Source organism: Tinamus guttatus, unplaced genomic scaffold (genome assembly GCF_059628265.1).
Source record: "Tinamus guttatus ecotype Peru unplaced genomic scaffold, ASM5962826v1 Tinamus_guttatus_pri_ptg000732l, whole genome shotgun sequence".
Classification (NCBI taxonomy): Eukaryota; Metazoa; Chordata; class Aves; order Tinamiformes; family Tinamidae; genus Tinamus; species Tinamus guttatus.
The window spans coordinates 1,191,297-1,325,405 of record NW_028289266.1 but is presented as its reverse complement, the minus strand read 5'-3'; the positions used below and the strand labels follow the sequence as shown (position 1 = coordinate 1,325,405).

Genomic DNA, 134,109 nt, shown 5'->3' with positions numbered 1-134,109 from the left:
CTAAAATTGTCACTTTGCCTTCCATGTTAGCATTACCTAGAGGGCACTCTAAGGCTATTAGAGGGCTGCTTCTTATCTGCAAATTCCAGCTATCCTTACGCTGAATGCTTGGGTGAATATATGTATGTTGATTTTCAAAAAGATACATATTTGACATCTTCATTTTTTTGACAGCACGAGAATCTTTTTATATCTCTACCTCTTACCCCTATTTTAGTATTTCTATTAATATTAAGCGGAAGATCTGCCATCTCGTAATTGAACAAGGGGCTTTTTAGAGCTGAGGGAATTGGATCTAGGAGGATCTTCGGAACCTCATTAAAATGCCCAGGATTTGACGGCCCCATTGTGGAATTGTTTCCAGATAGACATTGACACCAGGGCTTTTTTTGTCTTGATTCTCCTTCTCTTTCTGCTGGCCACGTGAGACTTAGAAATACCCCGTGTCTTGGCAGCGCTGGGCTGGACTGTGACTTATTCCTTTCTTTGCTGAATAGCAAAGTCTTGTTCGCTTCTCCAGTTAGAGGACACCCCCTCCTTCACCGATAACCACAAACTATGCGAACATTTACATTTAAATGTAAATGAGATTTGAAGGAATAATGCTAATAATTCATTCATCCTAATTCAAATCCCATTTTAATTAGCCCGTGGGCCCAATTTCACTTTCATGCAGCATGAAACCTCTTTTGAATATCAACAAAATTGCCATGCATGTATTCCTGTTTTTTTTTTCCGCTCAGCATACATCTTTTTTTCAACTGCTTAAAAACAAAACAAAATGTGTATATCATTAATGCATTAATCAGATTTGCTTAGGATGACATGGCAGGATGTGTTATTAAGAAGCAGCAGAAAAAAACCCTTCTGCAGCTATCCTCCTCATAATGATTGTGTCTGCAAAACCTCTTGTTCCCTAGGCGCACCGTTAAGGCAAGTCTTTTCCAGGGAAAGCCAGGTCCTTGTGTCCCACTGAAATGCAGCTGGATTGGACAGCCTGGGGATGCTGTTCCCCCGGGAGCTGCGTCTTGGGGCGCGAGGAGCCTGTGATGAACGTCTGGGGCAAAACCCGCTGTGGCCCCGGCCCGTGGGCTGCGTCCCCGTGGCACGAGGTGAGCGGGGCTGGAGAGGGGGATTCGCGGCCTCTCCGTGCCGGTCCCTCAGCCCCACGCGCCCATCCGAGGAGAGGATTCCCGGGTCGCTCCTGGATCACTCCTCGGAGGAGCCTTTCCTGCCTCCGTAATGGGAGGGAGGCCGTCTCAATTCCATTAGAAAGCTGCAGCGGGATGAAGCGAATTCCTGTTCCAAACCCCACGTGGGATGAAGAGGGGAAGCTGCTGGTGTGCGGGTCTGTCCACGATACAGCTCCCTATCTCAACAATATAGATGCTAGAATAGAAGTTTCCCTGCAGTGAATCTGTTTACCTGAAACTGCCTTTTTTCCACGAACCTCCAGCAGATTTTTCATTCCTCTTGGGGCACATCAGTGTCCCTGAGCGCCGCTTTGCTCGGCTGCAGTCCCCGGAGCCGCTTGCTGTCGGCGCCGCGTGCCGCGCTGCCTCCTATGTCCTGTCCCCTCCACGGAGCCTCCTCTGCCATAAGTGCTGCGATGAACTTATGACAAAGACAAGGACTGAAAGTCTTTCTCAAATGCACTTTCTGGCATGACTTAAATTAGAGGAAATTGCTGACATTTCGCTTTTTTTTTTCAGATACGTGTCAGTGTCCATAGACTTTTGTTTCAGCCAAGGGAAAGTTATCGAGTTAAATGTTCCCAGAACAATGTATCCGGGGAAACGTTAAGTCTCCGCTGGGTGAAGGTTACGGCAGGTTATCGGGATCCTGTTGGGAAGGCAGGAACAGCTCGCTCCGACCTTGGGCAGTCTCCTGAGGTCGCTCTAGGATGGCACTGTTTTAAGCCTAATTTTGCTCACAACTTTTTACTCAAAAATCACTTTTAATTTGGGTGGTCTGAAAATTTCCCCTGGAACCAAGATTTAATCACAGGCCATTTCACTGAGTCAAAATGTTTCCTTAAAAACAGAAATACCAGAAGTTATTTGGTGGTTTCTCTCATATTTGTGTTAGTAGCTCTGGTTTGGATTAAAGCTATATTTAGAATAAATGATATTTTCCTGTGGCGTAAAAAACTGTTTTTCAGTAAGTTCAAATCTTGCCAGCGAGAACTCTCCCAGCAACAGGGTGTTAGGCACAGGGCTGGTGTGTGCAGTGTTCCCATCCGAGTCAGCGCACACTCGAGACGCAAACGCCTGCAGTGGTGATATCTGTACGTTAGTTTGTCACGTTCTTCCTTTACATAATGGGTGACATTCGGGATGTGATTCCCCTTCTTCCTTTACATAACAGGTGACATTCAGGATGTGACTCCCCTTCTTCCTCTTAAGGCAAGTCCCAAGCGGGGCCGGCTGCGCTGGGCCCGGGTGTGCGGCTCGGGGACACCCCAACCGAGTGGGTGACAGGAGCCTCGGCCCTCCCTGGCTGTCCATGCTACAACACAACAAGCTGAGAGGCTTCCGGGAGGGGAAAACAAGCAGAGAAGTGACTATAAATCAACAGTTGTGTGTCCCACAGGTACCTTGGAAGGGCTGACGGTTGCCCCAGAAGAACTCAGTAAATGTCAAGAGTCATTCAGCTAAAAGCAAAGACTCAATTTCCTCTCATGCTACAAACTGCTCTTATTCAAAACTTCTCTGTTAGTAACTGCTGATGAATAAACATTGACATTACCTGAAATTTAAGGCCAGTTCCTGCTTTTTTTGCCCAGATTTGCACTGGCAAAAGCCCATTTAATTCATTTTGAATTTACACAGTAACTCACTTATAAAAATAATTTGGCCTGAATATTTTTGGTGAGTGAAAATTAATCATTTCTAATCCCTGTTTGCCTTTGTCTGATCACCTAGTCTGTATCAGCAGCAACACGTATGTTTTGTTACACGTTCTTGGTCAGCAACTAGATTTCTAAGGCACCTTGGTTTGAACTAGATGTTGCTACAGCTCCATAACCTCTAGTTCTTGCTCTCATTCGACTTGTAGCCAATCAAGGGTGTTTTTAAAGCTTGTAGAGGAGCCCTAAATTTGTCCTACTGGCAGTTTTGAATCCCAGCTCAAGGCAGTCATTGGAAAAAGCCCGGGATGCGGGTGTTGGAGATACGGCCTCACCTAGCGCGGGTGCTGCACAGGGTTGGGAGGTGGTTGGGATCGCGCTGGCCCCGACACCTCCTCCTGCAGGAAGGTGCCGCGCGGCTCCCGGCAGCTCTTGCTCTTCCAGTAAAAGAACATCCCGATCCTAATCCCTGCACCAGCTGCGTGCTCGCTGGACAGGCACCGGATTCAGCAACTCTCCAGTCGCTCCAGTCGCTCTTCCTTTTCCACCCACGCGTCTAAACAAACTGAACTCTCCAAAGCTCTCACTTCTAGGCTTCTGCTCCGTTCTTTCAATGGTTTTGAGCACAACATAACCCATCTCTGGAGCTTGAAGGACTCGTGAGGGCTGTGGCCTCGTCGCTCCCGCTCGCCGCACGGCCGCGGAGCGCGGCGGCAGCTCCTGCTCCGGCGGCAGCCCTGCGGAAACGCTCCTCCGCGGGGACCCTCCTGCCCTTTCCTGCTGGGCACAGCTGCTCTCCTGGTTAAACAATCCATACATTTCTGTGCATTCTGTGCATCTTCCCATACGCATCTGTGCGTTGAGCCGTGTTCAAGAGCAGTTTCGGTGCGCTCGGACCCTCTGCGGTGCCTGTTTTTCTGCGTCGCTGCCGTTCTCGTGGTTATTTGTCAGCCTGCAAACTTGGGTGCCCTCGCAGGGTTTGTCAGCAGCCCTTTGCTGTTTGGGTCTGGATCACAGAGGAAAAAAACAGACTAGTTTCCCAGCCTGTAATCAAAACATTCATCTCGATTCATAATGCAGGAATCATTTTTCAAGATTTTTGTGTTACTTTTAGTACTTAATGTGTGCTCTTCTAATACCAAATCACACTATTTTTTCCCCTCATGCTGTTGTGGGGGTAATAAAACAAATGCCTTGCACTGCCAGGACATATTGTGCCTGTGGTGTTGCCTTTATCAATGAAGCATTTAATTTCAGTAAAAAGGAATGACATTTATAGTCTTAAATCCCATATTGATTGTATCTCCTCAGATTTCATTATTTTGTCTGTGAACAGCTCTATAGTGGTGAGAAAAAAAAAGTTCGAATAGCTGCAAATACTCATTTTCTTCCAGTCTAGAGTTCTTTAGTTTTAGAGTAAATTACTGAGGGTCACAGGGCCAGAAGTGTCCTTTGTCCAGATCTGGTTTTAGGACCTTTAAACAAATGTCATCTAGGGCCTCCGAATTCAAACTCTTCATCACTAATAGATGTCGAACATGATTAGAGGCTCTGACTTCACTCTCGGACATCAAACAGATGTTTCTATTCCAAATATTGCCCCAGTTTTGCTGTTTTGAGAGTTAACGATGGGCCTGTGTCATTAGCGGAGTTTTGTTATACTGCTCTGTAGTGTTGCCAGGCCGCAGTTCCTACTGATCTATGTTTTATGACAGCAAATTATTGCTTGATGTCCCCTATCTGTCTTCTACAATTCCGGGCAGGGAACTCTGGCTCCGTTTCCCTTCCGCTTCCTCAGCACCGCTGTGAGACTCCATGTAAACACCCAGGTCCTCCCTGTGGGCGCTGCCGACGGAGCGACCCCAACCCGCACGAGGAGCAGCCTGGCGCTCGCTCGGCCGTGTCCCGTCTCCAGCCGAGATTCGCTGGGCTGTAGCCCGGCTCCGGCCGGGATTCCTTAGGCCATGTCCCATCTCCAGCCAGGATTCATTAGGCCGTGTCCCATCTCTAGCCCGGCTTCATTAAGCTGTGTCCCGTCTCCGGCCCGGATTCGTTAGGCCGTGTCCCGTCTCCAGCCTGGATTCGTTAGGCCATGTCCCATATCCAGCTCGGTTTCGTTAGGCCGTGTCTCGGCTCCCGCTGGGATTCATTAGGCCGTGTCCCATCTCTGGCCCAGCTTCATTAAGCCGAGTCCCACCTCCGGCCGGGTTCGTTAGGCCATGTCCCATCTCCGGCCCGGCTTCATTAGGGCATGTACCACCTCTGGCCCGGGTTCATTAGGCCATGTCCCGTCCCCGGCCTGGCTTTGTTAGGCCGTGTCCCATATCCATCCCGGTTTCGTTAGGCCATATCCCATCTCTGGCCCGGCTTTGTTAGGCCCTGTCCTGGTCCAGCCAGGATTCGTTAGGCCATGTCCCGGCTCCAGGTAGAGAGACCTGCTTCAGGAGTGGGTCATGGCTGCAGTGACCTCCCAGGAGCTGAACTGCCAGATCCACCCTGCTTGGAAGGTTTGGGCCTAAAGTATATATATATTTTAACATTTTTCAATGCAGAGTAGCCACATCTGTCCTCCGCTTACAAGCACCTTTGGGAGCAACTATTTCTTTTTTGTGTGGGTAGAAATCACAGTGAATATCTTTCTATTCTTGTTTTTATAGTGGTTTTCTCAACGCCGCCCAGAAGAGAATCCTCAAGCAAATCCTGGCTGCTGGAGGCTCCCAAGAACAGGTGACACTATAAAAATGGCTGCGCGAAGCTTGCAAAAATGATTCCCAACTTTCCTAAGTCTCTGGATTGAATGTTTGCAGGATTTAGATTAAAGCTGATAAACTCATAAGTATTTGGCTTTGCTTTTTGGGTTTGTTTTGTTTTTTAAAGATAAAATTATTTGACCACCATGAGTTGGAGTTTTTTGACCCGCCTGTTAGAGGAGATCCACAATCACTCAACCTTTGTTGGCAAAATCTGGCTGACGGTGCTGATTGTCTTTCGGATTGTGCTCACTGCTGTGGGAGGAGAATCCATTTATTACGACGAACAGAGCAAGTTTGTGTGCAACACGGAGCAGCCCGGCTGCGAGAACGTCTGCTACGACGCTTTTGCTCCTCTTTCGCACGTGAGATTTTGGGTGTTTCAGATCATTCTCGTGGCCACTCCGTCTGTGATGTATTTAGGCTACGCGATTCATAAAATCGCCCGCATGGTGGAACACAGCGAAGCCGACAGGAGAATCCGGAGCAAAAGTTTTTCCATGCGCTGGAAACAGCACCGCGGCCTAGAGGAAACCGAGGAGGATCACGAGGAGGACCCGATGATGTACCCAGAAATCGAGCTGGAAAGCGAGCGGGAGCACAAGGAGCCGCCAGCGCCGGCCAAGGCCAAGCACGACGGGCGGCGGCGCATCCGCGACGACGGCCTCATGAGGATCTACGTGCTGCAGCTGCTCGCCAGGACCGCCTTCGAGATCGGCTTCCTGGTGGGGCAATATTTTCTGTACGGTTTCGAGGTCAGCCCCATATTCGTGTGCAGCCGGAAGCCGTGCCCGCACAAGATAGATTGTTTTATTTCGAGGCCGACCGAAAAGACTATTTTCCTCCTAATAATGTACGGCGTGAGCTGCCTGTGTTTGCTCTTGAATGTCTGGGAGATGCTGCACTTGGGGTTTGGCACAATCCGGGACACGTTAAACAGCAAAAGGAAAGAGTTGGATGACTCGGGTACCTACAACTACCCGTTCACTTGGAACACGCCGTCGGCGCCTCCCGGCTACAACATCGCGGTGAAGCCGGAGCAGATCCAGTACACGGAACTGTCCAACGCCAAGATGGCCTACAAGCAGAACAAAGCCAACATAGCTCAGGAGCAGCAGTACGGGAGCAACGAGGAGAACATCCCCGCCGACCTGGAACACCTGCAGAGGGAAATTAAAGTGGCTCAGGAACGCCTGGACCTCGCCATCCAGGCCTACAACAACCAAAACAATCCCGGCACTTCCAGAGAGAAGAAATCCAAAGCCGGCTCGAACAAAAGCAGCACCAGTAGCAAATCAGGAGATGGGAAGAATTCGGTCTGGATTTAATGGTGGTTGAATTTAAATATTGTGTTTTGCTCCTAGCTTATCACAGAACCCCCTTGAATAATTGCTTCCAAGGAGTAAATATTTGGCTCTGCTTATTTTCAGGGATACTGTTGACTAGTGATCCAGGCTCTCAGAAAAGTGTTTATACACATAGTCTAGGATTATAGAACTTTATTCTTCTGTCTTCCAAGTCAGGAGACAAACAGGTATATTTAAATCATTCTCATTGAACGGTTTACGCTGTATGTACAGTATTATAGTACATTTATTATGCACAATTTTTGTATTTGTACACTGGATCGCTGAAGTTTCACTTTTTTTATATTAATGAAGAAAAAAATGGTAGGTAGCTGTTAGCATTTTGCCAGTTTTATTACTGTGGTCTGTAGGTTCCTCATTGTTCTTTTCTGGTTTTGGTTTTGTTTTACGTGTAAAACTTTCTATGCTGCATTTCAGAAGTGCCTTGGACACAGCCCCGAGCCCGGTTATCCGGGCAGCGGAGCAGGGAAGGGTTTGGAGCGTCTCTGTTACCGGTGCTGCTGACTGTGCTTTTACAAACGTGATGTGCTACTTCCAACCCCACTTGTACGATGGGTAGTATGTGCTACAGTGGCTTTTCTAGCCCTATGGAAAATTCCTTAAGGAAAAATGCACGGGCGTGAGGATCCTTGCGTTCCGGGTAAGGTCGCTGCCGTAATGCAGAGTGGGTCAGACCTCCCTGCAAGCTTTATTCGACAGGAGAGAAACCTCCTCACCTGTAAAACAGTAAAGAAAAAGTAAACAGAAATTTACTGTGTTCAGTAATTCCACATGTTTATGTAATATCTATGGAAAGATATGCTTTTGAGGTCTGTTATTATATAACACCCTCCCCGAGGGCATTAAATTGTTACAGTACCTTTTTGGATAACAAATTTCTGTCGTTCTGAAGTGATCTGGGTAGCTGGAGTCACCGCAGGTCCTTTTTCCATGAATCGCACGGCAGGGCAGCGCTCCTCCCCGGCCCGAAGCTGTGCCAATGCCTTACCCCAACGCCTCTTCCTTCCGTTGTGTCCGGGGAACTGAGCTCAGGCAGAGCAATGTGGCTAGTTCAGCCTCCTGCTAGCGAGCGCGGTGGGATTCGGCGTTCCCTGCTTTGGGCTTTGCACTGGATTTACGGTTGGTGGAAGGCGCGCGCGGTGCCGGCTGCCTTCGGCGCTGCCTTCCTGGCAAGGCCGAGCACGGACGCCGGGAGCTGCCGATAAATCGTGGCCTCTTGCCGCTGTTTGTAACGGGCTCAGGACCTTGCCCTGCCCTCCCCTTCACTCGGGTTCGGAGTGGGAAGTGTTTTGTGCAGGGCGAGGAGGAGGTTGATCCCAGAGGGAGGGAAACTGCCCCGTTTAGGGGCTGCCCCGGGCTTTGCTGCCCCCGTTGCAGCGCGGTCGGGAGCAGGGTGGGAGGCCAGAGCGTTTTGGGCCCCGCAAGGCCGAGTGCAGGCCGGGCCTTCGCCTGCCGCGGGAACGGTGCTACCGTCCCCGTCCCGCTGCCGGCACGCGGCTGCCGCGGCCCCTGCCCGAGCGCCGCGCGCGGCGGCCGTCCGGCTGCTCCGCTTCTTGCTCTGCTTTTCGCTTTGGGACCCCAGCGGTCTCGAGGGGCCACGCGTAGATCCCGGCTCCGGTGCTGGAGAGACGCGAACGTCCCGGGAGCCCTTTGCCCTTGCGGGCGGCGGGACGCGGCTCTTCCTGCTCTGAGGGTTTGGGAGCAAACTGCTATGAGAAAGATGCATATGAGAAAAGGCTGCAGCGGTGTGCGAGCCGAGGCGGCCCTCGAGTCCGAGCCGAGCGGCTTCCCTAGTGGAACAGGAGCGGGAAGGGGCGGCGCTGCCCCGGGCCGGACGGTGCCAGGGAGCAGCCGGGGGCTCCCGGAGCAGGACGTGGCGCCGGAGCCGCCGTGCCCGCCCCGGCGCTGCCGCCCGCCTGCTCCCGCAGCCTCCCGGGGCCCTGCTGCTTCTGCCCCACGCGGCGATCCTTCGAATGCCCTTTAATCAGCTGAACTACAAGAAGTTGAAATTCTGAGCGGTTTTTCTTTTATTCCTCCCCTTGCTGCTGTCTTTGCCAACTGCATCAGCGCAGCGGTGTCTTCTTGATGACTTAAATGACCTTTGCAATCAACTCACACCAGCCCCTTCTCCTGCTACTCGTATTAGCCCTTTCCTGATTAATAATCCAAGCCGTTACCTGTGGAAAGCTACTGTCTCAGGTTGACCCTGTGAGTTTTCATCCAAACGGGTAAATAAATCCAGTAGTGACCAGCGGATATAGCAAATCCCACTCCTGGTGCCAAAGTCATTCCCCAATGGCTCTGTTTTTATTATCGTTGCCTTTTCCTTGTGTAAAACGTGCACGTTTTCTCTGAAACTGGGTGCTTGTTCCTAGTAGAGGATGTCTGTTCAAGCTCTAAATGTTCATGCCTGTGACCGTATTCAGGTTCAAAGCGCTGGGCCTGGTTTTTCCTTTTGTAGAAATGAGACCTGCATTACTTTAAAATGCTCTCCTGCTTTGGCTTAAATTTTTGGCCATTCTGAAATAAACACTCAGAAGAGACTTGTAAAAGCCAAATTTTCGAACGTTACTTGTATTCGTGTCATTGATTCTGTGGTTTTTGGATGCAGTTTGGAAGAATTTGTTAAATCCAGCAGGTTACTAAAAAAATCCGCTCTACATGAGATTTATATTTTTCCTCCAGCAATAGAATATGCTCTGAATATGTGAGGGAAAGGGATATCTTAATGATTTGTCTTAAACAACTTGGAATTTTTATATATTTGACCTTGTTTGATATAATAAAGAGTTAGTTAGAAACGAACCGTGCTGTTCTGCATGTGAATTGCTCCGCAGTGACAACAATTCCAGTAAGAAAAGAAAACCCCAAACTCTGCAGTCAGCCCGTGACGGGGTGCTGCTCCTGCACACATTTTGTCACCAAAATCTGCATTTATGCGAAGGAGGGCGCGTGCTGGTGCTGGCCAGTGACCCGTGCAGCATTAGCTGCCCTAATTCGGCTGTGATTTTCTGAAGGAACACGCGGGATTGGGCTCCTTGAAAACACTGCGGCCGGGCGGCTGCCCAGCCTGCGCTCCAGGGGCTTTTCCAGCCTTCGCTGCCGGCGGGTTTGCAGGCAGGAATTCTCAAGCGCTGCCCGAGGGAGGGAAGGGTCGCTGCCTTCTTCCCCAGTGAAATCCCTGTTCCTTGGAAATTGTCTGTTCGGGACCGTCATGTAAGGGATCCATTTGATCCTGTGATCCAAAAAAAACAACGCCAAGACAGGCCTAGGAAAGGGGGAGGCTTAACCCCAGTGCGTTGAGCTGCGCTGCGGTCTTGCAGCAGCCGTGCAACGATTGTAGCACCTTTCTGAGTAACTCGGGACTTCCTGCAGTCTGGCACCCGGCTTGTTGGGTGGCGTCTCTGCTCCCGTCGCGTTTGCGGGGTGTTGGACCCCTGCGGATCCCTCCCGACGCTCCGGGGAGGCCGTTCCCAGCACCGGGATCGTGCAGGGCGCCCTGTGGCGCCAGGGCAGCACCCGGCCTCGCTGCGCTCGCTCCGGTTCCCCAGCTGTGGAAAACCCGAGATCCCGGTTCAGCATCGCGTGGAAGACGGCAGCCGCTTTCTGTGGATGCTCTCGTGTGAATCCATGGAGATGGTCTGGAAAAAAATCCCTGCCTTCCAAGGGGGATTACAAGGCATTTGATTAATGCTCATCAGAAGCTGCACTTTAAGTTTGGATTTTGTCCTTCTCTCCTTTTGTTTTACCGTTTTTTTGGGATGTCCTGGTGTCATTTGGCAAAAGAAGGGTCTTGTTTGTGCCGGCGGCTCCGAGCCAGCTGGGACACCGAGGCCAGCGCCGTTTCTCCAGCCGGGACCCGCAGGCAGGGCCAGGAGGGTTGCTGAGCCCTGCAGCTTGTCTTGATGCCGCCCTGTCCTTTGCAACCTGCTTTCCAGGACTCGGTTATTCAGTGTCATGAGCTCAGCCGTCCTCATCGCCTTGGCATCAAGCAGGAGGCACCATCCAGGTTTCGTGGGGTGAAGGGGATGTTTGAGCTGGGTAAATACTAGGGAACACGGACGCGCTCGTCCTGCCGACCTCCCGGCTTTCATTTCGCCCTTACGTAAGTCAGTGTTGGCGCTTGGGCAGGGGAGTTTTTCTCTCCGAGTTCTCTCTATTCCCAGAAATTCAGCACTTGTCCTAATGAATGTTTGTCAAATGTAAATATGTCTCTGGAGACTTATTCTAGGCTTTCTTTGTTTTGTTTGTTTGTTTTTCTGTAAATCTGAAATCAACTCAAAAACCACTATCCAAAAACCTCTTTAAAATCCTTTTCTACATGCAAAATGCTTTTGGTAATACATTGATATCCCCATAAACACTTACTGTATATCAGCATTTCTGATACTACCTTGTCACCCTTGGCTGTTTCTCTCTGTGATGTGTTTTGTACCAGGAGATAAGGAGATTTGACCCATGGTTTAAATGTGATTGTGAGCTTGAAACAAAATTTCTCTCAAGTTTTATATTTCCAATAGCTAAATTCTCTTTTTTCCCTTGGGTGCTAGTCTAGCCATATTGTGTGATTATTTATTCATTTTGCCACATACATTCTTGTCTTAAACACTGCAAACTTGCTGCAAACAGCTGTGACACAAGTGGTTTTAAAAGGAGGCCAGAAGAGTCCCATGAAAGCCCAGTAGCTGCTGCTCAGATCCACCCGATTCCCAAATCCCTGCTGGAGCAGCAGGAGAGAGGCTGCAATGGGCCCAGAGCCTTGCAATGAGCCTGTGTCCGCAGAGCTCGGGCCCTCGGGCTGCTGCGGACTGCGGGAAGCAGAAAACGCAGCCAAGGAGCCAACCATACTTGGTGAGAAACCTGTCAACGTCCCGAGCGCTTGGACGAAGCTGCTGAGAAGTGACCGGGTTACATCAGCCGCGCGCCGGATCCACGCGCTGGAAGCCGGAGCGCGGAGCCAGGTCCGCATGGGGCGGCCTGGGGAGCGCCGGTCTCCGCCGGCAGCACCGAGAGGAAAGAGCTTTGCTGCCATGGACACGGGCCCTTGTCGACGCTCTTCAAACGAGGAGAAAGGAGTAGCGTGAAAACGGAGCGAAGTGCAACGGGATTATCCAAATTAGAGCCTGAATTTGGATTAATCTGATATCTTTGGCGCTAAAGCAAATAACTTGAGATAAGGGTGATAAAACATGAACTTGGCGGAGATCAGTTGCGGGCTTGTTGCCCTGAAATCCTGAGTCCAGAGAAGACAGGATGTTCCTAGAGGACAGGAGAAGCAGATGGAGCGAGGCCGGGGTGATGGGAGGACACCGGCGGGGCTCTGCAAAGGGGCCTTCTTGGGCCGGCTCTTCATCCGCGTCTCCGGTGAAGGTCCTGGAGCAGCTGTCGCAGCTGCTGGTGGTTCCTGATGTTGGCGTGAACTGGGAGTGACCAGCACAGAACGTCTCAGAGCAGGAGTGCTTGTGGCTGCGGAGATGTGCAGCCTTCCTCCATCTTCTTGCCACCACCTCGGCCCTCCAGCAGGTCCCTGTTGCCTTCAGGCAAACGAAAGGTTTAGGGGCAATAGAGGCATAAAAAGAGATGTTGCCCTTGACCACAAACCTTGGGGATCTGCAGCTAGGCACGGGGGAGGCTTTAGGAGTAGCTTCACGCAGGATGCGGCGTTCCCAAGAGGTCTCCAGCTCCCTCGAAGTCTCCCTGAGCGCGGCCGTTTCATCCCCGTCACCCCAAGGGTTTCCCTTGAATCCAGGGAGACGAGTGTCCATGTGGGACGGCCCCTCACTGCAAGGCTGAAAGGAGATGTCTGGTTTAACCAGCAGCCTCAAGATTTGGGTTCTTGCCCCATTTTCTTTCCTCGCTGGTGGTTAAAATAAAATAATAATAATAATAATAATAATAAAGGAGGAAATCTTGCTTAAGAAAATAGATGCTCGGGAAAACAATAGAACTCGGTGCCGAGGGAAGGAGATAATTCCATAACCAAGCCGACCTGGAGTGCTGCAGAGAGGAGCCCAGAGCCCTTTGGGCGACCTGAAAGCTCCTTCTATCACTGGCTCTTGAGCTTCCAGCTTGGACGTGGCCGGAGCCACGGAGCACCCGGTGACGGGGCTGTTCCCTGGGGCTGGCGCCGGCCCTCCCTGCTCCCGGCCGGCAGCCTGGGCGCCGCGCAGAGCGTCCCGGCAGCGCCTTCCGCCCAACGGACTCGGCGTCGGCACAGAGGGACTCGGGGATTTTGGAGACGAAGCTCGGCGTGGAGCTCCGGCTCACGGGAGATGCCACCACTTTCCCTCCGGCGCCTGCTTTTCCCGGGATTCGTTTCCAGCTGGAGCAAAATCCCCATGGTCAGTGAAACGAGGCCAGGACCAGCATTTGCTACTGCTTTTGCCTGCAGAATTTCGCTGTGCTCATGTGGACCTTTTCCAAGGCAAAAAATAGAAGAATTCCCTTAAAATCTTTGTACCAAATAAGAGCAACACGAATCGTTTCAGCTCGGAGAGCAGAGGGGAACAGCTGAGGACCAAAGCGAGCCCTAGCTCAGTCCGGACCCGCTCGAGTGCTTTCATCTTGCTCTGGGAGCTGAAAAACCCCCTTGGCGCGAGCCTGAGATCACCCAAATCTGCCCCAATCCTGCGGAGACCTTGAGGATGCTCCTTCCCCCCATGTAACCCCTGGCAGGAGGAGCTGCCTCACTCGTTTATGGTTTTAAAAATGAAAAACGCACAGCCAGATGGTCGGCCATCTCTGCTGGACCCAAAAGAGCAGGGAATTTTCTAGGTTCAAGCACTTCCCGTTACATAACGGTGCAGACGCGCAGCAGGCTGGAGAAAATTCCTGATTGTTTATTTTTATTTTTTAACTAATAATGAGGGGGTTTTTTTGAGTGTATTTTGTCCCCCAAGGAGTCACGCATCGGCCAGGAGCTGCCCTGGGCCTCGTTCACTGCTCGGTGCCACTTTCAGCCAAAAGGTGGGCCAAGGCGCGTTTGGATTTTGATTCGTTTTTTGGTTTATTTTTTGCCCTCCTCGGCAGCAGCTGCTGGGGGTAACGAATCCCCCGGGCAGCCCCGCACGGCGCAGCCGCTTTCGGGTGTGCGTGTGGCGACGGGAGCATCCCGGCCTCTCCCAGTGCGGCCAGAACGGCTCCGACTCCTCCGTCGGTGCCTGCGTGACTGCAGCAGCCACCTGAAATCGCTCCCGGACCCTGCAGCTCCGTTGAAGCCAGGGGCAAAAGCCCACGCTGAGGTGGGTAAGAGGCCTCCAGTGATGTTGACGGTCCCATTCCCGGTTCAGGCCATGGCCGTTGGCTCCGGCCTCGCGGGGAGCTTTGCCCGGAGCGAGGCCGGCGGCGCCGCTGCAGCCGCCTCCTCACGGCTCCGCTCTGGCGGCCTCCCCGTTGGGATGGGGTGAGCGGGTGCCGCTGCCCGCACCAGCGGCCGTGCTTGGTACCGAGGGGCTGCCGGGCCGGTGCTCGGCCCTGCCGCAGGCCTGGTGGCCCCGGGCGCTCCGTGACAGCCTCCCCGCTGCCCAAGGAGCCCCAGCAGGGCCGGTCAAGGCGATGGGGACACGCGGGGACAGGCGGCGGTGGCGCAGGACGGAGGCGGCGGCGGGGCAAAGTTTCCGGGTCTTTATTTTAAATAACGTGTGCGGCGGCGCGGGGCCGGCGGGGCCCGAGCGGGGCGGCCCCGGCCCCGCGGCCGCCGCCTCCCGGCCGGGCTGCGCCCCGGGGCAGCGCGTGCAAAGCGGGCGGGGAGCGCGGGCCGGGCCGGGCCGGGCCGGGCCGGAGCGAGCGGGGCGGAGCGGGGCGGGACGAGCGGCGGGACGGGACGGGGCGGCGCGGGGGGACGCGGGGGGTTGTCATCATCCCGGGTCACCCCGGCCAAGGGCCTTCGGGCTCCGGACACCCCCAGCGCCGCCCTCCCGAGCAGCCCTAACGTCTGCGAAGGGGAGGGGGAATCGTTTAAAAAGCTCCCTGCACCCTCCCTCCCCTAGCAGTGTGACCAGTGGCGTGCGGCTGTGCAACAAGCAGAGGAGCAGGGGACCCGGGGGGACACAGCCTGTCCCCCCCGGGTGCACGGGGGTCCCAGCGCCCCCGAGCAGCAGCAATGCAGCCTTGGGGACCCGGCGAGCAGGGTGTCCCCCTGCTCCCAAGGGGCCCTGATAGCGATGGGGACATCTTGGTGACAGTGACCAAATCCCGCCCTCCCCCCTCCCTCCCAAAATGTCCCCCCACCCCCTGTTCTGGTGATCCCAGTGTTACCCCAGCGCGGAGCAGCAGCACCCGGGGATGCCGGTGCTGGGCACCCGCCCGGCCCCTGCACGCGGACCGGTAGTGGTTGGGGCTTTAACCAGCACGTCTGGAGCACCCATGGGTGCCACAGGGCCCCCGCTGGGGGCTGTCGCTGCTCCCAGTGACAGCTGGGCTTGGGGACACGCTGCTGGTCACCAGCCTCCCACCCCATGCTCATGCAGCCCACGGTGTCTCCCAGAGGGTCCCTGTGGTGGCCATGGGCAGCGGGTGCTGGATCCCCTCTGAAATGCTGCGTGTCACGGGTGCTGCAAGGGACCACCATGGCACCCTGTGGCCCTGGAGCTGCATCCTGCACTGCAGGTCACCCCCTGCCTGCCAAGGGGACGGGGGACAGGTGCCCTGGGGACAGGGCTGCCACCATCCTGCCCTGGGGACGAGGGGGACAGGTTGCGGGGGCCAGGCGGCAGGGAGAGGGCTGGCCCCATGCCACGAGGCTCCCGCCGGCCTCCCCGCAGCACCGGGCGCCAGCGCCCGCACGGGCCCCCGGCCGCCCCCCGTGCCGGGGGCAGCAATGCCCGGGCCGGCCGCCAAGGCCTGCAGGGATGGGGGGAGCATCTGGGGGGACATGGCCCCCCAGGGCACAGAGCCTGGAGCAGCGTGAGGGGCCCAGATCCTGCCCGGGGGACGTCACTCCAGCCCCAGCCGCCCCCGACCCGGGACCCCGGCTTGGAAATGGGGGGGTCCCAGCTCCCCATCCGGGCTCAGCCGGGCGGGGGAGGTTTTACATTCGTTGCGTTGATGTGAATTTAACACTGAGAGCAGAGCCCCCCGGGTGGCCGGGCCACGCCGCTCCGGGTGCTCTCCTCCTCCGGAAGACTCCGGCCGCAGCGGGCGCTGGGCAAAGGGGCCGCGTGGGCGCCCGCTCAGGACCCCCCCGACCTGCAACACAGAAGTGGGGGGGGGGGGTTCAGGTGCGGCGGGGGATGCCGAGCCGGGGGGCGGCAGCGGCGGCGCCGCCGCGGGGGTCCCGGCGCCCCGGCCTCCGCAGCGGCCACAGAGACGGACACAGCACACGGGGCGGCCGGACACACAGCGACAGCACACGGGGACGGCCCGCGCGGCGGCTCCCGGCGGATGTGGGCGCCCCAGGGGGGGTCCCGCTGCCCCCGTGGGCCCGGGGGGGACCAGCCCCCGTCGGCGGCCGCAGGTCCCGGCTCCAGCATCGGGGCCCCGGCGTGGGCAGGGAGGAGGAGACGACAGGGGAGGATGGAGGCGGACGGCAGACGGGGACGGGGGCTACACGCCCTGCTGCGCCGGGTCGTACCTTCCTTTCCGGATGTTCCTGGCCGGGAGGGGATGCAGGAGGAGTTGGAGGGAAAGGGAGAAAGGGGATGGGGAGAGAAAAAGAGAGGAAAGGAAAAGGAGCGTTAGTGCCCAGAAAAGGAGCGTTAGTGCCCGGAGCCTGCCTGGGATCCGGCCGCTCGGTGCCTGTACCGGGGCGGTGCCTGTGGCCGGAGCAGGGGGTCTCCCCACACCGTGCGGCCCCAGGACGGAGCTGGAGCCAGAGGCTCCCGCGGGAGCCCTGCCAGGGGGGTCGGGCAGCCTCTGTGAGCCCCAGGGCCAGGGGAAGGAGCACCCATGAGGACCTGGCGGGGATCGGCTCTGGGAAGGGCTCCGGGTGCTGGGCCCCATCCCCGGCCCGGGAGGCCGCTGCAGGAGGCCAAGGCGGCCAGCGGTCACTTACTTAAATCCCCAGCCTGTGCCCCCGAGGACGATGGCAGCCACCAGCACGGCCCCCGCAATGGAGCCGATAATGATATTGGTGCCGCTGGGACCTGTGACAGGGGACGGGAGGAGAGGACAGAGACGGGCGTCAGTGGGGACATGATCCCCCCAGGGGTGGCTCTGGGCCACGCCGAGCACCGTCGGGGCCTGGGGCAGCAGGGGCACCCGGCGGTGCCGCCAGCCGGGGAGCAGGGCCGGGCAGACCCCCCCGGCGCTGTGCACAGACCCTTGTATCGCTCCATCTCGCCCGTGGGCTTGGGCTCGGGGATGGGGTCGTAGACGCTGCAGTCCTTGCCCGTCCACTCGGACTGGCAGATGCATTTGCCCTCGTTGCTGCAGACCTGCGACGGGAGCGGGCGGCATCAGCGCCCGCCACGGCGCCCCGCGACCCCCGGCCCCCGGCACTCACGCCGTGGTCGAAGCAGATCTTCCCGTCCCAGCTGCCGGGGCAGGAGCTGAAGTTAAAGGCCGACACTGGAAGGCATTTGTGGTCAAGACACAGCATGCTGGGCCCGCACGGCGTGCCGTCCTCCACGTAGCTCAGGTCCGAGCCGTCCACCAGCTGCACGTGGCCCCCTCTGCGGCGGCAGGGCAGCTCGCGGGCAGCACCGGCACCGGCCCGGCCCGGCCCGGCCCGCCCGCTCCCACCTGCAGTCCACGTAGCGGTTTTGGTGGAAGAAGGTTGTGGTGGCGATGTCGCCACTGAGCTCGCCCAGCCGCGGCGCCCCGCTGATGTTGGCGCACAGGAGGAAGCCGCAGAGGACGTCCCTGCGAGGCACACGCGGCGCTGGCACCCCCGGGCCCACGCGGTGACGCGGGGACGTGGGGACACGGGGGGCAGGCGGGGATGCTCACTGCTTGTTGCACTGCATCCAGCCCAGGCCCTCGCGCCCGCAGTTGCCCCGCTCGGTCCCTTCCACGTTGAGCTTCTCATAGCAGAACCGCTCTGCAGAGCCTGTGGAAAAGGTGGCAAAGGAAAAAACCCCAAACCAAACCAAAACGCACACAAAAAAGGCGTCATCCAGGGCTTTCTTCTCCAACCACAGGCTAACCCAGGAGGTGCCTGAGCTGAGCACTGGCTCCGGCGGGAGCACGGTGACTTACCGCGGCCCCAGAGCGCGTTGCACTGCCGGTCCCGGGTTTTGCAGCGGCCGCCGTAGCATCGGCCCTGGGAGCGAGGGTGGAGGGTGACAGCGATGCCACCGCAGCGACCCTGGCTGATGGGCTGGAAGGGACCCCGCTCACCTGCTCGTTCTCGCAGAAGTAGCCGTCCAGCTTGTGCAGGTTGGGGGGACACTGTGGGGCAGAGCGAGAGGAGGGGGTGATGCATCCGGCACCCCAGGGTGCCCCCGTCCCGCTCTGCTGCTCCAGCTCACCTGGCTCGAGTCACCCGTGCAGGTCTCGGGGATGTCGCACTCATTCACGGCCTCCCGGCAGGACACGCCGCGCGGCTCGTACTGCAAGGAAAAGCAAAAAGAGGCCAAAAAAGGCCAGAGAGGCAGGTGGATACGGTGGGGGGAGGCGTGCGGCGCAGACCCGCTGCCCGCCGGGGCCCGCACCTTGCAGCCCTTGCAGCACAGCCCGTCGCTGCACATGGCGTCGTGCGTGAGCGTGCACTTCTTGCAGCAGGTGCCGCCGCTCTTGGCGCACTCCTGCGGGGAGGCAGCGAGAGGGAGACCCTGCGGCCGGGCGGTGACAGCCCCGCGCGCGGCCCCGCCGCCGGCCCCGCTCACCGCCAGCGAGCCGCAGTCGCACTCCTCGCCCGCCTCCACAAAGCCATTGCCGCACTCCGGCGGGTCCAGGAGCTGCCCCAGGGAAGGGGAACGCTGCAGCCAGAGCCCCCAGCGGCACCTGGCGCTTCGCAACGTGGCTGCAGATCCGGGCCGGATCCCAATGCTGCAGGACCCTTGGAAGGGGCGCTGCGTCCCCCAGCCCATCTCCGTGGCCTCCTACCTTCAGAGGCTTATTGAAGAGGCAGCTGCCACCGCCATCCTGCAGGAACTGGTTGTACTCGTCGATGCTGCAGCGGGAGAACTTGCGCGGGAGGTAGTAGCTGGGGGGGACGCGAGGTGACATGGTGACATCCTGGGGCACCTGAACCCAACCAGCCCCAATCCTCCGGGGCGGGGGGAGGCAAAACAGCCCAGAGAAGGGGGTGCTCATAAGTGTTTTGGGGACAAAACCAGGGGCTGTGTCCCCCCTCGCAGGCACTCACCCCGTGTCCTCCATGATGCAGCCCAGCCAGATGTCCGGACACCGGCACTCGCCTGCAAGAGGACAGCAGAGGCGCTGGCGGGGAGCACCCGGGGTGCCGGGGGACCCCTTGGTGTCGTGGTGCAGGCGCCCGCGGTACCTGCAGAGCTGCGGTGCTTGTTCCACATCATGCCCACATTCTGCCCCAGTGTCTGCGCCAGCGTCACCGCCATGGCCGCCACGTTGCCGTACTGCGCCCAAGGGGAGCTGGGCTCAGCCCGCGGCGCCGCCGCTGGCCCCGCGCTCCGTCGGGCCCTGCACCCACCTCGTTGACTCCCCCGCCGCGGGCGGCCGAGCAGATGCCCCCCACGAAGGCGCTGCCGCTGCGGCTGCTCTGGAACGTGCGGCCCCTGCACGGAGGGAGGTGGCGCTGGAGGAGGCCCCGGTGGCTTCTGCCCCAGCCCAAGCCCGGCCGTGCGGGGCAGCTCACGAGAAGAGCTGGACGCTGTCGCTCGGCTCCGGCAGGGCCTCCCTGCGGTACTTCATGAACTGGGCCAGCGTCTCCAGCGAGTCCTCTTCCACGCGGATCTTGTCCTCCGCGGCCCACGTCTCCATGGCCACGAGCACGATGCGGGTGTTGAGCTGCTCCTTGTAGATCTGCGCGGGGCGAATGGGGGCACGTGGAGCTGCGAGGCCAGGCCGAGGGGCACTCGTTGGGGCCGCCCACGGGTGCTGCCACTCACCATGTCAGCCAGGTTCACTATGGACTTGGCGAAGTTGCTGGTGAGCACCACGGAGCGCCGCAGCTGCAGGAACTGCCGGGGGCAGCGGGAGGATGAGGCAGCGCCGTGGCGGATGGGGCCGCCCCGCGCCGCCCCGCGTGCTCACCAGCTGGTGGTCGTTCACCACGGCCAGCTCGATGTACTTGGTCTCGCTGTGCACTGTGTGCTGCGCACGCCGCACCTGTGAGCGGGGCGACGCCTGAGGTGGCTGCCCCGGCGCCAATGGCCCGCGGGGCCCCCCGGTGCCGCAGCTGCCATCGCCTACCTGCCGCCGCTGCCGCGGCCTGGGCCACGTGTCGGTGCCGAGCGTGGCTGGGAGGCAGCCTGCAGGGGAGGGAGGCAGCTGGCGGCGGGGCTGCGCGGGGCGCCCGGCTGGGCACGGGGCACAGCGGAGCCCAGGGCCGGGTGCCGTGAGGCCGCTCACCTGGCTCGGGGCAGCCGTGCCGGGGCGCCCGGCGGATGATGTGCGGCCGCAGGCCCTGGCACGCGGCCGAGGGGAGGAAGAGCGCGGTCATGGCGAGGCAGAGCGCGGTCACGGGCGCCCAGAGGCCGCTACAGCCCCCATGAGGTGCTAGGGGAGGCCCTGGTGGGCGGCCCGCGCATAGCGCCACTCACCTGCCCTCGCTCGGCGCCGGCACGCGGCTCAATCAGGTAGGTGGTCCAGCCATCGGAGAAGACGCCGCTGCGGGCGAAGCCGGGACGGGTGAGCGGTGGCCGGCCCTGAGCATGGGCCCGGACGGCACCGCCGCTGTCCCCCCGCACCGGCGTCACCGCCGCTCTACTCACTGCAGGCCCTGGCAGCTGGAGAGCGCCGCGAAGGAGCGGGGCCGCCCGCGCAGCCCGCCCTGGTAGTAGCAGTGCTCGCCCGTGCCCTGCGGAGAGCGACCGGCCCGGGGCCGCTGCGGCCGCCCGTCTGCGCCCGCCACGGCCGCCCTGGAGCCTCCCCCGCCGCCCGCGGCGGCCCCGTCGCCCGCGCCGGCATTACTGCTGCTCCAGTTAAGGGCGGCCGTGGCTCCCACGGGCTGGGGCTGCCGCCAGCCGCCGGCCAAGCAGCTATTTATGGAAAGCCCCATTCATCTTTTTCACGCCGCCGCCACCGCCGCTGCCCGGGCCCCCCTGCCTCTCTGGGGACACGTGTGGCTGCAGGGGCCCCGCCACCCCCCTGCGACCAGCTGAGCCCTGATGCAGCTCGGCCCGGGCGCCGCCAGCCCCGGCCATGGCGGTTCCCAGCACAGAAGAGTCGGGCTCGGCTCGGAGCCGGGTGGTGAGAGCCCCGGGGGCAGGATGGAGCCTTGGGATGTCCTGGCACAGCCACGAGGGGGTTGATTTGGGGGGGCGTCCTTGTGCCAGCGCCCGTGGGACGGGCTCCCATCTCCCCATGTGGACCTTACCGTGCTGTGGCTGCCGTTGCCGCCCGCGCCGAGGTGCCGCTCCACGTAGCGCGAGGCCAGGAGGTGGCTGCGGGGCCGGCGGGGGCTGAGCGCTGCCGGGCGGCCATGGGTGCCCCCGCTGCCACCTCCCTGCCCCGCCGCACCACGGCTCCGCAGAACGCGGCTTCCGCCCGAAACATGCGCACATGTGTGTGTGTGTGTGTGTGTGTGTGTGTGAGACTCCAAAATGCACGTGTCACCCCAAAACGTGTGTGTGACCCTGGAACGCGCGCGTGTGTGTGTGAGGCCCCGAAACGCGTGTGTCACCCTAAAACACGTGTGTGACCCCGAAACGTGCGCGTGACCCCGAAACGCGCGTGTGTGTGAGGCACCGAAACGCGCGTGTGTGTCACCCCAAAACATGCGTGTGACCCCAAAATGCATCTCCTGCCCCGAAACTGTGACCCTGGAACGCATGTGTCACCCCAAAATGCGTGTGACCCCAAAACATGTGTGTGAACCTCGAAACACGTGTGTGACCCCGAAATGTGTGTGTCACCCCCAAACGTGTGTGTCACCCCCAAAACACGTGTGTCACCCCAAAATGTGTGTGACCCTGAAACGTGTGTGAGACCCCAAAACACGTGTGTGTCACCCTGAAACATGTGTCACCCCCAAACACATGTGACCCCAAAATGTGTGGTGTGCATCACCCCAAAATGCATCTCCTGCCCTGAAACCATGTGACCCTGAAATGCGTATGTCAGTCCTAAACACGTGTGTCACCCCGAAATGCATCTCCTGCCCCAAAACTGTGACCCTGGAACGTGTGTGTCACCCCGAAGCTTGTCTCCCGCCTCACCACCCGGCCCCACACAGGGGCCGTTTCCCATCCCCGTCCCCTCGGAGGGGCCACTCACTGGTTGAGCTGCAGGTCGAGGGTGAAGGCCGAGCCGAAGGCGTGCACCACGAAGCTCACGCGCGCCAGGTGCGCTGCCTGCGGGCGAACGGGGCCGGGTTAGCACCCCGAGCTCCATCCCCGCCTGGCCGCAGCAGGGAGCGGGGCCCGGGCTCGTTGTCACGGGGCCGACGCTCAGCAGGGTCCGCGCGAGCCCTCAAGCGCCACGGGGCCGGCACTTGCCCTGTCCGGGCCAGCGGTCTGAGCCACCAAAAACGGTCTTGGACAAAAGCTGCTTTGGCATTCCGCTTGGGAAAAGAAAATTTAAAATTTTAAAAAAAAATCTCTGCACCCCAGGTATAGATACCTGCAGGCCCTGAAGGCGCTTTTGCAATTTAAAAAAAAAAATCTCAATTTGAAAGAAGTCACTACTTTTTGGCTCAGAAGTGCTGTGGCGCGAGCCAGGAGCACCGCAGGATTCACGCGCTCCGGGTGTCCCCGCGCTCCCTGGGGACATGCAGCGCCCATAGGAGCCCGCGCGGCTCCGCGGCTGCCGGGGACACCTCGGTGCCAGCTGCTCTGGGGGTCACGCGGGGCCGGGCGCCAGCTCCGCGCTCCCCAACGCCGCGGGGTTAATGGGCTCTTACCCACCCACCCCCCAGCCATTTACTCCCCGGCCGCAGCTCCTCGCGGTTACCCGGGTTTTTACTTAGCGCCGGGCTTAAATCACCTCGGCTGCAATTTAAGGCCATTAATTCTCCTTGGAGGCGGCGAGGACGCGGGGGGGATCGATGGGCACCGGTATCGCTGCAGCCGCTGCCTCTTGGAGAGCTGCCCCACATGGGACAGGGCTCCCCCCACCCCGTCCCGTCCCATCCTGGGGCCTCAGGGATCCCCGGCCCCAAACCGGGAGAACCGGGAGAGATGGCACCCACATGCGCGGCCTCCGTTCCCGAGGCCTCACGGGCCCCACAAGGGCTCCAGGAGCTGAATGGCCCCCGGGAGTGGGGCCTCCGACACATTCGGAGCACCGGGCACCCGGCCGGGGGTCCTGCTGGCCCGGGGGCCGCAGCCTGAAAGAGAGCGGAGGGGAGCGGGGACGGACGCGGTTCACTTACAGGGCCTCCTCCTCCTCCTCCTCCTCCTCCAGGCTCATTCCTGACCCTGGTGTCCAGCTGATGCTTCTGGACTTCTCCTCCTGAGCTCTGCCCCACTAACCTGCTGGGGTGGGTGATTTGGGACACGAGGCGCCCGTCCTGCCATCCGGCCCGCGGGAACCTCCGCTGCAGAGCGCCAGCGTGCGCGGCCACCGCCACGGGACCTGCAGAGCCCGAGCGGAGCCATGGGGGACAAGCAGGGCTGGCACTGGGGCCCGTCCTGGAGCAGACGGTGCAGGGGACACGGTAGGGACCCAGGCATAGTGGCCCGACACATAGAGGATGGCTGGGGGACATGGTGGGGACCCAGGTGTGATGCAGCCAGGAAGGGGTGGACGTGGAAGGCTGACACAGGGGCCTGTCCTAGGGCCATGTCCCTGCCCAGGGACATGACAGGGACCTAGGTTTGGTGGCCTGGGCTGGAGGGGATGGCCAGCGACATGATGGAGACCCAGGTACGATGGTGGGACCAGGACAGGATGGCTAAGGGATGTGGACGACTGATACGGGGCCTGTCCTGGAAGGGACAGCTGGGGACTCAGGCGTGGGAGCATAACCTGGAGAAGATGCCCAGGGCATCAGGGGGACTCGGGTGTGACAGCAGAGTCTGGAGGGGACAGCCAGGGGACATGGAGGGCTGGTGGGGAGGGGATGGATCCATCCACATGGCTGGATGGGAGACAAGGGAGCCCCAGGTATCGCAGCACAGGTGGGGGGCACATGGAGCACCGGTTTGGTGGCACTTCCCTAGGGGATGGCTAGGGGACAGTTGGGGACCCAGGTGCAGCAGCATGTCCTGGAGACGATGGCCAGGGGCCTTGGGGGCCTGTCAGGAGGCGCAGCGACATGGGGGGACCTGGTGCAGCGTTGTGCCCGAGGAAGGACACGTGAGGACTCAGGTAGGGCAGGGCACCCTGGAGGTGACACCAGGGGACACAGCTGGCCCGTATGGGGACACATGCCAAAAAGGACACCTGAAGGCCTTGGAGGGCCTCAGATACAACACTGCATCCCACAGGGGACACCTGGGGACACAGGGGAACCAGGGACAGCAGCACATCATGGAGGGGACACCCAGGGAACCAGTATGGGACCATGTCCTGGAGGGAACATCCAGGTGCGTGTCCCCTGGAGGACACGCACAGCTGCAGTGTCCCAGAGCGGGGACCAGGGCAGGGGACTGGCGGAGGTGGACACGTCCTGGAGGGGACACCCAGGGCTGATGGAGGGCTGCCATGGGGACAGGTCCTGGAGGGGGACACCCAGGTGGCATCGGGGGACCCAGGTGGCATCGGGGGACCCACATGTCTCACAGAGGCGGCCGGGGGGCCCCAGCCGGGGCGCTGTCCCCCCTCCCGCGGCACCGGGGCCGGCCGCAGCGGGGCCGGGGGGGCGCGGGGACCGCGGGGGCGGCGCTGCCGCCCGGGCCGCTGCGGGCGGTGCTGCAGAAAAATGTGTCGATGCAGCAAAAAAGCCCGCAGCGGCGGCGCCGGTAACCGGGGCGGCGGGGGGGGGACACACGGCGACACGGGACCTACCTGCCCGAGGCGTGAGCGAGAGGAGAGCGGCGAGCAGCCAGCTCTGCAGCGGCCTCATGGCTCCCTCATAATCCTACCGCTGCCGGGGGCGGTCGGGGGCTGCGGGCACCGGGCGCGACCGGGCACCGCGCTGCCCTTTCGCTGCTGCTGCTGCTTCCTCCTCCTCCTCCTCCTCCTCCACCCGGGCCGCCGCGGGCCGGGCATGGGCGGCGGCGGGGCCGGGGCTGCCGCCGAGCGGGCAGGGACCGGCCGCGGGGCCCCGTGAGCGCCGCCCCCGCCGCCTGCCCGCGCCCCGCACCGGCGCCGCCGCCGCCCGCCCCGGGCCCGCCCCGCGCCCGCCCCGCGCCCGCCCCGGCTGCCGCAGCGCCCCGCGCCTGCCGCAGCGCGGGACCCCCGCGCCGAGCGCCGCCCACGCGGGGGGACCGGGGCTCCGGCGGGACCGGGGCTCCCGGACCCGCATTTTTCTGCCCCCGGGCATCAGCGCCAGGTGCAGCCCCCCGGGGCTGGTTTGGGCTCCTCGTCCCGGTTGGGGCTGCCTGGACAGAGACTCCGCACACGGTGGCTTTGACCTTGCTGGCTGGTCTTGCTGTGGGAGGTGATGGGGAACAGAGCGGGGCAAAGCTGCAGTGTGGGTCCACAGCGCAGCCAGGGCACAGGGATGGAGACACAGCCGAGTACGGCTCTGTGATGTGACCAGGGGACAGGAGGGAGCAAGGACAGGAGGCCACAGGAACCAGGCTCTCCCAGGGGTGACCATCGGAGGGTCCAACTCATCCCCAATGGCCTGGGCAGGGGGAGCTGGGCTGGGGGTCATCAGCTGCCTGACAAAAGGTGACACCACCCATGGGCGGCCCCAGCTCTGTCCCTGGGACTGGGTGCTCCGTCCATGGGTGCTGATGCAGTGCCGAGCGCCTTAACCTTGTGGCTGTCCTATGTGCAAGACAGAGGTACCAGGACACGGTTCTGGCTGCTCATCAGCTCCTGCAGGATCAGCAGGATGCAGGATCCTTCCTGTCCTCCTGGACAGGCCACCTGCCCCACTCGGGGCTGCAGGAGGCTGCCTGGCTGGAGGCGCCTGAAAGAGCAGCATGAGGCCACAGGAGGCTCTTGGCACCTCGGCCGTGTCTCGTGCCAGCTGCCAGCCTCGTGGGAGAGAATTCAGGGGCCGTTTTGGTAGCAGTCGGATTGCTGCCTGTGTTTCCTTCAGGAAAACTGGGATCTGTTCCTGGGAAGGGGTGTATTGCCCCAGGACCAGGCTCCCGCCAGAGAAGGGGGCCCCGGCAGTGCCGGCGGGATAACCAGGATTGCAGCAGGATGGCGGTGGCCACCATGGCCCCCGGGTGCCTGTCTCATGCGACACGGCCTGTGTGCTGCGCAAGTGGGTCAGAGCGGAGTCTCCCGGGGAGCGGCAGCCACCTCCTTCCTCCGAGGATAAATGAGAACATCCTGGCTCCGCACTGGACCCGGCAGAGCCTCATCTAAAATAGCTGCACTCGCCTGGCGGCGGCACGAGCCGTCCTGGAGGGAACACGCCGCAGAAACCTGCTGTGCTGGGGCTGAGCTCAGCTGGGCTGCCCAGGACGGGGTCTGAGCCCCCTTCACTGCCCAACCTGCCGGGGTGAATTGTTAAAACACTTTTGAACTATTTGATCCCAGTTCTCCTTTTCCCACAAATGCCCTACCTGAATTCCTGCCGCAGGGAGACGCTGCCTTGGACCCTCCTTCCCAAATCCCACTCGGCCTTGGTGCTTTGCAAAACATTAATGAAGTAAAACTTGCAGCAGCTCTGGGAGGCCAGGGAGCCTCAGCTGGGTTTTGTGCAGAGAGGAGCTGCTAAGGGGGTCGTGCTCAGCCTTCCGCCCCCTCATCCTCATCCTCAGCCCGGTAGCAGGACGCACGTGCGCACGGGGCCGCGCGCGTGCGCTCCGGGAACCCTCTCCCACGCAGCTTTGTCAGGCAGCGCACGGGAGAGCGCAGGGCTGGCAGCAGCCTCTGGGAATCGGGATCGTCTCCTTGGTCGCAGCAGCTCCGGGGCTGCTCCGTGCTGCGGTGACGACGGAGGGGTGTCCTCAGCTCCCTGCCCGTGTCCCAGCACCGGGGCAGGGCAGACGCCCTTTGCTGGCGCCCCAGGTGGAGCTCTCTGCCCCCATGGAGCACCGGTGCTATGGGACAAGCAGGGCTTCGGGGAACAAATGACACCGGGGGTTTTGCCCACATCCCGTCTTGAGGGAGCCAGTCCTGGCTTGGTCTGCAACCCCACGGGAGGCCCAGGCCACGTCAGTCCCTGCTCCTCCTCACTGTGCGGGTGCCCTGGGAGGCTGGGCACAGGGCTTGAGCTGAGCCGGCCTCACGGCTGGCGCGGGGCTTCCTCAAGGCGCTTCCTCGTGGCCACGGTGGGGCTTCCTCGCGGCAGCAGCTCTGCTGCGCTCACATTAATTCTCAGCCCTCAGCAGGGAGCAGGCAGGAGTTTGGCCATGGCCCCAGAGAAGAATTTGGGCTTCGGGAAGACCTGAGGGCTCCAGACCAGACTCCTGCCCACAACCAGGTCTGCTCAGGAACCCGCTGCTTTGGGCAATCCCCTGCCCCAGGCAAGGGGCCTTTCCTTTCACCAGTCCCAGCCTGGAAGAAGCGTTTGGCCCCGGTGCAGCAGGAACTGTCCCACATGGCCCCAGGCTGCTGCTGTTGGACACCCCTCGGCTTCCCCTTGGACCAAACCAGCCCCAGCTGCCTCCTCCCCTCCCTGCAGGCCCTGGGGGCCCCGTGGCCTCCACGGGGCTCCTCAGCTCTGTCCCCCTGCGCGTGGGCAGCCCTGGACACTACCCGCACGTGGCCTCCACCCCGCTGAGCAGAGGGGCGAGAGCCTTCCTCAACCCGGTGACCACACTGCTGCGTGTCACCCATGACGGGTGTCACCCAGGGCCGCGCTAGGTGATTAGAGCCACTGCAGACGCTTATCCAACCCCATGTCTGCTCAGCCCCAGCTGCTCCCCAGCTTCTGCCCAGCTTGCACCATTTTGCTTCACGTTATTTTGAGTTAGCTCAGGCCACCACACAACTTCTACCCAGCCCACAGCATCACTTCCTTTTATTCCAAAGTTTAAAAGACAGATAAAAATATCACAATTTAAAAAACAGTTACAATCACCTGCAGCTACCCCCAAAACCATCCAACACAACCCCAAACCATAAGAAGAGCAACAGCCCTCACAGGGGCCTCCAAAGGATAGGAGGAACGAGCTGGGCTTTCTGCAGCTGGAAACGCAGAGCGCGGGGGATTCCCAGCCTCGCTCCTGGCGAGGGAGCCTCTTGTCAGCAGCCTGGGACCGAGTTAAAGAACAAGGCTACCAGGTAGAGACGTTACCAACCTGGAGGGAAGATCCCAGCCCTTCTCCAGATGGCTCCTTGGTTCCCAACAGGAGCGCTGTGAAGTTTCAGGCCTTGGCTGACTGCAGGAGAAGGGAGTTTTCACCCATGCTGCCATGGCCGAGCTCAAGAGCACGATGTTCGTGTCACTTCTCTAGTGAAAGAGAGCCACTAAGAATAGCTGGGACTTTCCAGTCATTTCATGGTTTCTGCGGAGGGCCCTGAAACAGCTTGAGGTGGTTTTAACTAGCGCAGTCACCAAGAGAGATGTCAGACACTGGGGAAGAGGTTCCTTTGCTCTCCGTGCAGCCCCAGCAGGTCTGGTTGTCTCTGCCCGCCCAGTTCAGCTCTGGTTTCCACTTCAGCACCGAGCAGAGCTGGGGCTCGAAGCCGCTGTCCCTCATGGGGGCACATGTCCTTGGGAGCAGGTCCGTGTCCACAGGCAGGATCCTGCTGCCCCGGACACCCATGAACGTGGAGAGCAGCCGAATGCCCCAGTGCGAGTCAGCCCCTGCGCTGGGAGGGAGCCGGGGGCAGGGAGTCCACTCCCCGCTCTGGCCCGGGAGATCAGCTAGTTGAGGGGCGACTTTCTGTGCTGCTCTGACACACAGCGAGCAGCAACATCCAGCTTGAGGTACGGGCGGCTGGCGAGCAGGACGCCTCAGCAGGGAGGCCTGGCCCTCCTGCCCACAAGCAGCCACGCTCAGAGCTGCCCCTTCCTCCTCCTCTTCGTGCTGCTTCCCGTGCGAACGGGCACTCACTCCACGGCTGCCTCTCTGGTTGAGGGCACCTGCTGCAGCCCCCTCTGCAGCACCCAAACCTGCAGAAGCAGCTCCAAGGGAAGGGGGCTGCGCTGCTGCGTCCCCAGCGTCCCTGCACGGGCACAGCTTCGGAGCAGGGAGGCTACGAGGTCTGCGGGAGGGCTCTGGGCACACGGAGAAGCTGCCAGCCCCGCGCCCTGCATCCCCCACAGCCGCCTGCCTGTATGGGCAGCATCCACCACCCAGCTCCAGCCGGGGCTTCTTGTCCACCCGGCTGCCCTGGCTGCAGAGCCGGCGCTTCCCGGCCGGGGACAGCTCCTGCAGAAGGTGGCCGACAGGCCCCAGCATTTGCTGTTTCTGAGGTTCAGACAAAGCAATTGATGTTCTGACCTGAGCAGCTTCTACAGGAGACTCCTGACCCAGGCCAGAAGCCTCGTCTGAATCCGTGTCCACCACCATGACAGATCCGTCCGTGGTGCCCTGCACAGCACAGAGTCCCCTGAGTCCTGCTCCAGCAGGAAGCCCCGCAGAGCAGCCCCCAGATAATCCCCTTTGCTTTCCGAGATTCCTAACCCTGTTGCTGGGCAGGTGAGTGGAACATTCCTTCATCTTGAGGCCAGGATCAGTGTCTGCATCAACAGCCAGTTGCACAGGAGCCTGCTGGCTCTGCCTCCCCGGCTCAGCTGTCAGCATCTCATTTCCTCTGGTAACTTGTGCTCGAGGCATTAAGTGTTCATCTGTCAAGCAGGACCACGGCACCCTGAGAAGAAGCATCAGTTAACGCTCGCTCTGTAGCCTCAGGAGCTTCTCTTTCCCCCAGGAAGACAAAGCATTTTCTGCAGTGCAGGTTGTTTGAGGCCCTTTCTTGGGAAGGAAGTTTAGACAGGTTCTCTCCTGATACCACTGCTGGCAGAGACGACAGCCAGATCTTTCAGACTCCTTGACACAGGAGCACTAGAGGGCATCAGGGCTGGTGGCAGACATGGGGACAGAAGGGCCCCGCTGTTCCTTTCAGTTTAAAAGGTCCTAGGGAGTCTGAAAACCCACTGGGAGCCTCATGAAGTAGAGAACTCCCAAACTCCACTCAGAGGGGCACTTCCCACAGCTCGCCCGAGCCCTGCCTGGCAGCACCAGGCTGCACGGTACCAGGACAGCCCAGGCCCTCTACTCCCTGCGAGCAGATTTCCTGGCATGGGGCACGACGCAGGCACCAGGACATTCAGCTCCTTGGCTGTGACCAGGCCACAGGGCAGCACATGGCCTTGCTGCTCCACAAGTTAGCGGCTACATCAAGACTTACTTGGCCGACTGCTCCACAAAGTCCTTGCTGAGCTGTGAGATAATGTCATCCACGGGGGCATACTGAGAGTCATCCAGTGCAAAGCGCTTGTGCTGGAGGCTCTGGAGATGCTGGAAGGTGGCAAAGGCCTTTTTAGCAACACTCACACTCTCGCCAGAGGGAAATTCGCAGCAACACCCACCTCCCACAGCCCAGCAGAGTAGAGGGCAAAGTCTCTACACCAGAGAGCGTTGCCAACGTTTCCCAAATCTGCTTCCAAACAGCAGCCCTGTTACCCCAGGATGCTTATAGCGAACGTTCTGTTCCCACAGACGCCTGCTGATGAGGAGGTTGTGTCTGTACCCAACAGCAGCCCACGGCTTTCCCCAGCAGCTAAAAAACGCAGACTCCAAATGTAGTGTCTATCACTAAAGACTGGGCATCTTGTGGCAGATTAAAACCCCCCTCCTGCTTTTTAAAATCAGCCTATGGCCCCCGCTTGCCATGGAATAAGGCTTCCCACCTTGCAGCCCAGGTCCTCCAGGCTTTCCTACCACCAGAGTCACCACGTGTCACGCTCGGCTCCGCAAAACCGCTGCCTGCAGAGCACGAGGCCTGAGCACGGCTGAACTGCAATGCTGATCCTACTAGATAGCAGGAAGGCTGCACATATAAAAAAATCTGCCTTCTTTCTAAAAGGGCCTCTACTGATAACAGACATATCATGATAACTAAGTGGTTGAGCGGATCCCATACATTTTTGCAAGGAATCGGGTCCCAGGGCAGCACTTACGGTTTGCAGCTCTTCAAAGGTCTCCTGGCAGCACTCACAAAATCCCCTCTTCCTCTTGGGCACGGTGACTGGGGTGGATGGGGGGCTCTTTTCTCTCTCACTGCGCATAGGACAACCCTCCACGTCCCTGCAAGGCAGCAGCAAAGATCTTTGCCTGGTCACAGTTTACAGGAGAGCTGCAGCAGCAGGCCCCCTGATCCCACACAACGGCCAGGGATACAGTGCTGGTTTTGAGCTGTTTTAACTGAAACAGCAACAGTGGGAGCTATAGGCACCAACAGAGCTCCTTTTGCCATCATCCAGAAGACAAAGTGCTTCTCCAAACCCCAGGCAACAGCCAGCATGGGAGTTGGTTAAATTCTTGCACAGAAGTAGCTACAACCTACCTGGCCCTGCAAGAATTCAAGAGACTTTTCAGAGGCTCAAATGGGCTGGAGTTTTTGGGTGCCAGAAAGTTCAGGTCAGGAAAGCTTTTGAACTGGTGATAGAAGGGTCGGAATTGCCTGGAAGAAGCAGATCAGGACATCACTTTTCCAACAGGGACAGCAAGGTTAGAATTGTCATCCTTCCCTCAGACAGGCTCAATGCATTGACTCGTCAATGATGGGACACTGGCCATTGCTGCCTCTGCGTTTGACTGTTCCAGAGATCCCACATTTCTCACTGGGGTAAGAAAGTTTTAAACCTGATTCCTGGTAGGGCATCAAGGCGGGGGATGCCGTGAACAGACGGCAGGCTTGCCTGCTCAGCTGAAACAAACACGTTTCTCCCCCAACGTACATCATGGGCAGGCAGGGCGGTATTTTCGGCTACACAGCAGCACGGGAAAGTTTCAGCTCCCAGATGTCATCCCTCTTCTCTGTGCTTTATTGCACGCAGCATGTAAACTGGTATTTGACCCTGCACCTGCCTTAAGTGTTGTCTTCAGAATAATTAGTGCTCTAGATACTGTTAGAGTTTCAGAGCTAGAAGCACCACGGAGATCAGATCCCCTTTGCACAGGATGCTGTAATCAAGTTACAGGCCCTGACCTCACGCACTTCAGTCCTGTCCCCCATTTCAGAGGACTCAAGCAGATTAAGTGACCTGCCCAGGATCCCACATGGAATCTGAGCAAGGAAGTGAACTCTGTTGCCAAGTTTTGCTTAGAACCTTTCTCCTGACATATGAGCCACCTCGATTACTTCTCTGAACTGCCCTTATCTCCTCTAGAAGAGCATCATCTTCCCGGTGTTTGAAAGGGCCTGCAGAGACGACACACTTTGCTTTGTGGACAAAATATTCACTGTTTCCCATGTAAAGGGCAGAGATGATAAAGAAGCACCTCCAGGAGGGCTCTTGAAATTTTAATATAGCTTGGTTGTGATATTTATAAAAAAAAAAAAAAACTCCTTTACCTGCTCTGGTCTTCAACCTTCAGAAAAGGGAGCTTCAGTTTTCCTGCTAGAAAGACAGTTGGTTAGAATTTACTCCACACAAATACGCTGTCAGTAGTTCCCTATCTGACCAGGGCTGTAGAGCTAAGCCTATGAATATTTCTACCACCTGTGAATGCCAAGTTGTCGGTAAAACACCAGTTAAGACAGAATTCAGAAAACATCCTGAAATTTTGGGTAGAGACCATCATACACCATTGGGTGTAGACCAGCGGCCTCATCTCCAGAGCGTTCGATAAGCTGATCAAACGCTGAGGATAATAAAAATAGTGGGTTGTTGTTTTCACTATTAAACTTGGCAGAAAAAAAACATCCAGGTTCCTCCTCGACCCTCATGCAAAAGCCTGGAGTTCAGAACAGCTCAAAGCAGGACTCATGTCTAGGAAAGTCACAATAGCTAAAAGCTGCTGGAGCCAAACCAATGCACACTTAAGAGGCTGCATAGCCAAGCCTGGTATGAGAATATTGCTAAATAGCACTACTTGGCCTCAGCTTGGTCCCTGAGGGGGCAAACAGCAGCCACGCTTCCTACAGAGGAATGTGTTGAGGGAGCTGGAGAAGGCTCAGCCGTGCGCTCGCTGAGGAGGCTTTCAGAGCCAGGCAGGTGAATCCCAGCAGGTGACCGCGCTGGAGAAGACGCTCCCTCCCTCTCGTCAGGCTTGTGCAGCTCATGGTCATGGTCAGCCTTATGAGCAGCCTGGAATCTTAGTGCACACCTTACTTGAAGCAAAAACTAACAACAAAGTCTTTCACACATCAGGATACCATCAATAGGCACCTGCTGACCCTGACACTGGCGCTCTGGTGTCCCCTCATGGCCTCTGAGGGCCGAGGCTGCCTTTACCTGTAACCCTGCAGCTCCAAATTGCTGTCTCCAAATTTTAACCTTGATCTCTGGAAAGGCCAAGTCCACCTGCCCCCACTATTTATAGTTCCTGGAGCCTCATCCCGAGCTTGCATCAAATGTACTGCTGCAATGCCGAGGCAGCTATTTAAACACAGGATCAATGTTTCCACATAAATGCTGCCAAGCTCTTGGCACTTCTAAGAGCGAAGCCTCACTTAGGGGCTCAGTATAAAACCAAGGCTGGCATGCAGGTCCAAAGCTCTCATGGCAGAGTGCTCCACTTCTTAAGCCTTTATGTCACTACCTTTACCCCAAACTGGAAAATAATGTTCCAAGCATTACATAAGAAATCCAGGTTAGAGCTCAACCTAAGCTCTGAATTACTGAACTTGATCTCCAATAAACCAAGTCAAACTAGTCAGAAATTGCTTTACACCAGCAGAGCAAATTCTAGTACCACAGTTGGCTCTGGTCTAATTGCAGATGAGAACCTGTTTTTCCTCCCTGCCATCCTCCTTTAGAAGTGTGAGCCCTAGATTGGTGTCTCAGCAGTATATTTCAGTCTAACAGAAGTGAGTGGGTTGTGAGGAACATGCTCTCCTCTCTGTGTTTTTATTCAAAACTTAGCTTGAGCCAGTGGATTCGACACACAGTACCAGCAGTGCAGTTCTGAGGCACCTCAGGATTCTGCGAGCTGATCTGTAAACAGTTTGTGGAATTCTTAAAAACAGCCCTGAAAATCAAAGGCATAATGTTCTTGAATGTGTCAGGAGGCTGCAGCTAGGCTCAGACAAGGAGTTACAAAAATCATTCAGAAAAATTGCCTCAACAGTTACCCGACTTTGAAAACCCATGTGAAATGTGAACAAAGCAAACTCTTAATGAGGCTTCTTCAAGCAATTCCGCATTCGAGTGCAAGTGGGAACACAACTTCCAGACCTACCTTTGTGAACTTTTGATCCAGACACAAGGCATTTTGCCTAAAGGAAAGAGTGACACATTTAGTACAGGAGCCAGTGCAGGCAGAGCTGTAATTGCTGATCCCAGAGCAGCAAGTTGGGATCACAGCAGTCTCACCCACCACCCCAGAGCTCCTGCACCACAGACCGCGCCACCTCCCCTAAGACCTAGTCTCCCAGTTAGAGCTGTTTTAAGTGACATACAGATGGCATTTTTTAATCTTATGCCTTGTCAGGGCAATAAAGAAGTTTAGAAAGCCACACTGTAGTTACATATCTTGGTTTTGCCCTCAGTTCCTTCTAAACCAAAATTTAGCATCAGTTGCACTACAGAACAGGTTGATACTAACAGCTACCTCCCAACTTTATAAAAGGGAAAAACCTTTTAATTCTGTATAGTCTACATCAGTGAGCAGAAGCAACACATTATCCGATGTCAAATCAAAACCTAGAAGGCCACTCTGCTTATTAGCCCACAGGGACCTAGAAGATTCCTGGAGTATTGGAGGCAGTTCTGGGCTCCCCAGGACAAGGACATGGAGCTTCTAGGGAGAATCCAGCGGACAGCCACAAAGATGATGAAGCGACTGGAGCATCTATTGAATGAGGAAAGACTAAGAGAGCTGGGCGTGTTTAGTCTGGAGAAGAGAAGACTGAGAGGAGATCTGATCAACATGTTCAAGTACCTGAGGGAATAACGTAGGGAGGATGGGGCCAAACCCTTCGCATTGGTGGCTTGTGACAGAACAATGGGTAATGGGTGCAAGTTGAAGCACAGGAAGTTCTACCTCCATATGAGGAAGAACTTCTTTCCTGTGAGGGTGACAGAGTCCTGGCACAGGCTGCCCAGAGAGGCTGTGGAGGCTCCTTCTCTGCAGATCTTCCAAACCTGCCTGGATGCCGCCCTGTGCCCCATGCTCTGGGTGTCCCTGCTGGAGCAGGGGGTTGGACTGGATGGTCTCTAGAGGTCCCTGCCAACCTCAGCCCTTCTGTGATTCTGTGAGGGTTGGTCAGAGCTGCCGTGGGGTCCGCGAGCTGCAGGTGATCGTTACCTCTGTCCTCTGTCCCCGCTTCCTGGCGGCCGCGATGGCGCTCAACAGCTGCTGGGCGTAGGACAACATCTCTGTGCAGGGGTGTCAAGAGTCACAGCTGGACGAGACACGGGGAGCAGCTCCTGCCCCCAGGAGCGCGCAGCACCTGAGCCTTTCACCATCTGGCAGCGCTTCCCAACGACACACTTCCTTCTCCCAAAAGGGAGCCAAGGAAGAGCTTTGAGGGAAGGCTCCCCACTCCACTCTAGCAAAGCAGGAGGCTTGTTTAAGCCTCTGTTAAATTAGACAGTGTTAGGAGTGTAGTAGATGGCACTTGGAAGTTCTGGTCCCAGACCTGCAAAACGGCTGCAATTTCAGAACTGACTGCTCAGGAAGACGCAGGAGCAGCAGCAGCCTCACCACACACCCGGCCAGGTCCAGCCAAGCTGCACGGCCCTGGCAGCAGATACTCGGGAGCCTTTTGCTCCAGCCCTACTATCAGAATCACAACTTCACCATCTGTCTTCCCCTGTCACCCCCTCCCCATTTGCCATGGAGACAGGAAGTTCCTTCCAATGCAGATCCTCAAACATCAGCACTTCCTAATTAAAACAGCCAAATCCTGCCATTATTGTTAGTTGCATCTCCAAATCAATTAAAAAGAATTATCTTTCTAGAAGAGATCTATGCACTGACCAAGCTGTTAACTTCTCACAGGAGCATAGCTTCAGTATTTTAAAATATACTTAATGATTCCTACTGTATACAGGACAGCATCATGTTCTACATATAAAGAGCTAATCTGGCCTTTGAAGAGCCAGGTAGCTACAGCCAGGAGAGCATTCATCAAGTACTACACATTCTTCCCAAATTCTTTCTTCTTCCATACAACCCACTCATCGCATCACTTCTGCCCTTCCTGTCTGTAAATCACTGATTTACTGGAACCTAAATTCCCATAATACAGAAGGATACCATCGACGTGCACAATGTGGACTCCCCACAGACGAGCGCTGGCGAGGATACCGCTGCCACCACAGGTGTCCTGAAACAGGAGGGATTGAGACAGGTCCTGCTCAGAAGGATGACTCTGGGAGCATATGCAGCTCTAAATCTGGTTTAATGGGTGCTTTTTTTTCTGTTGCTTAGTTGCCAAACCAACGTGTGTCATTAAAACATGCCTTAAGGCACAGTCAAAATGTTCAAACTCATGCTTTTATGTACCCCAAATCAAGAGAAGCATCTAGTTCATATTTTTTAATTCCTGCCATAACATGAGCTTCCGAGGTGGACACCAAGGTCCTCTTGGCTGCTGTGATATCAGTGTAGAGACTCCTGAGGAGCCTTCTGCCCCCACTACGTGGCTTTAAGTCCTCCCAAGCTAAGGTCACAGTTAGAAGCATTTTTAATGTGAGTAACTCTCGTGCTGAACAACCAGAGCTCTGGGACACGCCGTGGAGGCAGCGAACACGGAAGGATGACACGGTTCTGTGAAGACTAGTGCCTGGAAAGGCTGCATAACACAACAGAGCCACAGGCCACCGTTCCCAACCGCTCCCGGCCCTTGCCTGCCAGGAGCTCTGCAGGACTGGCCGCCTGCACCCTGGCAAAGCTCAGCAGCACTTTGAGCTCATTCAGCCAGACGGAAGACCCACCCATGGGTGCCCACCTGGTTCTTTATGGCTTTCTGCAGCAGCTCCCTTCCTCGGCTGATCAGCACCTGCAGAAGAAAGGAGGTAATGTGCTGGAACCTGGAGCTACCAGGCAGCAGCAGCAAGTGGGGCACAGAGCGCAGCCATCCCTCAGGAACGGCACCTAGAGGGACACCCGCTCTGCCAGAGACAGGAGTCTGGCCAGGACTCTGCCTCAGACAGGACAAGACTCAGGATTTTCAGCGAATAAAAACCCCAAAGGCACCATTGAGGCCCACACTGAGCAGCCAAGGCTCAGGTCCTATTGAACGGCAGTGAGAGCTTTGGTGAGAGCCAAGACACATCTTAGTGTCACGTGCCACACGCCAGGGCTCAGGAACATCCTTGCCAAGCTGATCCCAACAAGAAGGTCCCGTTTTCCTACCTGTGACCTGGTAGATTTTAGCAACAAGGTCAAGGTCTTTGCGAGACAGGCAGATGGCCCCGTGAGGAAGGGCAGGGCAGCACCACGAGCGAAGCCTCCAGCCCAGGCCCAGCCTGCAGAGGTGCCGACAGCCCGCGCTGGGGTAACCAACTTGCCAGCTTCGCTGCTCCCCGCTGCCCCAGGCGCACCAGAACCCTGAATTTTGCACAGGACACTGGACTCTTGGCCACAAGCCTCGCTGACAAGGAACCCAGCTCAGGTTGGTGATCAGGGCCTCCAGAAACCTCTTCTTGCAAGCTGGGCTCATAGCACCCCCTGCCCCCTCAAATTACAATTGCTCCTCTCCATGAGAGCACATCAGCCTGTCGCAGCTCAGAGCCCGTTTTACCTGTTTACAACTCTGGTCTTTCCAGCTGCACCTCTGCAGCAGGACAGATTGCCTGTTCCGCTGGAAAGACGGCCAAGCCTTGTACTTTCTCTGCCATTTAAGTGCCCTTTTACCAGCTCCATCACATGCACTTTGGGGTGGACAGATACAAGGAACATCAATACAAATAGAAGCGGCCAGGCTGGGACAAACACAACGTGGTTGCTCAGGGTAGAAACAGCTCCCTGCTAGCACTGCTCTCAGCTTCTACTCTCTACAGTCGCTGGGTCAAACCCGGAGGTGGCCTAATCACTGACAGCTCTTACGGTGTCTGGTGGCTTCTGCTGCGGTCTGCTATGGCTCCCCATGGAGGCGGACGGCCCCGGGCTCTTGGCTTTGGCACCTTCGGAGGTAACGTTGCTCCACTTCTCAGGCCGAGTCCTGGCCTTGTCCCGTTTGGCCTCTTTGCTGCTGGACACCACATAGGTGACTTCTTTGCTCAGGAAACTTTCGGTCACCTGGAGCAGAGACAGAACAGTGCTAGCTCAAAAACCTTCCAACGGCTCTAGGGCTTGGAAGAGTCCAACTGAGGAAAAAATAAAGCCTTTATTCAGATTGAGCCTTCCTTGACAGGATGCTGTCTCATATCATTTACTCCTCAAACAATTTCACAAAAAAATGGCAGTTTTTCAGACATTCAGTTTCTATCACTTACTTCAGTAGCAAACAGCTTCAGAGAGCCAAGGAGCCAGCACCAACCCCCTTTGATCTGGATGCAAATTTTAACATTAAACAAGTCACCCCTTTCCTGTTCACATTGGAACAGTTTGTCCAGGGCCCTGAGATCACTCCGAGCATCTCCCGCTCCAGGGACTGCATCGCTGCCCCTCACAAGTCAGCAAGTCTCTTAATGCTGTGGAAGAAGGTCTTGCAGCAGCAGGGCACTCATCTGGACGCCTGTGATAAATTCCTGCCTATGGGACTGTTCTATTGGAAGGCAGCTCTACTTCTGCCTCACTGAGGTAACCCTTCAGCAAGTGGAACCTTGACAAGGAAGCTGTAGCAGAGGTGGTTATTTATTAATGCAGATGGATCTGTGCTAAGAGCTGTGCAGCTATTTCCCGTTAGAGGAAGGGACCAAGAAAGTTGGCAGGCGAGAAAATGCCCTGGAAGTGACGCACCTGCGTGGAGGAGCTCCGATGTTGAGAGAACTGGAGAGATTGGCAAGGAAAGCACAAAGCAAACAGCTGGGAAAGCAGCTCCGTGTGGGACAGGGAGCAGAGAACCAGAAAGACACAATCTACACACGCGGCCTTCTGCCAGTGGAGAAAAGCTGGAAGCCCAGAAAAGAGGTGGAAAGTCAAAACGCCTGATTTGGGATAGCAACAATGGGCAGATCAGACGTTCAGGGGAAGGAAACAGCCACGGGCACTAACACAGCAGAAAGGCAGCAGCTGAGCAGCTTGAAAGCAAAGCAGCTGAACAAGCCAGGTGAGTGGCAGAATCCCCATGGATTGAGAGCCTGAGTCCACATGAGCAGCGCGTTAGTGGCTGCCCTGCCAAGACTGGGGTCTACACTACAGAGACCTGCGCTGCAAGCACAAAGAGGAGGAAGCTCCAGGCTAAAGCTCCAGTGTGTGCCAAGCTTAGGACGTGCCAGGCAGAAGCCACGAGATGCTCCTGACTTTCCCCTGAGGCGTGGGAAGTTTCAGGCACCAGCGCCCAAGAGCCGCTGCGGCCGGCGGACACGGGGTGCTTGAACAGCAGGACTCCCCCGGAGCCAGAGGTGACAGCTCCATCACAGGCGGTTGCATTTAGCGAGGGCAGCAACACAGGGAAGATTTTCATACAATCATGAGGGTTGGAATAAACCTCCAAGGCCACCGAGTGCAACCATAAAGCCATCCCCGCCACCCGGCTAAACCGAAGCGCCTCATCCCCACATTTCCTGACCACTGCCAGGGACGGTCACTCCACCTCTCCCCCGGGAAGCCTGTTCCGATGCTTCCCCACTCTTCCCATGTAGATTTTTTCCTAATATTTAACCTGATCTTGCATTGGTTTGGAGAATTCAGAGGGCTGAAGGAGGCTGCAGGGCAAGCATGAGACAACTTGCCTCAAACTGAGGGAAATCCTAAAGCAGCCCAAGGAACAACAGGGAAGAATAACAGCTATGGGGGCCCAGTCACACACGCGTTCAGGTGGCTCCAGGTGGCGTTTTTAGGAACACCACGTGGAAAGTCAACAACTAAGCGACAAGAGACCCGGCTGCTCCTCTCAGAAAAATAAAGACGACACTGAGGGCCCTGAGGGGACAACCGAGCAACGGGGAAGAGCGGGCAGGAGAAGCGGCCGCCCCCGCAGCGGAGCGGGGGGCTCGGGAGGCCCCGCACGGGAGGGCGGCAGAAGCGGCAGCCAAGGGCGGGCCGGGAGCCGCCCGCAGAGGCGACACGGAGGCGCCCCCGGGAGCGGCGCGCGGATAGAAAGGCCCGAGGCGGGAGCGGAGGCTCCGGCAGCGCCGCCCGCGCGGAACCCGGCGGGGAGCGAACGGAACCGAGCGGGCCCGCGGCGCGGCGCTCACCCCGCCCAGGTGCCGGATGGCCCGGGCCAGCTCGCGCGCGCCGCGCCCGCTCGGCACGTCCAGGTAGAAGGACTGGCCGCGGAGCGGCCGCGCGGCGCCCGCCATGGCGGCCGCGAGGGGCGCCCACGCCCCGCCCCCACGCGCCGTTTAAATTTCGCCCAACGGCGGCGCGCGACGGCGGCCGCGTGGGGACACGCGCCGCGCGCGAAGCCAGTGCGACGCTCCGTACCCTCTCCCTCCTCTCAGTTCCTCCCGGTGCCGCCTCAGCACCGGGGGGCGCCCCGGCCGTGATGGCTGCCGCGGGGAGCGGTGGCCCCGGGACCTGCGCCGGGAAAGCAGACGCCGAGGCAGCCCCCTTCGCCACATTCCCAACGCCTTCGCTACCAGCTTGTCCCCGGCGGCCGCCGTAGCGCGGCGCGCACGCGCACGGCCGCCCCGCTGCTCCCCGGCGCAGCAAGATGGCGGCGCCCAGCGCGGCGGGCGGCGCGTTCTCGGCCTGGCTGGCGGCGCGGCTGGAGGCGCTGGGCCTGGACCGCGCCGTGTACGGCGGCTACGTGCAGGGGCTGCTCCGCGAGGGCGAGAGCGACGAGGAGCGGCTCGAGGCGCTGCGCGCTGTCCTGGCCGCCTGCCTGGTGAGGGCGGCAGGGCGGCGCGGGCCGGGCAGAGGAGGCCGCGGGGGGGGAGCTGCCCGGCGGGTCCCGGCTGCGCCCCCGCCGCGGCCCCCGCGGGTCCGTTCGGCCTTGGCGCCGCGCGGGTGGCGCGGAGGAAGAGGAGGGTGTTTGAGGCCGCGGGGCGCAGCACGGCGCTCCTGAGGAGTGATTGTAGGGAGAATGGGGCCAGGCTCTTCCCTGTGGTGGCCGGTGACGGGACGAGGAGTAACGGGTGCAAGTTAAAACACAGGACGTTCCATCTCTACGTGAGGAAGAACTTATTTGCTGTGAGGGTGCCAGAGCCCTGGCACAGGCTGCCCAGAGAGGCTGTGGAGGCTCCTTCTCTGGAGATCTTCAAAACCTGCCTGGATACCACCCTGTGCCCCGTGCTCTGGGTGTCCCTGCTGGAGCAGAAGTTGGACTGGATGATTCTTAGAGGTCCCTTCCAACCACGATCCTTCTGGGATTCTGTGGGATCCCTGGGACCCCACGCTGCCCCCTGCTCCCCGCCGCGCTCCGCTTGGGTGCACGGGGTCGATACCGGGGGAGCTGGGCGCTTGGGCAGAGCCTCCAGCACATCCCAGTTCATCCCAAGAAACAAAGTTATGAGAGAGCAAAAAGACTTCCTGGGAGCCAACTGTTCAGGGGTCTTTCATTTGTAGCTTCATTGAAATGTTACATTAGCAAATTCCCACCGACGTTAGGGACCGGCTGCCCGGGGACCGTCACAGCTTTCCCTCCGCCGCTCCGTGGAGGAGCACGAACCCGCAGGGGCCGAGCAGGGCGGCTCCATGTGTGCGTGGAGCTGTCGGCTGCCCTACCCAGCACACGGTGCTGGGACACCTCCCATCTGCTCCCCACAGCCCAGACACCCTCCTCTTGCACTGCTGCCACAGACGGGTTTAGAAAAGCTTTACCTCCTGGGCTCACTGCCTGCTGCTCTGGAGCTGGTGCTTTTCCTGTCCGGTTTGTGCTTGTTTCAAGCAGCCTGACTCTGCCCTAAGCCTGAGAAGTCTCTTCCCTTCCTAGGAAGAAGATCTCCTGGGCGATGTTTGCAGGGAGGTGATCGAGAAGTGGGCTGAATCCCAGACCGTTGACGCCAAGGAGAAAAAGGAAGGTAGAGTCGCTGCTGCGCGTGCTCTGCCGCCGCGCTGGGAGCTGCGGGCGCTGCTCGGTGCAGCTAAACCCGCTGCTGCGGCTGTGTTTGCAGGCCTGACCTGCTTCTCCCTGCCCTTGCTGCTTTTCTTGTCTTGAAAATTGAAATGGGCTGGAATAGTTTCATTTCTGGCTTCCCCCAGCATCTGCTGCTCCTTGGGCTCGTAATCCTGCAGAGGAAAAAGTTAATTTCTTTCTGCAGGATTTAAAGATTTTCCTTTTATTTTTTAAAAAATAGGGCTTACTTTCCAGTAAATGATGCACCTCGGGCTCTGATGGTAGATGCAGTTCTGGTGTAAAATGTGCAGAGTGCTCCTGTGCGTGCACGTTTGGAAGTGAGCGCCTTGACACCGCTGTGATTGCCGCTGCGGGAGCCTCCCTGCTGGAGAGGGTCCCCAAATGCACCCCAAAACCAGCCTCATTTTTCTCTTTCCAAATCTTCTCTTTAAACTTCCCCCTCCCCCCAATAAATGCTTGTGTGTGCAGGAGGCAAACTCTCAAGCTGCTGATGCTGTTTGCTCCTAAGAAACAAGGATTTTCTTGTTAGTCCCAGAAAGAAGGTAGCAAGAAGGATTTACTTCCTTCACTGGGGTTCTGCAAAAGGATAAACACCCACTGAAGTCAAAATCTACGTGTTGCACCTTCTTGAAAATATATATTGGGTGTTAGCACTTGGTAGGAGGGTGAAATGTCTGAAGGCAAAAGCTGGGAAGGGAATCCTTTTAATTTGACTACAAGATCCAGGCCTCATGGAAACCTGACCTTACCAAGCAGGCAACATGCCGCAGCCTTTCTGCATTGAAAGCAAAACCCTAAGAAGTTATTAACCATCTAAACAAATGTCGTTTGGTGTCAAAACCAAAATGTCATTTTAAGAAATGGACAGCAGAACTTAATGCTGAAAGGTCAATCAATTGTTTCCCTGGGTGGGTAGAAAAGATGGAGCGTTAGAACGATGTTAAATTGAAATTCTGAATATTCAAAGTACTCATGGATGTAACTGTGCAATTAAACAGACACCCTCAGGATGCTTTAAGTGGATGAGAAGGCATAAAGTGGCTTTTCATCAGCTGGAGTCTTACTGACGTGTACATTTTACTACCAAACTTCCCTTACTCCAGGGAAAACAGCAGCCGACGGATGCGGACGATGCTCCTCCTTGCGCGGAGGAGGAGGTTTGTCCCCATCGCTGGTGGCTCCGCCAGGAGCTGCGGCTCTCCCGGAGCTCCCGCCTGCTCCAGCCGCAGCCCCGGCCTCTTCGGGAGCTGCAGCCGTGGGAGTTGGGAGCAGGTTGTGGCGCCCGCGGGCCGGGGCCCCGCGCGGCGTTCGCAGGGCCGGGCTGATGCTCCTCGCTCCTCTCCCTGCAGACGAGGTGCAGGCGATCGCCAGCATGATGGAGAAGCAGGCCAGGATCGTGGTGAAGCCGAGGGAGGTCTCCCAGGAGGAGCGGCAGCGGAAGGCTGCCCTCCTGGCGCAGTACGCCAACGTGACGGATGAGGAGGAATATCCTTTTCCTGGCCCCACCAAGTCTCATGAAGGAAGGTGTTTTATTGAGAATCTCCTAAATGTCTTTCGGGTTTTGCAGTGTCAGGTGGGAAGGATTGGAGGGACTTCTCAATCTTTGTTCTCCGCAGAGAAATAATTGCACGCAAAAAAAAACAAAAAAGGCATGGAAGCTCCTGTGGAGCTCCTAGTTTGTGGAATGCCATGTGCAGAAGACACCCCTTGGGATATCCTCCTCTGCAAGTCCCTGCTTGGCTCTGTCTGGGGCTTGTCCAGCCCGGGCATGTTGCAGTAGTGTCACCTCCAGCGTGGCCGTAGCGCCCACGCGTGGTGCCTAACGCAGTGCATTAATCTCCTGCTTTCTGGTCAGGGACCTGTGAAAAGATCCTTTCCAGAGAGGGCACGTGGAGAGGGGGAGACTTTAAAGTTACTTCTTTACAGTGCTGAGGAACAGACTCTTCTTTGGGGGTCACAGTTGAGTAAGAGGGAGTCTCACCTGGCACTTGAGCAGATGGAAGAGTTGAGCAGGGGGTATAATGCTCACTTGGCCCTTGGTTGCCTATATCAGTTTTTAGTTTCTTCCTTGTGGTCTTGAAAAATGTTTTTTTTTGCTATGTTTTAAACTAAATGTGAAGGTACAGATGCACAAGTTCATGACTGAGGTCCAAATTTCCTTAATTCTCTCACCGGTGAGGATGAACACGATGGATCCTCTGCAACAGCAGTAAATACTGGATCAGAAAAATGTATCCTTTAAGTTCTTGATCACTTAGGCAGCTTCCACGGTGAGTTTCTCAGCCTTTATTCTCTGTGTTTGCACTCACTGTCTCTTCAGTGCCACCTTTTAGTCTTGGCGGTTCTTTTTTTCCATGCAGCCTGTCCTAACTCATAATGGAAGTTAGAGGTTTGTCTGCTTTCCCTATCCTGTGTTCTGCTGAGGCCAACCCTGTCCTTTTCTTCCTAACTTCCTTCCACCCCCTCTCTATGTGCAGAACATACAGAATTATCCATGATAGCACTTAAATATTCAGCTCGATACCGAATGGTCTCCAGAGAAGTAAATCGTGTTGGGAGTTGCTTAAAAACTGCTTTGAAACGATTGCATTTTCATTTCTGTGTAAGGCCGTAGTGCCCTGAGCGTTGGTGAACAAGGACCAGGCTGCTCTGGGTTCTGCAAACACAGTAACAGGGTCAGTCCCTGCAGCTCCTCAGGTGACAGGTTTGAGATGGAAGCCGGTTTTCTCTCAGGACATAGGTAAAATTTGGAAGCTGAATCGTTCTTGTGCCAGAATTACCGATAGGAGGAAGAGTCACATGGGGAGGCACCTACTCCCTCTGTCTCTATTGCTCTTCCCAAAGCCAAGGGCCAAGGGAGAGAGGATGTGAGGTGGTGGCAGCCTGAGGTGGGGGATATCAGATGAAGTTGTTCTTGTTTGCTAAATCAACTCTGTAGTTCACAGGCCCCCAAAATCACCGAAAAGGGGGAAGCTTCATGTGTTGAGACCTGCCCTTAACTCGCAACCAGCTCTGTTCCGAAACACAAACGTGGAAGATGTCTTGAATGCCAGGAAACTGGAGCGGGAGCTGCTGCGGGATGAGTTCCAGAAGAAAAAAGAGCAAGACAAGCTCCAGCGAGAGAAAGATAAACTCGCCAAACAAGAGCGGAAGGAAAAGGAGAAGAAAAGGACACAGAAAGGAGAGCGGAAGCGATAGCTGGGCGTTTTCGGTTGGACTCAGAAATCATGAAATTAATTATGAATATGGTGTGTGTTTGAAAAGCAACAGAAATTTTGGGCACGTGGCTGGCGAGCGGTTCTTTGGAAGCATTTCCTCTTCCATTTACATAGCAAAAAAAAAAAAAAAAGAAAAAAAAAAAAAAGAAATTTCAACACCTCTTCAATGCCAGATGTGCCATGTGCTTGTGGTGTCCAATGTCCCAGTCGGTTTTTGTGGCCAACGTCCAAATCAGAGAAGGGTGGAGTGGTGGTGTCTGTGTTTCTGATTGATTTGACTTCTAACTGCTTCAGGCAAAGCGAAACGCGGTGCAGGAAGGAGCCTCCGCGCTGGCCGTGTCCACGTGCTGCCCTCGATTGGCGCCTGTGGCCGGTTGGGGTTTGAGACTAGAGCAAAGCCCCTGCCTGACGTGGAATTCGGGACATGCTGCTACAGGGTGGATGTGAATTTATGCTAGCCTTGAAAAATGTATTTGCAAATGCATCTCTGCGCTGCCAAGACCAACGCTGTGTTTTTGTAGGGACTGAATAGAAGGAGCAGGGCTTGGCTCTGACCTTGGCAACTGCTGTTCCGCCGCGATGGAAGGGAGACGCCGTGAAACATCCGTGAGCTCCGGCTCTGGGACCGCTTCCCCCAGCGGTGCTCCGTAGGGCAGGGCCGCTGCGATCGGAGATTTCAGCCCTGGGATTTCCCGGGATTTCAGCGCAGTGGGAGTCTGGCCCGAGGGCAGGGTGAGCGCTGACTGCTGGGCCGGGAGCTGCTTGTTGCGTCGCTGCAGGGCCCGTGTTTGACCCGGGGCAGCTGCTGGCGGGAAATGTCCTTGTCACCTGCTTCCAGCACCAGTCGCGTTGGGGGGTAGCGCGTCCTGTTTAACTGACTGCTGCAAGTGTGAGTAATGGCTTCATCTCTGCACTTGAATAATAAACCTGTCTGGCCAAGAACGGCGTCCCTCTCCGTGTCTGAGTGTTGCGGTTATCCGTGTGCTGAGACAGCCGAAGATCTGGCACCCTCCGTTCCCATCACACCACAGAGATATTCCCAAGTCCCAGTGCTCTCCTGGGCTATTCCTCTTCTATCCTGTTTTTCCGACTGCTGCTCTTCACCTCTTCCCGATGTCCCTGTAGGGAACAAAACCCCAGTGCTGCTTTGGGGCCAGGGCTACGCTCAGGACCTGCCCCTTTTCCCAGTCCCAACTGCTCCCATGGATCCCTGATTTCTTTCCAGGATGCTTCCTTGGAGCACAGGACTGTGGCTGGAGGGAGAGGTGACCTGGGGGAGTTGGGGTCCCAGAGCCCCTCGTGCCACAGTGGCCTCTGCGAATCCCCTGGATGTGGCTCCGGGTGGGAGCACGGAGCAGCTTTGGCTCCGCTCTGGTGTTCGGAAGCTGCCGCTTCTCCCAGCACTTTTTAACGCTCCCTGCTCTGCGGTTGCTGGGGCAGCTGCAACCCACAGCTGCTGGAATTCTCCTTTTCCATGTCCATAAACCGCACCGAGAGCTCCGCAACAGCCAGACCTTTAGTTACGCAGGTCAGCGGAGGAGCTGAAACCCTCCTGCCTCTGTAGCCGCAACATCCGGCCAGTGTCACAAGCCCAGAACGGCTCCCGCCCCGGCAGCTCCCGGGGCTGCAAACCCACCGCAGCTCCCGCTCGGCCCCTTCCCGGCCTTTCCGCAACCCTCCCGGGAGCCATTCCCGGTGCTGATGGAGCGTCCAGCAGGATAATGCCCCTGGCGCGCTGGCGAGCATGTCCCTGCCCAGCCCTCATCTGATGGAGACGAGAACGGCCGTGTTGCTTCGTTCCCCGTGTCCTGGCGTCAGGGCCATGGGATCTTAAAGGCAGGAAACTCCTGCTTGTGCTCCTCAAATCTCTGCTGCAGATTCTGCAGTGACCCAAGTGGCTTTTCCTGGTGGTCACATTTTGTGCTTAACCCGAGAAACTTACAGGGCAAAGAGGACCCCGCCCCCCCGCCGCCCCCAACCCTGGAATTCATGACACTGATACAATTTTGCCCTGTTGGTCTGGAGCAAAGTTACAGTGATTTCCTCTTGCAGGTTCAAGAGCACCATTTCCATGTCAGCACTGCTGGCTCTGCACCTCTTTTAACTTATTTCAGGAATGAGCTCAAAAATTACAACCCCTGTCAACAGGCAATGTTTTAGGAAGTGAGGCTATGAAGACAAACGCAGAACAGAAGCTTTTCAACAGAAGTTAATTTATTTCTTACCAGACAGACTAAATTCAGTATTGGTTTTAACATCAACATGTCCTAGGTTTAACTCAACAAATCTTAATGCTGTGACGTGTGCTATGACGATGTACTCGTGCTCCTGCCCCAATGAATTCACTCCGGCAGGAGTTTTGGTCATACCAGTGATCAGAATGGTTACTTTAGTTTCTCCTGCATTCTCATTCAGTTTCTTACATCATCTAATGACAATTTATGTGGTGTGATTACACCTTTTGCACATCAGGATTTCTAAAAGTAGGAAGAACACAGACATTTAAAATACCAATGTATCTAGGCAAAGAAGAGTTGAATAAATTTAATCCACACATTATAGTTAAACTCGATGCTAGAATTGTTAAAACCCTGTTTATCTCCTGAGCCACATAATATCAACATTTCATATCAATAAGTTACTTGTATTCAGTACAAAGATATTAAGATATGCAGATAAATCCCAAGCTGTCAGAAACACAGGTGCGAACTAATAAATGTAAAATATGACAACCAAATCTCAAACCAAACTAGCCAAAGAGTAACGTTAAAAAAATCTAAATCTCATAACTTTGTGATGCCCTCTTTTCAAATTTTAAAGTGAAGGTATTAAAAACAATACTCATTATTTCAGCTGCTGCACAGCTTTTTAAAGGTTAATATTGTGTGCATGTTGTAGTTTGATTATGTTTAAAATACTTTAAAAGAGGTCTTTTTTTTTCCTAAGCACATGCTCAAATGATTTGAACATATTTACTGAATTGTATGGTTTCAACAGCAATTTAATAAAATCACTAATTTAGCAGAACCTGGTGCATTTCCTTTCACAAACTTGGATTCTAAAATCTCAAATTCATAAATATTAGCATTTTAAATATTTAATTTTACATGAATACTGGGTATTTTTAGCATTGTTTTCCTCCTGTTTCCAGGTATTAGTTTGATAAGGAAGACACTTTTACACCACAATCTTGTCTGATACTAGACTGTATGGTACATTACAGTATTTAAGAATCATTATTTTAAAACCTACTTACTAAAACAAACCTAAAAGAACGTATCAGAAGAGTTTTATACCAGGGCCCAGCTGCAGAAGCGAAATCACACTGTGGTTGTTACCTTCTAATTAGTCTCATTATTTTTTTTTAAGGTCACTTTCATCAGTTAGGCCTCACAACACCCTGGCACTGTAAAACCTAACTGGCCTCGCTGCAGTGCTGACAGTTTGGGGCGAAGCTGGGAGCCCTTAAAGCAAGTGCAACTTCTCATCAAGGTCTTGGCTTTCAACAGGAGGGAGGATCTGCTGGTGGCAAGTGGGGAGCAGGCGGCTCAGCAGCCGCAGGGCAGCTCGGGGGCGCCCGCCGCTTTGGGCCCCCGGCCCGCGGGCGCTGCCGCCCGCTCCTCGCCCGGCGCCGCCTCCGCGGGGGCCTTGTCGGCGTCGCGCGGGGCCGGCGCCTTGGGCAGCGTCATCTGCAGGGCGCACCACAGCGTCGTGCGCACCTTGCGCGTGGCCACGCTCATCTCCTTGATGGCCAGAGCGAGGGCAAACACATCTGCGGGAGGGAAGGCGTCACATCGTTACTGCAGAGCTCCCCAGGAACCACTACCTGGAGTTAGTTCACCCGGGGGATTCTAGGAAGAGCAAAATCTTTAGGCTGCTCTCAATGTCGTGTTTCTCTGTCATTAAAGGGCTGTGTAAGTTGATTCTAAGAAAACAGTATTTTTTAGGCTCTGATTAAAACATAGGCAAGTACCTAGAATTTGTGTGCTTACTTTGTAACAGCAGCACTTTATGCCTTGTGGCACAAGGCCTTGTGGTTACCTCTGTTTATTAGAGCATTCCATGGACCACGTGCTGGAGACAGCTCGTTCCTGCCCGGCACAAACTCCCTCCTCCGTATTTGTACCAACCTTTTCAAGATCCATAAACTGGATCCTTTACCCATCTCACCTAAGGAATTAGTCAGGCAAGAGAGTTGGAGGAAAAAGTGGTTCACAGCACTTCATAAGAGTGTATAGATCAGGCTCCGCATAAACTGTGGCAGGAACCAGCACCTTAAAACAAAGAGGTGGCCGAGCAGTCCAGTTACTCAAGGGTTCAGTGCTTAGAGCACTCAATGCATACATAAAAGAAGAATTTTTTTTTTTAACCTGAACTTCCCAAAACAGAGGCCACGGTCGGTAGGTTCTGCCTCTTTAGGTACCTGGTGTAGTATGAGATGGAGTAGAAAGGTGCTGTAGAAACAAATGTTCTCTTCCTTAAGCAGTGGGACTGGGGGAGATGTCACAGTCTGACAGGTACCTCCAAACAGCCTCCAAACAGCTTACGGATTCGGTTTGGAGTAGTGCTAAAGCCAGTGCGGGTTGTTTGGATGGACTTAGATACTTAAAGACCAAACAAACAACTCCATCCTCAAGATAAAAGGAAACAACCACACAAGACTGACAGGAGGTGAAAAGAAAAACGTCTGCGGTGTCTCTTTTGCAGTAAACTGGGTGACAGAACTGCGTGGTGGGACATCCGCGAGGAGCAGGTAAACCACCGAATCCAGCTGCAGGAAGAAGTCAGGAAATAAGTGCCCAGAGAGCCTCAAAAGCCGAAGGAAGCTTCCCCCACAAAGATATTTTCCAACAGTGCAGGATGTTTTTCTGATTCACATCTGCCTGGATACCAGTGAAAGATAAAGCTGAATTTTCTGTGTATTTTGGATACCATAAAAATACTCCAACCCTTAATGTTTGCATGTCCATCCACGATGTGATTTGCATTTTATGACAGAAATGCTTAAAAGAAAAACCCATGTGTAGATTCCACACTGAGATACCTAGCAAGTTTTACAACAGAAACACAGATGGGGTAGACAAGATGGTAACAGGAATATGAGGAACAGGAGGAAGAAGGATGTAATAGCTGGATGTCATCTCTGTCCCAAACTGCAGTGTGGGGAAAAAAAAAAAAGAAAGAAATAGTAACTTTCTGTTAGTTTCTAATTTATTTATGAGATTAAATATGAGGGAAAATGGTTAAATCATTTATGTTTACAGTGGCCTATCAAAACCATCATCTAAAAACAATGCCGTCTACTTTCTACTCGCCTCAAAGCTCTAGACATGGATAAATTAAGATCATAACACAGCAAGAACAGAAAATACTACAGACTTGCAATATGTACAGAATTTTTCAGCTATGTAAATGTATTGGTACCTCTGTCATCCTGGCCTCTGGGAGCGCCCTGCCTTCGTCGATTTGAAGCGTTCACAATCTCATCTTTCCTACGAGACTGCACGACGTGAATAACCTCCAGGTGTTTATCGAGGGCGGTCGAAATGTTAGCGTGAAGGGGAGAGCTGCGAAGGCGTTCCATTTTCCCCAGTAAAGTCACAACCTAATCAAACATTTTAAATCTGTTACAAGAATCCACACTCATCAAGATTTAAATGAAAACTAACCGGATTACAAAGAAAAGCTTAACAAAAACAGTTGTATTCTTTTGAGAGCAATACTGAAGTTACAATTAAAAACAGTTGAATTCTTACCCAGGATTTCATCTTCTTTAAGACAGAAGCTGTACAAAACCTGGGTGTAACACAACCACACTGTTGTACTTTTAAGCTGAAATACCCGAATATCAGGATACCTAACTGACCGGCTAAAGCTGCTGTGGAAACATAGCCACAGGTTAACTTTCAGCCAGTGCTAAAGGTGCTATTTCAGAGAGTACCAAGCACGAAAACTCCCAATCTTTGTTTTATTCAGTCCACTTGAGAAACTTTGTCTTTGTTGTCTTATTTCATATCTTAAAATAGACACATTACTATGAATTTCCCAAACTATTTCCCACAGATCACTGAAGACCTGTAAGGAAGTCTGATGATTAATTGTCATCCACAGGTTTAAAACAGAAAAAAAGGCTGGAAAAGGAAAAAGAAAGGATGTTTATTGGGCCATGGCATCCAGAACAGCAGAACACAGCAGCCCATTTGCCACTAGGTTTTCTAGTTATCAGGCTCAGGACAAAAGCATTCGAGAGCTGCCTCCAACTCCTGCTCTCCTTTGTATCTGGCAAAAGCCTGGAAGAAAATACCTGTAGGCAGGAATAAACTACACAAGTTACTGTGACAGCAGCAACAACCAGCAGACTCAAAAAATGGTAATGCTTCATATTGGTAAGGAAGCTGAGAGGTTGAAAAAAAAAAACAAGGCAAAAAGAGTGGGTGGAATTTTGTACAAACAACTGAGAAATTGTCACTAGGATACGGGATGGAACTGGGTTAAATTGCTGGAAAGTAACTAGACTTGTTTCTGAAGAAACCAATCCCCGAGTGGGATAGCAGGATTTTGTAGGCAAGTGAAATCAAGCAAGATGAACCTGATAGTCATTCTGCAGATTTACTTAAGAGTATGTCCAGAGCCACCCAAGGACAAGTTCTGCAAGACCCGCTTTTGGGCACCACCCTCTTCCAAAGGGATCCAGTGTCCTGGGTTAAGTGCCTGCATCCTCTACACGATGCCTGGGAGAAGTGCCAGGGGTCTAAAAGCAAAATCCACAAAAGGCAGCAGTTCAGGCTGATGTTGTGTCACATAAAGATCTGCATTAACGACTGCATCCTAGAGCTGCACATAGTTACTCTGGTCAGCTGCGTTCTGGCCCTGCCTGCACCCTCCTACGCTGGAATATAAAACCCCCAGCACGTATGTGCATCGAGGTACTCAGTGTGTCCCCTCCTAACAGCAGCAGTGAAGATGCAAAAATTCTAACAATTTTAAAAATTCCAAGTGCTCTTCACCACACACACCTGTACAAGGCTGATTTGTGAGGGGCAGCTCTGCTATCTTAGGTGTCTTACACAGTACTCTTAAGTTCAGCAGGGTAAATTCAATGGATTTTTTTTAGTAATTTTGCAACTCACTCTGGCTTGCTCACGTAGCTGATCCACAATTAAGCGGTCAACTCTTGATGGGTTTGAGGTCAGCCTTGGGATTGGAGTGTTGTTAGAACTGGAAACCTTCTTCCCTGGGTAATTCTTAGCGAGGGCTGATTCAGTCTGCAGACCATTAAAAAAAGAAAAAAAAAAGAAAAAAAAAAAAAGGAAGATTAACTGATTAACTCCCTAAAACCCTGAAATCTGAATTGGTAAATTGTGCTTTACCATAGCAACAAGAAATATCAGATATCTGATTTTTTTTTCCTTGAATTAAATTTTCCCTCAGGGTTTTGGATTTTTTTTTTTTTTTAAGAGTAGATAGATGTGGATAAAGTCATTTGGGATTTAACTACTTGGTAATACAATAACCTGTTTTAAATGGCCAATAGCTTTACCTGAATCAGTTTATATGAAATACTTAATGCAAAGATAATGTGATTCAGAACTGCAGTATCAGATAACATCCTACATTACTTCTGTCTGCAAATAAAATGGTGGCAAGATAGAATTACAAAGCAAGAAAGAATAAGCAAACAGATGGGAACCTCATCCACCAAGTTAAAAGCATTTAAGTCAGCAAATAATCTCAATTTTATATGTATTAGTTGAGAAACTATGTATTTTTTTTCAAACAGTATTTTACTTAGTCATCAGAAACTTATATTGAAACCTGATCATAAGATTTCAAATTTCAGTATGATTTTACTTACCCCATTTTCTTCTGTCACTCTGGAACAATCTACCTAGCTCTAACCACTGTAAAGTTGCATTTCTTAGGTTATTTTGTGGTGGTCCTGTTAAGGATGCAACCTAACCTTCTGCAGCCCCTCTGCTCCCCAGCATCCCTGTAATCCTCTGCACACACACATCAGCATTTTCCCTTTGGCATTCTTCCATGCCAAGTACAGGTATCAACCTCTCCTCCTCACGCCAGACTCCCATCTCCTTCCAACCACTCTATTCAGGGCAACCCCTGGCTTTCAAGAGCGTTTAAGGTAGATTTTAGTCAATGTGTTTCCTATTTTCCTTTCATAATTAAGTTTACTTCAGAGAATTGGCACAGCAGAACTATTCTTAAGTAATTTTTGGTCAAATTTCCCCTCAGAGAAAGTGGTAGCTCCAGCTGCCTTTTTTAAGCTCAATATCAGCTTGAACTGGCAAATGAAGACACTTTCTACATTCATCAAAGGGACACTGAGGCACTTATGTTTACTACCAAAAAATAAAATTATTTTAAGTAAGGTAACAGTTTCATATAGAACTCTGAATATGTTTAATAATATTTTATTACATTATTTATTACTAGGCTGTTTTTTCAGCCTAGTATATCCTAAGTTTAACAGTTCAGAATAACAGCAGGAAGTCTAAAAGATTTGTTGAAAGAGCAGAAGTGCAGGACATAAGTATATTAATTAATTCTTAAAAGGATTGCTCAAAATGTATTTAATGGATTTGCTTTCTAAGTTTCCAGGTAGAGTGTTTATTTCACATGTTTAAAAAAAAAAGGTAACATGATTTTGGTATTCGTAGAATGTGCACCCTCTTCCCCCACTCGCAACACACAGAAGCTGAAAAAAAAAAAAAAAAAAAAAAAAAAAAACTCCACTGAATTCCTGCTTTAAGTGCAATATTTGAGATATATAATTAACTATGCTACCAACAGGGCCACAAATTTCACCACTTGAGTAATGGAAGTCAATTATTTTCTCTTCCACGTCCCATTAACTATTTCAAATTTCAATCCATAACGGTGAGAATTACCCATGTTATCTAACCGGTATGGACTTTGATGAGATCTAAATCAATTTTGTGATATTGATTGCATGGTAAAGTATGTTTTTTTTTTTTTTTTCTTTAATTACCTTCTTTCTTTCTTTCTCCAAAGCTCTCCACTGTTCGTGGCATTCTTCTAGTCTAACATATAATTCACTGGCAAGGCCACTTCGTGTTTTAACTGGTCTTTGGAATCCAAATGCTGGTACAAAACCCGAAAACGCGCTGTCACCATACATCATTTCATTTAAATATGGATAGAAGTGAGTTAAATCATCATAGGAAAACAAGCCGTAAGATTCCATCAAAGGGACAACTGACTGGCTGAACGGCCGGGCTGCTCTCAAGGGGAAACCGTTTGAGCCAAGCTGCTGATTGTGCCTCAAGTCGCTCATCAGGTAATTGTTGGAAAAGTTGGAAATCTGTGGGCGAGGCAGGCGAGTGACCCCGTTAGTGTCTCCACCTCCCTGCCTGAGGCTAAACTGACCCTGAGATTCCATTAAATCTTGGTACGCGTTCTGCAACAACCCTTCTGGGTGCTTCTGCCCTTCTTCCAGATCATAATGCCCACTCTGTGGCTTCAGCTGGAAACAGTGTTTGCTCATGTTTTCAGTGATCTCAAACTGTTGTGCCGAATAATTTTCACAGAATCCATTTGGCTGCTTTAATTTCTTGTCACTTAGAGACTCAAAAAGATTCTCCTCTCCAGTCTTCACCAGCGATTCCACATAAGCAGTGGACTGAGCTCGATCTGCAGTATTATAACCAAAATCAAAACTGGAAAAAAGTGAAGGGTTATCTTGACAGCACTTGTGAAATAAATTACTATTTAAAGGGAAATTTGAAGAGGATAACTGAAAAAAATCATTCGAATGACTGAAATTTTTTGAAAGAGTAGATAAATGATTATTCAGTTTCACCAAAGGACTCGGATTCTGAAACGGGACTGACGCAGTGGTTTTAGTCTGAATGTTCATCCAAGTTGGCCTTACGTTAGTACTCACCGAAGTGCTTGCTGAGCTTGGTAATAATGTAAGGGATTTACAATATTCAGAATTCTGTAGATCACCTTTGGAAAACTGCTGCTTTTCTACAACGTTTGTACAGTCACTATTCCCTGGACACGATGCAAGAGATTTTAGTCCATATTCTGATTTTTGGCCAAAATCAGTACAGAAGGAAAGTTTATTTGCAAATTGTTTTTCTGATAGAAGTCCTCCAGCCTTGGAAAATGCAAAGTTTTGCTGATCTGGAATTATATCTTCCATTTTTTTCTGAGTTCCTGGTTTAACTTGAAATAACTTAGTGTAGCTTTCTGTGTCCATAGAGGGTGCTTCAGTTGTTCCATTTACTAACTTTTTATTTTCTTGGAGGCTACAATTGCTAGTCTTGTTAGCTTTCGCTTTATTAGGATGAGAGTATTCAGTATATCTATTATAGTCTGCATTTTCATTATATCTGTGAAATTGTGGAAGAAATGTTTCCGCCTGCTTTTGATGTACCTGCATATCTGCTCCTTTGGGACACCCCTTCTCTCTTCCATAAGAATAATTATCAGCTCCTGAGTCTTTGATTGCTTCTGAAAACCCAGCCTGAGGCGTAAAGGTGTTTTTAACATATGGAAAGTTCTGTAATATGGGTGCTGTCTTAATATTCTCTGTAGCTTGCAAGTTGTAACAGGTGGCATGATCATTCCGAGAAGGGTATAACCACGGCTCTTCAAAGTCCGTGCCTGTGAACCCGTGGTAACACTCATCTGCTTTCTGCTGGGATGCAAGATTACCACCTTGCAAGTACTGTTTTTCAGCAGAAGTGGATTCGCCAGTAAAAAAAGCCTGTTGAGAAACAGCGGCTACGACTGGTCTTTTGGTTTCTGGCAACAGGTCATGGTGGTCTGGAATTCTGGTTGTGTTCACAGGCCATACTGACTTTAAGTTGGAAGAGCAACTCCTTGAAAACAAAATAAAAACAAGGAACACATGGTTAGAACTCTCTCTCTGCTGCTCCTCTGCCACTTCCAGACGAATGCAGCAAAACGTTTAAAAACCTTGTTCTTGACCCAACCATCTCTCTTGATATCCAAAAGCATCTTACCCAAACTGCCCTCAGTTCAAAGTTACTAGCACACCTGGACACTAGTTACTGTACATTAACACAGAACCCTCATGGGCAATTTATGCCATAAACTATTAAATTATGCCATATTTTCTCCTTATGAGCATCCTTATTTAGTAAGGACACCCAGTGCTTAACATCCACTTGTACAGTCTGTAAGCTTAAAGAATGAGGAAACGTAGACACACAGTGAATTTGCAACCTGCCCCACCGAACACTTGTCTTGCTATATAAAATGTTACTAGTTTTAGATTAAATATTATTTAAAGTTTACTAATTAGAATTTTACATGATGTTTTCCTTACCACTTTCAAAGTGTCCCCCGCCTCAGAGACCTGCTTGACCCTGTGTCATGGGACACGCCCAGATCTGGATGGCCCTGGGCTGCTCCAAGTAATTTGGATGCTTAGATAAAAAAAAATCTATATACCACATAAAACTGAGCAAAATGTTATTCAGAAAAAAGAGAATGCCACTAGAGCCTGCACAGCAGCTTACTCACCCATCAGCAAAATATGGCTGTGATTTATCTTGTTCTTCCAAGATGTTAGACACAAGTCCATATAAATCTGTTTCACTACCATAATCATTCCTTTCAGGCTGAATCCTGAAAATAATTACTTACATTAAAACACTTAATTAAGTTAAAAAAAAAAAAGTCCACTGATTCCTTCAGCATAAAATTTTCTATCTGTCAAAAATGAGTACCTGGACTTTACATTCATCTGAGAACCAGGAGGCTGTTTAGTATCATCTCCATATATAGACCATGGTGCATATAAAAGGGAAGAGTCCACAGGTGCAGAATATTCTGATGTTGAAAGGGGAGAATTGTAGGTCTGAGGTAGCTCTATACTATCTTCATTCTACATTTTAGATAAAACAAATGTTAGCATAAATAATTTTATCATATCAAATTGTCATTTCATTACATAGCAGCTATCGGAAGCAATACCCAAAAAGAGAGTTTACTCTCAGATCCATATGGCTTTTTGCCCGACTGGACTCTACTTCACATCTGAGTTTTCCATGCCCATGTTATTAATTTGAATTTTTCACCTCAGAGAAGATTTATGGATACAAATGTCAAAAGGAGTGATCTAACGTACTTAATTCTCTTGACATTTTCTACTGAGAAGTCAGACTGGGAAGACTGCTGTTCAGCAGACTACTTTCTATAAGCAGGATGTCTGGATTTGGAATTTATGGTATGCCACAGAAATATCCGCTCAGCATCTAAGCTTCTCCTTTCCACCAGCTTCTCAGCTAATAAAAACATTTCAGCTAACAAAAAAATAATCGCCATATGCCTCCCTAATTGCCACATGCCTTCATCTGTAAAGCTGCCTAACAGCTCCTACCACCTCTGGACCTTTTTCTTTTAAAAAGCTCGGCTTCTGTTAATTTCTGCCCAATTCTAATCCCCTCCATTCATCCTCATTTTTTTGACTGTTCTTTTAAGTCACAACCTCTTGACTTTGCTATTATGACATCTCTTTTCTTCCCCCCACTCTTCATCATTTTCAGCCACCTCCAGCTTCTACATTCTTCATTTTACTCTTTCTAAGTGAATCCAGCACAAGTAGTGAACTCAGTACAAATAACTTCAGACAGTACCTTCCAGCTACAGATCTATTTTCTCTCTTTCCCAAGCTGGCCCTAACTAGTCCCACACTTTAACGTGCTAAAGTTAAGTCTTGCACAGCTCCCTCTCAGCGAAACACAACTAAATCTGAAGTATTGATTTCTCCTCCCACACTGTTCTTTGCTCCACACATTCTCTCATGCTGGTCAATGTTACCTCTTAGCCATTTGCCAGCTTCTGTCACTCTTCATAACTAAACTGTTTAGGGTTTTCTTTTAGTTTTAGAAAAACTAAAAGCTCAGTCTGAACTGATCTACTGTCCTTTCCTCTTTCCATTATTTTAAGCCCCACTTCTGCTGTGATGTTCACAATGGACCAGTCAATAAATTGAGAGAAAAAGTGCACAATAAACGAAGTAGAAAACTTAAGTTATGAACCGTGAAAGTGATAAGAAAGGCAGAAAAAGGAGAGGAATTCCATCATTATTCTGAAATATTTTTCCAATTGAAGCATCTTCTGAAGATTTTTTTTAATTTTGATATGATGACAAAATTTATTTCTTGATCAATCAGCAAACAGATATCATACAATAGAGACCTATGCTACTTTAGACAAAGTACGTAGGGAAGCAGAAGACGAAATACAGAACAGGTGAACAACCTTTGTTGTGACTGTATTAAAAAAAAACAAACTGTCCTTCATAATTAATATTACCTTAGATATTACAAATAAATCAAACATAGCTATTATATTCTACAGCATAAGCAATTATATTAGAAATATTTTTTGATTGTCATGTCAACAAACAACCCAAACTCTTAAATATATATATATATTTCATTTATAATCAACTGAACCTGTGATTTGTAGCAATCATATAATGAGCCAGAGCCTGTCATTACACTGCTGAACACATCAGTCAGTCTCCCGCCGGTCTCTGTGCTGCTCCAGCAGCGACTGCCGCCTCTGAATGCGACTTTAGGCTATGCAAGACACAGGAAAAAGAAAACTAAGTAGGACATAATTACACACAGATCTAAGAATTTCAGACTTTATATACTTCAGCTCTTCAACTTACCTGCAGATTCTGAGTTTTCAGATGTTCTATATACTGACATTTTAGCACATTTATATTTAGTCTTAGCTAAAGGACCATTCCAACACAATACAGGGATTTTCTAAGGTGTTCAAAGACAGCGGAGCTGCAGAGCTAAGGGAAACCTGCTTTGTCTGTGTTACACGAGCTATCTTGAGTTTTGGAACAGCTAAAAATGCAACAGAAAAATACCAGATCGTATAGGTAAGCACTAACATCATCAACCCTTTCACCCACAGCAGTGGAGGAGTCACTTGGCCATTTCTATATCACAAGACACCTCTCATTAATAACTATCATTTTATCACTGTTCTTATTACATAAATTACATGAACACAGATGTCCATGTTTCAGGAGCCTGCATCTGACCATAACACACAGGCCAAGAGCTGCCAGGAGAGTCTGGCCTGATCTGGAACTGCTTCCACATGAGAAACACCCTCCTTTCCCCGACTCTGCACTGAAATCTTAAGAATAGATGGTTGGTGGAAGAAGGAGGATGAAAACAAACAAACAAACAAACAAAAACGGCATTTCTTTCTCCCCTTTTTTCAGAAGGCTGAGGTACATAGAAAATGAAAAGTAAAATAAAATTAAGTAAAATGAAATACATGGGGAAAAAAAAGTTATTTTCATGTTTTAAACATGACGGCACTCCCTCATTTGAAATGGTTATCAAATTTAGGAAAAGTTGAAGCTTCATAACATTAGCTTCATAACATTAACAGCTCCAAAACAAAAGAACTCCTATTGACTGACAGGTTATAAACTATGCAGTGTTAACTGTTCACCCTTATTACTGCCTCATATGAAACATCAGTAGTAGGGGCATATTTTTAAGTACTCCTCTTACTGGAGGGTGACTCTCTATCTCAGATTTGCAGGCTACAGTTTGATATTCCTTCCAGTTTAAATGAACAGTTATAGTGATGTATTTTAATATACAGTTTTTAACATACATTTTCTAGATATATGAACATGCAAAGTAAGAATATTGCAGAACACAGTCCCATTTCTTATACCATTTATGCTATATTTTCTCCTTATTTCATCCTTATTTAGCAAAGACACCCAGTGCTTAACATCCACTTGTCTGTAGATATTAAGGTGACAGTCTGTGACCTTAAATAATGAGGAAACATAGACGCATGGTGAATTTATGACCTGCCCCACCAAACACACTCATTTTATTAATTAGTATTTAATGCAAAGTTACTCAAATTTTATTTAAAGCTTACTAATTAGGATTTTACAGCGCATTTTCCTCAACATTTTCAAGTGCTCCCAAACCCCAGAGATCTGCGTCACCCTGTGCCACGGGACAGACCTGCTTCGAGAAGGCCCCAGGCACTCCGGACGCCCTCCGGGGAGGGCACGGGCAGCACTAGCCTTCAAAAACCGGTTTTTAAGAGAAGGGAGCCTGCAAGGCCTCGCCAGCCCCCTGCCCTGCTCAGGTACCGGTGCCCAGGCGAAGCTCAGGCCACGGCAGCACTCCCGTGCCCCGCTGGAGAGGCCCAGCGCCGCCACCGCCGCCTCCCCGCCCTGTCCGCAGGCCCCGCCGCCGCCCGCCCCTCACCTCCATGGGCGGCCCCGCCGCGGCGGTAACGGGCCCGGCCGCCCCTCACGCGCCGGCGCGGGCGGCCTGAGGCGCGGGCGGCCGTTAGCCTCGCGCCGCGGCGCGGGCGGGCCAACCGCCGAGCCCGCCCCCTACGCGCTCCGAGGGCATTGGCCAACGCCTCAGGCCACCTGGCCAATGAGGAGCCGCGCTGGGCCCTCGCGCCCCCTCCCCGCCGCGTGAGCGCCTCGCTCCGGCACGCGGCCGTGAGGCGTCGGGGCCGTCATTGGCTGCCGGGCAGCCAATGGGGAGGCGCGGAGGGGCCGCTCGCCCGGAGACAGCGCTGAGGCGGGTGAGGCGGCTGCGGTGGCCTCGCGCCGCCCCCCGCCACCCGGGCGGTCGGCGCGGATCGGCCCGGCCCCGTTTTCGGTCCCGGCCCCGGTCGGCTCCTCCTGGCTAGATGGCTGGCCACCGCGTTGTTAACAGAAGAAAGATTCTCTATTATCTGCCTGTGACAACAGCAGCTCCTGGCCACAGAGCTGCTCTGCAGCTGCCATGTGCCTGGCTGGGCCCCTCATTAGGGAGTTGATGGCCAAAGACATCCTGGAGCTGTGTGTTATGGGTTTAAAAAGTAAATAAATAGAAACTGGAGTTGGAATAAAAAAGAGCTAGAATACCTAGAGCTGCAAAGAGGTCGTAGGAAAGCCAATGGAATAGAGACAAAAGGAGCACAAGTTAAAGAGCAGGGTCACAATGTTGCTAGCTTTTGTTTCATTCTAAGTCTCATCCTTTTTGCGGTTCTAAGTAAGGTGCAGGCTGTGTCCTGCAGGGAGTAGAGGGTACCTTGCTTCAGGTGTTGCTTAGTCCTCTGCAGTGGAAGCAGCTAAGCGGTTAGCAGCTCAGGTCCCGGCTCCACGACACTGTCCCTGCACCTTGGGCCTTGCTCCCTGCCCCAGGGCTGCGAGGCAGAGTGGGTTTGGGATGTGCTGCAGGCTCTGACCTGCTTCCCCTCTCCCTGTCCCGTGCAGGTTCAGCCACCTCAGTCCGAAGCTCCTTGGGCTGGAATTCTGCTAACCTGGGAGATGGGCTGGAGTCCAGGATGAGATAGGGAATGGCCGGGGCTCCTGGATCTGAAGAGCAATTGAGGGGTGTTAGTGTTTGGTTTGGGAAGCTTCGCTTTGGCTTTCGCACATTAGAGGGATTGGGAAGCTCATGCCCCGAGGACAGACTTGCTCCTCTTCCTTCACACCTGCGTGGCCACCTCACCTGGCTGTCCCCTCACCTGCCCCTTCTCCCATGGTCCTGCCCCGCAGCTCAGCAGCCCTATCCTAGCTCCAGCCTTTCTCCCTGCAACCCTGGGCAGCACCTGGGCCTCAAACAGTGTCTGTGCAGAGACCAGAGCCACCTTTGTCCTCCAGCTGAGTGGGATCCGCTCTGCTTGCCACAGGACTATGGGCCAAGGGCCCAGCTGGAGCTCCAACGAGAGGGAAGCCCTGCAGGAGGTGACCTGGGCTGGGACTAAACTCGGAAGGGCTCCTGGCACCATCCTCGACCTACTGACAAACATATTAACTGGTAATTCCTGCCTGCCAGCCAGGTGGAATCCCCACCGTTCTGTCCTATCCATCTCTCCCTCTCTCCTTCCCTCCTCATTCTAACTCATCTTCTACTCCCTTCCTTCACACTGTCCTTCTTCCTACTCTTCCCTCCACTCCTGTACCTGACCCCTCTCCATCTTCCATTCATCCATTCCTCTATCCCTTCCTTCATTCCACCACGCTCTTCCTCCATCCCATCCTCTCTCCACCCACCCATCCATCTACTCTTTTCTCTATTCCCCCCTCCCTCACTCTACTATTCCCTCTATGAATCCATCCATACCCACCTCCATCTATCCCTTCCTCCACCCCTCTCTCCCTCCATCTCTCTCCTCTCTAGCCCCACACACTCATTTCCCTGCTCCTGTTTCCCTGCATCCACCTGCTAACAAATTGCTCCATTGCACTTAGCCCCATCTCCGATTGCATCCAGAGGAGCAGCCCCCGCTTGGAGCAGGCAGCACTTCCAAGGCTCCTGAATTCAGGCAGTGCATTTTGCTGTCAGCCTTTGCCTCTGCTTATTGCAGTCCACGGGTGAGGGACTCAGTGAGTTGAGGGGCCGTTAGACCAATAGAGCTCTGATTTTTAGGACCCTGGGACAATGTGTTAGTGGGACGATATGTTATCTAGTTATCCAGTAGCTTGTGATATGATCAAGAAGTCACTGATACCCTGCTTGTTCACAGACGTTTTTGCCTCTACCCAAGGGGAGGAGGAAATTTGTGCAAAATTTGTGAAATTTGGCCTTTTTTGACATATTAGATGTGCCACTCTCCAGAGATGTTAGGGAGGACCGAGGCTCTGGCTTAGATGCTGAAGGTGGAAGGACCCTACCTGGCACACTGCACTCCCAGCGCTCCGCTGCCTGGATGAAGCTCACGCAGTTCACACAGCTCTGCTGTGCTCACATTCAGTGAAACTTGGCATTTTTCCTCTTTGAGGCTTCAAACTTCCTCTCAAGCTGGTAAAACAGCTTTACTGTGTGAACTGTACACACCATAGAGGAGTCATTTATCAGGAACCATAAAAACATTTAGCTTAGGCAGGGAGAGCTGCTGCAAGCTGAGAACTGGCCAAGAGCCTGGACTTGCCCAGGGTCTTAAAAGCACCAACATTTCAGTACAGGTAGGATATGAGATGTTGAATAGTCCAGAGCAAGACTCGCTATTTCCCATAAAGATTCAGAGCTTTTATTTTCCTGTGTTTACTTCCCATGGGAGGCTCTTTAAGGGAATGAGCTCAAGGCCAAATGGTAGAGATTTGTGAAGTACTTTGTGGTGAGGAAATGCTATGAACATGGTTTAGGTAGAGTTCACTCCTGGAGAGGCAGCAGTGTGGAACCGAATCCCTCCAGACCAGGCGACCTGTTGCCAGGACACAAGCCCTTTCAGCCACATCTGCTATTTACACTTCAATGTCACCACCTGTTTCAGCCCAAGGGAGGCCGGAAAGCCAAACCCCAGCAGCAGGGCCAGCCCAGCAGTACGCAGAGGGGTTATTTATGGGGAACCTCTTCTCAAAGATATTTCCTGTTGCAGTGATCTCTTTGCAGGAAGAGATAGAGATTGTGAATCTCTGCTCAATTACCAGTATTAATAATTTATTACAGTGTCAAAGCTGAGCACAGGGAGATGAAGTAGCAGGCGATGGACTAAAGCTGCTTCCCAGCCCGCTGGCATCTGCTCCGGAGGCAGTGTTGGATCTTGCTTTGGAGTCCCAACAATTTGCCATCCTGCTCTTCCAAAGCAAAGTCAAAACAGAAAAACTGTACCTGGAATTTCCTTCTCCCCAGAACATCGCCTGGGGGATACAGCTCCTATCACCTCTCTCTGAGGCAGCTTATCCAGCAGGAGCTGTTCAGCCCAAGCCCAGCTCCGTGCACAAATCCGCACCCATGAGCCCTGCTACGAAGCCTCCCTGCGGGCGGGAGACGCGTCGCGAGGCAGCGCTAGGCCCTGCTGAAGAGCATGGGTGCTGCTGGGTAGGACACACACTGCGGGGCCTGGCACAGGGTGCGGCGCTAGAAATGTGTCGCTCCCTTCCTGGAGCGCACCGGGGTGTGATTTGTAGCACCAAGCGATGCTCTCCCGTGGCCTCACATCACGCCGCCTCAGGGGGATGCTGCCCTTTGGCTGCCCCTTCTCGCAGTGGGTGAGGCTCGGCCTCAGCCGTCCCTCGGTAACACTATGGTGCCGAGACCCTGCCCTCGGATCGGATCGGATCGGATCGGATCGGATCGGATCGGATCGGACCGGACCGGACCGGACCGGACCGGACCGGACCGGACCGGAATCCCTGCTCCAACGCCCCCTCCTCTTGCCGCCATTTTGTGACCTTCCTGCCAGCGCCGCCGCCCCGAGGCACGCTCGGCTCCTCGCCCCGCCCCTCAGCAACCCTCCTGGCCAATCAGGACGCCGCTCCCCGCTGCGCGCCCGCTAACGTAAAACGCAGACCCCCTCCCCCAGAAGCAGCGCGCCCCGCCCCTCGGCCAATGGGGCGGGCGGTAGCTGCGGGCACCCGCCAATGGCTGCGCGCCCCGCACGGGACCGGCCAATCCGGCCGGTGCCGCAGGGCGGGGCCGAGGCGGGCGGGTCGCGCTCGGGCTGAGGCGGCGGCGGCGCCGGGGCGCCCTCAGCTCTGAGCTCCTGTCTGGGACGTGCGGCCGCGGGCTGGGGTGCTCGGGGGGGCCCGCCTGGTTTCTCTGCAGCCCTGATAGGAGTCCAGTGTTTGGATGCTCAACTCTGTTATACACTCCCTCTCTCTCTATATATAAGTACAGTTCTAAATTTCTCCACTTCAGGGAAATCGCACTCCTCAAATGTAATTGTGATACCCGTCCAGTCAGACAACGCTCACACTAAGATGCTTAGAAGGTGGCACTTCAGGAGACGTGGAGAGGAAAATCTAGAAACCTCTCACCCTGCCCTAATGGCCATCCATTTTGGGTCTTAACTGGCTTGTTTCTCTTCCTGCAGTTCAGAGCTGCGCAACAAATGCCACGAGGCGCCAACCCGACAAACCAGGGCTAACGTGGGGATACTAAGGCATAAAATCCCTCCTGCGGAATCATCCCGGCGCTGCTTTTTCCAAGGAAGCCCCAGGGCGGGGCCCGGCGCGCTGCGCCTGCGCAGCCCCGCCCCGTGGCGGCTGGGGCGGGGCCGGCGCTGCGGCGGGGGCGGTGCTGCGGGCCGGGCGCAGCGGCAAGATGGCGGGGCGGGTAAGTGGCGGGGAGCGGGGGGGGTCTCTTCTCACCGCTTCTTCCTGCTCTTCTTCCTCCCCCATCTCCGCCGCGGTTCCTGGCGGCTCCCGCCGCCCTCCCGCTCTGCCCTGGCTCTTCCTGCTGCTGCCTGTGGCGGCCCTCCGTGCCGGCAGCGCGGGGCAGGGCTCGGGGTGCCACGGGGGCTTCTCGGGGGTTGCCTAGGGGGGGCCTGGGGTGGCCTCTCGGGGCAGCGCTGTAGGGTGCCCTGAGGAGCAGCACGACCCTCGGGTGCCCTCGGAGAGGTGTCGGGCAGGACTTCGGGGTCCCCGGGGCAGCTGTGGAGCTGGGGGGCCTTTGGCGGTGCGGGGTGGGTGTGTGGAGCCTGGCGAGCACCGTGAGCTCCTGGGGACTCCCCGGGCAAGGGACATCCCCGTGAAGACCAGCAGAAGACGGGAGGCGGCAGCTCGTAACCCTGCTGCAGTGCTGGTCCACGCGGTGTTCTGTTAAATCACACCTTAAAGGCTGTCCTATGATTTTATGCTATATATATATATATGATTCCTTATATATAATGCCGTATTGTTGACAGCTTAGGTAAAATTAACAATTGGCCTCCAAGACTCTAAAATCGTAAGGGAACATTCTAATCTGTCAAATCACTTTTTTTTTTTTTTTGGCATCTTAGCCATCCTCTTTTCTCCAGACCAATCTCCAAGTGCTGCCACTCGCAGCAGAGGCTGCTGCTCCCTTTGCCGCGAGCTCCGTCCGCCTTCCCCAGGCAGTAGCCGCCCGGGTTGCGTTGTTGGTTGCTCCCTGCCTCGGGCCGAGCTCTGCTGCCCTGGCCAGCGCAGTGCAGTGACGGGGGTGCTGGCGGACGGGGCGCTCGTGGCACGTCGCGTTCTGGCACGTGGGTGCTGCGGCGGATGCTGCAGTCGGGGACCGCGTTGGAGGTTCCAGCGGTGCCAAGAAATCTGGCCCGGGTGTAACTATGCGTCACGGGTGAGCGGAGGTACCTGAGAACCCGCTCAGAGATGCTCCTGATTAATCGGGCACGAGAGGTGTGTGTCATGCTGGCTGTTTCTTTAAACAGCATTTCTGTTCTCCCTGCTCCCAGCTAGGTGCTCTCGCTTCCTCTCTTGCCATTTTCTTCTTCATCTCACTCTTTGCTGAGCTCATTCATCCAGTTAAGCCTGGAGAAACTACTTGCTTTTTTTTTTTAAAAAAAAAAAAAACTTTCTTTTTTTCAGCTGTCTGTGTTTGGAAGGTCTCAACACTTTTATCAGTGGTGGGATTGCACTGGCAGTAATGAGCATCACCCCGAGACAGTGGCTCTCTCTGACCTGAGTGGATCTGGTCTCGCTGCTGTTCTTGCTCACCTGAACCTGCACTGAGCCCTTTCAGCATGTCAAGTTGACAGAGAACCACCTAGAAGGTTTGAGGGTTAGTTTTCAGCATTGTGCTGAAAAGTCCTAGTGAATGGTCTGAGAGCTGGAAGGTGGTAGCTGAGCATGTGGGGAGGCAGGAGAAAGATCTGTCCGAGCTTCTTCCTGCTGCTGTGAGCTGTGCCTGGACATCTCTATTTAAGAGAAAGTTGGTGCTTAATGGCCACGTAATCTGGCATTTGAAGTGTGTGCTGCTTCCCATGAGGTTACCAGGAAGCTTGTTACTATTAGGTGTTTTCATGAATTATCCATAAATCTATATTTGCAGAATTACCTGCTTATTTAATGCTGAGAAGAGAGTTCTTAAGCAGAGTGTCTTATGTCACTTTGGGAGCTCAGTCCAACCGTGCGCCCTGCCAAATGCTGTTAATGTAAGTTAATAAACAGGCTGTCTGCTGCCTGCAGGTGTGTGGGATAGCGGCGGCCCCGAGGAGGCTGCGGAGGCCGTTGGAGCAGGCGGCAGCTCCGTGTGCGCTGCGGCAGCGCGAGCCTTGCCCGGCCTCTGCTCCCTGCCTGTGTAAATAAGGGCGAGCGGGTGGGCGGGCGGAGGCGTGTGATAGCTCTGGGGACAGCAGGTGAGTCGCACGCGGGGACGCCGCTGATGTTCTCTTTTCAGCGTTTTAAAAGCACTTAAACCTGGGGAGCGGGGAGATTAAGCTTTAGTGATACTTGTGGCCTGAGAAAATGCCCTACAGGGAACCTCAGGGCTCCATCTCTTTTATTAGACCAGTGGGGTTTGATTTGTGTGTGTGTGCTTAGAGGTAAATTAATGACTCCCATGAAGTAGAAGGGAGACATAATCTTTAAACTTCCAGTAATATGTTAAAATAATAAAAGTTAAATAATAACAAATAATAAATAATCTAGAAAAATGCTAGGCTGAACATTATTAATTGCCCAGTACTTTTCCAGAAATTTTACCCTGCTCCTGCACCAACTTTCCTCAGTTGCAAGGGAGAGACTCGTTCACCGTGATTGGAGTTTACAGGCAAAAACAGCTCTCAACAATTAGAAATAATGGCAGTTTCTGCCATGGGGCTGCGCTTTCCTGGTCCTGAGTCTGGGCTTCCAGAGCAAGGGCTTAGCTGGAGGCTCTGTTAGAAGGAATTTTAGAATTACACAAGAGCTGCAACTTGTATAACCCAACCTTTCTTTTATTTTTAATTTGCTAGGTGATACTCAGAACAGGTAAGAGAAAAGGGGAGTTCCATAGATAGCACAGTGACAGGAAGGATTAGTCTTTTCCCTTTGCAAAAGGGCTTCATATCTGTATGATTAGAAATGAGGTGGCTTTCGCCTGGTTTCCAGCAGATGTTGAGTGACCTTGCGGAACGGGACCGGAGCTCCCTGCAGCAGCTCCCGCTGCCGTGCAGTGTCCGTCGGAGGGACGGCAGCGGGGTCCCCTCCGCGCTGCGTGAGGCCCAAGACACTGCCGGACTGAGGCTCTCCCCCTTGTGCTCCTGGCGGTCAAACGAGCGTGGTTTGAAGGGTATTTTGGTAGAAGCTTTGAAATAACTAGGGTGGATTTTATGTTAGTTTGTGATGCTACAAGGTCTGATTTCTCCCTCTTTCTACTCTCATAAGGAGTCACTCTTTAAGGTGTCATCAAGCACTTAACAAAACATTTATGAATTGAGTTGCTCCTTTCTGGTAGCAGTACTGATCCTGATAGCACTGCCTATTTTTTCTATTATTTCCTAGCATATAATATACAGAAATAGTTTTTTGGGAGTGCTTTCCGGGAATGGACGAGAACTTCAAATCTGAGATGAGAATCTGAGATCACTGAGATCACTTCTGCAGCTATTCACCTGCCTTGTGAAATCACTCCTGATACACTTGTGTCCTGTTTACAGGACTTCTGCATTACAGAAACCTGTGTGAGATTATTTAGGGTAAGACTTCGTCAGTCGTGTGACTATTTGAATTTTGCCTTTCCCTTAGGTGGGTATTATCTGACTTTGTCATCACTCGCCCATCAGTCACCATTGATTAATTTGATGTTGTAGCTGCCACAGCAGAAATAGTTCATTTGAACAGAAATAGTTCATTATGAAGTCAGTTAAAATTAATACAATTTAATAGAATTAAAGTTTATTACCTCCCATCAACAGAACTGTTGCAATTTAAGAAAACTTGATGTTGAGAGTGAAGGAGATGATCCCTTTTCAAACAAGTGGCCAAAAGCCCAAATGTCCAGGGATTCCTCAGTTGAATTTGGTTCTTGGTGCATCTCCAGGCAAGCAGGGCGTTGCTGGAACGGACGTGTGCTGCACATCTTTACTGGCTAATGTCTTCTGTGCCTGCCGAAAAGGTTTGCTGGACTATTTTACTTATTAGAATAATGTAGGTAATCAAATTTAAGTAAAACTAGCTGTGGAAGAGCAGTGAGAGAGAGAGATGCCCTAAGAGACTCTTGACTGTTCGTTTTTTTTTTTTTCTCAGATGTAGGTTGTGATTCACATCCTGGTCCTCTATTGCCAGCACTGAGGAACCCACAGAGGCCAGTCGTCCCCTTTTAGCATAAGAAATGTGGTAAAAATCGATGTTTGTGTTAGATACACGAGGGAGAGCAGACGTATGTTAACCTGTGTGTTAGAAAAGTGCAGTCATGTGTCACAGAAGTGGCCCCTTTTCCATCCTTCCCCTCAGAAGAGCTGCTCGATTTGGCAGGAAGCCTGAAGGTGCCGTTCGTGGTCATGCATCTGCTGCACACGCTCATGGTGGGGATGCTTTTCTCAGTCCTATTCTGTTAACTTTAACTTTTTAGCTTAGCTAGTTGACATTGAACCTTACATTGTCTTCAGAACGGACATGTGCTTCACGCAGCCTCCCAAACCTTGTACCTAGAAGGAGAAGGCAATGCGGGGGTGTCAGCATTGCCTCCCTCATAGCCTGTTTTTGGGCGCTTCCCCATAAGGCCAGGGCAGAATGGCTCCTCTGTGTTAAAGATGCCTCCTGGCCAGGGACTGGGAGATATCTGTGAAATTCCTGATTTTTGAGTATAGGCTTCATACGCCGGCCGTCTTCAGAAGCCTCTCAGCTTCCAGGAGTTGGAGAGTTGTGTTGGAGAAGATCCTGCCATTAAGATGAATGGAAAAGCCCAGCATCCTGTTACTCAGTTTGGGCCAGGGGATACCACCTCTTTTTATATCAAGGCCCAGGATATAATTCTTTGGATGCCCTGCCCCAGCACTGCTGTGTTCTTTGCTGTGTATAAATGTCAGATGATCAGACCAGAAAGGTCAAATACTTGAGGCAAAAAACAGATGTAGCTCTGCTTTTTTTTTTTTTTTTTTTTTTTTTTTTTTTCCCTGCTCCCGTAGGATGTAAATACAGCAGTGACTGTCTGCTAAAAATTCTGGAATAAGTCATGCCCTAAGGTGTAGCAGGTTGCAGGCTGTTTCTGTGACTCTGTAAGATGCCAGACCTTAACTGCAAGCGCTGGTACCCGGGCAGCGCTTCGCGCACCGGCGCCCAGGGCTGTATTAATGACTTATAGAATATCTCCTTTAAGATGCTTGACTCTCCCGAGTGATTTTATCGGATGAACCTTTTAGTGAGCGAGGCTGTCTTGGTTTTATCAACAGACCCCCTTGCACTTTTATTGGGTTCTGGCCATTTCAATGTGGCTGTGGTCTTACTATTCCCATGTTTCTTACCTGGGGATGTGCTGGTATTTTCATTTTACTCTTTATAATTGTTAGCAAAAAATCTAGCAAGGACTAGACTTGAAGCAGCTGTTCATCAGCTCAGAAAGGAACATGACTGCATTTGAGCTGGACTTGCTTGAGTTAAATCTTGGAAAATTCCGTTGTGTTTCTGATAACATTGTAATAAAAAGGGAATAGTACAGCCCAATCCCCAAACTGACATGCTCCTTTTGAACTGTTCGGGGTGAAAAAACATGGAAGTTGCAGAGCTCTTATCCCAGAACTGAATTCCTGGGGCTGAGACCTTTGCAGACAATGTAAGCAGCAGCCACCACCCTGGAAAAAAAACATATTCTCTGATAGCTAAGGTGGATAATTCTGTCCTAATAAAGCGGCTTTCGCTTGCTAGGGTGGGAGCGGTGCCTTGGTGCTCCTGGTCGCTCTAGGAAGCGGGAGGAGCTGGGGATCCTGATGGAGCTTCCCGTCGGGCATGGGGAGGGAGAGGAGCAGCTCCTCTGCACTCCGTGTTGGGGCTCTCCTGGCGGCAGCTCGCTCCAAAGTTCTTGCTAAGCCAAGACAGGAATATGAAGCCTGATGTTTTTCACTTTCCCAAGGCAAACATTCCCCTTTTGATGGAAGAAACAGTTGTTTATGATCTGGTTATGTACAGAGCACGCAGCTACTTCCAAATTGGGGTAAGAGTGTCTAGGTCAAGGGGAGCAGATGGAAAGGAGGGTCCTGAGCAGGCGCCCAGGTGGCTTGTCCTGGGGACGGTGCTCAGCCTGCTGTGCCCAGCGAGCCTTTGATTAGAGATTTGAAGGGGAAACCTGTTTTGCCAAACCTGCATTTTCTGAAAAGTTGTTTGTCTCTTCTTGTGCAAGCAGCATGCAGAGCTCTTCAAGATTTACCAGAAATATATTTTAAGAAGCACAGAGTTAGGATATCTGCTGTTGCTGTCTGTGCACCTGCTGTGGGCACCATGCACCATCTCTTTCATAACCTTGATCACCATCTGGGAATTCTGGTCTGTGTCTGCCCACTGGAGAGGCTGTTGCCGCCCTGGCTGCCTCCCTTGGGAAGCCCTTCCCAGCCGCTCGGAATGCGGCGCTGGCAGCGCTGCTCTTACCGGGCTCCTCTCCTTTCTGCTCGCCCCTTCCCCTTGCCCTTTTTCCCCTCTGCACTCTTCAGCTTCGTGGTACGTGTGTGTATTTTAGGAGAGCCGGCGTAATCCTCCCCGGGCTTTTCCTGGGCTGATTTATCTCCTCCCAGGCTGTCGCTGACCCTGCTCTGCTTCGTCTCGTCTTTCTGGGTGCTGGTGGTTCTTGTGCCGCAGGCAGCTGCAGTTCTGATGCTCATCTCTTCTCTGTTCTCTTTTCTTCCAATTCTTTGTGCTTGACCCATTGGGTCTTTTAGGACAACCTGTAGCGGGCAAGGCTTCAGGCATGTCTGTTTTCCAGCAGGAAACAGAATACTGTTGCAGGGTCTGCACAGCATCGTTTCGGTTCTCTGTTATTCTTCAGCTCTCCTCTATGGTGTATTCCTTCCTGTTTTTAAAATCTGACTTTTATTTGCAGACTTCTAGTGGTGAATGAGCATCTGGTTTGTAAGGTCTTTGCCTGTGTCCCCTGCGCTACCAAGGGTGACATGAGGCAGCTGCACATCTGCTGCATCCCTAGGAAATACAGCCTAACCTTCCCTGTAACAACTGCTCCGCGGTTCTTTGCTGCCCTGTTCTCTGCACTGGACACTCCAAGGTGTTTTGGTGCCTGGAGCTGTAGGGCAGAGCTTGGGGGTCTTTCGAGATGTTGATCCCTCCTCTGTGCATCTAACAGTGGGGTTTGCAAGAAACTTCAGTTTCTAAAACTCCGAGTCATTGTCCTGTTTCCGCACAAGTCATTTGCCAAAACCTGCACAGCAAAGATTATAAAATGCATGCATATATCTTTAGGAGCGTGTATTTACATATGCACGTGTATTACATAAGGGAAAATTTTAGCTATATAATGCTTTAACAGTATTTGTCCTGTACAAGAAAGAATGCAGAGAGCAAAACCTGCCTCTGCTTTAAAAGCCGTTTCATAATCTCTTGGGTGGCATTAGGAAATTAAATGAGTTAAGCCTTCCTGTGTCAAATGAAGAGCATCTTTCCTGAGCATTTAGTATTTTAGCTCTTTTATTCAGCAACAACTGACAGGTAGTAGCACATTTCTATTTTGTGCCACCAACACAAACCTCCTGGGGAGTCTGAGTAGCAGCAAACGTTCTCCTTGAGCTGCTTCTATCATCAACCTTCATCACAAATATTAAGGATTTTTTTGTGCTGTGTGCTCACGCTTCTCGTAGGTGGAATATTGCAGAGATTTTATTGTTCGTTCTCTCCGCAGTCGTGTTAGAGCAGCAGTGCTTTGCTGATGCTTAGGATGCTTGTCTTGAAATCCAGAAGTTTCATTCCTATGTATGTATGAAAATACCTGACTAACTTAGCACGGTCTCTGTGCTGAAGAGGCTGAGATCTTCCAAAACAGAAGGCCAGCACCGTTTCATTTTTCAGGAGAGGAAAATTAGATTGCACACGCTCTGAAATGCCTGAAAGATGGGCCGTTAGGGCGTTTATTTCCATCATGAGGCTGTTTGTTCTTTGGGGTAGCTGGAAAAGGCTCTGTAAAAGTAAAAGCCAGCAGTGTGGCTGAGCCTCCTGCCGTCGGGTTTTCCTGCTCACCCCCAGCACGGCCGCGGAGCCGCGTTCCTGCCCTGGCACCTCCGTCCCGCGGCAGCAGAGCTCTCACTGCGCCCTGGGCTCCCGGTTTTCTCCCGTGAACGGGCAGTGGCGGAGCAGCCTCGGTGGAGGCAGAGCCCTGCGGGGAGGCGCTCGCGGCCGTCGGGGACAGCGGCGCCCTTGGCTGGGAGCCCTTGGGAATGCGGTGTGGCCCGAGCTGTGGGGCCACCTCCTGCCGCGTCTGTGGTCTCCCCTTCTTGCCCTGCCGGGAGGACAGAGGTGTCTTTTGCTCTCTTCGGCCTAACGGGTCCCCGTGGTGGGCACAGGGGTGACTGGGATGTTCCCGGGTTCCTGTTAAGCAGCGGGGACAGCGGTGTCGCTGGCGCGAGTGGCGTTTGCATCGGCTGCACCATCTGCTCCCGAGGCTGGATAGAGCTGAGCCTTGAGCTGCCTTGCCTTGCTCGAAATCAGCTCGTGCACGAGAACCTGGCACCTTCCTAGAAACATCCTGGGGATTTTGCTTCCTCTCCTCCCTCGCGTTTGGTGCCCAAGGGAATGGGAGTGTCGGGAGGCAGAGAGGAAGGAGGCTCCAGAGTTTTGTGCTTGTCCTGAGCTGCGCCCCAAAGTGCAAGAGCTTGAAGCGCCCCTGGGCACTGCTGTCCCCTGGCCTGTGGCTTGTGGTACAGCCCCGGGCTGCTGCTGTTATGCCAGAAAACTGATTTGGGAGCAGCCACCGCGTGTGTCGTCCCAGCCCGAATCCCATGGACAGCAGCGCTGGGGATGTGTTGGAGAGGGGAGCTACGAGGAAACGTTCCCATCTGCTCCATGTTGCCTCCGGTTCTCTAGAACTGAGCGTTCCTCCAGCTCTGGGTGCTTTCCCCCTGAAATATCATCTTTTACATAACTGCATTTTCCCAGATTGTCCCTGTACGCTTGCAGAAGCCTGCTTGCCTGCGAAGGACAAGCTCCTTTGCACGACTGTGTTCGTGTAGAACCACTTCTGTATAGTGCTTATGTACAGAGGCTTTAAAAACGGCCTTGGAGCTTGGGTGAGGCCTTTTCAGAGAGCTGGGAGCGTAGGTTATAGATCTACTCTGCAGCCTGGGTGTTGTTAAGAGAACAGGAGTTGAGGACCCATGGGGTGGCTCGTGCGGTCAGCGCTGATGGCGCTGCGGAAACGACCGCGTGGCTGCGCGTGCCGAGAAGCAAGGACGTCCTGGCGCACGGCCCTGCGCCGGGAGGAGGGTTGGCCCTGCATCCTGGAGGTCTGTGTGTGGGATGTGCATGTCCCCGGGGCTTTCTGTGCACGTCCCCGGGGCTTTCTGTGCACATCCCTGTGCTCACAGTGCGGCTCGCACGCTGCTGGCAGGGACACGGCCTTTGCCAGGCGCGTGTGTTACGTGGAGGAAGCGCTTGGTCAGCGAGGATTAAAAATGCATTCGAGGACTGGTGCTATAAAAACCTTTAATCCACGTGTCCCAGGTACCGAATTTTCTCCAGAAATATCCTAACGCGTTTAGCAGGGGGTGCTCTTCTGGAAAACAGTCCTGTCACGAGCGAAAGAAGTGCTAGTATGGCAAATGCTTTGCTTTCTTGTTACTGCATTAAGTGCCAAAAGACAGTAAGCCTGAAGAGGCAGGTTGGACTTCACTAAGCGTCTGCAAAATACATGATTTTTTGTGATGAAAATATTTAATTGTCATTTTACACTTCAGATTCAGAGAGCTGAAGCTGTTTCAAGGCTGCAAAACAGCATCCTTTCCTGTTGTCAGATTTGGGAAGGACAATTAACTCAATCATTCAATAAAATTATCTATTAGTCTTTTTCTAAATAGCAAGTTTTTTTTAGGAAAAAAATATGTTAGTGCATAAAAAGCTGTAGAGCACACTTGCTTAAACCTATGAAGAAAAGGATTTTCTCTGATTCTTTTCTCAAATGGCCTGAAGGTGTAGAAGGAGAAAAAAAAATTGAACAGGATGGAAATCATCTAGATGTGTGCGTGAGGCTTGGGGGTTTTCCTCCTCTTGTTGCTGGGATTTAGGGCTGTCCCGAGAAAATATATTTTGAGTCAATTTTTAGAAACTCTCTGTCAGTGTTGACCTATTGCCATGGGGAGAGGAGCAGCCTGGGCTGAGTGTTGGGGTTCAGTTATTTTGGCTGCTGACAGCAGAGGAGCATCAGGATCTGGGGAACATCAGGATCCATCACCAAGATAGCATCACCTGCCTTGCACTTTTCTTCCCCAGGTAATTTTTAGGTATTTTTCCCACTCTAGGCTTAAAAAATGCAGAGATTTTTGGATACAAATATCTGTGACAATTAGAACCGTGAAGGGAGACAGGAGCTTGTCAGTGATGGTAGATAATGCTCTGAGGGTATATAAGCACTGATGAGCCCTGTTTCTGTTTTATGGATCGAAAGAAGCTCTAAGACTTGGAGACAAAAGGAAAAATCATGTTTTATTTAATAATTCCTCCCCTCTCTCTTTCTCTCCTAGTCTATGCAAGCAGCAAGATGTCCCACAGATGAACTGTCATTAACTAACTGTGCTGTGGTGAATGAGAAGGACTTCCAGTCTGGACAGTGAGTATTTGCACTTGCTCTTCCAGCTTTTAACTAAAAGGAGCAAATTGTCTTCAAAATTTGGGTGGAAGTGAGATGGAATTTCTGATTTGGAGAGCACAGTACAGTATATGTTATTGTGTACCGCATACAGTAGGTTAATTAACAAAATTCCTGTAGTTTTGCAACTTAAGAGACTTAAAATATTGGGTGTGCCTCTCTCAAATATATACTAGATATACTTTAAAATGATAGATTTTCATTTTTTTCTTTTCTTTCCTTTTTTTTTTTTTAAGCCTTTCTGGCTTAGGACTTGGAGTTGCTTAACTAAGTATAATAATTCTTTGAATTTTAACAACTGTATGAAAGACTTCGGATCCTTCACTAATGGAATCCTGCTAAACTAATGGAATAGTTTCAAATAGATTTTTAAAATTTGAATATGTTACTAGGGCCAGTTTTTTTCTTCTCCATCCTATTGGAGTACTCTGTCAGGTCAGTGAAAACTTGTTTTTCTGTATAAGTCCAACAGGGGAATAACCGAAAAGTGGGAGCAACAATTTGGATACATTAATTACAATTCTCAGTGACTAATAGTGGCTGATTCTGGGTTTTATTTTTGTTAGAAAGATAGAGAACACACATCTTCAGCCGAGGCTACACAGAACCGCACTTTATTTTAAAACAGAGAGAAAAAAAACCCTAAAAAACCCAGATTAGTTTCCTTTGTTGCAGTAATACGGTGGCTCTTTAAAACCCTGCAGTGTGCAGACCGTCGACATAAATAATTGGTTTCAATAGAATTTCACATGCAACAGAAAGCTGAAAATGGCTTTGAATGGTAACCACAGGGCCTGGGGTCAGCCCATGAATTTTGCTAAGGATGGAAAATGGTCTGCGAGGGGTGGAGGAAGGCGCAGGGGCAGCTGGGGGCTGGTTTTGTGCCCCCTTGCCCTCTCCTGCACTGCCCCGTCCGCCTGCAGAACTTGGATTCCACAACCTGGTGTGAAAACAGCAGCAGAACAGCCAGGAGGAGGCAGAAGTGTCTGCTTGGACAGAGTGAGCATTCTGGTCTCTTTGTTTCCCCCCATTAATGGGGGATTTTGTCAAAGTTATTGGCTTCTAAAAGCATCCAAACCAAATGTTTTGCCTAAAACCATTAGCGCGTGCTTTCTACAAGTATTAATTGCCTGAAACACGAATACCCCCAAGGGACCCAGCTCCTACAGCTGCAGCAACCAGCTGCTTTCCTTTCCCTCTGTGGGTGAAAACCCTCTCCCTGCCTGTCTGGAGGGAGCAGGAGGTGATGCCCGCCGCCCTCCTTGTGAACAGGCTGCCCGTGCCGCTCCCTGCACCCATCCTCCTTGCCTATTTCTAGAAATTGGGGCTTACCGAGAAAGCAGCATATGTTGGGTAGGGAACAGATGCTATAAATTGCTTTGCAAATTATAAGCCTGGAGTACAGAGAAATATCTCGATATTCAGCGGCTCCCGAAAGCCGTCGTCATCCTGCTGCATTGCAGATGCCCTGAGCGAGGCCGCCGCGCTGATGTGCTGCAGGAAGGTGCACGCAGGCAGCTGGGCCAGCTCCTACCCCCTGCACCAGGACTGGCTGCACGGAAGATTTTTTGGACCAGCTACACAAAGGACAGGGCTTTCGCGCTCCCATTTGGTGCTCGTGGGCCTGGAGCTGGGAATTTGACCTTGGCTCAGGGAAGTGGCTCGTCCCCGAGATGCTGCTGTAGATCTTGTCGTGCTTCATTTTTTTTTGTTTTGCATCTCGTAAGTTGGACAAGCGTGAGTCATAATCTTGTGATGCCCGAGCTCATGGCATGTAGCGCGTTACTGTAGACACAGTCTTGGTCATTTAAGTGTTAAGATCTTCAGTTCCTGTGCATATTTCTACCCTGAGGGCTCCAAAATAATTTGGAAGGAGAAATGTGCCTAAAAGCAGACAGAGTGCAGGGGACGGGTTGGGGAGGAGAGCAGGGTAGAATGTCTGAGCAGCCGTCTTTCTGCTGGGAACTGATTGACAATTCCTGTCTTTTGTATGAATATCTGCCTGTATTACCCAAATGCTCATAGGGACCTTTACACAGATATGTAGGGTATCTTCTCCCTTACAAAATGCTTTTCTCTTCACTAACATAAAAATTGTAACAGGTCCCTGTTACCTCTTACAGCTTCTGCTGCTTTGCTCAACCTGATCAGCAGAATTAAGCAGTCACTGGTGTCCTGAGTCTGGCCTGGGGCTATTTTAAAAAATTGGCATCATGCTTCGTTTTGGTGTTGATAGTTTTCGGCAAGGCTTTACACATGAATTAGTAGATCAGCAGTTTCACCCTTCAGGGCTCCTGGGATATATCTGGCCCTGGTGACTCATTGCTCCTTTTATTAATTTATAAGCAGAAGCTAGTGTTAATGAGCTTGAGACTTCCCCATGTGTCTCCATGAACTCATCAGGCTCCTTCCTGGTGAACATTGGTGCAATTTTATTTTTTCAGTTCAATTTTCCTTCCTTCAGTTGCCTTCGTTTTGAACATTTCTCTTAATACTGTAGTTGCAGCCTGTAGGATGCTGCTGGTTCCTGCTGTCTTTGAGAGAGAGAAGAGCGGGATTTTTTTTTGCTGCCTTTTGCAGATTTTGCTCAAATAATCTGCCAGGATCTGACCTTTTCTATTCTTGTTTAACTCTAGATTCCTTTCAGAAGCTGATTTTTCTTTTTTCCCCTTCTCCTGGCATCCCTTAGCCTGCTATGGGGCTGTGTTATCTTTCTGGCCTTCTGGAAGTATTTCTGATGAATGCTACTCTCCAGTGTAACACTGCTAATTTCTGTGTCAAATCTCCATGGATAACATTGTTCCTTTTATAATAGTTTTTTACCAGACACTGTCATTTTCCTGCATTTTGCTTTTTTGGGATGAAACCCGGCAGGAGTGGAGCTCTCTGCTTCCTGCAGGGGTGCTGGGTTATGTAAGCTACACTTGCTGTTACGTTTTGAGCCAGATTCAATGCGCTGGTCAGGACTCACTGCAGTCTAAAGGGATTTTAATGTTGAATCTTTTGCTCTTTTATGAGCAGCTTTTGGAGTGTTATTTTTCGTCTTTTTCTCTGTGAGGTATTTCTGTAACACATTCAGATGTTGTATAGTGCTTGCAGACATGTTTGCCTAATACTCAGCAGCTTAATATCTTGTTTTTGAGTTAACTGTGCGTTAATATGATTTTAAGCCTATGCTGTAAACCTTCACATTCCAGTTGCTGATCCCAGAACGGCTTCTGTGTTTTGTCTAATAGTTCATTTAAAATGATATAGTCCTTAGAGCAACATTCAGTCCCTTGCCTCCTTGGAGAAGTAATTGGCACTTTTTAAGCCTCTGTGCTTGCCAGAGGTGCCCTAACCCTCAAATAGGTGGGATTTCAGGTGTGCCCTGGCTTTTCCTTCTGGTTAGAGGCAGATGGTATATCTTAAGCATACAGGTTTGGGGTGCCATTCTTACCGGATCGCGGAATTGCTGAGTTGGGAAGGGACCTCCAGAGATCTAGCGCTCCCGTGGGCTCAAGGCATCGTCATTCCGAGCAGCGTGCTTGGAACGGGGTCCAGACAGGTTTGGAATATCTCCGGGAGTGGAAACTCCTCTGTTTGAATGCTCTGACAGTGCTTGAAACACTTAAACACAAAAAAAGACAAACAGCATTTTCCTATGTTCAGGTGGAATTTCCTGTGCATGGGCAATTTGTGCCCATGGCCTCTTCTCTTACTGGATGCCCCTCAGAAGAGCCGGGCTTTGTCCTTGTCAGGTATTTATACACCCTGGTAAGATCTCTCTGGCCCTTGTTTGCTCCACGTTCATCAATCTCATCGCTCTCTGACACTCCCCATACGAGAGAAGCTTCAGTCCCTCGCTCAGCTCCGTGGCACCTTGCTGGAGTCGTGTCCATGTGTTCTCGTACCGGGGAGCCCGGGGCTGAGCAGAGGGGAGTGTTGCCTTGCTCAGGCTGCTGGCCACGCTCTTCCAAATGCAGCCCTGGCCACCGCTGGCCTTTGCTACAGGGACGTGTCACTGGCTCGTATTCAACTTGGTGTCCTCAGGGACCCCCGGGCCCTTTTCTACACGGCTGCTTTTATGTCTTTCCAGCTGAAGGACTTAGTGAGGTCCAGGAGAGGTTTCCAGGTGAAGCACTTGGCGTTTAGTGTTGAACTTCATGAAGTTCCTGTCTGTTCTTTGGCCTCCTGAGGTCCTTCTGAAAGGCAGCACAATCATTGGGTGCATCAGCCTCCAAACTGTGTGTTGTCTGCAGACCTGCTGAGGTACCTTGGGTCCCACCATGCAGGTCCTGTTAGAAGAGGCTGATCAGCACTGGCCCTGCTGTGGGCACCTGGGCACATCGCAGCTCTCTGGCCTCCTGCTGGGCTTGGTGCTGTAGCTCTGCCCTCAGCTCATCCTGTTGGCTCCACCTTTCACCGGATTCATCACATTGAGCAGACATGATTTCCCCTATGTGTATGCATGTTGACTGCTCCTGATCACCTTCTTGTCCTAAACATATTTGGAAATGGCTTCCAGGATTATTTGCTCCATCACGTTCCTGGGGAATGCCAGGGAGGCTGAGCAGCTTTTCTGGATTGTCCTCTTGCCCTTCTTGAAGACAGGAATGACCTTTGCTTTCTTCCAGTCCTCAGGAACCTCCTCTGCTCACCAGGAACTTTCCATTAGCTGCTTTGCTTTCCTCATGTCATGTGTATAGGGAGGCAGCGCACCTAGGATAGGTTTCTGGATTTACCTCTGGAGCTGGACATGGAAAAGGAGGGCTGCACATCACTATATTTGTAAGCAGCTCATGGATGATATAAGGCCAGAACAAGCAAAGAATCAAATCTCCTACCCATATATATAGAAGACATATATCTGTGTGATGTGTTTGAAGTGATGTGTTCCCTTGCTTTGCTGTGTGTTTGGGTGAGCGGGTGATGTCTAGTCTTTGTGCTCATGCCAGCCACACGTCTCCCCTAGTCTCAGAGGGCCATATGTTCTTTCGACCGTGTTGTTAAAACTCTTAAATCCACCCGGTGTTGTGTGTGTGTGTATGCAGCAGATGGACTCTGAGCAATGCGCCCCCTCTCCTCGGCTCTCCCCGCAGTGGAGCAGGGGCAGCTCAGCTGGGAGGGGGCGCAGGGCAGGGTCGGTCGGGGACCACGTAGACCACAGAGTCGCAGAGGGTTGAGGTCAGCAGGGACCCCTAGGGATCATCCAGTCCAACCCCCTGCTCCAGCAGGGACACCTAGAGCACAGGGCACAGGGTGGCATCCAGGTGGGTTTGGAAGATCTCCAGAGAAGGAGCCTCCACAGCCTCTCTGGGCAGCCTGTGCCAGGGCTATGGCACCCTCACAGGAAAGAAATTCTTCCTCATATGGAGGTGGAACTGCCTGGGTTTCAGCTTACACCCATTACCCCTCATCCTGCCACTGACCACCACAGAGAAGAGCCTGGCCCCATCCTCCCTGCATTCTCCCCTCAGGTACTTGGTGTTGATCAGATCCCCTTCAGCCTTCTCTTCTCTAGACTAAACAGGCCCTGCTCACTCAGTCTTTCCTCGCTCGATAGATGCTCCAGTCCCTTTATCATCTTCATGGCCCTGTGCTGGCGCCTCTCTAGAAGCTGCACGTCCCTCTTGTCCTGGGGAGCCCAGAGCTACCCCCAGTGCTCCAGGTGCCTCCCCAGGGCTGAGCAGAGGGGCAGGATCCCCTCCCTCGCCCTGCTGGCAACGCTCCTCCTCGTGCAACCAGGAGCCCATTGGCCTTCTTGGCCACTAGGGCACATTGCTTCCTCATGGATCATATGGGTAGTTAAAGATCACATGAACTGGTGGCCACACAGGTCAGTGGGGTAGTTAAAGCAAAGAACATGGTGATGTCAAATGTGACTCTTCCATCACGGCTGTCTCTGGCGGACACTCTTCCCAGCTTGCTTTCATGTTGCTTTCTGAAGCCAACCGGGAGTCAGTCTGTCACGTGCTGGGAACTATCCTGCCTAGTCTTGAGACAAATTTGAGCAGCTTGGATCTGGCTGTTCCTTCCAGCGTAGTTCTGGGGAGTGACAAGCAGGCACACGGAGTGGCTGTTGCTGCAGCTTCTGATTGTTGGCTTTGCTCTGGTTTGGTTGTAGTGATCCCTCTCTTATGGTCCTGTGTGTGAGTTCAACAGGGTCCATCTACCACGAGCAAACAGAAAGGTTGGCCTCAGACCATATGTGATCTTCTTGTTCAGAAATTCATTCATTTTTGTCATCTATGATCAAATTTCTCACAACATACTTTGATCCTTTGGTAGGCTTTGCGTCTGATATTAAAATCTCAAATGCTGTAAAGCACTTGGATTTTGGTAAAACCTTCTTGCCTTGGTATTAGCAGCTTGAGAGGTAACACTGGTGTTCATCTAAGATCTGGAAACCTTGATCTTTGTGGTTATGGTTGGTTTGGTCGAGTTTTTATGATGCCATTCCTGAGATAAAGGTGGTGATTTTAAACAATGAGTATTAGTAAAATGTTTGTGGCTGAGCTTTGAGATAATGTTTCATCACTGTATCATCAGGAATCCATCGCTGGACTCCTGAATCATGATGTAGATTTAAAACCTTTTTTTTTTTTCTCCATTATAACGCCAGAGTGTAAACTGACTTGTTCCTCTTGAGTTCTCATAGCTCTGGGAACAACCTGAAATCCTTCTAGGGGTGTTTTGTACTAAAGCGCTATTTTCTCTTCTAGACATGTTGTTGTGAAGACTTCTCCCAACCACAAATACATCTTTACGCTGAGAACCCACCCTTCGGTTGTCCCTGGCAGCATCGCGTTCAGCTTGCCCCAGGTACTGTGCAGTTCGAGTTACCGTTTTGCTGTGGAATAATCCAAAATGCCTTTGGAGATCAGTATTGACAATAACTGTCCTAATGGGCCTCTTTAAAATATTCTGCAAACTTGACTTTGACATCAGAAGTTCATGGAGACATGTAGCATAGCTGAAGCAAACTTTATTTTATTCTTTTGATCTTTCTGAGCTTAAATATACTAAAAAAGATTTAAATTAACCTTTAAAGTAAACATAAGCAACAAACTCTTAAAAAAAATAAAGCCTGAGCAATATCTGTTTTTCTGTGAATTGTTATCGACCTATTTTTTTCCCTTGACTTTAAGGGGTTTCTTTCCTGTGCTGCTCTTTCAAAGAGGTGCAGGAAATGTTATTGAGTGTGTGCAGTCATTGCTTTTATTTCCAGCTGAAAAGTGCAATGAAATGCATAAAATCGGTTTAAGTTGTCTCCTCTTTCTTAATTTATTGACTCAAGTTACTTCATTTTAAATGATGGTTGGAATAAGTAATTGATGCAGTTGCAGAGAAGTGAATCTGGTAACACGTAGCCTCTGCCTGACAGACTCAGTAGTGTGATGTGCAGCAGCAGCAGCAGTTGTGGTCGCTGAGTTCCCGCTTTCCCGGTTCCCTGCTGGTAGCCGCTCGGGAAGCCGAGTCTCCGTGCTGCCAAACTTAGCCTAGGCCCCAAACCCACGTTTTGCCTTTTGACATGATGTTCCATTCAGATTTGTCCGGATGAGTGGGTGACTAGAACGTTGCCATATGTCCACTTAGCATTTATGACGCTAGAAGTGAAAAGCTGTTACCTGTGTAAGATATTTGTATCACATGTTGAAAGTAGGTGAATTAATTATCTAGGGTTGATTTCTTTTTTGTAGATTGCAGTAGTTATTGTAGCTCTAGGAAAGACTTTTGCTAAGAATTGAGATAATTTGCTTATCCTTAAAAAGTGACTGTTAGTTCTACACTTGGTGGTGGATAAATACTGAGTATTCCTGATGCTGGGATTTAGATTTCCAGTATTTCCTGAAGTCTTTGATGACCACATCTGAAATTACACAAAATATATATACATTTATATTAACCCCCATCTCATGTAATTGTGGATAGTCACGTAGCAGACAGTTTGCAAAAACTAAGACCTAGTGCTGAGAACTTCTATTTTACCTTGCTTATGTATATTAAATTCTTTACTACCATCATTCTATGAGAATTTTACTCTTAGCCTTAAAGACCCAAAGATGTTCATACGCTGCAGAGGATGAAAGACCAAGGGTGGTGCAGTGATGGCGAACTTCGTAGCAGAAAGTGTAGAAATGAGCAGAAAAGGAAAAGAGCTACATCTCCTGACCCAGAGAGAATCCTAGGGATTTTTTCTAGCTGAACTTGGGCTGCTTTCCTTCTTGTCCTGGAATGTGGTGATAGTCTTAAACTGGAGGGTCTGAGCAAAGCCCGGCATGTCCCAGTGCTTGCAGGAGTACCTGTGTCCTGGCACTGCCCTTGCACGGGTGCTCATCAGTACCTGGCACTTCAGATGAGGGTTTGTGGTAGGTTTTACTGAGGAGTTAGTGTCAAGGGAGAGAGGAAATTCTTAGACTTGCAGGTAGGCGATGGAAGCTGTGGAGCATGGGATGAAATATGGAAGCATAAAAACCCAAACATAAATGGCCATAAAGTACAATATTTCAAATGGGATATGACTAGACTGCTGTATAGTGATCCTAATAATTTCTCATTCTTGCCTCTCATTCTTACAAGCTACATTTTTTCTTAATAAATGCTGTTTCTTGTTCCTGTGAATGTTACATGCTTTTGCCATTACTCTATTTTTGAAATAAGAATGAGAGAAAGAGTTATAATCTAATGAATGAAACACAGAATGAAGCTGTCAAGCAAATAACATGACCAGTGTCAGCATGAAGAAACATTTTTGTGTATTGCAGTTATTTTAGGAGAGGGAACACTTGGCTATTACACTTATTTTATGATGATTTTCAAATGCCATTTCCAAATAGGAGGTCTTATTTTTTTAGTACAGAGTGAGGAAGAGACCATGAATTTTGACGAGCCTGAAATGTGGACTGTAAACAGATCATAGCCAATCTGTAGCACAAGAAGCATTAGAAGGAGACCAGTAATCAAGCCAGAGTTTTTGACCTAAAAAAAGTTATAGACTTTTCATGGCACATAGATTTGAAAATGATTCAATATTTTTCTCTTGTGGTTTTGTGCTGCACAAGACTTTTTTTTTTTTTTTTTTTTTTAAGAATAAATGTGAAAGGAGGGATTTAAAGAATTCCTGCTAGTTCTCTGGGGGATTTATAATTGTTCACATTGTAACAAATTCCTGCAGTCGTTTTTTACTTGTAAACTGTTAAAATGGTCATGGAGAGCAGCTTTTCCTGCCTGTTACACCACATCTTACGTGATCTACCCCTGGGCTTGATGGAGAAATGAGCAGAATGGCCCTAAAACGTCCAGTTTGGCTGTGTCTGCCACAGACATGGCAGGCTGGTCAGCAACACCAATGTCAGGTCTGCTTTAGTGAACGTAACCCCTTTTTTTTGTGTTGGATGCGGCCTGTCATCCCAAAATTGATTACAGAATTATTGAATGCTGAACACAAATTGTCATGATGATGCTTTGAGCAAGTTGGGCATCTTTGGATTTGTGGCATTTTGTAAGGCCTCATTCTGCCCAGCCCCTGCTGGAGGGGCCTGGTTTTCTAAAGGAGGCTGTTGCCTCTCGAGTAGGCCCTGCAGCTCCTGCAGAACAGGCTGGTGAAACAGTTGTCTTTGTTTTGCAGCGAAAATGGGCTGGACTTTCCATTGGACAGGAGATAGAAGGTAAGTCAGCAGCGTGATCGTGACGTGTCGCTGAAAGCCAGTTCCTATGTTTCCAGATGGAAGTGGAACCAGAACGGAAAACCCAAGATCTTCAGCCCTTCCTTGGGTTCTGTAGGACCCTCATTAGTTAAAGGCAGTTGCTCTCATGTCTGAAGACATCCTGTTCTTTAGCATTGACAGGATTGAGGGGAGGTATTTTGACTGTTATCTTTGAAATCTATCAATATAGCAGCTCTGTAGGGAAGGTCAGTGTTCATGTGCAGATGCAGACACTTCCCATGTATCCCAAGTGCTCCTTCCTTGTGGTTTTGGGGGACACCCAACAGAAAACTGCCATTGTAGCAAAAACTGACAGATTTTCCTGGCATCTAAACTTTGATTATTGATAATGGGACACTTTTAATACTAAAGGATGTTAAAAGCCAACAATCTGCTCTGTGCTGCTGGAACGATGAGCTGTGTGAATAGCTCTGATGTTTTCACTGAGTAAAGTTTAAGAAAATGCCTCCAGACTGTCACCATGTGCATGTGATCTGCCCAGAAGCTGCTCAGACACTCACTGTGCTGCACTTGCAGTACAGGAGCGCGTCCCGCGGCGGGGGAAAGCCCTCCTGCCTGCCCGGGAAGTCACCCCAGCAAAGGGCAGATTCCTCACAGGAAGAGTCACACGCTGCTCTTTGCACATGTTGCTTTGTTATCTCTTATGCTGTCCTCTTTCTTTAACCTGAACTCTCCCAGATCATGGGAGGTGGGAGTATTTGCTGCTACTCCAGGCTGAGGTTGGCACTTACACTGTGTGTTTTCTGCAGCATATCCAGAAGACTGCAGAATTGAAGCCTCTGCGTGTAGTTCTTGTATGTTCAGGTGCCTCAGTAATGAAACTGCTTTCCAGGCGAGGTTAAAATTCATCATAACACTTCACAGGATAAGAAACATAAGTTAGTGTGTGAGAATATTTAAAAAAATTCAGCTGCAGATTGCAGTGGGGCTTCTAAAAAGTGGCTGTCCCCTCATGCAGGTTACATTTGCACGTGCTGTGCACGGATGAGTGCCATAGACATGTGCTCTTAAGGGCATTTCTTCATCCTCTGGTTTTGGGTCTGCTTAGTGCGTGATCCGTCCTTGTCTTGATGTCTCATAGTGTCACATTCTCATCTCCTGGGCAGATCATCCACAGGAAAGCTGAAGTCTGTAGCTTCCTGCTGTGCCACCTCCCTGCTTTTGAATGTGATCTTACCCCATCAAGGGGCAGATGGTCTTGTGATGGGGGACACTGTGTGAGAGTCCTCACCAGAGACGAAGGATTTCAGTGCAGCGGAAGCGTTGCCATCTGAAGCTTGCATGAGTTGAAGATTCCTATTCCAAAGTTTAAGTTTTAATGGGACTTTCGCCAGGGTTCAAAGAGGGAAGGTAACTGGCATCTCTCGTCCTGCGTGCTATGTCTTTCATTTTTCATTTTAGTTTGTTTTTTCACTCGGCCTCTCTACCATATTTATGTGTGGATTATGAAAGATTGGGATCGCTCGCAGCTGTAGGAGCTGCTCTTTGCTCTGTCTGCAGCTTTTGGAGGGTTGACCAAACTGCTGACAGCAGCTGCCATTGCAGGAAGGTCTGTGTGGGGCAGCTAGTTTACAGATCTCTGTTTTGTAATTTTTTTTTTTTTTTGAAAATAAACGCTAATATTCAGTTGTCAGAGCAGATTTCTGATGACACTTGTACTACACCCTACTGCAAACTTAGCAAGTGTGGGGGAATGTGTATGAAAAAAGCAAATGGAGCAATTTCCTGCAGAGTGACTAAACATCATATGACTCCCTTGGGAGTAGAAAGACTTAGTAAAGCTATGCTACAGGTAGAGAGAAATATCCATAAAATTGGTGACTTACCAAGACTCCTTCAAGACTCTTTTTTTTCTGTCTTATTCAAAACATAGTTTTCATGTTTTTAGAGGAATGTCGGCTTAAAGTGCAATTCTTAATGGTACAGTGAAGCTGAATTCTGTCAGGCCCCAAACGCTTAAGGCTTTGCAGGTGAGTCAAACTCCGAACTCCGTGGAAGGGGCTTTGGGGCTGAGGCTCCCAGGTGCTGTTGTCCTCCTGCCCTTCAGGATGGCCCAGCCTTATGGGCTGCTGTATTGCAGGCGGTGCCAGGCCCTGCCCAGCAGCAGACGGCCCTGCTGCCCCCGGCTCTGCCTCTCGTTTTCCAGAGCTTCAGAGGCTTCCGAAGCTGCTGCTCTGTGGCACATCCTGGGCACCCCCAGACCACGCGGTTATTACTCACCTCTGCACCAGGATCTCCATCACTGCGCCTGGACGTAACGGGCACTTGTTGAATCCTCACGTTCTGGGATGTGCAGGGGCTGGTGCTCTTTCCAGATGCTTCTTTTTGGCAAAGCCCTGAGATTAGGAAAACAAAGTGAAATAAGTGCTCTGAAGTGAGCTGTAAGGTATGGAGGAGTCCTGTTACGGCTCTTGCTAATATGTTATGCCTGGTGCCACATCACATTTCCAAAGAACAAGTAAATGTGCCTCAGTTAAGGAATTGGTGCTGTTTCTTGTTCATCCTGATTTCTTTCTATAACTGCTCATTTCTAAGCAGCCCGTTCTTATACTAGGACTTTAAATCTATGTGCTGTAATGACCTAGATGTCTTCCAGTATCATCTGAGGGAAGTGATGGGCTCTCTTCCTTCCCCTTATCTGAATTAATCTGCTCTCATGGCTGATGCTTCTTTTCAGTGGATGCTTTTGTCAACTTAGCATCTTCCCAGGAGTTTGCAAGTTTACTCGGAGCCATTTCACTGCCAGGAGAGTTGACAGCAAACAGCAGGCTCTGGGGGAAGTGCATTTCCCTTGTTCTCCTCCTACCGCCTCATCTTTAGCAGTGACTTCTGCATCAGAGAAATCTTTTTTTTTTTCTCTAGATTCAAGGCAAACCTGCAAGATATCTTGGTGTCCTGGCGAAATGTCTGCTTCTGTGCTTGTCTGGAGCTGCTGATTGTCTCTGCTATGTGCAATCCTGCCCTGCCAGTCAGCTCTCCTGCAGATGTGAAGCACGTTCTCCTTTGTACCCTCTTTTCTCCAGCTCCAACAGCCCCGAGTGCCCCCCTGCTCTTGGCATGACATCCCCTGAGCGCCGTAGGGGTTGAGCACACTGGGTACCCTCAGCTCCACGTTGCCTCCTGCCCCTTTCTTGATTCTGCCTCGCTGGCAAGGTGCTGAGATGCAGGGAGCCGGCCCTCAGTGCCCTTCCATGGTGTGGGCTGGTTCCTGGTGCCACAGGGGTAGTTGATGCCTTTTTCTGCGTTGGGGAAGCGGGGACTCCTCTTAGTGCTTCCCCTTGGCCCTTCTGAAGATGTGTCCTCCAAATCCAGTTTAGGCCGTCGGTGTAGCTATAATATGTGGATCCTCCTTGTCCTCATCTCCAAACTCCTGTGGTGTTGAAACTGTTTTGAGAGCATTAATGAGGTTTTAAAGAAATACAGGATTTTCAGTAGAGATACTTTTGTTATATCATTTTCTGCTGTACCATGAAAAAGAAATGAGAGTCTCTGTCAGAAACAATAGATTTGAAAAAAATAAGTCTATTTAATTCACATAATCATGTTTTTCAGGTAGTAGATGTTCCTATTTATTAGAAGGATTTTTTTTAGTGTTGGACAAGTATTCTAAGAACATGAACATCTGGCAAGTGAGAAATCCCATATAACTGGAAGAACGTGTAATGGCAAACTTATAGCCTATTTAATAGATTGCATGAAGATGTTGCTGTGCTGAAATGTGCTTATTCTTTTTTTTTCCAGTTTCTTTATACACTTTTGACAAGGCTAAGCAGTGTATTGGCACGATGACGATCGAGATAGATTTTCTGCAGAAGAAGAACATTGACTCAAACCCCTACGACACAGACAAAATGGCTGCTGAGTTTATCCAGCAGTTCAACAGCCAGGCTTTCTCCATAGGACAGCAGGTGAGATTCTTTTAGCCATAAAAAAGGGTTTTTTAGCCTTGAAAATGGATGTATATGCTGCTGTATGCAATGATACGAAATACCGAACAGTACTTAATGCTGCAGAGGATGGCTTTTAGGCAGAAATTACTCATTCTGTGGACAATTTCTTTAGGAATAGTTGAACTCTCATGACATTAACTGACAGCATCAGCAGAGTGATTTAAAATCTACCTTTTTCTTAGCTAAAGAAATATATCTTTGTGCAGAAAATCCTTAGGTTTAAGAAACCTGGGTTATTTCTCCATCTCAGCCTGTCTGAATATGAATGGAGCAGCATCTGGAATCTTTTGACGAGTAACTTTGTCTTCCTTCTGTAATGAATGAGTATAAACACAGTTTTAATTAGTTTTCAGTAGCACCTTTGATGTTTGCAGCAGTACACACTTCACATTTATTACAGCTTTGCTGCCTCCAGTTGTAACTTAGGCATGACACATTTTACTCAAAGGTTTCTGAAAGTTGATGTCCCTATAACTGAGCATTTCAGCTCTGCAACAGGTGTGTTTCTGTCCCTAAGAACTCCTGTGAAAATGTCTAGCCTGCCACATGTCTAGACTGACCTGTCCTTCAGGGTGTTTACAACATGCCAGGCCTGAATCTTAAATCAGTGGCAAATGCAGTTTTGGAGGAAAGGCACTGCAAGGGCAAACTGCCTTCCTCTGCAAGGTGGGACCCTCCTCCTGTTAGTATTTGTTCTCTCTCCCTGCTGACTGTTCCAGAACAATTTTTGAGGTATCACTGTTAAACCAAGATGCAAAAGATCAAAAACATTTGATCTAAGTTGCTCTCCTGGCCTAATACCAGTGTTTAAAGCATCAAGAGATGTTACAGAACATCCACCCAGAGGGAAAAAGGAGGGGAGAGAAAAACATTTAATGGACGGAAGCTGCTCCTTGAATTTTGCACCTTGATTTAAGGTTGGGCTACTCTTGTCCTGTTGCAGTCAAGTATGAGCCATAGCAGGGATGTCTTCAGTGCACTAGACCTTCACAGGGGAAAACTATATGGAATTTAGGTGGTAATCAGAAGAGTCTTTGGACTTCCCTCTCTTCAAATCTGATTAGCCTTGTCAAAATCCCTTTTGGCTTTTTAATGAGTTAAAATCCCCTTTTTTGCTGCTTATTTTCACAGCTTGTCTTCAGTTTTAATGACAAACTTTTTGGGCTGCTGGTAAAGGACATGGAAGCTATGGATCCCAGCATCCTCAAAGGAGAGAGTGGAGCCAGCAAAAAGCAGAAGGTGGGGCCCAGGAATTCATGTTCATTCTGGAGGGACAGCAGAGACTCGAGTACTGATCAGATGTTGTTATGAGGAAGAGCTTAGGTTACTTGTGTTTGCAGAAGCTGTGCATTTGTTGCATCTAACTGCTGGTTGTGCCTTGAAGGAGATAAGGAACAGTATTTTCAGTTAAATAGTCTCTTATGCTTGTAGATCTGGGAGCTTAAAGTGCAGAGGTGGGACTTGGATACATAAATATTATTTGGATTTTGGGCACTTGTTCCTGGAAACCTTCTCTTTTGGCACTTTCTGTCCTCAAGATATGTCCAGTTGTGATTTTTTGTTCTATAGAAAGCATTTTTTTCATCTCCATTTATGAATCTTGCTGAAATAAAATGCTTGGTTTTGAACTAAAAAAATAGCTTGAAAAAAGCCCAGCTTATTATAACAGGGGTTTATTAGGTATAATAAGGTATATTCAGTGTCATATGATTGTTAGCAAAATGAGTGTTAGAGGAGCTGTTGATATTTTACTTTCTTACCAGTGATTTCTGCTGTGGAACTTTTGCCCCTGTTTCTTGCTTTCAGAGGTGTCATGGAAGTATCCAAAGAGGAATGCGAAGTTGAGCCTAGTAGTTGGATTTAACTGTTTGTTTCTCTCCCTTTTGCAGATTGAGGTTGGTTTGATTCTTGGCAACAGTCAAGTTGCCTTTGAGAAAGCTGAGAACTCTTCTCTCAATCTGATCGGTAAGTGCTGCTATATCCTGAGGGGGGTGATAGAGAGAGCCCCAACTTTGCTACTTTTTCAGGTCTCAAGGACATATCTGCCCCAGAGTTTGTTTTGCCAGTTACATGATTTGACCAAGTTGACTGAAAACCACATCCCTTAATTTTTCCCATGTATTTGATTAAACTAGCAGATGACTGAACTTGGTCTCTTAAGAACCTTTCGCAAACCCTGTGGGAAGCAGGTGCTGGATGTTCAGGAGTCTGAAGCTGCTGCCCTGAGAAGATACCACCCCTCCTGCAAGCATTGCTGCTGTTCTGCCTACGGGCACTCTAAACATCACTGTATCACCAAGTATGAAGTTTCGCCCCAGGCTGATGTACACGTATTTTGTGGGCCCTAGTACCATGCTTATTACCACAGTCTATCTAAAATACAAGGGGAGCAGGTAGGAGGAGGATGTGTCAGCCTCACCAAAAGAGGCTGAGTTATGTGAGCAGGGAAGGGAGCCGGGTTGCTCTGCGCTCGTACACCTGCCTTCGAGAGGCATCGGCCGGTGCTCCAGCTAAAGACAGCAGCTCGTGGGAATGTTTTAACTCCCTGAACATGAAGGAACGGTATTTCCGGGGAGAGTAACAAGCCAATACCTCTTTAATTCAAACAGCAGAGAAATGGGAAGGTGAGAAGAACTTTTCTGAATGTGTAAGTCAAATTTGCAAAACAACTGCAAAACTTGTGAGAATGCCATGTTTAATACCATGCCTCTAAGGAGAACCTTAAAACCTGCTGGATTAGAGAGCAGCGTGTGAAGAGCACTTCAGTTTTCTTATGAAAGTCCTGCCCTTCACAAGCTGATGCTAGTTACAAAACTCAGTGCAGTGCATTCCATTACTATGTGTGTTTGCATTTACTTTGCATGCAGTGAGGTTATTAGCAAAATGCAATCCCGTTTGTAAATAAGAGCTTTCTAAATCCTCAGCAAAATCTTCAGGTGCAGATTTTACTACCAAACAAATTGGGGAATAGCTGATGCATCCTCTGCACATCCATTTAGGTAGAAAACTGCTGTACAGGATAAAAAGGGCTCTCTCATATGTTCCTGCAGGGCCCCAACATGAGTGGAAGGGGCCTGGACAGCAATGTGGGCAGGGAGAGCACTTGGCTTTGCTCCCCTGTGGCTGTCCTGCAGAACAGGCACATTTGCTGTTAGTCTGGCTTGTAGATGACACTGTAATTAAGCACTTTAATTAGGATGCTCTTTTTTAAGAGCACCAAATGAAGTTTGCATGAAGGTAATTATAGCCCATTTAATGGTTACCGCTCCGACAGGACAGCTTGAGGTGGGTATTAACATAATCCAATTTACTGCCTCAGAGGAAGCTGTAATATTTTACTAGGTTAGTGTTCAAAGCCGTGTAATGACCTGTGATCCTCCTCCGAGCATGGCTAGGTATGAAGAATGGTGCTCGAGGAGAGGCAATTGAGTGGGACGAGGAATCCTTCGCTGCGCTTCTACTTCATTGCCTGTAGACAAGACCAAAGAGTTGCTTATGCCTCAATTTCCTTCTGTTAGATTGATACTTTATTTAATCTCCTTACTGATCTGAGGCAGAATTGCTTTGTGTGCTTTGTTGGTCTCTGGAGAATTGCAAAGTTGTGAGTAATTAGATTTTTGAGAGGGAAGATAAAAGTCAAGCCAAGTGCCACTGAGCCGCACCTTCAATAAAGGGCCTTTATTTTCCTCAGTAGAAGAAGAATGGGAATCATTAAAAAATAATGCCAATTCTATTTCTTCTCTTGAGCATAAAACGATATATTAAAACCTGTGAATAAGGTTCGAGTGCAATCTGAATTTTATTGTGATCAGGTTCAGCCAGAAGGGGGGGATATAGGCTAAATTCTAGAGGAAACATAATGATCTAAGAACTGCAGCAGAGCCATGCGATAATAAATACACAATAATTAGTGAATCAATGCCGCCTGCTGCCCTACATGGTACTAAGTGGTGCATATTATACAAAGTACCACATTGTCACTAATATGATAGAGATGTGTCCTTGTTTATTTTGTTATACATGGAATTAAAATACTGAGTTGAGATGTTTTTAGACCAAGATTAAGAGCAATCTAATGCAGTTTACGCAGAACTTTTGCTTCAGTTATTATAATCCTGTAAAGCCCTGGGTGCTTAAGAAAGCATGAAATGCCCAATTTCAGCGAGAATGGAGGAATAGCTTGAGGATCTTGGCTTCCTCTCTGTGTTTTTATATCATTACCAGCTTCTCTAGCAGCCCAGCAAAGTGGCTTTGCTAAAAGCCCTTTGGAAGTGTCCGTGTGAGCAACATGAAGGTTGGTGCTTGTTTATAAATTCCCAAATTAATTAAGGGGGGACTGCGTGGCTCTGCTGCGGTTGCAGCTGTATTGTTCCTACCGGCTGCCTCCCAAACGCATTGATTTTGTTTAAGCTCCTATGAAAAGGGAGCTTGGAGCTCTCAAAGATGAAAACTTTGTCGACAGAAGAGAAAGAGAGACTATTACCCTATCGCATAGCAAATACAAAGCCTGTGCTTAGGGGGGCTGGCCTAGCTGAAAATAGCTGTAGAAGAGGTTATGGAATAAGTAGCAAAAAGAGCAGTGGTCGTTTGTCAGACTGGCCTTTATTCACCTGACTCGTAAAGGAACTGAAGGATGACATAGCTGAGCCCATAATACTGATTTATCAGCTTGCTTGAAATTGCTCTGGTATCAGAGGGCGGCAAACGTCAAGTTTTAAAAAGATGCCAGAGGTCTGGGGAGCTACAAGTCTTTAAACCTGAAATCGGTACCAAACAAATTGGCAGAAACTGTAGGAAGGAATCGGATCGGTGGGTATTTGTGTAAAGATGATACACGGGGAAGGGTCAGCGGGTCTTCTGTGAGAGAAGCCCTGGATCCTGCTGGAGTTTCATTACAAGGCTCAGAAACCTTGAGGACGGCGGCTGACCTAGGCTGCCTGTTTTGTCAAAGCTCCTTTTCAGAGTTTCTTTAGAAAGAAACTCAGCAAAGATGTGTCAGAGAGAAGGTCCCTGCAAGAATGGGTGAATGATGGAAGGGTAGAAGAAAATATCAGTTCCAGTGGAGTTCAGCATGAGCCTCCACCGGGGCCTTTGCTTTTCGTTATAACTATTGAATAAACTGGAAAAAAAGGCTGGGTGATGAGGTGGCAGAACTTGCTCTCATGGGGCTAAGTGAGTTGGAAATAGAATAGCAGAGGAAATTCAGTAGATAAAGCGATGCGTGGAAGGAAACACTCCTGATTGCTGTTTAGAGCCGAGATCCTGGTTATGCACCGTGCCCAGCAGGCTGAGCCCTCTCCGCAAGGCTTAGGAAGCACAGCTGTTCAGATTATCCTGCGTTCTTTTCTTTTTTAAAAAAAGGGTTTGGAACAAAGCAGGGCATAACTGTGCATCTGCATTCAGCGTGCAGGCAAACGGCAGCGTGTTCTGCTCTGCCTGTCTCTGGAAGGGTGTAGGAGACGGAGAAGCCTGGGAAGAGAACAGCAGAGCTGCTCAGGTGTGGAGCAGCTGCTGCACATGGGGTTAGTAACCGTTGGGGCTCTTGTATCTGGGAAAGCCACCACAGACATGGGCATGGGACAATCGGAATACACAAGGGCAACATCTGGCCCTGGAAGTTGCTGGACAGGAGCAGTGGGAGCCTGGGAAGTTGTAAGGAAAAGTGTTCCGTACACCATTGCACTCGGAACAAATCCGCTTGCCTGGTGTTTAAAGCTGGATGTGGAGTTAGATGGACATGGGAGTGTCCTGGTAGAGCTGGTAGAAATGTTTGTTTGTTTGTTCTTCCCAGGTAAATCAAAGACCAAGGAGAACCGCCAGTCGATCATCAACCCAGACTGGAATTTTGAGAAAATGGGCATTGGAGGCCTCGACAAGGAATTCTCGGACATTTTTCGACGAGCTTTTGCTTCTCGAGTTTTTCCACCGGAGATTGTGGAGCAAATGGGTGAGTGTCATGCAGGGCACTATAGCCGAGTTACAGGATGCAGGACACTTTCTGGTCTGGAAAGATTAATATCGGCTAACGACCTCATGGCTCTGTGCTGTTGCACTTGCCTAGGGATGCAGTAGACTAACAAAGCCCCCAAATGTCTTTCCTGCTCCTGTTACTTGGCTAGAGAAGGGGAGCAGAGGAAGAACTTGAATGCTCAACACTGTGAATGGAAGATCTGAGCAGATGAGATGATTTAACTCAATATTTCCCTTTAGAAGGCAAGCAATTCCTATGCTCTTGAATACTTCATTTATCCATAGCAATGAGATTTAATGGTCCCATTCCTGACCTATCTGCAGGGGGTTCTCTGCACAAATCAAAGGAAATTCTGAGTTTAATGATTTCGCATTGCATGTAATATCTATTCTGGCAGTTGCACCAGACACGTATGTCCTTTTCACAGTGTTAGCCCAATAAATGGAGTATCTTGTGTCATCTGTGTTTAGTCAGGTTTGAAATGCTAGAGAAGGATACGCAGGCAGCACGGGTCTGTGGTACGAAGCGCAGAAAGTAAATGCAAGTTGGAAGGGGACAGTCCCAGCGCTTTGCTGGCAGGCAGATAAATGTTACTTTTAAAAGGACCTTTTAGTAAGCAGTACACAGCTGCTGCAATCTTATTTTGTCAAATAAAATGGCTAGGGATGTCCTATCTAGTCTTGTTTCTCTAAATACTGTCTCCTTGGATTTGTATTTGAATTTTGGATCTGGAGATTTTTTTATTTTATTTTATTATTTATGTTTGTTTTTCTTTGCCTATCTACTTGCCCTCTCCCCAGAAATAAACCCATGAAAAATTTGATTGTAAACCAGATTTTTCTCTTTTAAAAATATGTCCTGTTCGTGTGTGGCTGTGCACAGAATATTTGTGCCCGGTGCTTGTGCAGTTGGTGTCAAAGGAAACGTTCCTGGGAGGTGGATTAGGTCTTTTCTTACAATAATTTAAGCATTTGGGGAGAAATACTGAAGGAATCTGTAGCCTAAATCCAATTAGTGCCCAACTCTCCTGCCTTTTTACTTCATGTCTGTGTAGTAGCAGCAGGCGTTTAGACAGACCAGTGCTCTTTATTGGAAATATTCAGACCTTTTGAAGCAGCAGGGACCTCCTGTCAGGCCAGACAAGATGGCTGTGCACGAGGTCGTGGTGCTCAGGTTGGTTCCTTCTCTTGGTTGAGATTGCTTAATACAAGGAGAGAAAAGTGCCTGAAGGGCCTCTAGTATTTTGATTACCCTGAGCAATGAATTAAAGGTGTGCCCTGCTATTTATGTAAATAGATATACCCTCACTCGTGCGTGTTTACGCACATACTGCACAAAGAAGCATTTTTCTGGTAAGAAGTTAGACTCCAAACAGATTTTTCTAGCTCTCTGATAAACCCTAGGGCTAAAAAGCTTATCTGAAATTTGAAAAAACAAAACTTTCTGACATTCATTTTCTTTGCCTTAGTTATAACTTGCTCAACTATATTTCAGATCTGAAATGTCAGTGTGACAGCTGTTCACCTCTCCATAATTTATTGGGAAAGGAAAAGAAGGAATGTGCCTGCTGAATGGTGCTCCTCGTGCTCACCCACTTCTGGGTTTTGCCCCGTGCTCACAGGCTGCAACTTCCCTGCCAAACGCAATAAATATTTCTGTCCTGTAGCTGTACAGAGGCTGTAGAGACCCTTCAGAAATTGCATGCGATTTGTGTGAGGTTTATCTAATTTCCAAGGAATGTTCTGGGTTTGAAACATATAAATCAGCTTCAGTTAACCTTATCATCCAAAGATGTGAATGCTCCTTGGATGCCTCTGCGTACAGTTTATCCAAGAGGAGAAATCTTTGATTGGGTTTGGTTAGTCATGCAACCTCACAGGAGCTCCCTACTGCTCTGGTAATGGGAAATTTGAAAGGGCAAATTGCCCCTTCTTTACCCATTCCTTTCCTTCATGCACAGCCTCCACTGGGTACTTTGGGCCTGCCTGGTTCTGCAGAGAATTAATACACCAGTTAAGGTGGCAGCTTTTAGGGCTGTGCTATCACCAGTTACTTTAATGAAGCAAATTTTAATGTACGTCAACTTCGTGTGTCTTGCAGCCTCTCCTACCACTTCATCCCCTTCGAAAAAAGCAGATTTCATACGGATGCATGCTTGTTTGAATTTGAATTTTGTTTAAATTTCATAATAGCTAGTAAAATGTTTGGCATTACAGATCACACTTCTGCTGAGAGACTGAAATGGAAGTCATGTTCCTTGTCCTGTTAATGTCAATAAATGGTTAAATCAGGTGTTTTGAAGGCTTTTTCCTGTTCTCAGTGACCATCTTAACCTGTGCTCTGACTTCCTGGCTCTGCACATTTGAAGTACAGCTCATCATCTAAAAGGGAAGGATCCACAAATTCAAACTGAATATTCAGCTTGGCAGATGCTCAGATCTTTTTTCTTTCTTGTCTTTGCTGCACAGGTGGGGTCCAGGATTCACTTGTCTTAACATTAATATATGAATGGTCTTGAAGTACTTGAATGCTATAAGAGAAAAATAGGGTTGGAGAGGATCTCATCCAGTCCATTCCTAAACCAGGCTAATTTCTTTGAGAATTCAGTGCCAGATCTACCCTCTATACTGAGTGATAGAAATGTCAGAAGAAGCTGTTCCCAACACAGCGTATGCCACTGCTTACAAGTATCTTTACTTGTCAAAATATTCCAAATATTTATTCCTAGTCCTGCAGCAGATTATACTATAGATAAATGAAGTTTTTTTTAAAGCTTTTTACGTACTTTTTTGTTCATCTTTCTGTTCAGCCTTCTCAAGACTAAATCCCAGTTTCTTACCTTCTTTCATACCTTCTTTCTTACCTTCAAACATAGAAACCTGTGCCTTGTAAATAACATTGTTTCCAAATGTGTTGGGTCCTGCCTGCCAGCGGACTCGTAGCTGGTGTCGTTTGGTGATGTGCAGATTTACTTGGTGAATTGATGTGAAGATCTTCACCCTTGGAAAGAGCCAAGTGGGAAGGAAGTGAGAGAGATCTGCAAAATTCTCCTTGTCCAGGAAAGAAAAATATTTGCTCTTTCAGCGCAGCAATGTTAATATGAAGGTTCAAAGAGAAACCAGAAATGGTCATGGGAGAGAAATCCCTCGGAAGCTACTCGATAGGTAGGAATTGCTTTCAAGATGTCTGAGCTGTGTGAGGTAGGAGAGGGGGAAGAGAGGCCTTTCTGACTGGCGCTTGTCCTGGGTTTGGGCGCTCCAGGGTGCTCGGCCGGTCGCGGCACCAGACCCGGCCTACGGGGACTCTGCTCCTGCTCCCTGCGGTTCCGGTTCTGTTCCTGATCCGGCAGGCAGCGCCAGGCCTTGGCAGCCCTAACTTTACTCTCATTGGAAGTGCAGGCCCTGGGATGGGCAGTGACCCTGCTGTGCCGACACTTGTTTGCTCTGGAATGCTTTGTGGGTAAGAATTCCATAAAACATTAATTGCATCATGTCGAATTCATAGGAATGATCCAGCTTTACTTCAAAAAGTGGAGGATGCCGAGAAGATTTATGGCTATTAACACCCAGGTGGGAGATGACTGTAAACATCAGCTGCCGTGTTCTGCAGCCCGTCCAAGGATTCTGCAGAGTCTTCATCTTAAATTACCTGTATTTATGTAACTCCTTGATTAAGAGGGAAAGGCGTTAGCTCTTATTTTGCTTCAGTGATGGCTTCTTTTAGAGATCACTTTGGTGTGTATTCTTGCTGCAGTCCCTTTTCCGGTAGTCATGATTTTGTTTGCGTAGCCAAAGGCATTGTTTTGGGAGCTTTTTTTAGAGTTGATATATTTTCATTTTTTATCAAGTTCTATCAGCAACTGATAAATATCCCACTATTTCCATAGATGTAATTATTGCTTCATTACACATGCATGCATTTTTTTTTTTTGCATTTCTATATGACTTGATGAGAAAGCTGGGAGACAATTTCCAAGGTCTAGAAGGAAGTTGACTTTGTTGCTCTGTCTCTGGGATAGGACATGATTTGTTGCCTCCAACAGTTGGCTGACGAAGATCCAATTAAAATGAAAAGTTCTGTCCAGAGTGTAGCCCTTTGCTCGTCCCAGCTATGGATTAAAAACAGAAGTAAATCCTATGCAAAAGTCAAACTGGAGACAGCGATCTCAGATGCAAGAATGGGGAGTTTATGGATTAAGAGGAGGGAAAAATCCACCCAACTCTCTTAATGGAAAATCTTAGGTGTGTGGCAGGCGAGGTCCAGAAACTCTACTCTTATTCAAACCTGCTTGAAGTTTAATGTGCAAAGATCAGCATCTCTCCCTGGTGTATTCAGGACTGGGACTTTACTATCAATGTAGATTCCCGATAGGTACATCTGAATGATGCAATCACACCAAAATGCTTTGATTTTTAATTAAAAGGGGAATTTTCCTCTCAAGTAGAAAATCCCTGTTACACTAATACTCCTTCTGATCTTTCAAAGAGGCGAGTAGTGAGAAGTGAACAAGTAAACCTGATTTTTGTCTTTGGGTTTAAAAGTGTTTGACTTTTAAAGACAGTAGTATTTAGCCCAATCTTAACAGGTTTCGTGATTTTTTTCCCCTACTATTTTGTGCAGAACTCCTTCCATTACAGGTTTGGCAGTTCCTGTTAATGTACCTGTTCAGCCTCTAACCGTATGTCATTAAATTGTATAATTAAGTATCCCATTACAGGAATGACCTTTGATTTGCGTTAGAGATGTCTGCACCGCTCATCACTGGCGTTTGGAACAGCCTCCTAATCGTATTGACATTTGGCCGTATTGGTGGAATCGGCAAAGTGGAGATAAACTTAATCAAAATTCCTGTGTGGGCGGAGGGTCCTGCTGAGATTCGACACATAACATTTGTAGTTTGTCATCACCTGTCTATTAATGAAGTCCTGCTTGTGCTTAAAACTTATTTAGCCAGGTGAAGGAAATCTCGACTGGAGGTTTATTCTAAGAGGAACCAGTGGCTTTGCTTCTGAGAACGTCTTTTTCACCTGGGGCTCGGCTCCCACCGAACGCTGTCCCTGTTCAGTGTGAGTTCAGGCTGGACCAAGTCTTAGGGCAGATGGTTTGTAACGTCCTTGATGTTGAGGTGTTGGGGACCCTGTGTGCACGCTCTTTCTTGCTGAGGAGTAACCGTGACCTGCCCCGGCGTGGCCTGACCTTGTCTTTGTGGCAGGTGGTAGTTGAGGGCAGGTTGTTTCTGGGCTGTGGCCCTGCTGTGTCCTGCCGTTGATCTTTCCCTCTAGTGGGATGAGGAGCTAATGGCCTAGTAAAGCGCCAGGACCTTGGCCACAGGAAGCTGGAGCAGCAGGTAGCTTTGTCCAACTCCTTTTCTTCTTGCTCTTCTTGCAACAACCTCTGTCCTTTCAGCAGCTCATCTTTTATCCTCTCTTTTGGCTTACCACGGTAAGATACGACACTTTCTCATGGTAGGTTTGAGTACAGAGAAGGGAAAATCCTGCGAGGCTTTTTAAACAAATCTGTGCAAAGGCTGAGCTGAGACTTCAGGGGCTGTATGCTAGGGCTTTGTTAAGGCTCTATTTATTCACACGAGGGACGAGGGGAACATTGGAGCTTTTCAAGAAGCTCACATGCTTTGGGCTGTAGAAAGAAACTTCTGGCAGGTATAACTAGGTTATAACTCCTTCTAGAAGAGAACTTTTAGTTGTAGGAAAACTAGGAAGAAAAAGAGATTAGGCCATTCCCTATGGTTATGTCCTTTCCTTTCCTGTGGAAAGGATGTTAGGGGAAGAAGCTGAAGTTGTGCAGTACAGCCTCCCTGCCTGTTTGGGGCTGCTCCCAGGCCTGGCTGTGGACGTGTCCCGACGTGCCGGTCGCCTTGTCGGAGCGCGGAGGAGCTGTCTGAGCCCCGGCGCGTTCCTGTGCTCGGGATTTCCCCTCGCAGCATCACTCATCATCCAAATCCTCCCTTGTGCTGTCGGGCTACAGAGGCGATCGTGTTCCTCCCCACAGCGCCTTAACAAGGGCTCTCGTGACATTGATTTGACAGGAACGGCTTTTAATTTATCTCTGCCTCGTTCGTTCGTGTGTGAAATTAGACAGTATATTTGGTTCATGGTTTTGACTCCCGAATACCTGAAAGTTGACTAATGAATTCTTCTAAACTACCTCTTTTCTGTGTGTTTTTTTAATTTTATTTTTGTAGTAGGACTTTGCAGAGGAGCCCAGAAACAGCTTTATCGCCCTGCTTACCCGATGCAGTGCGCAGGTTCTGGTAGGGGTCAGAAGTTCCTCGTCGTGTTGTTCTCCTGAAACTTCATTTCAATCCATCATGAGTCACCTGAGAACGGGAGAGCAGCTCATGCAGATCATAGAAAATTGTTTGTACTCCACGTTCATTCCGACTGAATTCTCCATTATCTGGGGTTGGGAATGAAGTGAAATCACAGCTAAGGGCATACAGGAGAAAAGTCCATGTTCCCTAAATGCAGATCTTGCCTCTCTGCAGCAGTGAGGACTGGTGCTAGTGAGGCACCCAAAAGGGGAAGGACTTGCAGGGTGATTCAGACAAGCTGGACGCCAGAAGTTTCTTTTAACATATTTTTTTCCAGGTGACAGATGGATAACTAGATGTGCCCAAGCTTGTTAAACTTGGGTGCCAGGAAGCAAGCTCGGGTCCTGCGAGCCTGAGCTCGGGACCATCACAGAGGGCTTCATTTTGCTGCTGTTAATGCATCTCTTGAGCACTGCAGGGCTCTTGTTGAGTGCTCTACGTGCTTAAAAAAGTCAATCAGCAGGAGTGTAATCTCTTAATGTAAACAATGTGAATGTTGTCTACTTCATGGAACTATTTCCACTAATATGTAGTGTTTTTTTTTCCCTCTCAACTAATACCAGGAGGTTTTTAAGGTTGTAGATGGATCCAGTTCTTCTTGAGACATAACTAAATTGGAAGGTGAAGGCTTGTGTGTTCCTCACTGGCTTTCTGCTCTACGTTTGTCTAGATCTTGTGCAGCAGGAGGGAGGAGGGAAGAAAACAGGTTTAAGAGCCCTGGTCTTGTGCCTTTATAGGCTCAGTATTTTGCTGTCTGCACGTCTTGCTTTTCTGTGGGCAAGGGGAAGAGAGTGAGGAGTAATATGTCTTACTGTGCTTGAAAACATGTAGGAAGAAATAAATTACCAAAATAACTGCTGAGTCCTGAGTGTGGAACATAGGCACATTTGCTCATAATTTTGTGTTTTGGTCTCCAAAATCGACTGGAAAATAGAGAAAGGAGATCTGTTGGTAATATAAGGATCTAGAAAATAATAAGTTATTTCTCTTTTCCACTTTACCACTCTGCGACCAGACAATATCCAAACTTGCTCTCCTACTGAATCCGTCTTCGACGTGTCACCGTCCTACCAATAGGGTGGTATATTGATCGCGTCTCTCTTCTTCTCCATCTTACTTGTATTTTTCTTGCCTGTCTTTCTAGTTAGATGCTTCTGCTGTAAAATCCCCCTGTCTTTCTGCTCTTGGAGCTTCTTCATCTTTGAGCCTTTCTGCAAGTCTGGTGTTCAGGTTTTAAAACGTGGTGCTGATAGTCTTTGCTCTCCTGTTTCTGGTTTTTGTAACATCAGCCCCTTTGGACTTTCCCCGGAAAAAAGATTTTGTTCTGATGCAGTTATTTTTTTGTTTGGCTAAATGTTGATATTAAATGACTAAAACCAATTTCATCATCATTCTTGTACCACCACCTCCCTACCTACCAGCCCAGTCTAAGGCAGAGCATGAAATATTTGGGCACAAGAACTTTTAGGCAGTTGATAAAACACATCTGGGACTCATAAGATGTGTATCCAAAATTGCATGAATCCTCCAGGAAAGTCTTCCCTATTTTCACTTTGGAACCCTTCAGCAGTTGCGTGTAAGCTTAGGACATTTAAGCCTCATAGACCTGAACATCTCCAGCATTAGGTTGTGTCCACTGGCTCTGCTGTTTTCCTAGAGGAGAGGATTTTGATATTAGTGCTCATACGTGGTGATTAAAGTAATTTTATTGAATAAATTTGAGTTTTCAATTCTACCTAGTGACAGGTCAAGCTTTCTAGGCCTGTGATAGTTATAATGTTTCTTATGCAGCTTTTCCAATTTTCCAAATATTTTTCCTAAAATCTTGGGATTAGAACAGGATGTCTTCCATGTGGGACTTGCTGAAGGCAGGAGTAAAGGTTGGGCAGTATTACCTGGTGTCCCTCACTTTTTGAAGCGGGAGTCAGTGTGGTTTATCTAGCCCTGCCCTGTGAGTTCACATGCAGGGAGCAGCTCTGAGAATCTGCTACTCTCTTTTCTTATCAACCCAAAAGTACAACTCAGCTGAAACCCTCTGAGGAAGGAAAGTTACCTTCAAATGTGCTGCCTGGCCCTCTAGGAGAAGTGGAAGAATAACCCAGGTTTAGCACATGCTCGTCCTAAATTGCTAGTATGTCTTTGACATTCGGAGTGTCTGCAGGCCTTGGCTGGCGCTTGCAGATGTTGCGTTGATGTTGGTGCAGTCTGACAAATCTGGGGTTGTATTTCATAGAATCATAGAATCATAGAATGCTTAGGGTTGGAAGGGACCTCTAGAGATCATCTAGTCCAACCCCCTGCACACGCAGGGTCACCTAGAGCACGTGGCACAGGACTGTGTCCAAGTGGGTTTTGAAGATCTCCAGAGAAGGAGACTCCACATTTCCCTGATGAAGACATTGAACAGAGCTGAGGCTAATACAAATCTCTGCAAGTTCCCTGATAAAAGCCAACCTTTTTTAAAGAGCAATTCCGTCTTTTCTCGCTTGCTCTTTGCTGTGTTAGGCTGCTTTCTGAGCTTGTTTTCCCTTGTTCTAGGCTGCAAGCACGTGAAGGGTATCCTGCTGTACGGCCCCCCAGGCTGCGGGAAGACGCTCATGGCCAGGCAGATCGGCAAGATGCTGAATGCCAGGGAGCCCAAGGTGGTCAACGGGCCCGAAATCCTCAACAAATACGTGGGCGAGTCCGAGGCCAACATCCGCAAGCTCTTTGCTGATGCAGAAGAGGAGCAGAGAAGGGTAATGCAAACACAGGCAGAGAGCACGGGCAGCAAGAGTGTGCGTCAAGAATGAACAGAAAGGAAGTTCATAATTAGGAAATTCCTGCTTCCATTAAAAAAAACGGAGGCACTGCTCAGCTTGTGATGGTAGTTACTTGGTGCAAGCTGATGGATATTAGTGTTCTACAGTTTAACACAATGCCAGTTTGAAAAATAAAATAAAAAAAACAAGCTTGAAAACTGAAAAAGTTATCCTGTAATGATAGCTAGTGGTAGGTTAGCTTTAAGCCCAGGGTGGGAAGAAACACTGTGCTGAAGATGGGCAGTTTGCTTTATTTTGCATTATTTTAAAGTACTGTGGTGGGGCCCCTCCTAGACAGACAATGAAGGTTTTTTTCCTCATTCCTCACCTCGAGCTGCTGCTGTATGTGGTGACTGGCTTTGGGGCTGTGTTGTATTATACAGCGCATCGGCCGCTCGGAAGGGTGTTGGAAGGAGGATGCGAAACGTTTTGGGCCTCTTGGGAGTTCGGAACCTGTGAATCTACTTGGCTTTTTACTGCTGAGTTCAGGGGGTAACTAACATTGCACAAGTGAAAGCATAAGCTTTCTGGCTTCAAGTTTTTGACTTGCAAAATGATAGTGTCAATATAATAAAGCACCCAATTATATTTATACTACATTGATTATTCTAAGCAGTACATTGCTATTTTTTTCTCAGCAGAAAACTAATGAAAACTAGCAGAAAATGAATGAGTTTAAGACAATTCAATGTTGTCGTGAAGCTACAGAATACGAATTTTCAAAAATGGAAGTGGAAACAAAGACTCTGCTTTTAACAATTTTTTTTTCCCCATACTGAAGATTGGGCTTTGGATAGTCAGCTATAGTTTGAAAATAATCGTTTTCATATGTGCCATGGTATTTTTTTTTCTGCTGTAGATCACTTAATTTTGATACAGTTTTCTGTTTTTTTTTTTTTTTTATTTTAAAAAAAGCCAGTTTCAATAGGGCGCAGTTAAAAGCAATGAGGCCTTTTTGGAAGGCAGTAGCAAAGAACATTGTGTCCCTTAATTTGAGCCAGTCCCAGCAACATGGCAGATTTTGATAGTGGCTTGATATTGCTTAATTTTCTTCTGCAAAAGACTTGTTAATCAGTAAGTTGGCTTCGCATGGGAGCCCATAGAGATCTGAACAACCTCCTTCCCTCTGCTCGTTGCCGTGTAGCCGCAGCGTGGGAGCTCCTTTTCCTTTGCAATAACACACCTGGTAACGTAGCCCTCGTGTTGGCTGGAGGGGACGGGCCTGCTGACACCTGGGGAGATTAGAAAGGTCCTGCAAAGGTTGCTCTTGTGCTGCCTGCTGGCTGGGGGGCTGCCAGGGCCGGCGCCTGCGCCCTGCGACACCGCCGGCCCCGCTGCCCGCAGGAGACATTTCAGAAGGGCAATGCGAAGGGAAGAGCTTTGGAATACCTAGACGTGGTCACAAAAAGTGCCCTGTTCTCTAACCAGCTGTGAGTGCTTCACCTCTGAGTGAACCTGGAAGTGAGCAGTTCTGTTCCCGACGGGCTCCTCGGAAACGCGCTGAACAAAGCTCCCTGGCCAGCTTTGTGTTGGCGTTTGGGATGTGTCTTGCACTGGGTGCATCTCTGCACAGAGATGTTCTGTTCTTTGTCTCCCTTTCAAAGGGCTTTTCAAGGTGCCAAGACCTCCGACCCCCCAGCTGGGCTCCAAGCTGGGGACTGAGCTGTTGTTCAGTCTAGTCCTCTCCCTTGGGCCTCTGCTTCTCGTATCAGTGCCACCTGTAAGGTCCTATCTTTGGACAAAGCCCACCAAGTTTTGGAGAAGGATGTCTCATGATTCTGGAAGGGGATCTGCTACAGAGCATGTGATATTAAAAGCACACTGAGAGGCCAATGTTTTGCATCTCCTCGGCTGATCATGTTGAGAAGCTGTTGCTTTGTTTGGATTGTCCTCAGGGATGGCTTGTGGCATTCCTGACATGTTTTTCTCCCCCCCCCCAGCTCGGTGCAAACAGTGGTGTTCATATCATCATTTTTGATGAGATCGATGCAATCTGCAAGCAGAGAGGCAGCATGGCGGGCAGCACCGGCGTCCACGATACTGTTGTAAACCAGCTGCTGTCGAAGATTGACGGAGTGGAGCAGCTCAATAACATCCTAGTCATTGGTACCGTGGTCCTGTTTGTCTTCTTATGGGCTCTGGTGGAAAGGCAGCGATGCTTTGCTCACTGCAGGTCGTCTGTAAATGGTCATTAGGCTCACACTGCTCAAATTTGGCACGTGTCAGACCCAGTTTATTCTCTGGGCTCAGTGCTGCGCTGTGTGCTTATGTATCTCCCTACTAATGTAACTGTTGCTGTAATACCTGGCATCTCATGATTCCCTCTGACAGTGGCTGCTCTATTAAATGCTCCCAGTGTGATTATCCACCGCAGCCTTCCTCTGCATGGCCTCAGCTTTGCTCTCTCTGTCATGTGGAGCATGTGACTCTGGTCCTCTTGCCCTCACTGTTACTAATAGGTAGGACTTGAAGAAGAAGAGAATCTGCTGTGATCTCTGCCACAGTCAAGGCTCTTCAAGCCATGGAAGTCCCTGTGTGCAGACCCTGTTTTGATCCCTGTTTCTGGGACTCTGCTTTAGTGCGTGGGTTTCTGGAGATGCCATCTGTTCTCTGACTTCTACTGAGACTCTCTGAGCCTCTTCTTAAATTTATGGGTTGTATTTGGGAGCTGGAGACCTAGTTTGTACACTTGACTAATGCTTATTTTGGTTTCAACTTTATATTAGGAATGACCAATAGACCTGACTTAATTGATGAAGCTCTGTTGAGACCAGGGAGACTGGAAGTGAAGATGGAGATTGGTAAGAAGTCTAACATTTCTCAATATGTTAAACTCACAGGTAGTTAAAACAGCTGAGCAGACATCTATCCTAGTGTGAACCATAAACCAGAACAGCAAGCTGCTGAACTTTATGCAGCTCCCCCTATGATGTTTTGTGGAAAATGCAGATCGTTTTATTTGCATTATGTGATTTTTCACTTCAGTAACTGCAACTGCTAAATAAATACTCTAGATCTTCTGAAATCAGTGCGTCTGGGTGACGTGCATCACTGGTTCAAAAAGCAGCCCAGAGAGCCCTCTAGCCAGTTACACTAGTGAGCTGGAAAAGATGAACGTTCTTCAGTAGCATTTGAGAAGGGTTTTTGTAATTGCACATATCTGCCTGGCACCATTCCTGTATCTAATAATAGAATATCTGATAATGTGGAATTTAGTAAGAAATTAGGCCCAGATCAAATTAGATTCATGCCTGCAGGTGCAGATGTTTAGTTTAGCAGAGCCTGTAAAGGATTTTCCTCTAATGCTGCACGCACACACGTGCACATGCGCACACACACGTCCCAAAGTGTTCCCTGTGCTCTGAGCCAGGCACTGAATAGTGCAAATCTACAAGATTTCCAACTGTAATGAACTCTGTGAAAAGAGCAGTCAAGGCTAAGAGCATCGTTAACATCCTTGTCATTTCAATTACAGAGAAATAGATGAAAATGTCCAGATAACCCTAAAAATCATATGGTGTTATGCTGCAGAGAAAGGCAGAAGAGATTATAATTGTCTGTGCTGGTCTGAACTGTTAGGAAATTCTTGAAATCTGATCTCTTGGTTTAATCTCGAGAGCTCACTGGGGACTTTTTCCTATCATTAAAGGGTAGCTTTACTCTTTCAAACAGCCAGAAGGAGGAAAGAGTTTTTGAGATAGCTGAAAAGGGAAGATTTGGGGCAAAACCAGGAATGAGGAAGCGAGGCTGATGACTGCTGGGGCAGCCACAGAGATAACCCAGGCAGTGAAAGCTGATGGTGTTAAAGCCACTGGCAAGTATTATAGGAAGCTGTTTATATTAGGCTGTACTGTGTACATGTAGCTCGTGGAAAATGGGGGGACAAGAGATGCAACTGAAGCACTAGCTGTGACTTAAAAACATGTAGAGCACAGACAACAGGAACAGTTTCAAATATGCAGGAGACTATGGAATTAAGACATTCTTTTAGATAAAGGAGTAATGCAAGAAGAGCCTTGCGCCTCTTCCAGAAAAGAAAGTTGAGTAAATAAGTGTGTAACTATGCCTAGAGAAATAATAGTGGTCAGACAGACAGACAGTAATGAGAAAGGGCTAGCATTGACAAAAATTAGCCAGACACAGTCTTCCCAAACTAACCCAGCCTCAAGGAATTGAAGGAAACACTCGGAAGGGAAGTGTGTTTTAGGGATCAAGAAGTGTAATTGTGATGACCAACCTGAACAATCTTACACTTGAAAACAACTGCCTGGTGGCAGCATTGCTGCTAGCCCAGGGGAACGTTACACTACTGCAGGTGTGATACCTGCACCTTTAGTTGAAAATAAGTTAATTAAAAACATGACAGGTAAGGCAAGTCTTTATTAGAACAAATTCAACAGATCCTTGTAATAAAGGATGTGAACATAAGTTAGAAAGTGATGAGCCAAAAGGGTGTTGGGCCAGACTGACGTGATGTCCATTCTTTAAACAGAAGGATTTCCTTTCTCTTCCACTATATGCTTTTCAAAGGGACTTGATAAAGTACAAGTTGGGAAATTATCATTTAAACCTTAAAAAGGGTTTCCTGGTCTGGCTATCTGCAAACAACCTACTGGGCGCGGGAGCATCATGGAGGAAGCAAGTCTTAGCCCTCAGTACCTTGATTTGTGAACCCTGAGGAAGTTAAACCTTGTATTGTTTCTTTCTCTAGTTTGAGGATGATGCTAATTAGTGTGCAGAGAAACAGCCTTTGGGAGCGGGCAGAGGGGAAGCCTGTGCTGCGGTTGCAGTGCTGGGGCACTGGTTGACCCGTGTTCTGTTCAAAACCTCAGGTTTGCCAGACGAGAAGGGTCGATTTCAAATTCTTCATATCCACACGGTGCGGATGCGAGAACACCAGCTGCTGGCTGAAGATGTGGACATTGCAGAACTGGCAGTTGAGACTAAAAACTTCAGTGGTGCTGAACTGGAAGGTTTAGTTCGGGCTGCACAGTCTACTGCTATGAACAGACACATCAAGGTCAGTCCTACTGCTTCTCACTGGGGCAAAGAAGAGAAGATAGCTCTTTGTGTGTTTACATCTCAGCTTGGCTTAGGAGATGGTTTTCCAGTGAACATCATGTTGTGGCTGTGACCTACTTCTTTCATCTCCTGACCTCCAGGTGGTTCTTAGCACCTCAGTTTGAATAGAAAATATTTGTCTCAGTGTAAGGAACTGAGGAAACAGGAGTAGAAAGTGAAAATAGTCAATGGTAGAGGGATATCAGTGCTGGAGCCTCTCAATTGTGGAGCCTCCTCAGTTGTGCATTTCAGTATATTGATAAATGTTTGGGAAAGGGGAGGAATAGCGAGGTTACAAGCTTGGAGCTATTTGTGGTCATAATGATGAAGGCCACCTTTGGGAAAACTGCTGAAGAAATGTGAAACACTGAGTGGGTGGACAAGACGTAATCAGGGTATATAAATATAAAAGGAAAAAGAAAATTTTAAAGTGTAAAGGCAGTGGTAGGGACTGAACTGTGAAGTGACCATTGCTCCAGGGCAAGTTCTTCAAATTACAATAATTTTGAAATATAAACTCAATCCTCCTCAGTCAAAAAAAAAAAAAAGGAAAGTAAATGCAACATTAGAAATTAAGAAATTACTAACAGAGATGGAGTGAAAACGAGCCCTTGATTATATCAAAGATAAATTCCTGTTTTTTTTTCTTCTTCATTACTCTCTGCAGTCCTGGGACACCCATCTCAGAAAGAATATGGGAAAGGATAAGGTAGAACTAGGATTTGGAAAGAATTAGGATACCCAAAGGTAATGGAGAAGGTCAAAGGTGTCAGGGGTTTTGATAGGAAGAAGGATTAGATTAGGACTTTCTCTAGGACTTTTCCTGGAAAAATATGACAAATGTGCATGAAAAGTCTGTAACATTATGAGTGCACTGAAATCAGTGAAGAGAAAATGACTGTTTTCTAATACAAGAGCTTGGAGGGCAGCAAGTGATCCCAGCTGGGCCACGTTCAAACCAAAAAGTACCTTGCATGAAGCAGTATTTAAGTGATGGACATCATTGCTCCAAAATGTCACTGATGCTAAAAGCTTCTCTGAGTTCAGAAAGTGACGTCTTCAAATAGGAGCTGACTTGGTGACAGTGTTAGTGGTCATAGGGATCTGTTACGTTCACAGTTTCCTCCCTTCTAGAAGATTGCCTGAGTTTCCTAATGTTTGCTGATGTTTTGGTCAGGGTATCTTTAACTGCAGAGGAGGGCCATGAAATGTCAGGTTATATTAATCCAGAATGTGATATTTGACAGTGTTGAAATATGAGATAATTAGTTCATAAAGGCAGAGGCTGAAAGATGGCCACTCCAGTGGCCAAGATTTGGTGTGAATTGCTGCAGAGAAAAGCTTTCAACGTCGAGACCAACAGCACTGTGTGTTTCGCAGTAAAAAGGCTGTTCAGCTTCAGATGTGAAGAACGGAGACCACGCTTCTATTCACATTTGGCTCCTTAAACTCATATATTTAGGAGTGCTCTACTTAAAGGAAAAATGGCTCCTGGTTCTCCTCCTCACAGCCATAATATTTGAGAAGCTATTATCTGGTTCTTAGAACAGCAACATAGAGATGTCAACGCTGTCTCTAATTTCTTGTTTTCCTCGCTCAAAAAACCTTCCAGTGCTTCCAGTTGTATTTTCATCCCTTCACAAACAAAGCATTTTTCTTAAATAATTAATTTTAGTTATAGTTGATGCTTTTTCATTGCTTGAATTTTGGGTGAGGCCGGGAGCTGTTAATGTTTTGATAAGTTCCCTGTCGTGTCAAACTGTCGCAAGAGGGAGAAGAGAAAATGGCAATGCATAAATATAAAAAGGCAGTCCCCTCCTTTAAGTATGTGATCAACAACTTAGTAATATGCAAGCATCTTACAATGTCAAGCAGACACACTTTTCTTTCCAAAGACTTTGACATAGTAGTTTTGGATATTCTCAGCACGCGTCGTGAAGTTGTTTTCAGTCAAATGATGCGCTAAGATATTTCATTCTCTCCTATAAGTGTTGCAGAACTTAAAATATACATCATAAGCCTGACCTAGTTTTCAGAAACACCTATGTGAAGCAAGAAGACAAAACTCGTTTGAAAATCAAGTGGAATAAGGCTGCATCATTTAAGCTCTACTGGTAATCTCTCCAAGTGTGCGTTAAAAAATAGTGTGTAATTTTTAAAGGCTGTGATAAAAAGAAAGGCCCGTGCTTCTAAGCATGTAAACGCCTTCAGGATGTATTAACTGTGTTTTTCAAGTACCTTCCCTTCCCTCTGCACTGTAGCAGAATAAGCAACCTGTCCTAAAGATCCATTAGTTGGATGTATTTGGCACAGTGTGAATTTCCATGTCGAAGTGATATCCTTGTTCTTTCGGATCATCCTGGTCAGAAGAGGACGTCTCAGAGCAGCTGTCATTTGGCTTGTGTGTCCCTTCATTCTCAGAGCAGCGTTGTAGACATCATGCAGAACTTTCTGTGCTCTAACATCAGAAACCATTTCCCTTCACTTGATCTTTTATGGCAATTCCTTCTCACACGCACCAATATATTCATTCCCTAATTAGAATTTCTTCCAAGAAACTCCATGAAATCGCAAATTTTTTGTGTCTTGAGCTCATGTTGGGCTGCAGAACTATCACGTAGAAGCGTGTGGTATTGTTAGCCGAGGTTACATTTCAAAGAAAATTATACTTGTTTTGGAAACTGGAGAGATATTGTATGCAATAAAAGCCTTTCAGGGCAATCAAGATACTTGCACATCTACAGTTAATCTGAGCAAGTGGAGCTGTTCCACACTGCAGAGCTGCGGCTGGACTCAGTAAGGCAGCTGACCAGGAATCCACAGCTGTAAAGGCTTTTTGGGATATTTTCAACAATTTGAAGTTTTGGTTTTTGTTTTTTTTTTTTTTTGGCTCCAGCATGAGCAGTTTTCTGCTGTCTCCCAGCAGTTGTGGTTGAGGAACCTCCAGTTGTGGTTGAGGAACAGTTTGGAGAGAAGCCTGCTCAAGTGTCAGCTGTGTCTTTGCTCCCAGTCATTAGCTTTTAGATATTGCTGGCTGGTTTGGCCGTGGCAGAAGGGAAGAAGGTGACGTGCCTCGTTTGTAGACGAGAGCAATTGGAGCTGAGCCGACTGCTTCTTATTTATTCCAAGCAATACTGATAGAGCCACTTTGGGAAGACTCATGAACATGGCCAATCTGAAGCAAATAAAGGCTAAGCAGAAAGAAATCTAATATTTGCCAATTCCCTGAAAGATGGTTCTTGTAGGAAGCAGTAGGGCATGAATAGCAATCTCAGATCTCCTGAGATAGGGCTGTGTGAATAGCCCTTATTTTTGACTCAGTTGCCAAAGGTGGAGCAGGGAAATTTGAAGCTGGACTGAAAGAAACTTTAATTTATGTTTCTGTGAAAAGTCATATGCAGCGCCAGAGTACATAATAAAGAGTGTTTCTCCAGTTTATCATTCTCCATTGACTCTAATGGAAACCTGTGTAACTCCAGTAAATTTTAGAAATCCAAACTTAGGAGAGTGAGATGAATCCTGTACTGGGCTCCAGTTTCTGTCTTATTTAGGCAGGTCGGGGTAGAGCAGCATCAACAGGGTAGTGCAGAGCTGGGCTGGCTGCTCCGAGAAGTCGAGTCATGGACACCCTCTTGAACTTGACTTTGAGTGAGACTACTGACTTTCTGGGGGCCAGTGCAAGGTTCTCTGAAGATGCTGCTGCAGTGGTACCCACGCAGGTGTCGTAACAAGGGTCTGCTTAGGAACCATTCTTTTGTATCCATGCAGACCAAGGACGGAGCTGGATCCGTGGGTGGAAGTTGGTAAGGGATCTTGTGCTGTGGTGCTGAACTTCACCATGTTTGCTTGCCTTTTCTAGGCCAGCAACAAAGTGGAAGTGGATATGGAGAAGGCCGAAAGCTTGCGTGTGACCAGAGGAGACTTCTTTGCATCCTTGGAGAATGATATCAAACCAGTGAGTAGGAACTATATAAATCCTGTGGCAGAGTCGGGCCACATGGTGCCACACGAGCCAGCACCTTCTTGTTTTGATGTGATGGAAAATTCCTGAGTCAGTGCATGTCTCCTCTCTTAAAACACAGGCATTTGGAACCAACCAGGAAGACTATGCAAGTTACATCATGAATGGGATTATTAAGTGGGGTGATCCTGTGACACGAGTATTGGATGATGGGGAGCTGCTTGTTCAACAAACCAAGAACAGTGACCGTACTCCACTGGTTAGCGTTCTTCTAGAAGGTAAATTTAGAAAGGCAATGCATTTTAAACAACAACTCACTTCTACCAACTGTTCGTATCAGTTACCCCAAGTGGTGATCTGTTATATCCTCTGACTGCATGCAGGAGTAGTGTATGGGAGGAAAAACAGAATTGGTCCCTGTCAGTATTCCTGAGGGAAATTAGCCTGAGATTTGGTGGACATCTAAACAACAGAGGAGTGAATGCACCAATTAATAATCTAAATGGTTTCCTGGCAAATTAGTGTGCACACCCTCAAATATGGGCGTATTCATTTCCTTCATCTGGAGGGCTGCAATGAACTACGAGTTAATTCACGTCCTCTACAAGCAGGAGAAAAAGTCATTTCAAAGTGCAGGTCCCTGTGAATGGGATTATAAGTGTGTTTTAAGCATCCTGTACACTGAGCCTTAGCAGAGCTGCTTTCTCACTTGCTTATTCATTGTGCTTGTCCTTTGCTCCAGGTCCCCCCCACAGTGGGAAGACTGCCCTAGCAGCAAAGATAGCAGAAGAATCCAACTTTCCCTTTATCAAAATCTGTTCTCCTGATAAGATGATTGGATTTTCTGAAACAGCCAAGTGCCAAGCTATGAAAAAGGTACTGAAGCATCCTACTGTTTTGGTTGATTACAGTCCAGTTCCATGCTCCATAGACTGAAAAGTGTATTTCCTCTGTGGCTGTGCTTTCTGCTGTCCGTAGGTCCTAAGTTCATATATATCAATTTCTTTATAAAGTTGAGTGAATATTGTCATAGCACTGATTCTGTGTGTGAGTCTTATCCCATGGTGCTCTATTTCTTAAGGAAATGTGATGTGTGCACACAGAAATGAGCTCTGGAAAAGAACATTTCCAGGCCCTGCCCAGTAGGATTAGAGGTATAATTGGTCCTGCCAGTGGAACAAAACACCTGATCTGCAGTTAGCAAGTCTGGGGCTCTGTCTCCAAAAATGAAGGCTGAAAGGACTTAGGTTTTTACTTGACAAGAACAGATCTTGCCTGAATGAAACTAGAATGAGTTTTGAGGTGGTAACAGTTAGTTAAACAGAAGATATAAGAAAGAAAGAAAGAAAAAAAAGGCATTTAAAAAAATGAGTTCTTAAAACTTATTCAATCATCTCAAGTAGTCTGCTGAAAGGAGATCTTGAGTGTCGTTTCCAGAAGCAAGCCAACACTTACAGTCTCTTTATAGCTGAATTACACTGAATTAGGCGTGTAAACAAAATATGTTACCCTAAAAACAAAGGGGTAATTCACTGCAAGACTGCATAGCTTCCAAGAAGAGCCATGTGCTCATAGCTGGAAGCCCAATTTGTCATTTGGATTCATAAAAGCCTTTTGGACTTGCTTGAATTCAGGGTATGCTGGAGGTGGGCCTGCAATACCAGTGCAGTCTTAGTGCCACTCTCCAAACCCAGAGGTTTGCAGGGCTCTGCCTTGCTGCTTCGTAAAGGATGATATGGAGGCTCGATCAATACCTGTGTAAGGCTATTTTCCCCCTGGTCCAGTGTTACAAGGAATAACCAACTTGGGTATAGATCTTTGTAACTGCATTGCAATTGTGGGTTTGTTGTGTCTGTGTTATAGCCCTAGCTCCAGAAAACTGAGGGCTGTTGCTCCGTTTTGGCCGTTCCTTGCAATTAAGCACAAAGGCAGCTGACGTTTTTGTAGTGTGTTGTGTAAAGAAGCAAACTGAGCTCTGAATTTATTGAGATGTTTTATTAAATGAAGGTGGAGTCTACTCACATGGTGCTGACTATTTCCTTCCCAGTTTATTCTTCTCACTACTTCTGAGTTTAGTTAAAAATGAGTCAACAAGTCTTTATCATGGCTAGTGTGGTTTTATTTCTGAGATTTAACAATGAATCGTGTTGCTCTTTTCTAGATCTTTGATGATGCATACAAATCGCAGCTCAGCTGTGTCGTAGTGGATGACATTGAGAGGCTTTTAGGTGAGTCAAGATGATGAGAGCTGTGTTGGCCACACAGTAGTATTGCCAACCAGATATGGAAGATATGTCACATATGGAAGCATTTGTCACAGAAACCTCGAGCTGCTTTCTTATGCAGTTGTGGCTTAAAGATTTGTCAGTTTAAAGAACATGAAAATGCATTTTTTTCATTTCAGATTATGTCCCAATTGGACCACGGTTCTCTAATCTGGTGTTACAAGCCCTTCTGGTACTGCTAAAGAAGGCTCCCCCTCAGGTAAGATGATAGTTGAGGAGTAAGATGCTGTATTCCTAAAATAATTGTGATATCGGAGGGCTTTTTGGTTGATGATAATGGTGTTAGAGCTATTGCCTCTGACTAAGGCAGATTAATCGTGGGCTGCTGCTGGAGCTCATTCTCAATGAGATGAACAGGAAGGACCCTTGTGCAATTTTTCATGTAATTCATTGGAAATCTCATGTGTTTGGAAGTTTCTGCATGAGTAAAAACCAAACCAACTGGAAAACCTTGAAGGCTGGTGTCAGGAAGAAGCAGAGAACCACCATTCGGATGAACTCAGTTCTTTGTAACTTCAAGTCTCTTGAAAAATGGAGTAACATATGCATGGGAATTGTTCTTGTTAGAGAGTTTGGTGGAAAGATCTTTCAATTCTAGAAATTTGAACTGATGTGTAATGTTCCAGGCCATGAAGTTCCCCTTGTGCCCATCTGCTATCAGATAAGAACAGGGAGGTTGGCAGTATCCGCATGACCATTTTTGATGGTTGTGATCTCATGTAATCATTCATTTAGCGCTGGGTATTTCTACAGTATGAGCAGATGATTGCACCCATAGAACAGGAAAGGAAAACGATGATTTACTTCAATAGTCCAAAGAACTTCATATCAGAAGTTGTTCATTTTTTCACTTCGTCCTTCAAGATTATGTTGCACTTTTGTTGGCACCCGTGTCTCTGTGAAAGCAGGATGCAGAACTTGAAGCACTCAGATATTTGCCAAGTTTATGCATGTTTCTAGAGATTCATACTTTGCAATGTTTGAAATGCCCTTGAGGCTGGAAGACTTTGGGTTGACAGCCAATATTATGGTGACTTAAGCTATAAATTGTTGGAGGGTTGGGAGAGAGCTTTCTTGGGAAGTGTCACTGTTTGATTGATGATAATTTTTTTTTGCTAGGTGTCCACTATCAGCTGCAGTAGAAATTAGGACGCTGGGTTAGCTGCACCCTTTGGTCTGACCTGGCTGGGACATCTGGGAGGTGGGGTTCTTACAGACTGGCTGGCAGATTTGTTTCTTATCCGCTCCTGTGGCAAGCATGACGTATGGGGATTTTTTTCATTAGAAACAAAAATGTATATAGGTAGAAGATTCGTTAAAAAACAAAGAAAAGCCCAGGCTTTTCTGCTGTGAACCTTTACCCTGAAAGAGATTGAATTTGACTTGAAGACTCCTAGAGTTTTAAGCTAAAGTTACAAACCCATGAGGAAGATGCAGTTGCTGGTTAATTGTTCCTCTTCCATGTTCCGGTGAGATTGCTAGTTTCCTTGGGGATTTTTTTTTTTAATGATGATCGATTTCAGTCCTGCTTGTAAACTGAGGTGCAAATACAGGCTATAGTGTCCGTGCGCAGCATCAGTGCTACCTACCTGCTGCCTAGGTCAGAGGGACATGAAATCTCCTCCAGACCGAGGTAATGGTTGATGTTTGTTCCTTGTAAAACTGGGAAGTCCTAACTCGCACCACCCATGTCCCAGTGCTGAGAAAACCTGTTGTCAAGCCGCTGAGGAGACAATATCTGTTTTCTATCGCTATTAGTTAGTATATTTAGACTAGCAGGAGCCTAAGTGTGACCCGCGCGGGTAATTCGGAAGGTTTAGAGGTAGGAATTCCGCAGCAGCTGAAGCTGTGAGCGAGGAAGGAGAGGGAAGCGGCGCATGTGGCCCGGCCGCCATGCCAGGGCCCGGCCGCCATGCCAGGGCCCGGCTCCCGCGCGCGGCGCTGTGGCGGCCTCGCCGCGAGGGCCCTGCGTGTGCAGCCGCCTCCCCCGGCTCCTGCGGGGCAGCCCTGCAGGAGGAGCGCGTGGGGATACCAGGTTATTAATTATGCATCGAGCTTGTGTCCCCGCTCAATGGGCTCGTTAAAACGCCTTCCAGCCGCCCCGTGTCCCTATCGCGGCTGTGCTGCTTTAATTTGCTGTGGGAAGCGCGAGTGCTCCAAGCTCTGGGTTTTCTGGGCTTTCTGCCTTGTTTATACATTTGTAGGAGTCTGGGGAGTAAACACGGAAGACTTTAAAGAAACAAGGCACAGCCCTGAATTTGCTTTAAATTCCCAGTCACAGCTTCCCGATTCCTAGTTCCTCGGAGCAAGGCTTGAATAGTGGTATCTATTACTAGTTCAAGAAGACTGAAAAACATTGCGTTTTGTTTAGCATTTTTTTAAACCAGTTAAAAAAGCTTTTCTAAAATGGCTTGAAGAGAAGAAAATAAACCATGTTCTCTTAGGGTCTTTATTTCAATCAAGTTTCCCTGTGTTGTGCAGGAGAAGAAACTGGGGAGGGAGGGAATAGAAAGAGTGAAAAGGGCTGTCGCAGCGGGGAGCCGAGCGGGAGAAAAGGACTTCTCTGAGAACTAAGCAGCAGCAGCTCCCAAAGCCGGAGCTGCTTCATCTACATGCAGAGTCACACAAGGCATGGGGACGCTCACCAGCCCCGCAGAGGTTTCACATGTGCTTCCCTGCTGCTTCCCGTGAAAAGCTAACAATCGGCTCAAAGGGTGAAAGCCCATGGCAGCATCCCCGCGCTAAGCTGGACGCACAATCTGTGCAGTGTTACGAGGTGTCTGGCTTAGCGCGATGCTCCGCAGCGCTCGCGGGGATGCCCTCCCGATGCTCCCAGAGGCCCCCGGCCCCTCTGCTCCCCGGGACGCTGGAGGCATTTGCAGATTTTGTGAAAGTCGACGGGGAGGGGAGAGGGGGGAATAATCTCCTTGTTTGCCATAATCCCACAGGCATTCCTGATTCCACTTCACTTGGTGTGAAACGGGAGCGACTCCAGTCAACAGAGACCTTAGGCTTACACCTGTAACACTGGCAAACTGCCTTTTCTTCCATTACACAAGAATTACACAAATCTCCCACAAAACAACACAGAATTGTTGTTGCCCCCAATGTCTGCTTAAAAATTCGTAAGGGACCAGAGCTGAGTGAATAGCCGCTGGACAGCCAGCAGAGGCACCTCCATCATGCTTGGAGCTTCCCTTGCCTGGGGCTGCTCAGTTTTTGTGAATTCAGGCAATCTGGGGCTCCGTTTGCGTGTTGTGACTCCACTTGCATGTCGCAGAGCCTGTGTAATTCTTATATGTTCCATATGGTGTGAGCTTTGGGCAGTCAATGCAATAATATGGTGCCCATTGGGAGGTGAATATTGTGTTTGAATCAATCTAGAAATGCTTGGAAAGTAGTAGTTTAAGGCACCTTCTTCTTTTGATCTTTGAATCTTGGCGTGTTTATATCAATGATTCAGATAAAATCCATGCAGCGGGCAGGGGAGGAAACAAGGGTTATCCCACCTCTAGAGACAACGGAGCAAATTACCCACCTGGGTATCTCCCCATGAGCATAGGGGGAGCTTGGGCTCCTTTAATCGTCTCAAAATGGGCAGGATCAATCCAGATTTAAGTGGCATGTCTGCGCCTAATCCTTGTTGATGGCAGAACCAGTGCCGAGACTGCCATGGTGAGTCCGAAACTATGTCACCCAAAGCTGTGCAAGTTCCATATTACATGACTCATTGGTAATGGTGATTTTTGGACATTCAGCTGGAGTCTTGTACCTTCTACAAGTTGAACATGCAGAGCACATTGCCCTTGCAGTGGCTGCCGTATAAAGTAGGAGTGAAAAATGAAGGTTTCTTCGATGGGGGCACTTCAGCAGAGTATCTGGTGGGGACGGTGAGTCCATCTGTGTCCGTGTGATGCTGCAGAGTAGTTGGATGGGCTCGGGTTTGTCACCTTGGCTTGATGGGTTTTCAAGCCTTTGTGGTACTGCAGAACATTTCTGATTTGTAGGTTTTCCTGTTTTTTACCGAGTAAGTTGCCTGAAACTGCTAAAAGACGAAAGACTCCTAATATATTTTCATTTTCTTTTAGTAATTGATACAATCGAGATTATACTTAATTTATTGTAACTGATTTTACAGTGGATGAAGTTTAAAGTGGGCTGAAGGGCATAGTTTCTTGTGAAGAAAATAGGGAAGAATTCATGAATTTTGGGTGCAGCACATAAAATATTTAAGCAATGTTTTGCAATGTAACCATCTGCTCTGATGAGTTTTCTGGCTTTGAGTCACCAGTTGTTTGGCATCTTGGGCATGGATCCAAAGCATCACATCTGAAAGCTACTGATGGACCTGCCCTCTGCTAGCTTGTCCTGTTAACTTTGAACCTTGATGGGATTTTGTTGTTCTTGGCGTTGTGCTGGGCGAGTTGAGCTCAGGTTTGTGTGAAAGCGAGCGCCCTTTGCTTTGGTTTAAACCTGGTGCTTGGCAACTTCATGTCTTCCTTTGTGGTTTGTATTCTGAGAAACAGCATTTTCAACCTGCTCCTACACTAAACAATTTGTAGACCTGATAGATTATAGACAATTTAAAGACTTCTCTGATACCTCCCAGCCCACTTAGCAAGAGTCTATTTGGGGAAATCAGTCCATACTTCTCTCTGTCCCTGTTGCTCTCCTGTGATTTCTCTAAATGAATCTTGTATTCAAAACTGCACTTGCAATTGCTAGGATTGCACAGTATTTTTAACAAGAGAGGACCCTGCATTCGTGCAGCAGAATAACTACTTCTCTTTCACTCTTTTCCCCAATCTAAAAATGTCCAAACTGCTGGTTTTGCATGATGCTCAGCACCGAGCTGCTGTTTTCAGAGGACTTGCCACAATGACCAATTCTGGTGGCTCGCTTAGATGGCAATAACTCACTTGGGAGTCATCTTTGTGGGTTCAGTAATTGTCTGCTGGCCTCATTTACAGCAAGTTTTGGGTTCATCTGGCCAAATGTGGCTGTCAGCAGTTTGGTTGCCTAGAACTAGTCTAGTTGTGCAGAACATAGTTTGTTGTGGGAGTCCGGAGTGGAGGCAGCTTCTTTGGGAGGAGACAACTGCCTTCGTGTGGTAGAAGGTTACTCAGACTAGTGCTTGTGGGACAGGGACCAGGTGTGGGACTTGGAGGTCTTGCTTCTGTCTTTGACTTCCCTCAGTCTCCTTATCCCTATGACAAGAAAACCTGTTTTCTCCTTAGGGGATCGTAATTCTAACTGAGTTGTTAGAGCATATATGGTGTCGGATATAATGGGGTAGTGTCGGTAAATTGAGCAAAAGCACACTGAGGATTGTGTTTTGGGGAAATAAAGGACAGCCAAAAAGCACTGTAAGTGAGGATGAAGATGATACTGCCTCCATCAGGTCTGCTGATCGTCTCCATCTCTGTTTTCTTCTTATGGAGGACCTTAAACAGGCCTCCGTTCTGCTATAGAATCATTGTGGCTAGAAAAGACCTTCAAGATCATCAGGAGCAACTGCATCCTGCATGCTGCTATCCCAGAGGTGTCTTAGCAAGTCGAAGGCACCTTCTGCCCCTGTCCTTGGGTGGCAGCTTGAGGGCGAATCTCAGTGGCTCTCTGGAGCACCTGCACCGCACTTCGGTGGCTCGTGGCAGCTGAGGCTTTAGTGCCTTTGGAGGAGTCATTTCCCAGGACTTCCAAGCCTGTGTTTTAAGTCTGTTTTACCAACACCAGAGGTGAAGACAACTGAAGTTTTGCCTTTGGGCGGGCAAAAAGTCTATCCGTTGTTGAGCATAATTTATATTTTTTCAGTCTGTTCGTGCTTTAGCTGAGCCTGAGCACCTGGTGGAACTTTCTTGCCCTTGTTTGTTTTTTTCCCGTTAAATTTCCCGCTCCCTTTCTCAGGAAGCCCTGTCAAGGAGGGCCGATCTCCGCAGCGTGGGGCCTTCTGGGGGGCAGGCAGTGGTTAATGCCCTGAGTGCTGGCGCAGGTTGCCCTGGCAGTGCCGCCGCGGGAGGCTGCTGACCTGGGGCACGCGGGTTTCAACTTGCCACTCGGGGCTTCCTTGTGCTCTTAGGCTAAAAACAAACCCGAAGCCAAGTCCCCGTGTCTGGTGCTTTCTCATCGTCCTTCACTCAGAGCAGGAATGCAGTCTGCTCCGGTATAAAGTTAGGGAAACAACAACAACCAAGGGAAAGACCACGTTGTGGGGTTGTGAAGATGCATCTTTATCAGAGGTGTATTATGTTTTAATTCTTCATTAGAGGAATGCAAAGCATTCATGAAATGAATTCTGCATGCCCAATAGGGAGGGGTTTTGTGTTTTCTGGTGATGATTTGAGATTCTGTGTTGCAAAGGCTAAATCTAGAATTTGATTCTTTGAGCATCAGTGAAACTCCTGTACAGCAAATAAGGAGGACACTGGGTCAGCCAGAGACCTCCTAAACCCCCGAGGGCTTCGCACGGTCTGGGTTGTAAAAGGGGCTGATCCTCCCACATGCATCAGGCAGCCTTTTCCTAAAAGGAGGGTGTTACTCTGAGAAGTCCCCTGTAATGTAGTTTTTGGAATGGGGGTTGGTTTATGCTTTTAAATCTAATAACGCTTCAATTTGTAATAGTGAATTTCGTAGAAAAATTAGGAAAGCAGTGAGTACAGGTGAGGCTCTCGTGTACCATAATTTTTGGTCCCTTTGATGCTATTACTCTGACTTCTGCAGTCTGGTTCTAGTCTTATAGTCTTATATGATTACAGCCTCAAATATGGATGTGTAATCTTATTGATTTCACTTAATTTTATTTTTTTAATGGTCATTTTCTCCCTAGTTAGCTGGAGCTTCCCAAGTCTGGTTCGTCTCATTCTGTTTTTCCTTTCTTGACACGTCTCCCATTGTGTGGGCAGGGCCGCAAGCTTCTCATCATTGGAACCACCAGTCGCAAAGATGTCCTGCAGGAAATGGAAATGCTCAACGCCTTCAGCACGACTATTCATGTGCCCAATATTGCAACAGGAGAGCAGCTGATGGAGGCGTTGGAGGTGAGGAAAATTAATGAATGACAAAACAGCTCAAAAATTGCTGAAAAGGAATGATTTTGAGGTAGGGCTGCAGCTTGCAACACTGTCTCATTTAACTTTGACCTAACAGCAATTTTGAGGCTTTCCTGCATTACTTTGTCATGTGATGAATTAAGGAAAAATAAGAGCAATACATCTAGGCAAAAAGTTCACAGAGTGGATTGAAAAGTTCACAGGGCATGGAAGTGGGTGAAGTTATATAATTGGGGCACTTAACTGAGATGTGCCCGTAGGGTGCTGAGCTCTCATTAGCTGGAACAACATCAAATGGAAGTGCTTGGTGCTGGAGAGATTATAGGTTCTTTATAAATGGATACTCCAAAGGCTTCTTAAGCTGTGCCATGGTGGAATTTGTAGCACCTATTATTTTAAGATAAATTTAACAGGCAGAACTTCTGTGCAACCTGGTAGTGTTGTCACAAGGACAAAAATCACAAAAGCCTGAAAGATTTTGCAACAGGTTTGAAAATGAATTGTAGCATAAGCCGCTATGTTCCTTTTGGACTTCGATCTGGAGAAAACCTAGAATAGGTCATAAGATTGAATGAGCAATTAACTGGTTGGAGATGCTATGAAAATAAACATTATGCAGTTAAAGAGTCTTGTAAGTATTTTGCCTTGTTTGGGTATCTTGCAATAAAGAGTTATCTTTCCAAGCTAGAAAATGAACTTCTCATTTTCTTGGCCCTGAGTTAGGTAACATTTCTCCTATGGGCAGTCCCTTGATGTTTTTCTTTTCCCTATCTCCTGCAGCTCCTGGGTAACTTCAAAGACAAGGAACGCAGCACCATTGCCCAGAATGTCAAAGGGAGATCCGTCTGGATTGGTATCAAGAAGCTGCTGATGCTCATAGAAATGTCATTACAAGTAAGAACTCTTCTGGTCCAGGAAGGGCTGGGGCACAGAAGAGCCTCAGAGGCTCCCACTTGTCTACAGACTCTAAGTTTGACTGTGGTGGGAGCCTTTGAACAGATTTAACTGGGGGGAAAAGAAAAGAAAAAAAAAAAAAAGAAATTTGCTAAACAAAGAAATTGCCAGGTCTCAGTCTGTGGAGAGCTCTTTACAAACCGCAGTGCCTATAGGCTGTTTAGAGCTGCACTTCAGAGAAGAGCATCTGGCAACCAGAGAGACTGGATTAACTTACCTTTCATGCAATTTCTGCTCTATACACAGCATGTTAAGATTGCAGATAGTGATCATTTAGGATTTTTTTTGAAGCAAAAGGTGCCTGCGCAGGTGTATGTGCTCTTTCCCTGAAGAAGATAAATCTGTCAGGCTGTTCAGCTGCTCCTCTCTTTATTTTCCACTTTCAGCACTTTAAAGAAAATAATTGCAGAGAGTAGAAATATGTAGCTGTTAACCCTGCCCCGCAGCCGCCGCTCGCGCCGCCGTCAAGCCCTGCTCCCTGCCATGTGCTCCTGGAAACGAGAGGAGCTGCAGCCTAATCCTCCCGGCTGACATCCCAGCCCTCCGGAGCAACCCCCTCCACACACTCTCTCTTTTCACATCAAATGGATTTAGTGCAGCTGAGTGAACTGTCCTTAGATCTTCCTAGGAGAGGCTGAGCATAAGCTAAGAGGCATGTAGTTTAGCAGCATATAAGTCATGTATCCCTCTGTTCACTATTCACAATTCTGTTAAAACTTGCACAGGACTAAGGATATGCTCTGACTGGATGTCACCTCAGGGAATAAAGTCATTTATCTAGATTACTTTTTCCTCTTCTTCCGTGACTTTTAATTCCATACCTACAGGCAAGTCAGTAAGTCATTGCTCACACGTATTAGATGTATTTAAGGGTGCAGGCCTTTGGGGACTGCCTGCCTCGGTCGCAGTCCCTTTCACTTAGCCTTGACAATGCATTCCTTCTTCTGATACCTGACATTTTCTTTTACTGCTTTGACCCAAAGTGTTAAGTACTCGTTCTTTTCCAGAGTGAAGGTGAAGGCTATGTAGATTGTGGGCAGTTGTGAATTTTGATCGTGATACGTTCCCCAGATTTGGGTTCACAGTGTTGCCCCTTGGTTTCACACCTGTAATGCCCTAGTTAGGGGATCTTCATGCAGGCAGCCCAGATGCTATTCTGGGCTATCTAGACAAACTTGTGCATTTTCTTTAACCAAAACCAACTGTTTTTTGGTCAGTCCATAGCTGATCACACTGAGAAAAGAGAGACAATGCTTGGTTCATGCCATTTGCTGCCAGTTGGAGAAGCACAAAATGAAGGGTTGCTACTGCTAATATTATAAACACCTCTCTGTGCTACTGTGCGTAGATGGTAGTAATGCAGCTAATTTGAGCTTTCGGAGGAATTCGCAGAGTAGTTGGGGCTGGAAGGGACCTCTGGAGCTCATCCAGTCCAATCCCAGCTACTCAAGGAGAGTCTCCTAGAGCAGGTTGCACCATGCTGTGTTATGTCAGGTTTTGAATATCTGTAAGGATGGGGACTCCACAAGCCTTCTGGGCAACCCGTTCCAATATGGAACCGCTTGCACAGTAAAGAAGGGTTTTCTAGTGCTCAGGTGGACTTCCCTGTGTTTCAGTGTGTGCCCATTGCCTCGTATCCTGAGCCTGGGCACCACTGAGAAGAGCCTGGCCCCATTGCCTTGACCCTCTCCTGTTGGATATTGATACACGTAGGTGAGATCTGCCCCACGGAGCCTTCTTTCCTGGCTAAACACTCCTATCTCTCTCCTTTAATGAGAGATCCTCCAGTCCCTTAATCGTCTTTGTGTCCTTTCCCTGGGCTTTCTCCAGGAGGTGTCAGTCTCTCCTGCCCCGAGGAGGCCATATTTGGACAGTATTCCAGGTGTGTGTCTCCCCAGTGCCAAGCAGAGGGGAAGGATCCACCTTCACCCTGCTGGCAATGCTCTTCCTAACACAGTCCTGGGCACCACTGGCCACCTTTGCCCCAAGGGTGCATTGGTGGCCCTGGTTCAACTCATGGGATGTCCCCATGACTCCCATGACTATCCTTCTCTTTAGGTGACCCTGCGTGTGCAGGGGGGTTGGACTAGATGATCTCTAGAGGTCCCTTCCAACCCTAAGCATTCTATGTTTCTATGATTCTGTGATTCTCTGCAAAGCTGTTTTCCATCTGGTTGGCCTGCAGCATGGTGTGAGGCCTGAGGTTATTCCTCCCTAGGTGAAGGACTTGTCATTTCCCTTTTTCTGAGCCTCGTGAGGTTGCAAAACGTGCAAGATCTGCTTTTTTTCTTTTTCCAACTGAGCTAGAACACAGCTTTCAAAGGGAAACTGGATCAGACGTCTCAACTCTCGCAGGAATTCCAAGTGATAGAATTTGTTTCTTAAAACTGAGGTAATTGGATCCCGTAGTAAGGTAATTCTCTGAAAAAAATGCACACCTATATAGGGAAGTCTTTTTCTCTGTGTGAACGTTTTTAAGCTGCTAAATCTCTTTGGCTTAGAGTAAGTCTTGCTGAATCAACCTCAATATCAAAATCCTGCTATGGGATACACTGGGCCACTGCATTGCTCTTGTATCTGGCCTTGCTTTGTTATGCAGTTTCCCAGCCTTGTAAACCCACACTTTTTGACAGCTTAATTTCCATTAAACTGGTGGTATAGCTGGCTTTTTTTAATGTGAACTGCTCTCATTTAATGTCAAATACCCTGGTTGTCCTATTTACACTGTGAATTCTGGAATGATGTTGGGTTCATGTCCAAAACAAGCGTTTGAGGAATGGATACACCTACGATCTGCCATATCTAGAAAGGATCTAGACAGGTTTAGTTTAAAACTAAGTTTAATTGCAGTGCATGGACACCTCACAGTATTATCAGGTGCCAGCCTAGCTTCACCCTTGCCTACACAGCACCCCTGTCCTGGGATGCTGCTGGGCTCAGAAGCCTCCTTGTTCCCTAGCCGGCAGACTGGTTCCTTCTGCAGTTTCCTGCCTGCCTAGCTTGCTGCTCCTAGATTTATTTGTCTGATGTCTCTCCTTCTTGGGAGACTGAGCCAGACAACTTCCCAGGAAGTCCTTTTTTCATCTCTGATATTTTCTGATCCACTAGCTTTTGTTCAGCATAAATAAAGCTGTTAAGCTGCTGTATGGAATGTATTTTAATGTACATGGGAAATTAATTTGAAAGATCATCATGTAATGCTTCTGTTATTGTCTTGAACCAGTAACCTATGTTTAAATAAGGGAGTTGGGGTTTGCTGGCAGGTTTACAGAAGCCCTGCACTGCTCGTGGGTACAGGGTCTTTCAGCGTCCTGCTTTAGCATCTCACACAGGATCTTCTGGCTGCAGGTGGATGCTGTTACTCCAAGAGAGTCTGTAGAAAGTGTATGAGGGCAGGTTGCGGAAAAGCTGTTACAACTGTAGCTGCTTTCATGTGTCCTAGTGAGGAGGCAGGATCTTTGATTTGGAAAATGGAATGCCAGTACTGGCAGCAGTTATTGCAGCTGGTAGGCTCAGCACATCTGTTTTAGCAATAAAAAGAAGAGACATCCTTTCTCTCCAATCCCTTTCTTGAATATGTGGAGAGGTGGAGCACAGGTAACTCTTTGTGCTGCTGCCTGGCTTTGGCAGTGTTGCTTTGCAGGCTTGCTGGGTCTGTCTGCGTAATCTGAACTTCTGATCCTCCGAACCTCGTGTCCGGGGGTTGACTGAGAACTTCACCCAGTGCCCGACTGCCTCGAAGTGCAGGGGGATCTGGCTCTCTGGTGTAGACTGCGACCTGCTCTTTGGGTGAGTCTCACCTGAGCAGGAAGGTGCTGAATGTAAGTGCTCTGTTAACCTCATTTTCAGCACAATGGTCTTTCCATTTTCAGTACCATTTGGCCTCATGTCCTCTGTGGGACCCCTTAAACTAGAATGAGGTGAGGATTTCCCTTAATTCTGCAGAAATCTATCCAATATCTTGTCAGCCATTTGATTAGGTCTCTGTGTTCCTAAACTGTCCACAGATTTCAGAAATGATTGATTTGGATGTCGTGTTCTGCCCCTCAGCCAGTTTCTTAGCACAGAACTCAAATTTGGTGTTAATGTGTTCCTTGGTGGGGTTTTGAACTCCTGCATCAGAATCCCTTCTGGCACCTAGGAAGAGGGCATATTTCATGATGGTTGTGTCATCAGAAGCAAGGAAGATTTAGGCCATTAGGAAGGAATAGAAGGGAGAAATGGAGTGGGGGCTTGAATCCCTTCTGTTCCTGGCTATACAATTTAGGCTGTCCCAGCTATGGAGAGGGTTGGGGAGAAGCAGGCACAGAGTGGGACTAGTTTGTGCAGACGAACAGGGACAGTGACAACGTGGGATGAAGCTGCTGTGAAATTTGCCATAAACCAGAAATACTTGATAGAAACAATTGTATTTCTAAGTCTTTTGTTTTGGGACTCTGAGAACACACTGCGCTTGTGCTCCTGAGCTTTGTGTCCTGGCGCAGTGTTGTGTCCACTGCATCAGCTAGCTGTAGGCTGGGACAAGCAGGCTCGTCTCTGGGCAGATCAGAGCACGGGCAAAGCAACCACGTGCATTCTCCAAGCAAGCTTTGTGGCTGTGGCCTTGCTTTACTGTTGTGCTACTTAGGAGATTGCATCACATGGTAATGGAGATCTGTTTTGTCTGCCGTGTAGATGGATCCCGAGTATCGGGTGAAAAAATTCCTGGCTCTTCTGAGAGAAGAAGGAACGTAAGTATTTTTATTTTGGAAGGTTGTTCAGAATTGTCTTCTGGAGTCAAGAAACAAAGCAGCAACTTCCCTCTGAGTGAAAACTGACCTGTATATGAAGAACTATATATCAGATCAGTTCTCCTTATGGTTTGTACAGGTCCCGAAGACTTTTTGAGAACTGGCATGCCTGAGTTTTCTGCCTTCTTTATTTACTTTTAAAACATTAGTGAGATATTGGACCACTTTGTTTAACTGAAGTGTGTCAGAAGAGATTCTACTAGATATAAATAGCTATTTATCTAAAATCTGGAACTTCAGGGGTCTTTTTTCCTCCTGTGTAAGTAAAGGCTGTCCAGCTCTTTCCCCTCTGGGTATCACAGGGGATAGTTAGGCCCAGTATTGACTGTGATATCTCCTAGAAGATGTCCTTGTCATCCATGTATGGCTGCACTTATTCTGGGGAAGTTAGCAACACTGTCCATACTGCTGCATGTTAATATTTGGTGCTTTTATACATGCGTGTGTGCTTTTCTGATGGATTTGGCTTCCTTTGCAGGAGTTCCCTAGACTGAAGATGGACCAAGCGCAAGGTAGACAGCTGGAGAAGTGACCAATCTGGAGAATATGCACTGGGATCTTTACTCTTCTGTATTCAACACACTGGACAAAGTGAAATGCTTCCCTGTTTCCAAGAACCCAATGTGGAATTTGCATGTTTAGTGCAATACAGTATCTTTATCCTTTGTCTTTAATATACTGATGTCATGTGGAAGTGTCTTCTAGAACACTGTGCTTATGTCTCTGTGCAGGCAAGGCTATGTTCTCATTTGATTTTAGCATGGGAGAAATGTAAGTTTTGAAGCTAATGCTCACTTGTGTCCAGCATCCAGTTGCTATGATAGGAAAGAAAACCTGACTTTGATAGTCTTTGGTGAAGTCTTATTTTAAGTACTATTCTGTATTATTCTGATCTGAAGAACATCTTCTTGTTCAGTTATGTTGTCATATGCCTCATTGAGCAGAATTATTGAGTCAGGCAGATATCCTTAAAGACAGTGACCACAATAATCTAGAGTTTTCTAGAGGCTAATACTTTTTTTTTTTTTTAAATTTAATACCCAGGTATTTTGTGGCCTGATGGGGAAGAGACTGGCTAATGGCATTAGTGATAGGAAAAAGGCAGGGAAATATGCTGATCAGAACAGAGAAAATTTCAAATCCAGTATTTAAAGCTTCAGAACTTGCTCTTAATTCAAAAACAGTTGAGAGATGCTGGTTCCAACCCAAAAGCTCTTCATGAGTTCAATCTAGAAGATAGTTTTGGCATTAGCCAGGCTGATTATGTTCCTTTTCTCTGCCGTGTTACCAAAGGTTGAAATTCCTCCTTTGAGAGAGAGAGAGGAAGCTAAGCTCTCAGGCATCCATGGGATGCACGTTGCCACGGTTTTGCACTACAGTAAAGGAATGTATCAAACTTTGCTACATGGTCCTTGCACAAGAGTCATCTCACGTCAACGAGATGCTGTTGTTGATGACTGCATGAAGAAAATCCCCTCGATTTCATTGACTCCACCTGGTTAATAAGGTTCATGGAACATACCTCAGTTTGGTGGGGCAAAAAATCAAAGCCATTTTCGATCTTAGTCAGTATGGGTTCTTCAACTTGACTAGACATGCTGTAAGGACTAAGCAGCTTTATGCTGAAAGTGATGTTCCTGCGGAAAGGAGGTGGTTTTACATTCTTTAGGCCTGAAGGTGAAGGTTCTCTAGTCCTTATTTTGCAGACTTAAAGCAATCAGAGTATTTTAACCACTCCACTCTGGTTTCTTTTCCTTTGGCAGTGCTGTTGTATTGTGATAACATTACAGTCCCAGTGGTTATTACTCCCTCTCATTTTGTGTATGATCTTGTGACTTTATTTGTTCTCTTCTTTCCTCTGCTAGTCCTAGTGACAACAGCACACGTTAACTTATTTTTCAGAGTAAATGATGTAAACCTTACTGTGTCCTTGTCCAGAGCTATATTGATGAATAAATATCTCATTCAATTGCACATTGATGGATTCAATAAAAAGCACAACTCCTTGTGATGATATGGGAGACAGCTGTGTCCATGGGGGTGGTTGGGCAGACGTGTGTGCATGGAGTGCTGCCGTGTGGCATTAAGATGGGCAGCTGCTTCCCAGGCTCTTGGAAAGCAGAAGGCTGCTAAACTGTTTGAACCTGAGCTTGGACATAGATAGTCTAAAGGACTTGGCTCACAAGAGCTCTGGTGCACTCTGTTCCAGAGTTTCTTGGGCCCTGCAGTGCTGGGGACGTTCAGAAGATGTGAGGAGGTGATGGGCCACCCTTTGGAAAGGTCAGAGCAAACTGACTAGTGTAACATCCCACCCACTCCACTGTCTCCTGTGACTTTCCATCCACTGGGTTTGCTGCAGGGGGGAGAATGACCCCTCTCAGCTCCTTTCCATCACATTTCCTCTAAGACATGTGCCTTGACAAGGTCTGTTTTATATCGCTATAAACAATAATGGACCATTTTTTTCCTCCCTTTCTTTATCTTGCTGCTGCTTTTTACTGAACTTTATAGAAATGTAACCGTCTTGAAAATAGAATTGTTGGCCAAAGTCAAGTGAATTTGAATATGTTGGGTTCTGGGGTGGGTAGAGAAGATGGTAGAAGGATGGGCAAGAAGTGCAGAAGGTTTCCAAAGGAAAATATGCTCAAAAATTAAGCTAGTCACAAAAAAGACTGTGAGGACAGAGCTGCCAGTCACCTGGCTTGCTTAGCCCAATGTTATCTGTGTTTGTGTAACTTGGAAGTGTCTCTGCTGCCCTGCAGCAGGAGATGACACTGGCAGAACTGTGTGGTGTCCAGCATGGTTGGGCTACAGGGAATATAGAATGGTATTAATTAATTTATTTATTTACCCCGCATCTGGCCTCATTTTAGGCCAGTGCTGTGGAAAAAGGTGTATTAATGTATGGGAGAGGCTACAGAAACACTCACAGAATTATCCATGGCTGGGAGAAGATGTCTTGAAGTGAAAAAATTTGGGTCTTGGTCTGTCCAAACAGTGAAAAGATGATTCAAGGATAGCATGTAAGTTCTTTTTTAGGAGGAAAACTTGTGTAGAGGTTTAGTTCAATAATCTAGCAATGTGTGCACACTGTGACACTGCACTCTATAGAATCAGGTTCCTATTTTTCTTAGCTGTAAAAGCTCTTATGTTGGTTTCATGTTACCATCGGTGTCTTTCATTGACTGTCTTTTTGCCTAAGTAACTGGATGAAGCACCACTGCTCCCATAAATGTTCTGCAGTACTCAGCTCAAGGAACTTCAAAAGTCAAACCACACAAGCTGGCAAGTGCATCTTCTTGTTCATTATTTTTACCTTTTTTTAATGGCTTACCACAAAAAATGCAAGTTGAAATATATTTTTTTCTCCAAATATATATATTTATATAATATATAATCTTAGTTAACTCAAGTATATACATTGTATAATAAATAATGCTTATAAAAAGAGAAATTTTCTGAATATAAAATAAAAACAAATCAACCTCTACAACTTTATACAAAACTTTGGATACAGCAGATTGATGGAAAAAGATCTTCCATTCAGTGCTAGAATACCTGGCTACAGTAAAATAATTACAAGGCAATAAATGTTCTATTTAATATTAAATACCTTTTCTTGATTAAAAAAAAAAAAACAGAAACAGGGATTTTGTTTAAAGTCAGGTACTTGAGAGTCTTTGCAGACACAGTGTTTAATATATACTTTTAAATAGAATGCATATGAGAAGACAGCTTATTTCTGAGACATGGAGTTTTCCTTAGCTCTCCCATGATCTTTCAGACAGCTGGTGCTCCCGGGGCTGCTCGAATCCGGGAGCTCTTCACCGGGCTCTGCAGAGGAGGAACTGGGAATTTCGTTGAGTTTTGCCACTCGCAGCGTTGAGTGGCTGGGCCAAGTACTGTGCTCCATACGCGGGGCTCTTATCCGTATTATTGCTCTTGGCAGTGTTATGTTCAGCTCTTTCTGATGGGCGAAGGGGTGAAGCGGAGGACAGAGCTTTAATGTTTGGGACACCTTTTGCAAGTCCTACCTCAGATTGTTGGCGTGTGAGAAGTGGCATCTGACCCTGCTAATGTCGCCTGATTGATGTTGGTCCCCATAATCTGTGGAAGAGCCCACCAGGGCATAGAGTTTTGTTATTACTTTTTTAATTTCAATAAGCAATATGAATATAAAAACGAGACCTCGATAGGAGAGGGGGAATGTGGCCAGGGAAGATCAGGGAGCAGGAAGAGGGACAACGGCTTCTTCTGCACCGAGATATGTTACGGGACGCCTGCGGCCCCAAGCTCTGTTGTTGTTCCAGAGCTTCTAGGCTTGAGCTAAAGCCCTCGTAAATGAACTGCTAGTACCTCAAGAAATAATCCTAGGGGAAGGAAAGGGTCTGCCTGGAATTGTGATACCACTTAACACAGTAAAGTCTACCCTTCTCATCTGCCCTGGCGCCTCTTGCTGGACAGGGTGATTTGAACAGTGCTGATAGGAGAAATGCTGGTAAGGAGGCTTGGACAGAAGTCTCTTTGCCTCCTTTGTTACTGATGCTAAAAGTAGGTGTAGCAACTAATGTGGCATGGGTCCCTGATACCAGAGAGATGCTGGGAGCTCATCTGGTCATGAAAGATCATATTATGGGATACAGAGCAAAAAGGTGCATCAGCAGAGTGGATCTGGCCAGTTCTGATTTGGGACTGTCTGGAAAGATGGCAGCAAAACCTTGAAAATCTCCCTCCAGCAGCTGCACACGAGGGAGCCGTGTGGGGGTGGCGATCCAGCTCACGTCAGAGACCGCAGCCTCCCCGAGCCTCCACCCTGCTCTTAGCTGAGGCCTGTGCCAAAAGCCAGAGGATCAGCTCTGGACTTTGGTTTCCTGCCGTCCTCCTCAGTTTGGATTATAGAGGTCATTTCAGAGGGTAAGAAGCAGCGATGGCCAAAGGGGAGGGGAAAAGAGAGATGGGCTGTAAGGCTCCCTTTGCAAGCTCACTGAAACCCATTATTTCTCCGAAATACCTCCTCGGAGTTGGAAGGCAAGAGCCTGGCTGGTGTGGGGAGCTGGCTCCTTTCCTTCCTTCTCACACTCCATCTGCTCAAGCTGGGACGGTCCCTGCAAGCAGGCAGGGGAACCTGTATTTGTTCTGCTTTCACTATGTTAAATTTATTGCCACTTGAAACCCTGTATTAACATCTATGTGGGCCAGGTTTCCAGAGGACAGAGCTGGAAGCTCTGGACATGCCTTGTTACTGGCACGCTGACTGATCACTGGTGCCTCTCTTGGGCC

The 134,109-nt window shown here is 49.5% G+C and overlaps 7 protein-coding genes across 7 annotated transcripts; 3 read left to right on the top strand and 4 right to left on the bottom strand.

Moving 5' to 3' along the window:
• Positions 1 to 5,515: 5,515 nt before the first annotated feature.
• Positions 5,516 to 7,331, top strand: GJC1 (gap junction protein gamma 1). The gene is made up of 2 exons (XM_010228260.2): positions 5,516 to 5,575; positions 5,726 to 7,331. Exon 2 carries the CDS (start codon positions 5,745 to 5,747, stop codon positions 6,924 to 6,926), a length of 1,182 nt encoding a protein of 393 aa, XP_010226562.2. The 5' UTR covers positions 5,516 to 5,575; positions 5,726 to 5,744; the 3' UTR covers positions 6,927 to 7,331.
• A 9,176-nt stretch (positions 7,332 to 16,507) lies between these two features.
• ADAM11 (ADAM metallopeptidase domain 11) lies at positions 16,508 to 25,032 on the bottom strand. The gene is made up of 26 exons (XM_088537232.1): positions 24,936 to 25,032; positions 23,355 to 23,561; positions 22,263 to 22,335; positions 21,364 to 21,430; positions 20,759 to 20,844; positions 20,588 to 20,654; positions 20,397 to 20,451; positions 20,238 to 20,296; positions 20,079 to 20,153; positions 19,934 to 20,005; positions 19,681 to 19,847; positions 19,516 to 19,600; positions 19,351 to 19,441; positions 19,213 to 19,264; positions 18,951 to 19,050; positions 18,731 to 18,802; positions 18,557 to 18,649; positions 18,374 to 18,454; positions 18,243 to 18,293; positions 18,102 to 18,165; positions 17,853 to 17,952; positions 17,646 to 17,765; positions 17,407 to 17,575; positions 17,224 to 17,338; positions 16,957 to 17,047; positions 16,508 to 16,554 (listed from the first exon to the last, which is right to left on the bottom strand). The coding sequence occupies exons 1-26, from the start codon at positions 24,991 to 24,993 to the stop codon at positions 16,509 to 16,511; spliced, it is 2,316 nt and encodes a 771-aa protein (XP_088393358.1). The 5' UTR covers positions 24,994 to 25,032; the 3' UTR covers position 16,508.
• Positions 25,033 to 28,540: 3,508 nt separating this feature from the next.
• DBF4B (DBF4B-CDC7 kinase regulatory subunit) lies at positions 28,541 to 40,533 on the bottom strand. Its single transcript, XM_088537207.1, has 12 exons — positions 40,429 to 40,533; positions 38,174 to 38,365; positions 37,074 to 37,124; positions 36,380 to 36,449; positions 35,426 to 35,496; positions 34,358 to 34,394; positions 32,529 to 32,574; positions 31,518 to 31,634; positions 31,132 to 31,258; positions 30,360 to 30,469; positions 29,299 to 29,819; positions 28,541 to 28,809 (listed from the first exon to the last, which is right to left on the bottom strand). The coding sequence occupies exons 1-12, from the start codon at positions 40,531 to 40,533 to the stop codon at positions 28,541 to 28,543; spliced, it is 1,716 nt and encodes a 571-aa protein (XP_088393333.1).
• A 344-nt stretch (positions 40,534 to 40,877) lies between these two features.
• On the top strand, positions 40,878 to 45,570 carry CCDC43 (coiled-coil domain containing 43). The gene is made up of 5 exons (XM_088537265.1): positions 40,878 to 41,060; positions 42,108 to 42,195; positions 43,601 to 43,736; positions 44,424 to 44,482; positions 45,262 to 45,570. Exons 1-5 carry the CDS (start codon positions 40,887 to 40,889, stop codon positions 45,447 to 45,449), a joined length of 645 nt encoding a protein of 214 aa, XP_088393391.1. The 5' UTR covers positions 40,878 to 40,886; the 3' UTR covers positions 45,450 to 45,570.
• A 3,447-nt stretch (positions 45,571 to 49,017) lies between these two features.
• LOC104580741 (meiosis-specific coiled-coil domain-containing protein MEIOC) lies at positions 49,018 to 52,652 on the bottom strand. Its single transcript, XM_010228262.2, has 3 exons — positions 52,600 to 52,652; positions 50,894 to 51,074; positions 49,018 to 49,241 (listed from the first exon to the last, which is right to left on the bottom strand). The coding sequence occupies exons 2-3, from the start codon at positions 51,051 to 51,053 to the stop codon at positions 49,018 to 49,020; spliced, it is 384 nt and encodes a 127-aa protein (XP_010226564.2). The 5' UTR covers positions 51,054 to 51,074; positions 52,600 to 52,652.
• A 1,758-nt stretch (positions 52,653 to 54,410) lies between these two features.
• Positions 54,411 to 62,036, bottom strand: LOC148591675 (meiosis-specific coiled-coil domain-containing protein MEIOC-like). The gene is made up of 4 exons (XM_088537205.1): positions 62,021 to 62,036; positions 61,739 to 61,868; positions 57,005 to 57,109; positions 54,411 to 56,337 (listed from the first exon to the last, which is right to left on the bottom strand). Exons 1-4 carry the CDS (start codon positions 62,034 to 62,036, stop codon positions 54,411 to 54,413), a joined length of 2,178 nt encoding a protein of 725 aa, XP_088393331.1.
• Positions 62,037 to 65,514: 3,478 nt separating this feature from the next.
• NSF (N-ethylmaleimide sensitive factor, vesicle fusing ATPase) lies at positions 65,515 to 129,509 on the top strand. The gene is made up of 21 exons (XM_088537168.1): positions 65,515 to 65,553; positions 75,845 to 75,930; positions 82,674 to 82,773; positions 85,580 to 85,619; positions 89,421 to 89,587; positions 90,761 to 90,868; positions 91,519 to 91,594; positions 95,421 to 95,576; positions 104,470 to 104,669; positions 106,673 to 106,838; positions 107,459 to 107,533; positions 109,565 to 109,752; positions 113,653 to 113,748; positions 113,876 to 114,032; positions 114,497 to 114,630; positions 115,916 to 115,982; positions 116,159 to 116,238; positions 122,939 to 123,073; positions 123,866 to 123,979; positions 128,714 to 128,769; positions 129,308 to 129,509. The coding sequence occupies exons 1-21, from the start codon at positions 65,542 to 65,544 to the stop codon at positions 129,321 to 129,323; spliced, it is 2,229 nt and encodes a 742-aa protein (XP_088393294.1). The 5' UTR covers positions 65,515 to 65,541; the 3' UTR covers positions 129,324 to 129,509.
• Positions 129,510 to 134,109: the final 4,600 nt, after the last annotated feature.

What these genes read in the sequence shown, in the direction of transcription:
- GJC1 (XM_010228260.2), top strand. Translation starts at nt 5,745, where the DNA reads ATGAGTTGGAGTTTTTTGACCCGCCTGTTAGAGGAGATCCACAATCAC.
- ADAM11 (XM_088537232.1), bottom strand. Translation starts at nt 24,993, where the DNA reads ATGAGGCCGCTGCAGAGCTGGCTGCTCGCCGCTCTCCTCTCGCTCACG. An exon ending in CAAGCACCGCAGCTCTGCAG is followed by an intron (nt 19,265 to 19,350) that starts GTACCGCGGGCG and finishes GTCCTCTTGCAG; the next exon opens with GCGAGTGCCGGTGTCCGGAC. An exon ending in TCTTCAATAAGCCTCTGAAG is followed by an intron (nt 18,803 to 18,950) that starts GTAGGAGGCCAC and finishes TCCCTGGGGCAG; the next exon opens with CTCCTGGACCCGCCGGAGTG.
- DBF4B (XM_088537207.1), bottom strand. Translation starts at nt 40,533, where the DNA reads ATGGCGGGCGCCGCGCGGCCGCTCCGCGGCCAGTCCTTCTACCTGGAC. An exon ending in CCACATTGTGCACGTCGATG is followed by an intron (nt 35,497 to 36,379) that starts GTATCCTTCTGT and finishes ACCCCTGCACAG; the next exon opens with AGATGTTGTCCTACGCCCAG. An exon ending in TGGATCAAAAGTTCACAAAG is followed by an intron (nt 32,575 to 34,357) that starts GTAGGTCTGGAA and finishes CTGTCTTTCTAG; the next exon opens with CAGGAAAACTGAAGCTCCCT.
- CCDC43 (XM_088537265.1), top strand. Translation starts at nt 40,887, where the DNA reads ATGGCGGCGCCCAGCGCGGCGGGCGGCGCGTTCTCGGCCTGGCTGGCG. An exon ending in CTGTCCTGGCCGCCTGCCTG is followed by an intron (nt 41,061 to 42,107) that starts GTGAGGGCGGCA and finishes TTCCCTTCCTAG; the next exon opens with GAAGAAGATCTCCTGGGCGA. An exon ending in AACGTGACGGATGAGGAGGA is followed by an intron (nt 43,737 to 44,423) that starts ATATCCTTTTCC and finishes TAATTCTCTCAC; the next exon opens with CGGTGAGGATGAACACGATG.
- LOC104580741 (XM_010228262.2), bottom strand. Translation starts at nt 51,053, where the DNA reads ATGGAACGCCTTCGCAGCTCTCCCCTTCACGCTAACATTTCGACCGCC. An exon ending in CAGAGGCCAGGATGACAGAG is followed by an intron (nt 49,242 to 50,893) that starts GTACCAATACAT and finishes TCCCTCCCGCAG; the next exon opens with ATGTGTTTGCCCTCGCTCTG.
- LOC148591675 (XM_088537205.1), bottom strand. An exon ending in GACAGGGAGAGGGGAAGCAG is followed by an intron (nt 57,110 to 61,738) that starts GTCAGAGCCTGC and finishes AATTATTTTCAG; the next exon opens with GATTCAGCCTGAAAGGAATG. An exon ending in CAGCCATATTTTGCTGATGG is followed by an intron (nt 56,338 to 57,004) that starts GTGAGTAAGCTG and finishes TTTGTTTTCAAG; the next exon opens with GAGTTGCTCTTCCAACTTAA.
- NSF (XM_088537168.1), top strand. An exon ending in GAGCCAGCAAAAAGCAGAAG is followed by an intron (nt 90,869 to 91,518) that starts GTGGGGCCCAGG and finishes TCCCTTTTGCAG; the next exon opens with ATTGAGGTTGGTTTGATTCT. An exon ending in TGGAGAATGATATCAAACCA is followed by an intron (nt 113,749 to 113,875) that starts GTGAGTAGGAAC and finishes CTTAAAACACAG; the next exon opens with GCATTTGGAACCAACCAGGA.